The sequence below is a fragment of the Nycticebus coucang genome, chromosome 1 (genome assembly GCF_027406575.1).
Source record: "Nycticebus coucang isolate mNycCou1 chromosome 1, mNycCou1.pri, whole genome shotgun sequence".
Classification (NCBI taxonomy): domain Eukaryota; kingdom Metazoa; phylum Chordata; class Mammalia; order Primates; family Lorisidae; genus Nycticebus; species Nycticebus coucang.
The window spans coordinates 191,411,001-191,555,179 of record NC_069780.1 but is presented as its reverse complement, the minus strand read 5'-3'; the positions used below and the strand labels follow the sequence as shown (position 1 = coordinate 191,555,179).

Genomic DNA, 144,179 nt, shown 5'->3' with positions numbered 1-144,179 from the left:
GCAAGAACAGTTGTAACTCAGGTCTGGGTCTGGTCACATCTGCAAACGGGGTCTGATCTCAGAGAATGAGAGACCTGGACATTTCCAAAGTGCCAATGGTGTTTGCATCACACTGTCTCAGTGCTCTTGAGTGTCTGCAGACACTGTGGTAAGGACACCACCAAGAACCACCTGCCTAGGCCAACTGGGAGCCTCTCACGGCCTCCACACCCCCAGGCACCTCCCAGAGGTCCTCCCTGCAGGAATTGCAGGGAGTCATCTGTGGACCCCCGGCAGGAGTGGCATTGGTGTCCTCTTCGTAGAATTTGCCACCACCCTTTTTCTCGTTTTTTAAAATGGTTTTCTAGAAATTAGTTTAAGAACCCAAATTCTCACACTCCTCATATTTTAATCAAATTTTGTCTAACTCTGGACGTTTGGTGATAGGTGCAGATAGACACCAAACAGGCATCAGAATTTATTAGGAGAGGACAAAGCTGAGGTCAGAACAGATGCTTAAATCAGTGATTTTGGGGAACTGCACAGACAGGGAGGAGTTTGGGGGAGTCAGTGGCTGCAAGGGTCACTCTGCATCCCCCCACATACCCCAGACCTGTCTCTGCCCAGCTCTGTGCCCTGGGAAACGAATTCCTTAGACTGAATCATCCCAGCACCTTTCCTCTCTAGTTTGTGATTGGATTTAACCAGAAAAACATGACCATTTGGGGACTAGGAAGAGAGGAAGGTCAAGGCTTCTCTGCTCTCTCCTTGATCTGGCACCACTGTCATGCCAATGAACATGTGCCCCTGTGCCACTGTTCTCATCCCTCTGGTGGCCCCTGTGTTGGCTAAAACCAGCTCCAGTGGTCAATCTCTTTGGGGGATCAACAGCCTTGCAGGTTCCCTTAACCCTGGCTACACCTCTGGAACCTACTTACTAAGGGACCCTGCTGGGTATAGGTTCCCACCTCTCCCCTTACATCTAAGTAAATTCAAGCCTTAAATGTAACAATTTAGACCTCTAAGCACTAAGAGAAAGTAGACCTCAGGCACTGGGAAGGCTCTTGAGCCCTGCCCGGCACTAGAACTAGAAATGATAAAGGAAAATCAGAGAATTAAGTTTGAAAAGAATTAAGCATTAAAATTACTATAAAAATACCATATATAAAAGATATCACAAATAGCTTTAGGCAGACCTTTTGCTTTTTCATTTAATTTCCAGGTCCTTTCCCTTTCCCTTCTTGGTTCCTGATTTTGCTCAGGAATTCATTTGGCCGGGAGTTTCTGTAGCACTAACTCGCCCTCATTCCCCGGATGCAGGTGTCAATGGCCTTGGTAATCAGTCGCCACCTGTGACACAGTTGTGGGCCGGGCTGATGAGCACTGTAAGTCAGCCCTGTTCTCACCACAGTGCTGGGTCCCTTCCTAACCCTTGCTCAAACCGATAGCCACTCATTTATTGATTTATTGATTCAATTTATACATAGTTGAGTAATGTCAAGGAAGGTTTTAATTACTACATCCAAGACAATATTTATTCACAATTCTTTGAGAGACAGAGAAGTAGAAATAGAGATTTTTCTCCGTAAAAGAAGATTAATCTTTCAAAGAAAAGCATCTGAGATGAAGTGTCTGTGATAATGCAGCAAATTATTGAATACAATCAAAATATAAATAAAGTAGAGGATGAAAACAAAGGAAAGCCAGGATCCTGGATGCTCAGATGTCTGCATAATGTGGTAAGAAAAAACAAGAGGAAAAGAGACATTCTCTATCATTCATCAACATCCCTCAGGCAGCTGAATCAAAGCCTTGGCCGGGCTTCCTTTAACAAGAACAGCTGTGTTAGCAGCAAACTTTCTGACCCAGAAAAATGGATGTGGCCACCTGACTGTCCAACAAGCGCTTGCTGTGGTCAGCACAGGAGCTTTGGGAATACCAAGCTTTCCCCACCTGGGCAGAAGCACACAGTGCATTCTACCACAGAGTCCCTTGTTTCCAACCAACAGAAAACAAAACAGAGATCTCAGTGCCTTGTTGATGTCAAGAGAGGGCAGCTTCTGTTCAGTGTCTGGCCCACAGTGGGAGGGTGACAACTACTCACTGCCCGCTTGGGATAAACACAGGGCTACAGGATTCCTTTTCTTTACATGTGACCTGTCCAGCCCTTCTGCAGGTCTATCCTGAGGGTGAGAACTCTGTGCACCACCTCACTACAATCTCTCTTCCTTCCGGTCACCACCACCCCCAACGTACCCGAGAGGTTGTGTAAGTCCCCGAAGGTCATCTAGGTTTTTACTGTATTTGCAAGAAACTAACAGACCCTGCTGCTGCCAGGTTTCAACTGTTCGGGTCTGGTCAAGCTTCTCCTGCTTACTCAGAGAGAAAAAAATGCCTTATTTTTTTGGTAATGCTGAATTCGTTTCCTAGGACTGCCATAATAATTAGATTAATTATCACAAAACTAGTGACTTTAAACAACACAAATACATCCTCTCACTCTTCTAGATCTGGCAGCTAGAAGTTCAAAATCTCAGTGTCTTCAGGGCTTCTCCAGGGCTGCAGCCATCCTGGGCGTTCCTTGGCTTGCGGCTGCCTCACTCCATCCCATCTCTGCTGCTGTCATCACACAGCCGCTGCCCCTGCCTCCTTCTGTGTCCTCTCCTATTCTTACAGGGACACCAGTCATCAGATTCAGGACCTACCCTAAATCCAGGATGCTTTTATTTTGAGATTTCTAACTTACATCTGCAAAGACCCTGACTTCCAGTAAGGTCTATTCTGAGTCTCTGAGTGAACATGATTTTAGGGAGAGACTATTGAACCCACTATAAATGACCACAGCTGGGAGAGATTCACACACCCTTTATCTCCCCACAGCATCAGGTTCAGCTGCAGAGACAGCCACTTCCTGAGCGTGTGCCCACATGAGGGGAGAAAACGAAATGTCTGTCCCATGAAGGAAGGATTGAACGGCAGGAAGGCCAACGGGACAAAGGGAGGCAGCTGGTGGGAGGGGCAGGTTGGTGAGCTTAGTGGCGGAGCTAAGCTTTCTCTGGTCTGGTAGATCATGGTGATGAGTTTGGGTTTTATTCTGAAGGCGATGCAAAAATATTGGAGATTGTTAGCAGGGGAGTGACTAGTATAATCACAGTTTTTAAAAGGGCAACCTTAGCTTTTTTCACAGAGGAATTCTGATGGAAGTTGACAGACACAGATGCATGGGGAGGTCGTGAGAGAAGCTGGCGAGTCATTTCAGGGGAGAGGTGCTGGAAGCAGCAAGGCCGTCCCAGATTTGTACAGTTGTCCCTTGACATCCATGGGGGATTATTGCCAGCACCTCCATATCAAAATTGTGGCCATAAACTGTTATTGGATTTGCATTTAGCCTACGTACTTCCTTCCATGTACTTTGCATCATCTCCAGATCGCTTATATACCTAACACAACGTAAACACCATGTGAATAATAGTTGCACCATATTGTTTAGGGAATAATGACAAGGAGAAAGTCTGTACATGCTCAGTACAGAGACAGTGTTTCTATTAAATATTTTTGATCCATGGTTGATGGGGTCCATTAGAGGCAGAGCCAGTGGATACAGAGGGCCAAACCCATTTGTTTCAAAGCCATAGCTGCAGGGCCCTGCTGACAGATCAGAGGTGGGTGGGAGAGACGGAAAGCAAGGAACACCCCGGAGTTTTCAGCCAGACGGTTTACCCACAGGTAGAGGCGGCATCCGTGGAGCACAGGAGACAGAGGGAGGGGCAGGTTTGAAGTGGAAGGTAATGGGGGCCTTTCTGGACATGTCAGATTAAAACATCTCTCAGGCATGAAATGCACACAGTCACATGTGCACATAGGGGTTCAGGGAGCAGACAGGGTTGAGGGCGTAATTCAGGGACTCACCAGCATATAGTGGTATTAAAAACAAAAGGCACTGGATGAGAGCACCGGGGAATGAGGGAGGACAGAGAGAATGGTCTAAGGGGAGAGTGGGGTGCCCGGAGGAGGCCCAAGGTCTGGGCACGAGAGAAGGGCGGCTGCAGCAGGAGTCAGAGACGGGCGGATACGGGAGGGGCACACACAGAATCCAGGGGGTCCTCTGTTGTCTCCCGTTTTCTTTCTTTCAAGATGAGATATGCAGGTTTCGTCCAGTGGGACTAAGCCAGGACGAGGGGTGCTGATGCAGAAGAGGGGAGAGAAGAGGGCAGGAGCAGCCCTTGGCCGCTGGGGCCAAGAACAGGCAGGACCACAGGGGACGGGAACTCGGTGGAGAGGCCTCCTCAGAAGATTAACAGACGGAGAACACACCGGCAACAGAGAAGGGCAACGATCTACCACAACTATAAAACGCGCTGCCTGTAAGTAGTCACAATTTTTCACAGGAACAACGGAGCCTTTCTCCAGAAAGTATTTGTCCTACATAATTGTTTTTAAGGCAAAGTAAGCCTCCTGCTTCCCTGGATTCCCAGTTGGATCCTCCAACTCCCTGGGTAAGGAGTTGTTATCCACGGCTGTAACACCATGAACGTGCATCCGCTGGTTTCTAATGTGTGATCCACACAACATGAAGTGAGTGATTTCACGGCCGAGAAGCTCTGACTTCCCCTCCCTATCACAACGAGCAGGGAAGGTTCGGAGGTACAGAAGGTGGGTGCTTGGGAGCAGGATACTAGCACCCTTCGTATGAACTGCATTTTAATCATGTTTTTACCTTATTTTTGTTGTTTCAAGAAGATATTTCTCAATTGGAATCATAACACAATTATAGTCTGCCTTAAATGGGTTTACTTGAATTTTGATTTCTCCTGGAACAATCTTGTTTCTGGATGAAAAAGATACACCTTAGAAAATCTAGATTTCAAAATGGCTCAACCACTTACCAGCTCTGTGCGCCTGAGTTAGTCAGCTCACCTCTCTTAGCTCTGTTTTGACACCCTAAATGGTGCAATATTGCACCCACCTCTAAGGCCATCATTAAACGAGGTGAGATGAACACACAGAAACCCAGTGTAACGCAAGAAACACGGAGTTACCAAATAAGGAGAGTATTCTTCTCTTAACAGAGCCATCAAAGCTGAAGCAGGTGTACTGCTCTTACCAGGCATCCCGGAATTATTTCCAAAATCACCCGTGCGATAGTTATTTTGTTACTGCTGTCCCCTTCCTTGTGCGTGGATCACAGCCTCGGATGGATCACAGCACCGGGGCTCTGCTGAGGGTCTCCCTTTCATATCACGTATTTCACATCTAAACACTTGGTGTCTGAACAACACACTGGGTTTGTCAGGACGTTCCCCAGGGATTATCTGAAAAGGGGACTCTCTCTGCTTCAGGTTTTCACTGGACACCTTATTTGATTTCAGCTCTTATACTTTAAAGTCTTAATGAAAAATATGCCCGGGGGGCCCTATGAGTGGGGGCCAGTGGAGTTTGTTTTGTCTCAGTTACATTTGCCTCTCTACCAGGAGCAATGACTCGACGAGCAGGGAAAGCCCAGGATCTCGGAGCCTCGCAGTGACCGCCCAGAGTTGGAAGAAGCACAGGAGGGTCTTCTGCAGAGGCTCCTGCTGAGCTGCAGCCTGCCGGCGCCTCGACTTTAGACTTCTAGACTCCGGAACTGAGAGACAACCAGTTTCTGTTTTCTCAGCGACCAGGTTTGCTGTTCTTTGTTCTGATAACCACAGGAAACTAACTCCAGGGGCTAGAGTGGGACCCGTGTATGGAAGAAGACGGCCTCCAGGGCTGCTTTTCTGTCATGCTGGGCCGGCCCAGCATCCCGTCTGCTCTCCTTCCTCCCGGGCTCCACGCAAACTCACCTCCACATTCACCCATGCGCATGTGTGCAGTGCAGAGACATGTTCTGGGGTTCGAATGAGTGATGGGAGCAGACACAGCCCATCCCCGCAGAGGGCGATGGAAGCATCACTGGGGTGCCATGGAAACCACAAAGTCAAATTAAACACGAATCACAGGCTTTTCCTACACACACTAGTACACACACCATGTGCAAATGTGAAACTCGCCCCCCTCCATCACACTGAGTTCAACTGCACATTCTCACCAGCCCTAAGCCAGGTTCAGCAAGCGAGGTCATGGCCAGTGACCTGGCCTGAGGGCTACAGCCGGCATGGGTTGTCTGCATCTTGGCGAAGGCCTGAGTCCAGCCAATTGCTGTCCATTGCTTCACACAGATGCTTGGCTGCCCCAAACTGGTTTGAATTGATGCTTAGAGTAAAGGCTTTTATGACTGCAATCCATATTTCATTTCTTGCCGTAAAATAATAACTTGAGAAATGTAGAGAAGTGCACTGTTAACAATTTAACATTCACTTTCAATAAATAGGAAGCATTTTGCAGGGAACTGCAGCCCATTATGGAAATCATAATTCACGCTCCGTGCCAAGAAAATGTATTCTCAGTTTCACTGCACCCTGTGCCCAGCTAGAAAACCCAGACTTGCTTTGCCTTATAGATCCTCAGTATGATAAATTAATAAGTATAGTGTGAAAAAGTCCTGTTGAACACAGCATGCACCATTTTAAATGAAGATGCCAAAACATGTCAGCCTTTCTTGCAGGGATGGCAGAATTGAAATTGCCCCTCATTTATACGAGACAGTTATAAATGCAGAAACACAGTTCATCATGCATTCAAAATGATGCTGCCTGTGTGCGTCCCCTGCTAATTTATGCTTTCTGCAGGGACTAGGGCAGCAAACATCTTCTGGACATTTCAGAAAATACCAGTCTTTGAATCTTGAAATTAAATTGCATTTAAGCAACACCACAAATTCTGTACCTGTTAAGATCTTTCCAGCACCCTGTGACTTGCATTTATGATAATCTGCCCCAGTCAGCCACCTACCTTGGAATTCAGACCTAATAAGACACAGAAGTCAAGGGCACAAAGACAGCAGTTATCATTCATCTTTTAGCTGGAACAAAATAAAAAGATGTCAGGTAATTCAATGGATTGGAATTACAGGTGAGAAATGAGTCAGCTGTTTGCTTGTAAAGAAAGCTCTTTTCTCACTCTGTATGCTACTAAGGAGTGGTGTTCAGGTACCAGAGAGGCATCAGCAGAGATTCAATCGGTGAATTAAACATTTCAGCATGTTATGTGTGTGCAAAGAAATTCTCAGATCAAGTCACAAGCACGATCCCCCAGATGGCTCAGACCCAGATGGGATGTTCTCCCTGCCTTCCAGAGCATACTCCAAAGAATATTTTTAAAACCCAATATATAGAATACGGCGGCCAAGTAACAACTTCCTTGCATCTGGGCACTGAGTCTGGGGAGATAGGACTCCAGGCATCTCTGGCTGGTGGGATCTGCCTATCATCACCCCTGTGAGGATATAGGGAGTCAGCGAGAGACTTCTGGACCCCAAGAGAAGGACTAAAACAGTGGAAAAATGGCAAGTGGTCGCATGTGTTCAATCCGTCTAAACCCGCCCGCAACTGTAAGTTCAGTAGCAGTGAGACTGCAAACCAGAAAGGCCTTACCTGTGAACTGTTTTGGTGTCTTTGGACTTGGCACTCAGTTGAACTGCCTTGGGGAGAGCCTGAGTGGGAGTGCGGAGAACTTTGGCCATTGTCTAGGGCCCCAGTCTGAGTCGCTGAGCCAGACAGAGCTAAGAGTGTTTGGCTGTGGGTCACAGGGAGCCATTGTGAGTGATCTCCCCAGCAAGCTCCGCCCTCAGGGTCGCAGAGCTAGAATCAGGTGGGAGCTGGTAACCCAGTGACCAAGTAGCCTAAGGGTGGGGTCTGAGCCACCTTGCAGCCCTAACACTCAGGGGCAGAGGAGGACCGGTTTTGGCACACTGGGTAAGTGGATAGCCACTTCAGCAGTGATTCCAGTGACAAGCACTTTCCTGGGAAAGCTTCTGCTCAGCAAGTTTACAAGTTCAAAGTGCCTTTTAAGTGGGCTGAAGAGAGATTTAGGGTGTCTACCTGCTGGGGTTTGAGAAATCAGCAGCCTCCAGTCGTATCAGAACTGTGATTAACATCTCATACCCCAGAAGATCACGTGTTGCCCAGACAATATTCAATAACATATACATACTGCTTTGTTTTTAGTTGTGTTTTTTTTTTTTTTTGGTTTCGTTGCTTTTTTGGTTATTTTGATGTTGTTGATGTTGTTTTGTTTTTTAAGTTCAACCTTTTCCATACAGATCCTTTTTCTTTCTCAATTTTTCTAGTTTAATTATAATTTCCCATTGCTGCCTTTTTCAATAACTAGAACTTCATTTTAACTAGTGTTTCTATCGCTATTATTTGTTTTTTCACCCACTTTAATCCCAAAAAGTTTTCTGTTTGCTTGTTTTGGTTTGATTTATAGCATTTTTGTCTTTCCTCTCTACTTGGTGGACATGGGGTACTGTGTCTGATCAGATTAGCAAAGAGCTGCTGACCTCAAGGGAACCACCCAACTGGGCACCCCCAGAAGGTGGGGTTTTTTTAAGGTTGTGTCAAAGTACCCTACTGTACACCTACATTGCCCTGTCTCCATCTTTCTGTGCCTCTCTTCTTTTTGTCAATATTCCTTTTACCCACCCCCTCTCCTTTCTCTATTTTTCTTTTTTTTTTCTTATCACTCGGTCCTCCTTTCTTTCATCCCTTTTTTGCTCTTCAACATTCTCACCCTTCTGGTCCTATAACCCTTAGTCCACAGGCACGAGAACTTAAAGAGCAAGAGGAAGTGAAAGGAAAATTAGGGCAAGGAAACAGATAAAAGAAATCACTCATGAGGAAGAATCAGCAGAAAACTCCAGGCAACATGAAGAACCAGTCCAAAACAACCCCGCCAAGGGACCATGAGGTAGCTACTGCAGATGATTCCACCTATAAAGAAATGTTAGGAATGACAGAAAGGGAATTTAGAATACACATGTTGAAAACAATGAAAGAAATGATGGAAACAATGAAGGAAACTGCTAATAAAGTGGAAAATAACCAAAAGGAAATCCAAAAACAGAATCAAATCAGAGATGAACGATATGAAGAATATAAAAAGGATATAGCAGACCTGAAGGAACTGAAACAGTCAATTAGGGAACTTAAAGATGCAATGGAAAGTATCAGCAACAGGTTAGACCATGCAGAAGAAAGAATTTCAGAGGTAGAAGACAAAGTTCTTGAGATAACTCAGATAGTAAAAGAGGCAGAAAAGAAGAGAGAGAAAGCAGGACGTTCACTGTCAGAATTATGGGACTTTATGAAGCGTTCCAACATACGAGTTATAGGAATTCCAGAAGGGGAAGAAGAATGCCCCAGAGGAATGGAAGCCATACTAGAGAATATTATAAAAGAAAATTTCCCAAATATCACCAAAGATTCTGACCCACTGCTTTCAGAAGGATATCGGACCCCAGGTCGCCTCAACTCTAACCGAGCTTCTCCAAGACACATTGTGATGAACCTGTCCAAAGTCAAGACAAAAGAAAAGATTCTGCAAGCCGTCAGGAGTAAGCGCCAGTTGACCTACAGGGGCAAATCCATCAGAGTGACCGCAGACTTCTCTAATGAAACTTTCCAAGCAAGAAGACAATGGTCATCTACCTTTAATCTACTTAAACAGAACAATTTCCAGCCCAGAATTCTGTACCCTGCTAAGCTCAGCTTAAAAATTGACGGAGAAATCAAATCATTTACGGATATACAAACATTGAGGAAATTCGCCACAACAAGACCAGCTCTACAGGAAATACATCATCCTGTTCTGCACACTGACCACCACAATGGATCAGCAGCAAAGTAAGAACTCAGAAATTAAAGGACAGAACCTAACCTCCACACTGATGCAAAAGGTAAAACTAAGCAATAGACTCTCACCAAAGAAGACGAACAGAATACTACCACACTTATCAATTATCTCAATAAATGTTAATGGCTTGAATTCCCCACTGAAGAGACATAGATTGGCTGACTGGATTAAAAAATACAAGCCATCCATTTGCTGTCTGCAAGAAACACACCTGGTTTCAAAAGACAAATTAAAGCTCTGAGTCAAGGGTTGGAAGACAATTTTTAGGCAAATGGAATTCAGAAGAAAAGAGGAGTTGCAATCTTATTTTCAGATACATGTGGGTTTAAAGCAACTAAAGTCAAAAAAGACAAAGATGGTCACTTTATATTGGTCAAGGGAAAAATACAACAAGAAGACATTTCAATTCTAAATATTTATGCACCCAATTTAAATGCTCCCAGATTCTTGAAACAGACCTTACTCAGTCTGAGCAATATGATATCTGATAATACCATAATAACAGAGGAATTTAACACTCCTCTTACAGAGCTGGACAGATCCTCTAAACAGAAATTAAACAAAGATATAAGAGATTTAAATGAGACCCTAGAACAACTGTGCTTGATAGATGCATATAGAACACTCCACCCCAAAGATAAAGAATATACATTCTTCTCATCACCCCATGGAACATTCTCCAAAATGGATCATATCCTGGGACACAAAACAAATATCAACAGAATGAAAAGAATTGAAATTTTACCTTGTATCTTCTCAGACCATAAGGCACTAAAGGTGGAACTCAACTCTAACAAAAATTCTCGACCCCACCCAAAGGCATGGAAATTAAATAATCTTCTGTTGAATAACAGATGGGTGCAGGAAGAAATAAAATATGAAATCATTAACTTCCTTGAGCATAACAACAATGAAGACACAGCTTCCAAAACATGTGGGATACTGCAAAAGCAGTTTTGAGGGAAAAATCATCACTTTAGATGCCTACATTCGAAAAACAGAAAGAGAGCACATCAACAATCTCACAAGAGATCTTATGGAATTGGAAAAAGAAGAACAATCGAAGCCTAAACTCAGTAGAAGAAAAGAAATATCCAAAATCAAATCAGAGATCAATGAAATTGAAAACAAAAGAATCATTCAGAAAATTAATGAAACAAGGAGTTGGTTTTTTGAAAACATAAATAAAATAGATAAACCATTGGCCACACTAACGAGGAATAGAAAAGTAAAATCTCTAGTAACCTCAATCAGAAATGATAAAGGGGAAATAACAACTGATCCCACAGAGATACAAGAGATCATCTCTGAATACTACCAGAAACTCTATGCCCAGAAATTTGACAATGTGAAGGAAGTGGATCAATATTTGGAATCACACCCTCTCCCTAGACTCAGCCAGGAAGAAATAGAGCTCCTGAACAGACCAATTTCAAGCACTGAGATCAAAGAAACAATAAAAAAGCTTCCAACCAAAAATGTCCTGGTCCAGATGGCTTCACTCCAGAATTCTATCAAACCTTCAAGGAAGAGCTTATTCCTGTACTGCAGAAATTATTCCAAAAAATTGAGGAAGAAGGAATCTTCCCCAATACATTCTATGAAGCAAACATCACCCTGATACCAAAACCAGGAAAAGACCCAAACAAAAAGGAGAATTTCAGACCAATCTCACTCATGAATATAGATGGAAAAATTCTCAACAAAATCCTAGCCAATAGATTACAGCTTATCATCAAAAAAGTCATTCATCATGATCAAGTAGGCTTCATCCCAGGGATGCAAGGCTGGTTTAACATACGCAAGTCCATAAACGTTATCCACCATATTAACAGAGGCAAAAATAAAGATCACATGATCCTCTCAATAGATGCAAAAAAAGCATTTGGTAAAATCCAGCATCCTTTTCTAATTAGAACACTGAAGAGTATAGGCATAGGTGGCACATTTCTAAAACTGATTGAAGCTATCTATGACAAACCCACAGCCAATATTTTACTGAATGGAGTAAAACTGAAAGCTTTTCCTCTTAGAACTGGAACCAGACAAGGTTGTCCTCTGTCACCTTTACTATTCAACATACTGCTGGAAGTTCTAGCCAATACAATTAGGCAAGACAAGGAAATAAAGGGAATCCAAATGGGAGCAGAGGAGGTCAAACTCTCTCTCTTTGCTGACGACATGATCTTATACTTAGAGAACCCCAAAGACTCAACCACAAGACTCCTAGAAGTCATCAAAAAATACAGTAATGTTTCAGGATATAAAATCAATGTCCACAAGTCAGTAGCCTTTGTATACACCAATAACAGTCAAGATGAGAAGCTAATTAAGGACACAACTCCCTTCACCATAGTTTCAAAGAAAATGAAATACCAAGGAGTATACCTAACGAAGGAGGTGAAGGACCTCTATAAAGAAAACTATGAAATCCTCAGAAAGGAAATAGCAGAGGATATTAACAAATGGAAGAACATACCATGCTCATGGATGGAAAGAATCAACATTGTTAAAATGTCTATACTTCCCAAAGCAATCTACCTATTCATTGCCATTCCTATCAAAATACCAACATCGTACTTTCAAGATTTGGAAAAAATGATTCTGTGTTTTGTATGGAACCAGAAAAAACCCCGTATAGCTAAGGCAGTTCTTAGTAATAAAAATAAAGCTGGGGGCATCAGCATACCAGATTTTAGTCTGTACTACAAAGCCATAGTGCTCAAGACAGCATGGTACTGGCATAAAAACAGAGACATAGACACTTGGAATCGAATTGAAAACCAAGAAATGAAACTAACATCTTACAACCACCTAATCTTCGATAAACCAAACAAGAACATACCTTGGGGGAAAGACTCCCTATTCAGTAAATGGTGTTGGGAGAACTGGATGTCTACATGTAAAAGACTGAAACTGGACCCACACCTTTCCCCACTCACAAAAATTGATTCAAGATGGATAAATGACTTAAATTTAAGGCATGAAACAATAAAAATCCTCAAAGAAAGCATAGGAAAAACACTGGAAGATATTGGCCTGGGGAAAGACTTCATGAAGAAGACTGCCATGGCAATTGTAACAACAACAAAAATAAACAAATGGGACTTTATTAAACTGAAAAGCTTCTGTACAGCTAAGGAGACAACAACCAAAGCAAAGAGACAACCTACACAATGGGAAAGGATATTTGCATATTTTCAATCAGACAAAAGCTTGATAACTAGGATCTATAGAGAACTCAAATTAATCCACATGAAAAAAGCCAACAATCCCTTATATCAATGGGCAAGAGACATGAATAGAACTTTCTCTAAAGACGACAGACGAATGGCTAACAAACACATGAAAAAATGTTCATCATCTCTATATATTAGAGAAATGCAAATCAAAACAACTCTGAGATATCATCTAACCCCAGTGAGAATGGCCCACATCACAAACTCTCAAAACTGCAGATGCTGGCGTGGATGTGGAGAGAAGGGAACACTTTTACACTGCTGGTGGGACTGCAAACAAGTACAACCTTTCTGGAAGGAAGTATGGAGAAACCTCAAAGCACTCAAGCTAGACCTTCCATTTGATCCTGCAATCCCATTACCGGGCATCTACCCAGAAGGAAAGAAATCCTTTTATCATAAGGACACTTGTACTAGACTGTTTATTGCAGCTCAATTTACAATTGCCAAAATGTGGAAATAGCCTAAAAGCCCACCAACCCAGGAATGGATTAACAAGCTGTGGTATATGTACACCATGGAATACTATTCAGCCATTAAAAAAATGGAGACTTTACATCCTTCGTATTAACCTGGATGGAAGTGGAAGACATTATTCTTAGTAAAGCATCACAAGAGTGGAGAAGCATGAATCCTAGGTACTCAATTTTGATATGAGGACAATTAATGACAATTAAGGTTATGGGGGGGAGCAGAAAGAGGGATGGAGGGAGGGGGGTGGGGCCTTGGTGTGTGTCACACTTTATGGGGGCAAGACATGATTGCAAGAGGGACTTTGCCTAACAATCGCAATGAGTGTATCCTGGCTTATTGTACCCTCAATGAGTCCCCAACAATAAAAAAAAAAATAAATTAGGGTATATGTATGCCATGGAATACTATGCAGCATTACAAAAAAACGGAGACTTTACCTGGTCTATGTTTACATGGAAAGTACAATGTATTTTTTTTTTTTTTTTTTTTTTGGCCAGGGCTGGGTTTGAACCTGCCACCTCCATCATATGGGACCAGTGCCCTAATCTTTTGAGCCACAGGTGCTGCCCCAGTGCCTTGCATTTTTAATTAGAAACTGATTACAAGAACAAAAGGGCATGCAATCAGAAAACAAAAACAGGGAGGTAAACAAACAAATGGATAATTTTAAATAAAGCAATGTTATTATGGGACCTCCCAGCAGTAAAACAACATAGTATCATGGGCTTGTCTGATTTCCTAACTGTGAGGATGAGGGACAAGCAGTACAGACCTGCTTATCCTTCCTCAGGTTTACAGGGAGTAGAGACATTCGCATTTTCACTTTCTTTGTTTTTGTTTAAAGCAAATGAAATTGACTTTCCAAATGTTTGTCAGCTGGACTACAACCTTCTAACTTAAACACCTTTTGAAGAAACACCGTTTGCAAGAGAGTATCCCTAGGATTTTATGTCAATGCAAATTTGAATCTAGATGAGGAGAAAAACTTTGGATTTAAAGTTTAACATTCTATACTTCTTAAAAATGTTTTTCTAATAAATATAGGACCACGGGAAAAAAAAAACCAATATATACAAAAAAGAGAAAAGAGAGAATTCCCTTTAAAATAGTTATTTCATTTTTCTTCACCATTTTGAGCTAAAGGGGTTAAGTATAACAAAATGAGGAAGTTCAGCTTATTTGATTCCCAAACTAATATACACGTACCATTTCTATACCAAGTTTGATAATTGTAATGAAAATATCAGTTGATTTGTTTAATTCTCTTAAACAATGTGAAATTGAGCAGTAGGGCTTCTGTATATTTCTGTGCAGGTTCTCTGTGAACTAAGCAGTCTGCATACTCCTCTCAAGGCTGAGTGTGTGGACTACCCCCCAGTGTGGACGAAAAGCAAGAAGTGAGACTGGCTGGGTTCCAGGCTGTACAAGGAAACAGGCAGCTGGGAGGCCGGGACAAGACCTGCCCACTGTGGTTGACGCATGACCTCAAGTTTAGCTTTGCCAGAGGACGGCGCCCCCTCCCGTGGGCACACCCCCACCCCCCTCGTACATTCAGTAGGTCAAATCATAAGACTCCGAGCAAAGTTGCGCAAAGGGTGACTCATCCTGTCCACATTCACCAAAACTGAAATGCCAATTCAAGGCTGAGTTAGGGTGGCATTCTGCTCCCGCAGCCTGAAAAAAACATCTGGGAAGCCCAGTGAAGGGGAGGCACCCGGTCACTAGAACTCCAGCCGACCAGCACGTAGTGGACACAGCATGATTCCCCGTGACTGTGGGAACAGGACAGCCTTGAGAAGAGGACGCTGGAGGCGGGTGAGCTCCAGCCGACCAGAAAGGAAGAGCTCTGCACACTGGCCGTGGAGGGAGGGACTGTGTCTACCGGCTGCAGGGCAGGCAGCAGAGGCTGGCGGGAGGTCCGAGACCCCAACTTGCTGGGGAGGTCCGCCTGTCAACTGCATGTGGGATCCTCAGCAATCCTGAGCTACCCCGAACTGGACTTGGGTTATAAACTCAGATGCAGCGAGAACTGAAGCAGGAATGCCCATGGGGCAGGATGGGGTGTCTCTCAGGAAAGGAAGAGGAAAACTCAGCATGTGTCTCTGCTCTCACAGCACAGACTGTCAGCCAATGCAGGCCCTTCTGAAGGCGGTGCTGCCGTGAGATAAAGCAGACACCAGTCGTGAGAATCTCCTGGACAGACAGACCAGTTGGGCCATGCGAGTGAGACTTAGGTTGCTTCTTTTAAGTGCCTCTGGTAGTCAATAAAACTTAAGTCACCTTCCAAAAATAATAGGGGACAATCCCCTGTAATCAATCCCCTGCTGTCCAAAAACCCCATTGTAATCACCAGTCATTGAGCGACTGGCACGTTTTTGCTTCGCAGGCCAGCGTGCAACTCCAGGGCCACTCCCTGAGCGTCCTCTCACCACACTGGGCGTGAGCTCCTCTGGTTCTCAAACTTCCCTTCGTGTGCACAACAAACTCCCACATTTCTTGATCTGATTTTATCCTTGACAGTGGTTGGCACTTCAAAGGAATTCGTAGAGCTGAGTTGGAATCTCCCCGAGTTGAGTCACCACCAAAAACAATACAAGAAACACAGGGTGAGTGCCCGTGACCCCGGCTCTGGAGTCCTCCAGGAGTGGGTTGGGATCCCCACTTGATAAGTCCCTGACCTCTCTGAGCCTTCCCTCCTCATTTGTAGGAGAATGAGAACAAGGGTTTCTCACAAGGTTGTTACGAATGATAAGTATTCCTGGCACTTAGGAGGCACTCAATAAATTATAGTCATTATAATAAAGTCGATGGGAAATGCTGCAGACTGTGGAACAGGCCTCCTCTGCACTTTCACAGGAAAAGCCACCTGCTGCCCACAGGAAGAAGATTCCCCAGAGGACACAGGAAGGTGCGCACCTTCTCAGAGGGTGAGGTTTTCATAGTAATCTTTCTGCAAAGTCCTGCCGCCCACACGGACCCACGCACACCTGAAAAGCCTGTTGTGATCTGGCAGAGCCCTCCGCCAGCATTCTAATTTTTCCAGAAGCTTTGCAAAAAGGTGAAAAACGCTGCCCAATTCAGGCCTCACCTGCACGTACATCCATCTGACGCAATTAGTCAAGGCCACGGTCAGCTCTGTGCAAAAAATCACAATGCACGGCTGTGTGCTAATTTTAATCATGATTAAAAGTGCTGATTCTCCAGTAATCTTGAAATGTTTGTCATAATCCTGCTCAGAGTCCTATGTATTATTTTTTAAGTAATAAACTTTATATTTTAGAGTACTTTGGGGTTCCCAGCAAAACTGTGGGTACAGCACAGAGAGTTCCCACGTACCCCTGGACCCACACATAATCTCCCACCATCCACTTCCCACGCCACAGTGGTATGTGTGTTACAAGTGATAAGCCCACACTGACATGTCACTGTCACCCAGAGCCCATGGTTTATATTGGGGTCCCTCTTGGTGTTGCTTATTCCATGGGTTTGGACAAATGCACAGTGACATGTTCCACCACTGTTGTGCCACACAGGTAGTGTCACTGTCCTCAAAATCCTCTGTGCTCCAACTTGTCCCCCACTGCTGTTTTTCCGTCTCCACGGTTCTGCCCTTCCCAGGGTGTCGTGTAGCTGGAGTTAGGCACAGTGCCATTTCAGACCAGGGCCTTTCTCTCAGCAATATGTTCTTACATCCACACCTGTTAGGCTCGTCTCTCTCTCCTGCTGAATAGTATTCTGTTGTCTGCATGTAACACAGTGTGTTTATTCACACACCTGCTGAAAGACCCCTTCCTTGCTTCCACTTTTGATACATGAATAAACCTTCTATAAAAATCTACATGCAGTTTTTTTGCATGGACACAAGTTTTCACCTCCTTTGGGTAAATATTGAAGAGCACAATTGCTGGATCGTATGGTAAGAAGCTACTTAGTTTAGTAAGAAAGCACCAAACCATCTTCCAGCATGGCCATGCCTTTTGCATCCTCACCAGCAATGAACCCAAGTGCCTGTTGCTTCATGTCCTCACCAGCATCTGGTGGTGTCCATGGTCTGGACTTTGGCAGTTGTAGTAGAGATACAGTCAAACCTTACTGCTGCTCTAATTTACAACTCCCTAAAGACATAGGATGTTGAGCATCTTTTCAGATAATTCATTGTCCTCTATATTTTCTTGGTGAAATGTCTGTTGAAGTCCTTTGTCCATTTTTTAACTAGGTTATTCATTTTCTTATCATTGAGTTTTAAGAGTTCTTTGTATGTTTCAGGATGTCTGACAATTAGGTTCACAAACTAATCTGAGAAAAAGTGCCACATACCTCATTGGTGAACATCACTACGGTCACCTTTGAAGCACCCCTTGGGAAGCTGTGCACCAATTCCAGGGCCTAGCCCACCCTTCAAAGCAGTTTTGGAACTCTTTTTCTGGAACGGCCATCAGAGCTGTCACATATTACCCTTGATGGTCCTGAATGCCATCAAAATGTCTTCCATTCAATATTTCCTTTATCTTTGAGTAGAGAAAAAAGTTAAAGGAAATATTGGGTAGAGAAAAAGTCATTGGAGGCCAGATCAGGTGAATAGGGAGGGTGTTCACTACAGTTATTTGTTTGCTGGCTAAAAACTCCCTCACAGAGAGTGCAGTGTAAGCTGGTGCACGGTCATGATGCAAGAGCCATCAGCTGTTGGCCAAAATTTTCAGTTAAGACTTTCCTGTTTCTTTATTGGTGCTTACTTGGTCTGCTGAGCTTCTCACAGTCAGCCATCAGTTTTGACACACAATTGGATGAATTTTTGCAATGTTCTCATCAGTTCTGCTCATTATTGGCTCTCTGACCTTTCTTCATCAGTGATGCTTTCTCTCCCCTCAAACAAAATGTTTTATCTATTTGGACACTGCCGTATTCTTCAGAGTGTTATCCCCGTAAACTTGGACTAACATGTCCCTGATTTCACTTCCACTCTTGCCAAGTTTCATAAGAAACGTATGAATGCTTGTCTGTTGTAATTCAAGGTCTGACATTTTCATGAGGGCACACCACAACAATAGTGAGTGCCACTCAGCAAGACTCCGCCACACATTGACACAAACCCAACTGTGGGACAGTGACACACCAAGGCTGTGATACCCTTCTGAGCTGTTTGTACAGTGCTGCTAAGGTAAGTGCACAGTGGAAAGTTCTCCAGCTAAATTGTCAGACCCTCCAATATAATAGTCTCTTATCAGGGTTATCTTTTTTCAATTTTTTAAAATTTGGGGTTGACGTGAAGGCACATACAATTAGGCTGCAGTGTCTCCCTTTGTACAGTCCGAGCTGTGGCTGGGTCCTTCACCACATACCTGCACCTTTTGCAAATATTTTCTCCCAGTCTGCTTTATCGTCTCGTTCTCCTGTCAGTGTATTTTGCAAAGCACAAGTGCTTTAATTGTATCATCCCCTGCCCTCCAAGCCACCCTGGCCCACTGACACTTCAGAATATAACTTTGATTTCCCAACTCAGGCAGCCTCAACCCTGGGGGTTTGCCCTGCGGCATTCACTGTGAGAGATGCCCCCTCCCCATGTCCAGAGACACCACTGGTGATGGCACCGAGACTAGCAATACCCCTGGTGTCCCAGAGGCCATGCGAATGCCGTGCCAGCACCAGCCCTCACTTGTCTGGGTTTAGAGAATCCCAGGTCATAGGGAGAAGTTGGCCCCCAGCTGTTAGACCCACATCCAACTGGGAGAAAGAACAGTGTGTGTCATCACTGGCACGGAGCCTCTGTGTCTCTGCCTCTCCTCTAAACGGCAGTGCTGATTAAATAGTAATTAATTCCTCAACAAGCCAAATTAAATAATCAAGTAAGCTGCAGGTAATGTAATTACAATAGTTATTTAGCACTTAATGAAACACTCTCCTAAGTGCCAACGTGATGAGTCTTCCTTCTGTCTTGAAGTAGCCCCTTTACCATGGAAGAACGATCCTCAATGTCCCATGACGGTCTAAGAACTCAGTTGGAAATTCACAGCCCCCTCATGGGACCACATCATTAGGTAACAAAGAGCCCAGCTTCATTGTCCTTTGGGGTAGGGTGTACTGAGTCCCAGCACCACCCAGCACTGATGCAGCCACAGGGCCAACCCACAGGAATGCCAGACGCAGGAGACCACAACAGGAAGAGAAGGCAGTGGTATAGATGCAGACCTAGCAGGTGGACTCCTGGGACCCTGGTAAGCACGCACACCTCATGCTCAGTCCAACTGGTGAGAAAGAAAAGACATGAGGGCGAGAGCTAGAAGGAGGTGATATCCTTAGCCACCTTCGCACAGGCTCTAGAGCTACCTTCCCGGGTTCAGACCTCAGAGGCCGGACTCCTGGGACAAAGCACTGAGGCCACGTTCTGGGTTTGATTTTAATTTCCCTTGGCAGAACTCCATTTCTTCCCTTCCAGAACTGTCTGAAGGGAACATGGGGACATCAGCAGCACCGTCAAATGGTGCAGACCTTTGCAGAGACACAGCTGCTGCTCTGGGACCTGTTCACCCCGGCATGTCCTCACAGGATGGCAGAAATGTGTTTGTAAGACCAGAGACATTGACACTACTCAGAAGACCGTTAGCACTTATGACTGGATCCAGGATCTTTAATCACATTTCCTTGAGACCTGTGTCAATAAACAAATGGATTGGGCTGGGCATATATTACCTACTACTAAAGATTAGCCTGCACTCTTCCCATGTCTATGAGAATAGTTGATTTTATGGAAGTCAAAATGCCACAGCTGTGAAGGCTTCCTACTTTGCAGATATTGTTTTGAAGAGTTTGGTGCTTTTTTTTCTACGTTTTATCCTTAAGATAAGCAAGCTTCCCTGGCCTAGCTTATTTCCCTTAACATAACATCCGTGTTCCCAACAACGGTCCCATCCCTCCCCTCTTGAGGCCACCTGGTATTCCGCTGTGTGCACACACCATGCCACCTCCACCCATCTGCTGATGGGCACTTAGGTGGATTCCACCTCTCGGTGCCAGTGAATAGTACCCAGTGAGTGTGGGGGTGCAGGTATCTCTTTGACATACTGATTTCACCTGCTTGGGATAAATACCCAGTAAAAAGTCAAGCTCACAGATGTAGATAAATAATAGAGGCTGGAGCGGGTGGGGGAAGAGGAGCTTAGGAGGTGTTTATCAAAGAATGTAGATTTATAGTAAGATGGGAGGAATATGTTCGAGAGACTCATTGCACACCAGTGACTATAGTTAATGACAATATGTGGCATTCTCAAAAGATGCTAGAGAGTAAACAAGTGTTCTCGCCCCAAAAGAAGATAACTATAGGGGTAATGCATTTGTTAATTAGCTAGATCCAACCGTCCCACTAGGTCTATACTTCCAACTATCACATTGTACATGATAAATATGTACCTACAATTTTATGTGTCTGTTTAAAACATTATTTTCCTTTAAAAAGGTAAACATGCTTCCCTTTGCTGTCCCCTGCATGGTACGGTGCTGCCTATGAGTCACCAAACTCATGGACAGCACCAGTTTTAACCTCGTGTCCCCATCAGGAACATGGACTGCTGCAGAGCATTGTTAGGAGAGTGTTGCCATGGCAACGGAGGGCCACGGAAGGCAGAGAAACTGACAGTCACACACAACTCAGGCTGGATCTGTAGGCTAATTAGAAGGTTCCGTGCTCAGGGTCACCTTGTAAACGAGAAATGTCAGTCAGAAACCCTCGGGCACAGACCGCTCCGCCCAGGTGCCCCCAGAACACCCAGCCACACAGGCAGGTGCCAGCTGTCCCCAGCGTCATCAGCTCCGCCATCTCCTGGGTGGGGAACTCACAGGGCCAGCATGCCTGACAACGCTGAGCCCTCTTAATAAATGAACTGAATCTACCATTTGCCAGACGCGCCTGCAGTGGGGAAGCAGAGCGGTGGATTGGAATCAGGCCGCTTTCGTCAGACCCTGCTTTAAATCTGATGTCGTCTATAAGTGAAGTTCCTTTCAAAAACTTCTGTAGGCTCTTGGAGGCTGGCTCTGAGAGTCTCAAAATGTGACAGGATACCAGCCAGCCTCAGCAAGGATATGAGCTGGAAGCCTCAGTCAGTAGTTGTCACGCCTAACTGTGGGCTCTTGGGATAAGTTGACTTTACACATCTCCAATACCCCAAGCAGCTTTGAGAACGTGCAGTCAGGACCTTGCCTTACAAACCCTGCTGCCCATTGGCAGTTTGGCTCCAATCTACCTCTGCAGTCATATCCTGCACTGTCCTCAGTGGTGTAAACTTACCTCCAAATAAATAATACAGAATATATATGGGGGCTTGAGTTCCTATGCTAGAGCTGAACTCTGACCCTTTAGGAATCAGGGGAAATAATCAGAACAGAAAGAGAAGTTCCCAGAAAAACTAAGGCGGCCTCAAAAGGAAGCCAGAAGTATATATAGGATCCAGCACCTGCTGGAAAGGAAACTTGATAGCCCTGGGGAGGCAGCCAGATGCTGGAGACCAAACCTCCCTGAAACTCCTTGGGGGCTCCTGACTTGCTGAAGCCACGAGATCCAGCATCCCAGTGTTGGAATCTCTCTGCAGCCTCCCCAGACAAAGCAGCCCCACAAAGTCACCTGGGGAGTACTAGACAGGATTCAGGATCTTATTCCTCTTCCCACCGACCAGAGGTCCTCTCTGAAAGCTTCAGACTTTTTACTGCCATCGGTTCTAAAGTCAGAACCTTTACATCCTAGTCTCCCTGTGACCTTAGACAAGTCACCTAACCTTTCTTTACCTCCCATTTTATCATCTTAAAATGACAGTGTTGCTACTTCCTCCCTCTAAGTTATGGAGGGAATGAACTGCAATAATCCGTGTGATGCTCAGATGCCTGGAGTATGCCAAGTCCTTAGTAAACTAGGCATGCTCCCTAGTGTGCCTGCTAATATACTTTAACCTCAGAGACTTCAAAATGGAGTTGCTTTAAAAAGAAGTTCTCTCTCACTAACCAGCAGCATTGTGAAGGCTCTGGGCAGGCAGCACATTCAGAAGCCCAGGCCCTTTCCATGTTGTTGCCCCCTCACCTGCATTCCAAGTCCTGGGAAAGGACGGGGAGAACCTGAGACATATGATGTTGGGGATTCAGGGCTCAGGGGGCAAGAATCCCTCTCCCTATGTCCTGTCGGTCTGGGCAAAATCATGGCCACAGCTCACTCAAACAGACCCTGTCCAGATTGTTATTGTTACTATTTAGTGGACAAGAAACCTGTTACCACATCTGTTGAGAAAGCAGTGCAGATTAGTTCATGTCAAAACGCACTCTGAATAGTGAAGGATGACAGTTATGAATGCAGATAGACATAGAATTGTTCCTCATGGCCCCCAAATCCTCCAAGACCCACTACTCTGGAGGCCTCAGGGTCCAGCCCCACTTTGCTCCAAACTGTAGGCCCCTCGGCAGGGTCTGGAAGCCAAGGGGCATGTGGAGGGGACCCTGCCCCATCCCATGCTGATGGCCCTAAGCACAGTCCCTAGCTGTGCCCAGGAAGCTGTGAGCAGAGTGCATTCCAGGCCACTGTTCTCCATCCCTGCAGGACTCTATGAACTCAAGGAGGCCAGTGTGAGCGGGTGTGAGTGGGTGTGAGCCTCTGACCTCCGTGGTGGCCTGTCCTCAGGATCCCAGTGCTGAGCGCACTCACTCGCTTCCCTCACCTGCCACACCTACTACTCCCTGCTTTTGGCTCGGATCTCCCTGTGGCCAGGCTCTGTTTGGGGACCTCTTTAGGGCTCTGACCACGGCCTGGGGGTCCAGCATCACCGTTTCCCTGAAGCTCAGCACCTCCCACAGCCCTAAGCCCCATGTCACACCAGCCCCAGCTCTGCACACGCCTCCATTTCCTGCATCCTGAGCCTCTTCCCCTGGGATCCTCCAGCCGCCTTGCTGAGCAGCTGGGAAGCAGCCCTGTACAGGCCACATGGATTCCACATGCAGCGAGGGCTGGAGGGTGCCAGGCAGATTCCCCGCAAAGGAACAAGCAGGGGACACTCCCGGCCAAGCGCCACCACAGTGCTCTGGACTTCAGGGCTGTCTGTTAGAATCTGGCAGCCACCTCGCTGGCTCTGTTTAGCCTCTCGGGGCTGGGTTTTCATTTCTTTAGCTGCCACAAGGCTCAGCTCATCTGTGTGCCTTGCTGCTTTAATCCCACCTATTTTTACTCATAACTAAGAGATAAATAGACAAGGATTTCAAGATTGATGGGAACCTCTTTGTTAAAATTAGCCATTCTTTACTGCCTTAGAAATGAAAGCCAAACCATGCACTTTCTAGAATAATTTGAAGCATAAAGATGCAACTATTTATCAATTAATTTAAAGGTAAGTGAGTTCTTACATACATGGAACTTTAGGATTCTGATCTAATGGATTAAATTTAGACACTCCACAAATGAATTCCGAGATGCTGGTTATATATATTCCAAAGCTGTGACTTCCTGAAGTTTTCTTGGCAGAGTAAAAGAATATATTAAAATCTGGACTCCTTATGTGTTTCCCAGAAGAAATCAGCAGCCAGTTTCTTCTACAATAAAACTAATCCATAAAATAAATGAACAAAATATAAGAAATAATTCCATTGGGGCCCTTTAATGCCAACAACATCCAATACAGTTTTTGTCTCGTCTTTCTAAGACCCTTTGAAAAATATGTCAAATCTTATTGAATAAAATTTGAAACAGATCGTTAAAAATTTCTGGGAAACTCTTAGGATCAAAATGAAGATTTATAGCAATGGAAATAAATCTGATTTTGAAAACAACTTTTGATCACATTGCACTAATGACCTCTAGAAAACTTGTCCTCAGGAGAAGTGTGGGAACACAGGTACTCCTTCAGTGAAGCAACTTGCAAATTGGAGATAGCACCATTCGTCTTAAATCAATAAGCAGTGAGGTTACAGGAACCAAGATCCCAAAATATAAAACAGAAAATCAAGCCTGACTCGATTTGATTTATGTCACCTCGCCCTTGGAGACATAATACAGTACGAATTTACTCCAAAGACTTTATAGAAGAATTAGTGCTCAGAGAAAAGGAGCTGATGATTCTGCAGAAGAGGGAGACGGGGGAGGAGGAGAGGGAAGAGGAAGTGAAGAGAGAAAGGCAGGGAAGGAGAGGGAGGTTTTTACATGAAAACAGTGAGAAATGCCTGAATTTATATCCCCCACAAAAATAGTTTAAAAACAGCTCCAATAACATGGAAGTGGGACTGAGCTCAGGCCTAGAAAGCCCTGTATCCTGCTGATTTGTACATCACAAGCCTCAGCCGGGAAGATACACAGGTCCCTGGACACAGGGCCCAGGAGGTGAACTCAGAGCCACCCGATGCCCAGATAGCAGTCCCCCAGAGATAGGGAGAGGAGGATCCACAGCCAGGTGTTTGGAGACACCTCCCCAACTGGAGCCTCCCAGCTGCAGGCCCCCCTGGTCCTCCCTCCTGTCCCCCATGCCCCAGGCCCACCCAACAAGTCACTGCCCTGCTCACACTGAGCAGCAAAGCCTGCCCACCAGGGAAGACCTTGCATGCTGGAAGCTTCGATCTTGTGTCCCGTCCTTCCGTCTTTTTAAAGGGAGATGGGTGCATTGCCCTTGGCCAAGCTACTAGCTGGACACTGTGCTGATGCAGGCTGTGGGATGTGGACAGAGCCCAGCTTGGGCCCTGGGGAGGGGCCAGCGCTGCCCGCCCCCTGGGGAGGATGTATCAGGGCATCTGGAATCTGGACCAGTTGAAACTCAGCCATCTTTTGCGGGTGGGAGAGTCATGGGGGTCCCGTGCAGCATGGGCCCCCTGCCACGTCCGCATCACACCCGTGGTGAAAGCTAAGTGGCACTTCACCATAAGTGTGTTTTTCAAGCACATGCATTGCACACAGCATAGAAAAACCTCTGGATACAGTAAGAAGCAGCAGAACATGAGCATTAAGACGTGTAAACAGAAGAGAAGTAACTTAGGGAACAAACTCACTGCCTCTGGGAATTTCCCCTGGAGGCAGTAAAACCCAAGATCTCTGGGAGAATTGAACAGGTGACTGTGACAACAGCAGGGGCAAGCTGGCGGGCTATGGGAGGGTAGAGCACTTATTGTGATAATGCCAAGGGGTGTTCTGGAAAAGCAGGGGCTGAGTGTTAAAGGCATGAGAAGGGGATTTGGGCTGAGCCTTAACCATTCCAGACACTCCAAAGATTGAACAGGCCTGTTAGCAGTCAGACTGAGCCCTGGCTGGAGATCTGCTGGAAGTTCTCGCTCTCCCTCCGTGCTGGTGTTTGGCAAGGCCGTCCCTACCCCACCCGCTCCCAGGCACCTCGGCAGCCCCAGGAGGATGGAGGAACTCCTGGGTTAGTGGCCATGCTCCAGGCCCCTGCAGTGTTCCTTTTAGCCTAATCCAGCTGAATAGTCGTGAGCGCATGGCACCAGGAAGGGGGCAGAGAGGGTGCCCCTCCGAGACCAGCTCATTCTCCCCCGTCCCAAGGCAGATGAAGGTGGCTTCAGCAGCAGCGGGCCCACCTCGTGGCCCCCCGCCTTCCTTCACATGTCCTTCCACAGTCCTGGGCTGCTCTTCGCCCTCCACTATGGCCCCGTGTGGCCATCCTGCCAGCTCCACCTAGATGCCCAGTGGGCACCTCACACAGAACTCAGTCCCCCCCGCAGGCTGCTCCCCCAGGCTCCTGTCTCTGCTTGGGCACACTGCAGTCCTAGTGCTCAGACAAAACAAGGAAGAATCAGTCCTTGCTGCTCCGTGTCTCACACCCTACACGCAGCCCTTCCACGGATTCTGTTAATTCCATCCGCAGAACAGCAGGAAGCTAAGCTGGAGCCGACACCACCTCTGTCCTGGATGGTCACCGTGATGCCATGTGCAGTCTCCCTGCTCACGGCGACACTTCCCTGACCTGGGCACCTGCCACACCACAGAGGGCCCGGCCTCTCCCCTGCTCTGGCCCTGCACCCAGAAGTCCTGGGTTCAGTGGAGCCGGTAGCTGGGAGGGTTCATGGTGCTGTCACTACTGCAGCCTCTCTCTGGAGGAACCTGCCACCCATGTCCCCAAGGCTGCATTTGCAGGTGTGCTGTCAGTTGCAGATCTCCCGACACAGCTTGACCCTCGCTCCTGGGTGCGCTCAGGCATGTCTGAACACAGACTCCAGCTCTGCACGTCAGACGCTGACCTCTCCATGGCCGCGCCCCCAGCACCGTCCCCAGCTGAAGGTGATCTCTGCATCTCCCTCCCTCCCCCAGTGTCAACGCCCCTCCCAGGCTGGCCTGTCCTGCCTCCCAGATACCTACTGTGTGCCCCTCTCCTCATTCCTGCCACTCCACTGGCTGCTTCATGAGGCCACCGCCCCCACCTCAGTGGCTTCTGGAGTCCTCCCCAGCCTCCCACACCAATCTGTTTCCAAACTGCAGACCCTCCCCTCTTCCCGGGGAGCCCCAGGTGTATGCTCGGTGTGCAGTTTCCTGCGCCTTCAGAGAACATTCCTCATCTGACCAGTAACCACCCCTCAGCCAGGGTCTGAGCTCCAAGAGGGCCGAGGCTGCCTTGCCATACTTGGCACTGCACCCCAAGGACCCAGCGCAGTACCTGTTCCCATGTCCAATTTTTCAGTTAATGTCTCCTGGCTGATAACATATTTCCACGTGGAATCGGAAGTCTGAACCCAGGGACACTTGTGCAGCCTGGAGGCTGAAGCGTCCTATGGTCCGTGCAGGGGAGCCCCCGGTTCACAAGACCATTGGCTCTGACCCCTACAGCAGTGATTTTCAACCAGTGTGCCCCAGTACACTGCTGTGCCATGAGAGGATCTTAGGTGTGCCATGAAAACTTTTAAAGATCATTAATTAAATTATTTTCCAAAGGGGCAGCGCCTGTGGCTCAGTGAGCAGGGCGCCGGTCCCATATACCGAGGGTGGCGGGTTCAAACCCAGCCCCAGCCAAACTGCAACAAAAAAATAGCCGGGCGTTGTGGTGGGCGCCTGTAGTCCCAGCTAGTCGGGAGGCTGAGGCAAGAGAGTCGCCTAAGCCCAAGAGCTGGAGGTTGCTGTGAGCTGTGTGAGGCCACGGCACTCTACCAAGGGCCATCAAGTGAGACTTTGTCTCTACAAAAAAAAAAAAAAATTATTTTCCAAAGAAATTCAAAGCACAATAAGCATATTCTTTTTTCTTACTTTTTTTGATCAACATAATCTAAGTGTGCCCCAGAAGTTTAACTATAGGTTCAGGTGCGCCGTGAGGTAAAATGGGCTACGAAAACATTCCCCCACAGCCTCTGACGCAGCCGCTGGGCTGGTGAAGATGCCCACAACTGACTGAAATGACAGTCGCAGAACTGTGGTTAGCATTCGCACAGAGCCTTTGCCTTCCCAGGGTATTTTCCATTCAATGAACACTGCAGAGATGTCTGCAGGACTCACATCACCAGGCAGTGCTGGTGCGGCCCTGCCCCCTCCTCTACCTGCAGTGTGATTGGACAAGCAGGGGAAATGGCCCCAGCAGCACTGACCCCAGCTCCAGGCACAGCCTCTGAGCAGCGCAGAGTGTGAGAGGGAAGAGTGGCATGGTGCGGTGAGAGATGACACCGCCGTCACAAGATGGATTGAGCTGGCCCAGGGAATGGCAATGTCTTCTCCTTCACACCTCCGCCTGCCTTTTCAGGCTCTGGTGTCCTACATGGTCCCAGATGTCACTGTCAGGACCCTCCCTCTGTCATAGCTCATGCCTCCATCACCTCCCTTTATAAATGGCCACGGGAGAGAACACGCTTTGTAGATTGCATGGGCATCTTCATGCATGTAGACTGCATGGGTGTCTGCAGGTGCAGATTGTAGGTGCATTTGTACGGGTGTGTATAGTGCAGGCATCTTCACGTGTGTCGATTTCATCTGCATGCGTGTAGACTGCACGTACACCTCCAAGCGTCCCCCATGTGTGTAGACTGCACTTACACCTCCATGTGTGTAGACTGCACGTACACCCCCATGTGTGTAGACTGCATGTACACCTCCGTGCGTGTAGACTGCTCGTACACCTCCATGTGTGTAGACTGCTCGTACACCCCATGTGTGTAGACTGCAAATACACCCGATGTGTGTAGACTGCATGTACACCCCCATGTGTGTAAACTGCACGTACACCTCCATGTGTGTAGACTGCACGTACACCTCCATGTGTGTAGACTGCTCGTACACCCCATGTGTGTAGACTGCTCGTACACCCCATGTGTGTAGACTGCACGTACACCTCCATGTGTGTAGACTGCTCGTACACCTCCATGCGTGTAGACTGCTTGTACACCCCATGTGTGTAGACTGCACGTACACCTCCATGTGTGTAGACTGCTCGTACACCTCCATGCGTGTAGACTGCTCGTACACCTCCATGCGTGTAGACTGCTCGTACACCTCCATGTGTGTAGACTGCACGTACACCTCCATGTGTGTAGACTGCACGTACACCTCCATGCGTGTAGACTGCTCGTACACCTCCATGCGTGTAGACTGCACGTACACCTCCATGTGTGTAGACTGCACGTACACCTCCATGTGTGTAGACTGCTCGTACACCTCCATGCGTGTAGACTGCTCGTACACCCCATGCGTGTAGACTGCACGTACACCTCCATGTGTGTAGACTGCTCGTACACCTCCATGCGTGTAGACTGCTCGTACACCTCCATGCGTGTAGACTGCACGTACACCTCCATGTGTGTAGACTGCACGTACACCTCCATGCGTGTAGACTGCTCGTACACCTCCGTGCGTGTAGACTGCACGTACACCTCCATGTGTGTAGACTGCACGTACACCTCCATGTGTGTAGACTGCTCGTACACCCCATGTGTGTAGACTGCTCGTACACCCCATGTGTGTAGACTGCACGTACACCTCCATGCGTGTACACTGCTTGTACACCCCATGTGTGTAGACTGCACGTACACCTCCATGTGTGTAGACTGCACGTACACCTCCATGTGTGTAGACTGCTCGTACACCTCCATGTGTGTAGACTGCTCGTACACCTCCATGCGTGTAGACTGCTTGTACACCCCATGTGTGTAGACTGCTCGTACACCTCCATGTGTGTAGACTGCTCGTACACCTCCATGCGTGTAGACTGCTCGTACACCCCATGTGTGTAGACTGCACGTACACCTCCATGTGTGTAGACTGCACGTACACCTCCATGTGTGTAGACTGCTCGTACACCCCATGTGTGTAGACTGCTCGTACACCTCCATGTGTGTAGACTGCACGTACACCTCCATGTGTGTAGACTGCTCGTACACCCCATGTGTGTAGACTGCACGTACACCCGATGTGTGTAGACTGCATGTACACCCCCATGTGTGTAGACTGCTTGTACACCTCCATGCGTGTAGACTGCTCGTACACCTCCATGCGTGTAGACTGCTCGTACACCCCATGTGTGTAGACTGCACGTACACCTCCATGCGTGTAGACTGCTCGTACACCTCCATGTGTGTAGACTGCTCGTACACCTCCATGCGTGTAGACTGCACGTACACCTCCATGCGTGTAGACTGCTCGTACACCTCCATGTGTGTAGACTGCTCGTACACCCCATGTGTGTAGATTGCACGTACACCTCCATGCGTGTAGACTGCACGTACACCTCCATGCGTGTAGACTGCTCGTACACCTCCATGCGTGTAGACTGCACGTACACCTCCATGCGTGTAGACTGCTCGTACACCTCCATGCGTGTAGACTGCACGTACACCTCCATGCGTGTAGACTGCTTGTACACCCCATGTGTGTAGACTGCTCGTACACCTCCATGCGTGTAGACTGCTCGTACACCTCCATGCGTGTAGACTGCTTGTATACCCCATGTGTGTAGACTGCTCGTACACCTCCATGTGTGTAGACTGCACATACACCCGATGTGTGTAGACTGCATGTACACCCCCATGTGTGTAGACTGCACGTACACCTCCATGTGTGTAGACTGCTCGTACACCCCATGTGTGTAGACTGCACGTACACCTCCATGTGTGTAGACTGCACGTACACCTCCATGTGTGTAGACTGCTCGTACACCCCCATGTGTGTAGACTGCACGTACACCTCCATGTGTGTAGACTGCTCGTACACCTCCATGTGTGTAGACTGCACATACACCCGATGTGTGTAGACTGCATGTACACCCCCATGTGTGTAGACTGCACGTACACCTCCATGTGTGTAGACTGCTCGTACACCCCATGTGTGTAGACTGCTCGTACACCTCCATGTGTGTAGACTGCACGTACACCTCCATGTGTGTAGACTTCACATACACCTCCATGTGTGTAGACTGCTCGTACACCTCCATGTGTGTAGACTGCACATAGACCTCCATGTGTGTAGACTGCATGTACCCCTCCATGTGTGTAGACTGCACATACACCTCCGTGAGTGTAGACTGCACGTACACCTCCATGTGTGTAGACTGCACGTTCACCTCCATGACAGTAGACTGCACGTACACCTCCATGTGTGTAGACTGCACGTACACCTCCATGTGGGTAGACTGCACGTACACCTCCGTGAGTGTAGACTGCACGTACACCCTCATGTGTGTAGACTGCATGTACACCTCCATGAGTATAGACTGCACGTACACCTCCATGCGTGTAGACTGCACATACACCTCCATGTGTGTAGCCTGCACGTACACCCCCATTCGTGTAGAGTGCACGTACACCTCCTTGCGTGTAGACTGCACGTACACCCCATGCGTGTAGACTGCATGTACACCTCCATGCATGTAGACTGCACATACACCTCCATGCATGTCTTCACATGTTCAGACTTATTTATCTTCACATGTGTAGAATACATGCCCATCTGTACATTGTGGATCACATACCCGTCTTCACGTGTAGGTGGCTCGCACGTTTGCACATGTGTAGATGGCAGGCATCCCTGCACATGTGTCAATGGTGTGTGCATCTACCTGCTTGTGTGACTGAGCAGCACCACAGGGATTATTTACTGCCAAGAAATGTGTAACTACATCAGAAGTGACTCTCCAGATCCCAAACAGCCCTCACACGAACATCGTCACCTAAAAAAGAGGTGACAGAACTCAGGACATCCTCAGCAGAGTCAGACGGGGTGTTGTCATTCCACCTGACAGCGCCCACCCCCCAACAAGAGAGCGTCCTAGCTTGCTCTCTTATGAAAAATAGAAAATGGGCTCTGAAATGTATCTTTCATGCCTGATTTTAGCCGCAGGGTGCTACAACCAGCTTTGCAGAAAGTCCTGTTGCTCCCAACTGCTTCTGCTACTCCAACGTTTTATTTGAACTGTTCTCTTCTCTTTGATTTTGCTCCCCCAGTAAAGCAGCATAGATTTCAGGTAGCAGGTGAAATGGGTTTCACAGGAAATGGCCCTGAGTATGTGTAAACACACATACACGTACACACACAGGAAAACACACAGATGTGCACAGACAACACACAACACACATACATGCACACACACGCACAGACACACCTGCTATAGCTACTGGTCATGAAATATAATATGGAAGTATTGTTACTACTTACAAAAAGCTTAACAAAGAGCAGAGGCAAGTCCAGGCAAGGAAAGTCCCACAGATGCCAAATCTCCCACAAGCCTCTGAACACTTAGAGAGCTTGTTACAAATGTGTGCTCCTGGCTGCCAGCCAGAAAGTCTGAGTCAGTAGGTCTTGGGGCCGTATGTCAGTCTTTCTGTCCAGATCCCTACCTGGCTTGGAAGCCGCTGCCAAGGAATGTGCTGGGCCCTGACCTCCCCAGCACCCTCCAGGGCATGCTCTGAGGACCAGGAGAAAAATGCCAGGGCCAGGCGTGTGTGCTCTGGCCCTGCCCCAACATGGGCTTTATCCTTTTCAAGGCGCCCCGAGCCCACTGTGTTCCTTTAGCTCAGGGCTGGGATCTCCTCCCTCCAGGAAAGCAGCCCCACCTCGCAGCACCAGGTCCTCACTGCCCAGCAGCCCTCTGGCCCTGGAACCTCTCCTGGCCCCTCGAGTGCCTACCTGGGACAATCACATGGCACCCCAGCATGGCCTTTTTCATTACCCCCCCTGAACTAGCTCAAGCCCCACCCTGTGAATTGTGGAAGTTGGGCAGGGTAAAGGCCCCGGGCTTGCTCTTGCTCTTTCACCCCGTGAAAGACGTGAAGGGACAAAGGAGGTAGGTGGGCACACGCTCCCTCTGCGCACCTGCTCTTCTCCCAGGCAGTCAGCTCAGGCTGCCAAGCCAAAGCACTGAGGGGGCTGAAACAGCAGGAATCTATTCCCTCACAGCCCTGCGGCCGAAAGTCCATGACCAAGGTGTCCCCAGGGTTGGTTCCCTCTGCAGCCTCTCCTTGGGGCCCTCCCCGGTCTTCTCACCTTCTGAGTATGGCCGTGCCTTCTGGTAAGGAGACCAGCCAGCTTGGCTGTGGGCCCTCCCAGATAAGCTCATTTTATCATATAACCTCTTTAAAGATACTGTCTCCCAGTACAGTCACATCTGGGGTGCTGGGCTTTAGGACTTCAACTTATGAGTTTGTAGGGGAACACAGCCAACCCACAAAACACCCCAATATTGACATAAGAAATCTCTTGTCTTTAGGCCCCTCTGAGTGGGAAGACTACTGCCAACCACACCTGTACATGGGTAGATCACAGACACAACCTTTACATGTACATTGCATGCACGTTTGCACATGTGTAGATTGCAGGCACACCTGCACGTGGGTAGACGGTGCATGCATCTACCTGCTTGTGTGACAGAGCAGCACCACAGGGATCATTTACCACCAATAAATGTGTAACTACATCGTGAGTGACTCTCCAGATCCCAAACAGCCCTCACACGAACATAGTCACCTAAAGAGGAGGTAACAGAGCCCAAGACATGCTCAGCAGAGTCAGACGCGGTGTCATCATTCCACCTGACGGCGCTCGCCCCCCAACAAGAGAGCGTCCTAACTTGCTCTCTCATGAAAAATAGAAAAAGGCTCTCTACATTCCCCGGGCAATCACCTTGGGGCCTGCTGATTGGGTTTGCTTTGCCCCCACTAGATGGCTAGTGCCTTCAGGTCATAGACCACGGTGTCCCAGACGACTGTCCCCAGGGGCAGCACAGCACCAGCTCCCTTGCAGCCACATCTGTGTAATGCACACGTGGACCCCACGGCACAGGAAACCCAACTTGGGCAGCTCCTGACGAAGCCTGTGCTGAGATTTGCAAAGTGTCACTGTCTGCGCCTGGACCCGTTCCTGGTGCTCTCAACTAAACAGAAGTGCCATGAAGGATTACGGCTTGGAGTTAGGGAGTTTTTATTGGGGTTCTAGGAAGCCAAGAATTTCTGAGTAGTGCATGAATCACAGGAAAGAATCTGGCTTATTTTTCACCCAGAAACTGGCAGGATTTGCCCATGGACAGATACAGCAGCTCCTAAATGCAGCCTCCTGTGATGGTAGCTCTAAGTTCCCTGGGACCACCCTGGCCAAGACAGAGACGGGAAGGGGAAACACCCCTTCTCTCTCCTTCTGTCTGGCCTCGAGCTTGCTTGACTGTGTCCAGGAGCCCAGAGCCCCTGTCTTATAGAAGAGCCTGCTTCCCAGGTACACAGATACCTGTGAGTCATAAAGCGAAGGAAGGCCCATCTTCCCTCTCATCAGATCAATAAAATTACAGACTGACAGTGTCTGGCACTGATGAAGAGATAGAGCAGAAACCCTTGCACTTCTGAGAGAATCGTGAAGTAGATGCAGTTTGGAAAGCGAGTCAGTTGTGCCCAGCCAAGGGGGGGTGTGCATGCCACATGGTCCCGAGGGATTTGCACCATGTCCAAGAAGGGATCCAGAAGCATGTGCACGAAACACTAAAAAAATAGGAAACAGCTTAAGTGTTTATTAACAGAATATATAAAAAGAAAGAATCAAATCTAAAGGCATCAAATACATGAATCTTAAAATCGGAATGTTGAGTTAAGAAGGTAAGTTGCAATACGGATTCTGTGCAGAAAGAGTTAATGTTGCGGGCCTGACACCCTTGCAGACTGGGAGAAAATATTCATAGAACATGTATCTGAAAAGGACTGTTTTTTTTTATTTTTTTTATTTATTTTTTATTTTTATTAAACCATAGCTGTGTACATTAGTATGATCGTGGGGCACCATACACTTGGGTCATAGATCGTTTGACACATTTTTATCACATTAGTTAACATAGCTTTTAGCATTTTCTTAGTTATTTTATTAAGACCTTTACTTTCCACATTTACTAGGATTCACATATACCCCTGTAAGATGCACCGCAGGTGTAATCCCATTAATCCCCCTCCTTCCCCCTCCCTCCCCCCTCCCTCCCCTCCCTTTCCCCCTTCTCCCTATTCTTAGGTTGTAACTGGGTTATAGCTTTCATGTGAAGGTCCTACATTAGTTTCATAATAAGGGTGAGTACATTGGGTACTTTTTCTTCCATTCTTGAGACACTTTACTAAGAAGAATATGTTCCAGCTCCATCCATGTAAACATGAAAGAGGTAAAGTCTCCATCTTTCTTTAAGGCTGCTGGTATCCAAAACTGTACTATTCAATATGGTAGTATTAGACAATGTAGCCATTTTAATGAAAATCTATTAAAATTAAATACGATTAAAAAAAAAAAAAAAGAAAAAGAAAGGCCTGCCCGCAAGGAGTGCTCTCCATGGCATCTGGGAACTTGGATTTGGGCAGGTTCTAACCATCCGAGACTGGGAAGAGCAGCCGCTGCACCCAAACTGCTCAGACGGCGTGGCTCATGCTGAATACCTGCTCTCCTTCTGCACAGGTGAGACTTCCGTATGCGCCAGGCAGAGGGCACCTACAGGACCGGCGTCCAGTGATCCTGGGGCTCTGAGTCTCTAATGAGCATCCTCGGTCAACCAACGCCACTTCAGCCACTGTCCTACCTTGCTGCTGCCAGAGTCCAGCACATCCTGCCTGCTCCACTCCGACGGGCTCTTAGAAGCTCCCTCCTGGTTTCCGCAGACCTCTCGCCACATGCCTGTCCCTATCCCCTTGGCTGGCTTTGCTCGGGGTCTGCTCCCTGTAAAGGTCCTAGCAGGAGCAAGTGGCTATCTGCTGAGTCCTGGAAGTCCACTTAGTGGACCGCTGAATCTGAGGGTGTTATTGGGGACCCCACTCAGAAGTATAAACAAAATTTCATAGTTTAGTGTGAATTTGAGAACAAGCAAAACAAGACTACTCATTGTTTATGGAGACACATGTGTGGTGCAAAACTATAAAACATCCCCCAGAGTAATAAACAAGTGGACGGAGTTAGCAGGTACAATACTGAGGTCTGAGAAAGCTGAGTGGTACTCAGACATGGTCGCCTCCTGTCATTCTGTCTTACTCTGTTTCAAATACTTTCATAATGAAAAAATCACTGAAAAGGGACAAACTGCACATGTAAAAAAGCCATCTCTGAAGCGACTCAGGTGAGTACATCGCAATTGTAGCTCATCCTTTCCTGACATTGGTCCCAGAGTTTTTCTATGCAATACCCAGCAGCCTGAAAGAGGAATCCCAAGACCGGAATTGCAGGAGGCGGCACAAACCTGGCATTAAAGTTTTCCCTGAGCAGGGATTTGATGGCAGGAGTAAAGGGCAGGTGTCAGCACCCTTCACACCAGAAGATGATCAAGCCAGGGGGACAGAGCAAAGGAGAAGGCCCATGTCGGAGGCCTGGACTTCCAGGGAGGGAAGACGGGTGGGCTGTAATTTCATTACCCACTGCCCCGCTGTCATTTAAAAACTTAAATGGCCCTCACATGTGAGAGAGGGACTTATAAGAGAAGGATTCTCTTTTCCCTCAAAAGGACATGCAAGGAGAAATGGCACAGAATGAAGACTGGGTTTGGGATCAGCTGTCACAGCCATAACCATGAGGATACATTGTACTTTGTTCACATATACAGAGCAGCACAAATCTGCCAATAGCTGTTCAGTGCCTGCAAGGGAGAAACGCAGATAAACTAAGTCACCGTCTTTGTCCTCCAAGAGCTCAAGGCTCTTGTGCAGGAGCCACATGGGGTCAGACCATGTCAGACCATGGGGTCCTTGAGTTGTGTGTATGAGGGGCAGCAACAGCGACCCCTCATCTGGGTTGGTCACAACTCATTCCTTCACTGCCCTCCCTCAGGACCTGGATACCACGTGTCCTCGACAGGCACATGCTGAGTTGACTCTAACCAGTAGCTCTGGTGTGAGGACACATCATCAGCCTGGGCCAATCTTCCTCAGCCTGGCCCTGTGACATGGAATGTGTCTACTCAACCCCGTCCCTCAGCAGGTGCCAGACCCACCACACAGTCTGCAGCCCCCTTGCCCTTCTTGAGCATCTCCCTGAAAATCTCTGACATGTCTAACCCCACCTCGCTGTCTGCCTCCCAGAAGACCCAAGGATAGCGCCACTATATTCCTGCACTAGCAAAGCATAAAAATATCGTAGGAACTAAATAGTTATTTTTCAATAAATAAATGGCTTCTTCAGAAAAATAATAATAATAATTTTCAAAGAAAATTAAGCAGTTCTCTACAAGGAAAATATAAACTCTCCACCGACATCCGTAATTAAAGAACTTCTTTAGTCTACAGTATCTGTACAATCAAAACATGGTTTGCACCTTACTTTAATTTTCTTCTCGACATTTCTTTATTGGTGAATGATTAGCAATCACACTAGCTGGAACTGCCAAATTACAGAAGTAAATGGTAACTTCATTTCCATTCATTAGTCTAGTCACGCTACCCGTACAGGAGTTCTCGTGACAGCAGTGGCCGGAGGTGTCAGCACTGAGAGAGCTGAACCAAATCCGTGTCAATGTGTGCCCATAGTGGCATTATCAGGGATCTGAATTCTGTCATCTGTGCAATTGTCAGCATTTAGGGGTTCCGACTTTTAGTATTAATCCCAACAGTCCTGAGGGTCATCTAGTTGCTTGGGAGGCTGAGGCAGAAGGATCCTTGAGCAGAGGAGTTTGAGGTTGCTGTGAGCAAGGGTGATGCCATGGCATGCTAGCCTGGGCAACAGAGTCCAGCTTGGGTTTCTTCTTCAGAGAAGTTTCTCTTCAAGTCTCTTGCCCAGGCTGCGATGGGATCACTTGTTCTTTTCTTGCTTATACGTTTGAGTTCTCCCATTCTGTGTCATGATCACATTAATGTACACAGCTATGATTTAATAAAAATAAATAAATAAATAAAAGGAAAAAAAAAAAGAAATGTGAGAAAGAAAAAAAGAAAGTCACTTTCCCCGGCTATAAAATGGAACAATGGAATCCTGGGGGTTTCAAATAAAACAGAGTTTGGAAGTTCTTAATTTAACATGAAGCCTGGGAAAGAGGCTGTGTTAACTTTAAGCTAAAGTTAACTTAAAGCTTAATCTAAGAGCCAAGTCAAGAAGTTCATGGAGGATCTGAAAATCCAGCAGAGCTGTCAAGTGGGTGTAGTCTCTGGGCTAGTCCTCGCAGAGCTCCTCATGGTTTTTGACAGGCACCGTGCAACACACTGGTTAAGGAACATGCTCAGAATGCAATAGCTACCGTGGAGATGCTGAAGGGAATCACCAATTGTCTTCAAGTTATTACACAAATGTGTAAGCTGTAGGGCACTGACACGGTCAAATGATTCTCACTTACCAAAAAAAAATTGCATCTTACATCTCGACCAACTTTGTACCTATTTGCAAATATGTTGCTGTATTCCTGATGATCCTTCCACTGCATTGTTATAATTTTCCTGTGAACCAGCTATAACATCATACTCATTAATTAAAGAGTTATATAAAACGACTGATGAGTGTTCGTTGTGTATTGCTGTGACAGTCATTATTTTACTATATCATAAAAGTATCACTCAGTGGCATATACAAAAGACAATGGCAGATATTCATACAAAAAGCTGGAATCCAAGCATTATCTCTACTGAATAAATGAAACACACCACTGCCCATAGCCTCTTATGCTTAAAAGCTATTTCAGGTATAGGTGTGCTCACTATTCAACAAACAACCACAAAACAGGGCAGGGAGCTACTGACAAGGGGGCATTTCTACAAAGCAGGGGAAAGTTAGTACCAGTGTTCAACATCCTGACTCTGGAATTGAAATATACCACAGTACAAAAACATCAAAATCCTGGGCAGAATGAAGGAGCACTGTCTGTTCTTAGGCCACATTGGCTGATGACAGAGAAGTCCAGTCCCCTAAACTGGCTCACTGCCTAATTTTTCCCCATTATTTCTGTACATAACCCAACGTGTCATATGCCTAGGAAGGAATCTGTCACATGTGAAACGTTTTATGAAATTGATAAAATACAGTTGTAAAGTTGTAGGCAACGCGTCTAACCATCCAAGTTCTTCTTTCTTGTATTTATTGAATAATCTCAAATAAAACAATCTAAAAAGTGTCTTACAAGCCTAATCACAATTAATGCTATGGTTATATGTAAATGGCCATGGTCATGCATGTTTTATTTTATTGTTTAAATCTGTCAAAATTAAAACCCACAAGTATTCGTTGGCTTTGAACAGGATTAAACCAATTTAACTGCAACACGTGGGGGCGTTCTTTCTAATAAGTAGTTTAAAATGTCACCTCGGCGTGGAAGCTACATGAAAGGATGGAGCTGAAGTTAATTTTACAGAATAGTACTTAATGGAAATGGAAGGTTAAGTCAGAAAATTCAGCAGATGGGAGTGACAGTGCCTCTGATTGGCATGCCGGTGGTGCCTGGCATCACCCCGGAGGCAGCACAGCTCCTTCTTCAGCGCTTCACTTACAGGCAGTGTCACTCATTCAGACAAAAGCAACAGGAGCTTGACAGCTCACCCTCCTCAGGAGCTGGAAAAGATAATGATTGTCTTGAGCTGTGTTTATATATAGTGTCTTGTCTGTGTTTCAACAATTTGGGAGTCATTTGACCTCCCGTGGAATCTTACTTACCAGTTTTATTTGGAATACAAAAAGACTTTCTCATTTTACTTTAGTCTCTTTGAGTGTGACTTGATGAGCTAAGCGGAAGGAATAACGTCTGATAGTAAATTGCCTATTTGAATCTAAAGGAGGTTGGAGGTTTGGCTCTCGGAGAAGCATCTCAAGGGCAGAGCTTCCAAGACAGCTCCTTTTAGGTTTCTGACTTGGGATGTTTCAAATTATTGAAAAGACTACAATACCACCCTAACCCTAAATATCTCTAACCCCCTTACAAGAGCCTGAAACTCAGAGTCACCCGTAGGGACTGACTTTCTAAAGTCATTCTTCTTAAGCAAATGGGAGTTAAAATCCTGCAGGACATCTAAGCATTGCCCAGAAGAGCTTCTTCTGCCCAAAGGAGCCTCTTCCATTAACTCAGCCATAGAGGATATAAAGCCCTGCTGACATTGAACTGGTGGCATGCCATTCCTTAAGTTTTTGGTCCTTTTTAAATAGATAATAACTTATAAGAGTGGTAACAAAACATTGATATAAGAAATTTTCACTTTGATGAAATTGTTTTTATATTTCCAATTGCGATCTTCTCCTGAGTTGAACTGTGTCCTCCATATGTGCACCTCCAGAATCTATGAATATGACTTTATTTGGATAGAGTATCACTGAATAGGTAGTCAAGATGAGGTTATTAGGGTGACCATCCTGCAAATGACTGGTGTTTTTATTAGGGGAGAAGAGACACAGGGAGAATGCTACATGTCAGCTGAAGAATGACAAGATCCATTAATTTGGAAAGGAGGGCTTCATTTCTATTAAAGGGTTGCAGTTGCAAGGTGGCCCTTCTGAGAGGCTTGGAAGCAACAGCCTTGAGCAGAAGCTGAGAACATGTCCTTAGAGGGAGAGACGCTAGAAATAGAAATTTGTGCTGAGTAGGGTGGCCGAACATAAATATAAATGAAATGAGAAATATGCCCATGCACAGTTGAACTTCAAGCCCCTTCATAGGTTGTATGTGCAAAAAAAAGAATAAAAAAAGGCAGCAGCATGATCTGAGGGTGGAATTTTTGACCTTCTGTGTCCAAAGGTGAAGCAGAGGACATGAAATCCTTCACTGTGCATCCTCCACAGACCAGAACCACTCCATGGTTAGTGGCCACTTATCAAGAAGGAGCCCTGGACAGTTGTGCCAAAACTGAAAAAAGGGAGGAACAGCATTAGGAGAATGATTGAAATCAGCCGTAGAGTGAGAAGTCTTTCCAGAGGGTTGGTTCATTTTCCTCATAGGGAAAAATGGCTGATGGTGGCTAACAAGGAGGGGTATAATGAAGTGTGTCTTACCTCCCACCTGTAGTGGTGAGAAACACTGTTTTAAAGTTCTTCCTTGCTTCCTTTGGCCAAAGGTTGGGAAACTTAGGATTTTATTTTTATTTCCCACATGTGATAATGGAGACAAAAATTGGAGTGATGCATTTGTAAGCTAAGGATTACCAGCTACTAGAGAAAAAACTCTCCCCAGGGCCTTCAAAGACAGCATGACCCTGAAGACACCTTAGTTTCAGACTTAATCTCCACAGGCTTATATTTTTTTAAGCTACCCAATTTGTGTGAAGTTTTTTTCACCGTGACCAAGTAGGACTTATTCCTGGAATGCAAAGGTGATTCAACATACAAAAATCAATTAAAGTAATACATTGCATTAACAGAATTAAGGGGGAGGGGAACACACATTATTACTTCAATTAAGCAGAGAAAGCATTTGTCAAAATTCCACACCCTTTCATTATAAAATACTCAACAAACTAGAAATAGAAGGTACTATATCAATATAATAAAATCCATATATGAAAATCCATAGCAAATTCTACAAAATTTTACAAACCTATAGGAAGTTTTTGAAATCAATTCATGGGTGGCAACTGGCAACTTTTCGTGGGGTAAGGTAGGAATAAAAGATGTTAGAATGCACCTGTCAGAAAAGCAAGTGCTCTCATGTAAAAGTAGGTTTCAATTCCATGTGTACCAGGTTATAATAGAAACAGTATTTCTTACTAGAGGTCATGGTCAAAAAAATCCATCATCTTGGGCAGCGCCTGTGGCTCAAAGGAGTGGGGCACCAGCCCCATATACTGGAGGTGGCGGGTTCAAACTCGGCCCCAGCCAAAATCTGCAAAAAAAAAAAAAAAAAATCCATCATCTCTTGAGTACTTTTTTCTGGAAGTAGTTTTGTGAGAGGAGGAAAATCAGTGATAAAAGAAAGTATTAAGGAGTCACTGTGAGGGCAACTTTCCCTTCTTAGTCTCTGCTCTGCTTGCCAAACAACCCACCCAATGGCTGGAAGAAGTGTGATTAGCCCTCCACATTCAGAAGAAAAAAATATAATTTAAATCAAAAATTATCCTGGAACTATCACAAATGTTTATATCTCCTTTGAGGGCCATCTCCTCTCTGTGAAGTTCTGGTTCAGTGACAAGTGTCCACCCCCTATATTCTATTCACACCCCCTAATAACGCTATACGGAACTCCCATCCACACCTCTGGCTTCCTCATGTGCTTGTCCTATAGAATATATTAGCGTCAAGATAGTCACTAGCCCCCTTCCTGTACCAGCCTGTGAGGGAACTATATTTCTTGCCCCATTGAGGGCAAGTGATCATTGGCTTACTTTGGCCAATGAAACATGGGAGGAAGATCATTCACCATTCTTAATTGAGGCCCTCAAAGCCATCACTTGGTCATATGGGCTATTGCTCTGCCTGGAGCTCACTAATGTGCACGGTGAGGGGCTTATGTCAGCTGGGCTTCAGTGAACAGAGGCAGCAAACCAGAGGCACAGTGACATGCACTGGATAATTGACATGAGCAAGAAATAAAACTTATAATAGGCCACCAGTGACAGGGAACCCTGTCACTGTAGCAAGGTGGTCTTGACAAAGCATTCCTCAAGGCAATTGACTGCTAGAATTATTATTGTTATTATTATTATTACTTGGCTTCTCAAATATCTAAGTCTGAATCCCAGCACAACACAACCTGCCCAATATGTCACCTGAGGAAGGGTGGTGTTTACAGAGGTGTGAGCAGGGTTGAAAGAACCCACCTGGGAGAGACGCAGCACTGGGGGGTGGGGTGGGGACCTGGCAACCTCAGACCTGAAGAGAGGGGGGAGGCATCTTCGTGGGACCCAGAAGAGATGCTGGATGGAAAGGACCTGGGGACTTTGGTGCCGAAGCTCACCCAGACACCAGGACCTCATCAGTGGAACAGATGGACCATCTTCCACTACCAAGCCCAGCAGAAAGGCAGAGGCCAAGAGGAACCAAGGAGAACTGGTCCCCCCAGACCAGTCCCGGGCAACATGGCAGGTGGGGCAGGGTGCAGGGGGAGACAGAGAAGCAAATAGGAACCTTCAGCAGAGGTGTTCAGACCAACAAGTGCCCCGAGTTTGAGCAGGCAGAGCTTGTGAGACTTCAGGCCCCTAGAGAAAGATTCCCCACCATAAATTAAGAAACTGACCATTCTGGTCATACTTTTAACACATTCTGGACTGTGACATCACAAGTTGGCAGAGACAGTGCAACACGTGACTCTGGATGGGATCCCAGCACAGAAACAGCCTGCGTGGAGAAGCTGATGGACTCTTCATAAAGTCTAGGGTTCATTTAGTAGCAGTATTAATTCCCTAGTTTTGACAACACACCATGGTAATACAAGATGTTGATATTATAGGAAGTTGAGTGAAGGGTATATAGGAACTCTGCATGGTCTTTGCAACTCTCATGTTAAGTGCAAATTACTTCAAAATAAAAAGTTAAAAACAAAAAGAAAGAAAGAAAGGAAAATCAAAAGCTGTTAGCCAGCTTCCCAGGGTCACTGGATAAAATGGAAGGGTATGCGGGTGCCAGGTGCACTATCCATGACTTTACCCCTGCTGCTATCTGCCGGGTTCTATCTGCCATGGTCCCCATGAAATGTAGTCCCCACTCCGGAGCCCCAAAACTCCACTCCAGAGTGGGCACTATTCAGCTACACTGTTCACCCCAAGGGGCTAGTCCAGGCCCCCAAAGCAGGACGCTGCTTCACACCAATGGCCTGGCCCTTCACTGCTCCTGTGTTTTAAATTCCATTTCTCTTCCTTAAAAATTCAAACCAAAGTCACTTCCACATAACTTTTCTGAGCCCCACCACCACCACGGGTAAGATTAACTGTCCCCCATGCCCTTCCACCTCTGTAAACCCTGTGCTTGTTTCATTCAGGTCGATAACACTTGCAGAAGCAGTCCCTATCCCAACTAGATGCTAAGTGCCTTAGGGCAGGAGTGGTGTGTGCATTCATCTTTCTGGTCCTCAATCAATGCTAACTATGCAGGGATTAATTGGGAAGGAGGGTCCTCCTGGAGCTGGATAACCCGGTCTGGTTAATCAGCATCTGCAGACAGAGCCTTGGGGGAGGCAGGCAGCGTGCAGTCTGGGAAACAGGGCTCATTCATCACTGTCCTCACAGCCACCAGGACCCCGTGACCTGCCAGCAGCCATCTGCAAAGTCTCTTTCCTGAGAGCTGAGAAAAACCAGCATCTAAGCTAAAATACACAATTATAAAGAGAAGTTTACCACTCAAGCAATTAAACTGTTTTTAAATATATTTGAAATAAACAGTAATGTAAACAGGATTATCAAAACATGAGCAGGAGCTAGAATAATTCCTCATTGGGGCAAGTCCAGAAATAGGTACCACCTTCCATAGCCAGTTTGACTAGTGCCAGAATTTAAAAGTAATAAACCTGTATCCTTTTATAAATGTCTACACTTCATATTTGTCACATTCCTGCTTGACCTGTCCTCTCCTGCCCGCATGAACCCAAAGGAAGGCAGGTGCTGAGCCCCTCGCCCACCTGGTGCCTTGCAGGGTCAGGGAGAGGGCACCGTTTCTCCTGTGACTTCACGGAGTGCGTCCTCATTCTGTTTGACACGAGCAGTTCTCCCAAACCGCTAGCCTCCAGGTCCGTGAGCACCTCTTTCCACCTCACCCTGGTACAGGCTTTTTCATGTTGATTTCTCGCAATGCTAACACAGAGTCCAGATAAGAGTGCGGTTGCAGGTCCAGGGTTTCCAAACCTGCCCCAGACATCCGACTCCTAACATTTAACTCTGCACCTCACCTGGGTATTGATTTCCCCACATTCACTATCAGTATTGGGTCACAAAGATGAGAATGACTGAAAAATATAACTGCAGCTTTTGGAGTGAGACTACAATGTAATTTTTTTATGTTAATGGAAAAAAAAAAAAAGGAGAAGCAGAGAAAGGAACAGGGTCATTCTCAGAAGAGCAGCCCACTGTGTTTGGAAAACAGTGAGTTCCTTGGCAGAACAAAGCCCTGACGGTGAGCTGGGGCAAGCTTTCCAGGGTTCTCCGGCATCTCCTGCTGGGGCTCCGGGATGGGGCAGAGGGCTCGACAACCTCGGGTTCTCTAGGAAGTGGAGTGGGAAGAGAAAAGTCTGACATTTTCCTGCCCCCAGAACACCTGCAATGACCTGCCAGCGCTGTCCCTCCTGCCCTCCTGAGCCCCTCACTGCAGAGGCACAGAGGTGACCACACCATTTCTAGTTTAGCTCCTGCCTCCTCTTGACCTTCCCGTCCTCAGGGAAGTTCCTGTTCATTGTCTGAGATATGCCCACGGCATATACAACCAATGGTTAAGCTACACAGTCATCTAAACTAAAGGAGCGAATTCCTTCCTCCTGCCTAGACACAAGCCTCGCGTCCTCATCCCGCCTCATCAGGCCCCACGCCCCATGCCTCCCCCATGGAGAGACTCCCGGAATGAAGCCCTGATTTTCATCTTCAATATGCTAGTGAAGGTTAGCTTTGATTTTTCTACTTGGAATTACAGTTGAGAATGGCTTTTATGCCCCTTTCCAGGTGAAAATAGAAGGAAAAAGCAGCAGATGGGCCCCAGCCCGGAGGTAACAACAGTGAGTGGAGAAGTCGCACAGAGGAGCAGAGAGGAGCAGCTGTCTTCCTGTCCATCCATCCTGAGGTCCAGAGTGGAGCACTCCCAGGACTGGGTGTAAATGCACAGCTTTCTCATTGTTGGCTGGCAAGAGATCCCTTCTGTGTCTTTGAACTGACAAGTGATTGGTCCTGGGACCATCACACAAGGTCACACCCTGGGGCACCATGTCAGAGCAGGCCAGGGAGGGAAGGGGAGACAGGCAGGGGTGTCAGGAAGGAAACTTTGCAACCTTCTGTTTTTCCATACTGGACCAAGCAGTAGGAAAACCTACAAACGGGAAGTGGCCCCACAAGGAAAAAGGAAGAGAAGGAAGGAGCATCTTGTAGGCTCTGGCCTCGGCCAACACAGTTGTCACATACTGTCACTGCTATAGCATTTCTCATGTCCCTGCTACTTCTCGCCCAGGCAGGTACTGAGGTCCCCAGAGGGAGACAGACCCGCTTTGAGGAGGTATCAGATGTGACTGACATCAACGCCTCCTCCCTGTGCCTCCCAAATCCTACCCAGACGAGTCAAAGACATGACTGAGCACCTTCCTGCTCCGGCAACCTTGACAGAGAAACAACTGCCCGGAATCTCTGAGAACTCAGTTCTCTGCTGACAACTGTGAACTGACTTTGCTTAGCATCATGACTTAACATCCATCATCAATTTCAGCTCCGTTGTTTCATTTGGTAGTTTGAGGAGTTTTTGTAAGTGTTATTTAACTCCGCTTGGCATAGAGGTATAAAAAAAATACAGCTCACAACTTAAAACACACAGCAGAAACAGTCCCATCTGCATGGTCTAAGGCTCTATGGAGTAGATGGTTTACACAAGCCAATGAACATATACCTACTTTAAATTAAGGCACTTTCATGGACTCAGTGTTAATATAATGGTGGTACAATAGTACATGAAAATGTACAAAGATATTCATAAAACTAAACGTAACATATTTATCTTGTTGCTTTTATATAATTATAAAATTAAAATTAGTTGACAAATTAATTTAGTCATATTAGTTTATTAGTCATATGTTTTTGTTGAATTTTATACTATGAATTGTGTTATTTTATTACATTGTTGTTTACAGCGGGAGTGTGGTGTAGATGGCCACTGTGCGGGTTCTGCAAGGCTTGGCACGTCCCCTAGTGTAATTCACACATGCCCTATGATGACCCTGGTGTCCTGCTGTTACCCTGGATCCCAATGGCTGTGGAGCCCTGGTTCAACTGGCACTTTGTTTCACCATTCACCTTTCAATGGCCTTAGGCATATCATTTACAAATTAAGTCGATGGACTTGAGCTAATTTGAATACTTCCTCCACTACAAAGACAAACAGGAGTTAAATTAGATACAACACAATGAACAATTAATAACCGAGGTAGTGAAACTCACAAAGAAAGTAAGTCCTTGGGTGCTAGACACGCAGCAAGAACTCAAAGTCAGTCAGCACACTGTGGGTGCTGCCATGCCCAGACAGCAACAGATACAGGAGCTGGACCTGAGCCCACCTGGCTAGCAGTCGGATGACAGGTAAGAGATGTGGCCATGTCCTCCTAATCATGAAAGCTGAAATCTCAAATCCTGCAAAAATCCTGCACCGGGAAACAGTTCTCTCTCAGTAGCCAGTCTAGAAAAACAAGACCCACAAGTCTATGAAAGCAATGAGGAAGTTTGCATGTCACCAGAACCATACGATGGAAACGATATCCACAGTGAGAAATTAAACACCGTTTGAGTGTCAGGGCACTGGGAAGGAGCTCAAGCTCAACTTTGTCACACAGCGAGGGAATGCTAATTCAATATAGTAACTTTCAAACACTCCCACATTGGTAAAACTTCTACACTTTCAAGCAAAGTAAAGGCAAACAGTGCCACAGTATCATTTTCAGAATTTGGAAGCACTGACTTCCACAAGGAAGACTGGGACAAAGGAGGAGAAAAGGCGCTTACAAGCCAACATTACGGCACACACAGGGGAAATACCTCGGGGTTGAGTTAGTAGGACACACATGGAGCAGGGTCAGTCATTTAGGTTGCAAAGCAAGTCATCAAAGACTACAGAAGGCTGCTTAAAAATTATTAGTGATGAAAGAAGTACTAAGACGACATTATACTTAAGAAAAAGAGCAGCACATTGTTGCCTCCAATAATAGTGGGCCAAATAATCAAGAGCCACTCTAGCTGAAAAGCTGCGCAGAAAGCAAAGACAGAGAAAAGCCTATGAAATGGAAGAGCACTGCTGGCTCGGATGTGGGCGACATAGTAAATAAACCTGACATTTAGAGCTGCTGTCTTCCTTCGGGAGTATACCAAATGCAATATATGCCTACAAGCTCTGCTAACACCACCGAAAGCCAGCCCTCGACAAGACCAGGACACTCAGCCGGTTGACTGTTCTGGAACTACACTGCCTTCCAGAGCAATGACATCCTGGAGAGAAAGGTACCACAATCCAGAGTCTCTACAAAGTGACCTTCCCAAGAGTCAGTATAAAGTCAAAAAGGACCAGAAACAGAAAAACTGAGAGCCACATCCAAAAGGAAACAAAGTAGTTACACAGACGCCCAGACTTGGGAAGAAGCAGCAAAGAATTCATAGGCTAAACCAATGAAGTCCCTGACAAAATAAATTTAATAAGCCTTGCAAGGGCCACTGTGCAGCGAAAAATATACAACCACAGTCTTTTCCCAGGTGGATCAAGGATATTAACAGCACTCCAGCCCTTGTTCACCTAAGAGGAAAAATAGCCAACCGGGACCAGGCTTCAGGGAAATAAATTAGCACCGCTGCAGCTGGGGAGGCAGAGAGAGCAGGGGACAGCCCTGCCCCACTGAGAAGGCAGGGAAGGTCACAGCACGCTGAACCACGGAGCTGCAGTGGCCCCAGAAGAGAGCACCCCTCCCCACCCCCACCACAGCAGCCCGCAGAACCCCAGTACCACTGTGGACTGCAGCTGAAATCGCTGCAAGGCACAGGCTATCTGAGAGAGTAAAACAAGCTCAAAGGCAATAGGGAAGAGAAAAACAAGGCGAAGCCTCCAGCGCCTCGAGCTACATGAAACATTCAAACACAGCCTGACTCCCAGACAGACTAACTTACGTCCTACATAGCCCTGTTCTTATTTATTATCCAGACTTAAAAAAAATTACAAGGCATGCAAAGAGGCAAGAAAAAATAGTCTGGAGAGGCAAAGTAAGCATCAAAACCAGACTCAGAGATGTCACAGATGTTGGAATCAGTAGATATTGAATTTAAAATAACCATGATTAGTACGTTCAGGGCTCTCGTGGGAAAAGCAGACAACACGCGTGAGCAGATGGATAATGTGAGCAGAGGGATGAAAGTGTAAGAAAGAACGAAAGGACGAGGTGGGCGTCGAAAGCACTGTGGGCAGAAAGGAAGGGTGCTCGTGATGGGCTCGAGAGCAGGCCGCACACAGACAGGGAGAGCCCGGGCCAGCCTGTGGGTGAGTCCGCAGACGCGTCCCAGACAGACGGAGGAGCCGACTACAGAAATCGGCCACACAGAAACACAAAGCAGAGCAACCAGGTTTGTGGGATGATTTCAAAAGTTGTAACATATGTGTAATTGGAATATCAAAATAAGAAGGGGAGATTGATCAGAGGAAATATTTACAGCAATAATGGTCTAGACATTTCCAAAATTAATGACAATAACTGGATAGCCAGACATCTGGGAAGCTCAGAGAACACCAAGCAGGATTAGTGCCAACACACTCACAAATACACACATACACAAACATACACACATAAACACATACCCACACACACACACGCACATACACACACACCCCCCCATCAAACTGCAGAAAATCAAAGAGAATTTTTTTTTAATTAGGGGGAAATTTTTATCTATAGAAAATCAAGGACAATAATTACACTGTTTCTCATCATAAATCAGGGAAACAAGAAGAGGGAGGAGTGAAATAGCTCAAGAGCTGAAAGGAAATAAAACCAACAGCCTGGAATTTCGTATCCAGTGAAATTATCCCAGAAAATGAAGGACAAATAAGGACTTTTCCCAGACAAAAAGTAAAGAAATGCATCGTCTGCAGATCAGCTCTGCAAGAATGTTCAAAGAAGTTTTCTTTCCAGGAAGGAGAGAAATGATATAGGTCCGAAACGTGGATCTACGTTTTAAGAGAAGAAAAAGCATCAGAGAATGAATAAATAAAAGTAAAATATTTATAATGGTCTTTTTTTTTAATTTACCTAAAAGATAACTTGTTTAAAGAAATAATAGTAACAGGGCGGTGCCTGTGGCTCAAGGAGTAGGGCGCCGGTCCCATATGCCGGAGGTGGCGGGTTCAAACCCAGCTCTGGCCAAAAACCACAAAAAAAAAAAAAAAAAAAAAAAGAAATAATAGTAACAATGCATTGGGCGGACAGAGCACGTGGTTAAGTAAAGAGATGACGGCAAAGTCACAGGGTGGAGGGGCGCCCGGGAGTGCGCTGGGAGACACACCTTCCTGATACTACAGAGACACTGTGGTGCTGGACAGCTGCTTTAGAGTGCTTAAAAATGAATATGGTAGGGCGGCGCCTGTGGCTCAGTGAGTGGGGTGCCGGCCCCATATACCGAGGGTGGCGGGTTCAAACCCAGCCTCTGCCAAACTGCAACAACAACAACAACAATAAAAAATAGCCGGGCGTTGTGGCGGGCGCCTGTAGTCCCAGCTGTTCAGGAGGCTGAGGCAGGAGAATCACGTAAGCCCAAGAGCTGGAGGTTGCTGTGAGCCGTGTGACGCCACGGCACTCTACCCGAGGGCGGTACAGTGAGACTCTGTCTCTACAAAAAAAAAAAAAAAAATGAATAAGGTAAACTCTAGGATAACCCCTAAGAATGTTTCAAAACAAGTAAAACTACTCAGGGAGGAGGTAATACGAAACTATATAAACTGCTTGATTAAAATCAGAGATAGCAGATAAAGAAGGACATAAAAGAAATAAAAATAAATGGAATTAATAGAGAACTATCAAAAACATAGAAAATGTTTCTCCAACTCTATCAGAAATCACTTTAAAGTGTATGGCCTAAGAAATTATAAAAAAAAAGCAGAGATCATCAGATGAGATTTTTTTTAACAATACTCGCTATATTTTGTTTACAAAAACAAAAGCAAAAAAAAAAAAAAACCCTGAATAGAAAGATTCAGAAAAGCTGAAGTGGAAAGGATGGAGAAGTTTACAACACATCAACACTGATGTGAAACGGCTGGAGTCCCTGTGATTTCAAACAGCAGATGTTAGAACAAGCAAGATCAGTGTAAAGAGGGATGTTAAAATAATGATGTCAAAATACATGAGAAAAAAATTGAGAGAACTGAAAGAAGAGAGATTCCCTATTATAATTAGAGAGTTCAACACCCTGCCAGTCATCCATAGATGGGGCAGAAAGTAAAGATATAGACAACCCCAAGAGCCGTATCCATCATCTTGCTCTAACTGACATTTTAGAATACTTCAGCCACTGACCACAGAACACACATTCTTCTCCATCTCTCATAGAACCCACTCACCAAGACAGGCCGCACTGCAGACCCTGAAAATCACCATAACCGGTTTGAAAGAATAGAAACCATGCAAAGGATGTGCTCAGACCACAGTGGGATTACATTAGAAATCAACAGCAGAAATACAGCTGGAGAATCCCCCAGAATCTGTAAATTAAACAACACCCACCCAAACAACTCATAGGTCTAAAAGAAGTCTCAGAGAAATGTTAAAAATACTCTGAAGTAAATTAAAATTAAATATGTTAGCCAAATTTGTAGAATTCAGCAAAAACATCAAAAAAAACAAAATCAAGGAATCATAAAGCTAGTTATTTTTAAAGACCAATAAAATTGATAAATTTATAGACAGGATAACGGAGAGAGAGAGAAAGAGAGAGAGAATATTAATCACCAGTATAAGAAATGGAAGAATGCTCATAAGTACGATCACTTTGGCATAAACAAGGTAATAAAGGAATACTATGAACCATTTATATCCCCAAATTTGTCAACTTAGATGTAATAAATCAATTGATTTGATAGACACAAACTACCAAAACCAACACAAGGAAAAAAGATAACCTGAATAGCTCTGTATCTATGAAAGAAATCAAATCAATAATTAATAACTTTTCAAAAAGGAAAACCTCTGTACCAGACGGTTTCACTGATAAATTCAAACAAATATTTAAGGAAGAAATTATACTAATCCTCCATAATATCTTCCAAACATAAAAACAGAGGGAATATTTTCTAACTCATATGAGGCCAGATTATCTTAATACCTGAACCAGATAAAGACACGAAAAGAAGGAGAAACTATACACCAATATCCTTCATTAATATAGATGAAAAAACTTCAGCAAGTTTTGTACATGGACCAATCTGTCCATGTACAAAAGTAATTATCTGCCACAACCCAGTGGCATTTATTCCAGGCATGCAAGGTTTGTTCAACATTTAAAAATAAAACAAGAAATTAATCAAATCCTTCATAACAGCAGACTGAAGACTCATTTAATCATATCAACTAACAAATACATTTGACAAAATCCAACACCCATTCATGATAAAACTCTCAGTAGACTCTGGACAGAGAGAACGTTCTCAACTTGGTAAAGAACATTTAGTAAAAAGCTAAAGTTAACATCATACTTCAAGATAAACTGGATTCTTTTCCCCAAAATCAGGAACAAAACAGCAATGTTCCCACTCACCGTTCTTATTCGGCATTGTACTGAAAGTTTTAGTGGGTACAATCGAGAAAGAAAAGGAAAGAAATGCACGTGGTTTGGAAAGAAATAAGTTAAACTGTCTTTATTCACAGATATAACTGTCTAAGTAGAAAAGCCCAATAAAAACACTCCCAGAGCTTAAAAGAATGTAGAACAAAGTCTTAGAATACAGGCACGGGACACAAAAATACATTTCTTTCCTATATACCAGAAATAAGTAACTGGTATTTGTAATAAAAATAAAATACTGTCATGGTTACTTTTGTGTCAGCTTGTCTAAGCTACAGTGCCCAGATACTTGGTTAAACATTATAGATGTTTCCATGAAACTTTTCTCTTTTTTTTGCAGTTTTTGGCCAGGGCAGGGTTTGAACCCGCCACTCCAGCATATGGGGCCAGCTCCCTACTCCTTTGAGACACAGGCACCGCCCTCCATGAAACTATTTTTTTGGATTAACATTTAAATTGGTAGAATGTGAGTAAAGGTAATTACTTTCCATAATGTGAGTGACCTTCATCCAATGACTTGAAGGCTTTCACAGATCAAAGACTGACCTTCCCAAAGCAAGAAAGAGTCTGCCCCGCACATCTGTGGGCTGCACCTGCAGGCCGTCCCGAGTTCTCCCACCTGCTGCCCACCAGCATGTTTTGTACCTACCAAGCCTCTGCAATTATGTGACCCAATTCCTTTACATCTCTCTGTCTCTCTCTCTTGAGCAATAAATTGAATTGGATTATAACCCAAATTGTAAAAAAGAAAAAAAAATCCAAGAGTTCAAATTCATATAACCATTGATAAAATTAATGGGGAAGAATAAACAAGTCCCTCAAACAGAAGAGTGCAAATAATCTACAGACACGCTGCCTTGACAGAGGAGAAGCGAAGGTGCTGTCCTCCCCTCCCAAGTGTGGGCTGCACACAGTAACCCCTGCCCAAGAGCACAGCAGGGGAGGTAGGATTACTTCACAGTAAAGAGAGATGGTAAATATGACCACGGACAGATGTTCAAGGTTAACATCAACAGCAGTTAAGTCATGGCGATAGTATAGACCCTTGAAATAATGTGCTCAGAATGGATCTTTACATCTGTAAACTTTCTACCCCAAAATCTATAATCCCAGTCTAATCATGAGAAACATCGACTAAAGGACTTCTGCAAAATACCTGACCAGCAGACCTCAAACTGTGGAGGTCACATCAAAACCAAAACAGCCTGCACAGACAGCACCACCCAGAGGGGCCTTGGGGACAGGAGTGTTACATGGAGTGCAGGATTGTGGTAGCTGCGAATAGAAAAAGAACATCAGGCACGAATTATGAAATTCTGACACAGTAAGGGTTTTAGTGAATAATAATATATGATTATTGGTTTGTCAATTACGGCACACACAACATACTGATGTAAATGTTAATAAAAAGGGAAACTGTCTATACTATATTCACAACTTTTCTGGAAGTCTAAAACAATTTTACAACTGAAAGTTTATTTCTTAAATAAAATAAGCCACAAAATGATACAGAATAAATGTCTTAATCTTCATTTACTTAAGTTATTAATTCTTAACTTTATTTCTTTGATGCTTCTTTTAAATTGCTGAATTCTAGAACATCAAAGGTGATTGGTGGGATTACACCTGCGGTGCATCTTACAAGGGTACATGTGAACCTTAGTAAATGTAGAATATAAATGTCTTAACACAATAACTAAGAAAATGCCAGGAAGGCTATGTCAACCAGTGTGATGAAAATGTGTTAAACGGTCTATAAAACCAGTGTATGGTGCCCCATGATCGCATTAATGTACACAGCTATGATTTAATAATAAAAAAGAAAGAAAACCGAATTTAGAAGAATGCTGCCGAGCGTAGGGAAACCTCTCCCCAGCTGCAGTCTTGTGACTCCTCGCGCACAGTTAGTCTCAGGATCTCGGTACACCACCTTCCTCGCAGTCACGCCAACGTTTTCACTGCCTGCTTCTCATTTTCCACATTGCATTGGAATGTCTCCTTCATAACATGTTTCATGTGTGCAAAGTCTGCTTTTCTCTAAAAAGAAAAAAAAAAAAATTCTAAACCCACTTCTTTTAAGCCAAATATCTCAATTGCTCCAAAACTTTTACTATAGGTATGAATTGTGACTTCGGGTAATAAATACATTTTCAACTGGGATTCTTTTCTCCTTACTAACATTATTAATGTCTTCACCCCAGATGTTCCCTGAACTACATTATTTTCTTGGACTTGACAAATTAAAATTATATATATGGGAAAAGAATTTGTCATAAGCCTGACAGGAGTCCAGCCCTTTTAGAAAATCAGGGCAGAAACCTGCAATCCCCTCCCCGGATTCCTGGAGTGCCTCGAGGCCAGAGGGTTTCCTGGAAACACCTGCCCGTAATCCTGACTCTGAGGATGTGCCCATGTCTTGACCTGCCCGACTCGCTGTCCCCATTCAGCTACCCTGCTGAGGCTAAGAAAAGCCTTCTGCTAGTGCGTGGGAGCTAGCTGACATCTGCTCAGTGTCCATTCTGCTTTTCCCTCTATTAAAGTCTCTGCTTGTCCCTGGACCGGCCCCGTCTCCTTTCTTGCCGACCCTCACCCGGTTCTACGCCAGAACTTCTCAATATATATTTCAATGTATATTTACAGCATCATTAATGTGAAGATTTGACATATGTATACTTTGTGAAATGGTTACCACAATCAGACTAATTAACATATCCATCACCTAATAGAGTGACCATTTTCTATTTTTTCTTTCCTTTTTTTTCTTTTTTTGTGGTGAGAACACTCAAGATCAATGCCTAAAGCTGAAAGTTGTTCAATACATCTTTTACTGAAGTCCAAACGTATGCATAAGTTTATACGATAGACATAAAATCAATGACACAGCTACTAATTTTGAGACCCCGGTCTTCTTTCTCTCTCCGTCCATCAGCAATATGTTCAACATAACCTGTCCGTAGTGCACACTAGTTGAAATGAGTCATATTTACCTTTTAAACATTTGGTATGATTTATTTTCTTTATCATTTGTTAAAAACTGGATCTTATTTGAATTTCCCCTCCCTGATGATGTTCATAACTCTTCCTTTTTGTCTATATTTCAGATTAATCCATTCTGTCACCTGATTTTGAAATAATTTCTACTAAACTAGAAAATTTCCATTGTTTTCTATAAATACTGTACTGGTGGTACCACAAACACACAGCATCATCTTCATAATCATGATGCTGGCTCAGTATTGGGCACATAAAACATTATTCTTTAAGAGCATCACATTAATGTAATTCTGTATTCAGATGTCTTTCTTGAATACTGTTGATTGTTTGCGATTTATGTAGACTGTTTTCCAGGGTAGTAATTATTCACAGTATTTTTTTATGTCCAGCTGACATGTTATGTTTTTATAATTAAGAATGTGGGTGTTTATGGGTGGTTCCTGTGGCTCAGTGAGTAGGGTGCCAGCCCCATATACCAAGGGTGGCAGGTTCGAACCCAGCCCCAGCCAAACTGCAACAAAAAAATAGCTGGGCATTGTGGCGGGCGCATGTAGTCCCAGCTACTACTTGGGAGACTGAGGCAAGAGAATCACCTAAGCTCAAGAGCTGGAAGTTGCCGTGAGCTGTGATGCCACAGCACTCTATGGAGGGCAACAAAGTGAAAACTCTGTCTCTAAAAATAAAATAAAAAAGAATGTGGGTGTTTCTAGCCATCAATACCATCTTAGCCAAAGTAAAGTTATAAAATATGAAAAAAGTTACAAAATACTTTGTTTCTGAACTTAGCATACATACTTTCTTTCTCTGTGTGAAAGAATTTTGATGCAAAATACTAAATTTTCTGTAAAGCGTATCCAAAAGAAAATCAGAATCATCAATTTAGATCAGACTGTGTTAGCTAGAAGCATTCGCGCTCCATCAGAACGACGTGATGAGGCTTCAACTTCTTGCTCAATTTACCCATTTCATGAATATCATTTCCCTCAAATTCTAACAGCAGCTGAAGCTGCGTCTTTGGCTTCTAGTTATGGATTTGATAAGAATTAGTCTCGTCCATTTTCATAGTTTGATCAAAACCTCAATCTTCCTTTAATAGCAAATATGAAGAGATTTTATCTAACCTATTCAAGTATTATATCTGGTAAGAATAATTTTTCAGTAATCAAATATGAATAATGAAAAAATACAATACGCTGTTTGCAAATTTCATGTGACTAGTATTCAGCTAAAGTCTGGTCAGTATCTCAGTTTCTAGATTTTTTTTTTTTTAACTTAAGCAGTTCTCACCCACCAGGTACAATGCACGGCACATCGCACATTTCCTGGGTAAAGGACATAACTTCAGCTCAGACTTTACCTTACAACTGCAAACAGTGTAACTAATCATATTAATCTGAAATTTACAAAAGGGAATTCCTCTTTAAAGTTTTCATATTTCCTTTTCAGATATTCATTCTGAGTTCTGCTTCTGTATTTTGTATTTCTACTAAAAAAAGACCTACATTTATTCTTTATGACTAAAGTTATTCTTTAGTTTGTTATATATAATACTTCAAATTAAAATATAAGATGCTATTTGCAATGCATACAATTTGAACATAAAATAATATTAATAATTGGTATCTTTCTCCAAAAAATTATTTTTCTTCTAAGACATTTAAACTACTTATTAAAAATTACAGGTAAGGGCTGGGCACGGTGGCTCACACCTGAAATCTTAGCAGTCTGGGAAGCTGAGGCAGGTGGATTTCCTGAGCTCAGAGGTTCAAGACCAGCCTGAGCAAGAGCAAGACTCTGTCTCTAAAAGTAGCTGGGCATTGTGGCAGTTACCTGTATTCTTAGCTACTTGGGAGGCTGAAACAAGAGGATCACTTTGAGTCCGAAAGTTTGAGGTTGCTGTGATCTATGATGCCATAGCACTCTATACGAGGCAACAAAGTGAGACTCTGTCTCAAAAAAAAAAACCTTACAGTTTAAATATTAATTGAAATTAATAAACGAAAAATTTCAAATCAAAATTATGTAAATAAAGTTGCAATTATGTAAATTTTAAAAACTATAATTCAATCTTGTTAAACATTTTTATACAAATAAAGCTGTTCACAATTCTCTTATCCTTCTAGCTGCCAACATCAAGAATGGTCATCATGCTTCAGACCATGGCCTGGCTTCTGCAGACCCACCAAGCATCTCTGCCACTGTCAGCTCCCCATGTGACAAAGTCCTGTTTGTCTCTGACAGCAGCAAGAATGAGCTCACAACCTTTCCTGGTTTTTGGAGCGAGAGATATGAGGCATGGATGGTGTCAGCTATGAGGCAGGAGAGTTTGGGGAAGGGCCACACCTGCTGGTGTCCATGCAAGGGACTGGGCCGGCGCTGAAGGAGTGCCCATGTGTCTAGACAAGTGTGTTTGTCATGCCCAGCACTCTCAGAGCAGGGACATCACAGGGCCCTCAGACTTGGTCCAGGGGCAGCCCTGCCCAGGTATGTCCCAAATAGAAGCACCTGGGATTACAGGTGTGAGCCACCACATCCAAATAATTTTCAAATTCTGCTTTTTGGAGGAGCAGAAGGAGCTGAGACTGCTCAATAGCCCTCTAGAACTGACCTTGGTGCTGAACTATGCAGAGGAAGAAACAGCGGATTCAGAATTTCTGGATCTTTCCAATCTCCCTTTTCCTTAGAAATCTATCCACCTTGGGTGGCTTTTCCACCTTCTAGATTTGGATTTTATTATTTTAGCAGGTGATGATAATGAAGAAATGCAGAACACAGATATAAGAAATGCCTTCTTGTATTCCAGTTGGACAAAACATCACATGAAATAAAATTATTCTTCTAAATCAAACTATGATGGACAGTTTATTTTCTAATGGACCAGACCTCTTGATAACTCCATGGGTCTACAAGGTTCAGAAGAATGTTCAGCTCATAATCCCCACAATCCCTTTACATTCAGAGAATATGGAAAGACTATTTGGTACCTAACTCCATATATGGGTGTGGCTGAGATTTGTGATCCAGGATCCCAACAGAGGTGCCCAGTTGGGCATCTGTCACAGAAGCAGATGAGGGAAATTCAAATCATCAAGAAGGCTGCAGGCTGGCTGGCCCCACACATTCCTACTAAGGGAACTGGACAGTGAGCAACTACCTTCTATTCCAGCAACGCAACATCATGTCAGCGCTCCAGCTCAGGAAGTTCCGAATAAGTAGGAAATTTAATATAAACAAACTGCCCTTGAATCTTAAGTAGACTTTGTGGTATTATTTTTTCTTGTAATTTTCAATATCTTACTTGATTTCTCAATCTCTTCTTACTGCACCTGAAGAACACTTTAAAAGTCCCCTTGTAGCTGCTTTAATATCTCTGAATTCCCTCATGGATATTACAGGAAGATTGTGCAGTTTAGGAGATTAAGTACTTTACATTTTATTATTGCAAGGGTACAGTCTCAAACTATAGAAAGGCCTTATTATCTGAAGAAAACTTTTCCTGTTCAAAACTCAGAACCTACAATGGGTTATATTAGAAGAGAAAATTATTATGTTACAGCATGTCACCACCAATAAAATAATACATTTAAAGGCAATCCGAAGATTAAAAAGTCAAGAAAATTAAAAGAAAGTTCTAATTTCAGTACAATACCACGCTGTATTTATAGAAAACCCCTTGTAAGTGAATGATTATTCACATAATCTTGGATCTCCTTCAACACCACTCACTAGTATTATTCCAATTAGAAGTACCGTTCTTACTCTTTTGCATTAGTTAAAACCACTTCTCAGAGGAATTCCAAGTAAATAAGTTTAATTAAAAGTAATCGTCACAATCCCCACTGAGGCAAAAAGGAAGTAGGCATGATGCTTCCTTGACACATAGGAATGTGATTCCACAGGAGGAACCCCAGGGTGAAGACTGATGTGAGCAAGGTGTTGGCTGGTGCCACGTGAAAGTGTGAAGTATCTGTGGTCCGTGTGCTGCAGGTGCTCCCGAGTTCTATGTTAGTGCTCCTTGGCTACGTGTTTGCACTTCATTGTTGCCTAAGCTCTAGCCCTGTGGTGATATTCAGAAGGACAGACAGGTGAGGGGACACCCTCTCATGGGGACGTCTCAGAAGCTTTTCACCCAAGCCAAAGTGAATGGCCCTGCTCTCTGGGATCCCAGGTAAGGGGCAGGGGAGGGGATGCCTTAGCCCACTCGGGCTGCTGTAACAAAGTATTGTGGGACTTATGCAGGACTTACAAGCTCCTGAACTGTATTGCTCATAGTTCTAGGAACTGGACATTCAAGATCAAGGTGCTGGCAGATTCTATGTCTGGGCAGGGCCCATTTCCTCATGGACAGCCTTCTTCCCACTATAGCCTACATGGTGGAAGGGATGAGGGAGCTCCTACTACAAGGGACCAACCCCATTCATGAGAGCGCCACCCTCATGACCTAATCACCGCCAAAGCCCCACCTCTGATTGCCATCATGTTGGGGGTTAGAATTTTAATATATGCATTGGGGGCAAGTGGGGGGAGGACGTAAACATTCAGACCCTGGCAGAGGGAGAGATGGAGGAGGAGGAAGAGGGGGAGTTTAAAATGGAGATGAAAAGAAGAGAAGGGAATCGAGAGGTGGGAGGAGGCAGGGAGAAGCCTTCGTCCATTGTTCTGGTTTCCAGCACAGCAGCTCCAGCAGCCCAGTCCTCAGGGTGTCACAGTGTGCGGACTGGACCACGTGCCTTGTCTCAGAAGATATGGGGAGTTGCCCATATCGGTGCTGTTTGTCTCTTGAAGTTATCGTTTGCTTACATGACAAAAAAATCCCCAGCAATGCTTAGGGATTTTAAAGAGAAATATGGCCATTCTTAGAACCTTACATCCGCTCTTTTAAAAATCCTTTTGGGACCTGGCACAGTGACTCACGCCTCCTAGCACTCTGCGAGGCTGAGGAGGGTGGATAGCTTGAGCTCACGAGTTTGAGACCAGCCTGAGCAAAAGCAAGACTAAAAATAAATAAGTAAAATAGAAAAACTGAGGCAAGAGGATTGCTTCAGCCCAAGTTGGAGGTTGCTGTGAGCTATCACGCTACAGCACTCTACAGAGGGTGACAAAGTGAGACTCTGTCTCAATAAAAATAAACAAATAAATAAATAAATCCTTTTTGTCATACCGCACCTGAACAATGCGCAAAACAAAACACACAGTTTAGTAAAATACCACATGTTAAACACTAATGTAACCATCATCTGGATCCAGAAATTGCCAGCACCTCAGAGCCTACATAAAGTTGGATATGCAAAAGGAAAACTGTTCATGTTGTCTTTCCACATAAAATTTAGAACTGGCTTGGCGAGTTACACACACACACATTCTCTTGGATTTCACTGGGACTGCATGACATCTATGGACCAATTCTCAAGAGTTGACATCCTCACAATATTGACTCTTTGCATCCATAAATCCTTCTATTTATTGAGGTTTTAAAATTCTTCTCACTAATAGTTTTTTATGAGGCATTTTGAACATACATTTTGTGTTATTCATCTCTAAAATTTTGATATTTTTCATGTTGTTTTCTCAAATTTTATTTTCAAACGGTATGCTGCTTCCGTATGGAATGTGTATTTTAATTTTATACATTAATTCTGTAACCTGGCTATACTCATTATTAATTCCAACAATTTATTTCTGTGGTCAATCGTATTGTCTGTGAATAGTGTTGTTTTCCTATTTTCCAATCTTTATCCTTATAGCATTGTGATTATTATTTATTATCATTGTTACTGAAATTGAATGCCATGGTGTGTACAGAGCCACAGATGCAGCGCCTTGGGTGAGATGCATTCGGTCATATATCCATGGATAATCTCCTGACTCTCGGCAGGCAGCAGGTCTCTCTAGCCAGTCCCCTTCTCAGGAGGCCCCATGAGTTCCATGGTGTCCCATAGGCATCTCCTGTTCTACCAACCCCAGGAAGTTACAAAGCAAAAGTTGATCCCAAGAGGACTAGGTGATAAAGAACGTCTTGATAACAGGAATTTGCACCCAGCACCATCTGCCTACCCAGTACGTTATCATCTATGAAGGCTCCTGAAGTTGCCACCCAACGTCAAAGGACCGTCTCACACCACTGGCAGTACTTGGTGCCATGGAAAATAGGGTTTACGGGAAAACCTAAAGCCAGGGACAGGCAGAGTGTGTGTGATCCTCCAAGCTTTCATTACCTGCACTTACTTTCCAGTAGACAGAGGCCTGACCCCTATAAGACTCTATATATTTGCAGAATGGATCCATAAATAGTTCCTGAGGCGAGGGAGAAGTGTGTGTGTTCTCCCTTCCGTTCTGGTAGCTGGCCATGAGCTGGTGCAAAAATGGGGGGATGGAAAAACAGAGCAAGGCCAGGGAGAGTGCACCAGGAGTCTGGGTACTTCCTACAGCCTCGCACGGCCCCCCCCTGCAGCCCCTCCAGCACAGGCCACAGGACCTCCGAATACAATACACACCTGCTCGGGTGGGCCACCAGCCTCCTTAGAAGCCCCCACCCTCATCAAGGTCCACCTTACTCTCAAAGGTACAGACGTCTCAAAGACACAACTCACCCCCACCCTGCCAGCTGGAAAGATACTCTGAAGTAGGAACAAGGACATCCCCTCCTCTGCTCTGTATGTCTGCATTGACCTCCCAATGACCTGCCCTTGACTTCCCAGGCTGGGAGGTGCCCTCACATCATCCAGCCTTTACCCCCCACCCTGCTCCAATACAGCCAGTGGATGCTCTTCCCTCAGCTCCATCCCTCTTCTCCTGGGCTCACTGGCTCCAGACCTTCTACCCACCCCTCTCCCTCTTTGCCCAGGTGTTAGGAGCCTCTCTTGCACTCTCCTCCCCTGGAGGCCCTTTCAGGCCTAGACTGTCCTCAGACCACAGGAACTGGGACTGAGAGGGGACAAGCTGAAGCCAGCGTGTGAGGGAAGGAGCTCAGAGAGAAGGAATACAGGCTCTGTGCACAGACCAGTTCCTTTGGGTCCCCACTCTGCTCTTCTGGAACAAGCCAGCCTTGAGCTGATGCCTCCTGAATCTTCAAGCTGCATTTACTGAATGTGCACAGTCCCGGTGGTTTTCACACGGCATGAAATTTCACTGTAACTCTATCTATAGTGTTACAGAATTGGGAATTTCCCAGCCTCCCTAATTAAAAAAAAATTTACTATCAAGCACTTATTAATGATTTTTGTGGAGTCCTTTGGCCTTAACCCAGAAGACAATATTAGAATCCAATTTATCAATGTCAAAATATTAGAGTTATAATGAGGTTTGGAAACCTCTATTGACCCCAAAGTGTATTTTTTTCATAGTCCTAGGCATAATTATTTTTCTTGGATGCACTCCTACCAGTGGAGGTGGGGTGAGACAGCTCCAATGTGTTAAAATGAAGTGATTTCATTTTAGGGCTTGAGTGCCAAGCACATCTCTTGGCACATAGAGTTTGTGCTTGGGAGAGTTGACATCATCCAAACACATCAGTGGGGCTCCCTGCCAGCCTTCTGAATCCTCACCACTCCCTCAGAAGCAAACCCCATCTCTAGCAATGGTGCTGATGTGACCCTTGGGGGTACATCACAGGATAGCTCCCGGGCAGCCTTGCCAGCTGTGCTTCTATGCAGGGAAGTCCGTCCTCCCGGGCTGACTTCACTGTGGTTTCACAGCAAGCACACCCTGAAATCTTTTGATTTTCCTAGTGGTATCTTGAGAAAGATTTTTTTTTTAATGGGATTCTTTCGTGCTGTTGCTTTTTATGCATTAAGTGCAAGTAAAAATGTATGACAAAAAATTAGAATTTAGTGATGATGTAGTATTGATAATTGAATAAAACTTTTAAGGGACTGATCCTTCCAGAGTTATCGCAGAGTCTGCCACCTGCGTGAGATGAAAGAGGTTTGATGCAGCATATTGAAAACAAAAGTTGAATAGAATTACTTCAGGCTAATGGGGAAAATGTACTTTAAAAGAAGACAGCTGAGGCTCTTCACTGTGGCTTGCAAACCAATTGTAGTTGAGTGAAACTTTTATCTTTTGAGTAGCTTGCCCCAGACTGTTTTAGAAAGGAAACTGTGTTCAGGAAAATACTTTGATAAGCTGCTTGAGGAAAAGTTAGACTTTGAAGATGTAAACTGTCAGTGGATACAGCAGACATGGGCAAAAACTTGGGATTGGAGGTGAGAGCATGAGAGTGAGAAAAGAGATGACATGGCGGAACTATGGGGAATGGGTGGAAGACGGCGAGGGGCCATTGTGAGTAGAACTACCTACAATGAAGTTCGCACCGCTGCAGCATTAACCCCAGCATGTTGATGACAGTTCCACAAAGTCGACATATTTCATATGTAGGTAAGTGATGAATTTCACATTAGAACCAAAGCCACACAGATCGAGCCACTCATGCTCACTGGTAAGGGAATTGCTGTAATCTAGTAAACCCACAGAAGCAGAATCCTGCTGTCCCAAAGGCAGCCCTAGAAATGTGAGTTACTAGAGAATTTATTAAAATTTTGGTGAAAGCACTGTAATAAGGATTTAGGATTTAAGTTCCATCCAGGTTTTAAGGGGGCAAAGTCATCCTAGTAGATACATGGGCATCTGCATTTAGCAGTTAAATGATGATAATTGTAATGATAATGCTCATGATTTCAACAATGGGGATGATAATGATAGTGATAATGGCAAAGATCATGGTGATAATGAAGATGATGGTGATGACAGTAGTGATGGTGATGATGATAGTGGTGGTGGTGGTGATGATAGTGGTGGTGGTGGTGGTGATGGCAACGATGATGGTGATGATGGCGGTGGTGGTAATAGTGATGGTAATGATGGTAGTGATGGTGATGATAATGGTGGTGGTGGTGATGATAGTGGTGGTAATGATGATGGTAGTGATGGTGATGATAATGGTGGTGGTGGTAGTGATGATGGTGATGATAATGGTGTTTACTGAGCTAGAAACATAGTATGTAGTTTCACTTTTTTAAATGCAACAGCTATGCTGAAATTTTTTTATCATTAACACTTGAAGTAATAAAATAGGCTTCATTTATTAAAAATAAAAAAAAAATTACCGTGGTGATGGTAATGATGGTGATGATAGTGGTGGTGGTGGTGATGGTAATGATGATGGTGGTAGTGGTAGTGATGATGATAATAGTGTTGGTAATGATGATGGTGGTGGTGATAGTGATGGTGGTGGTGATGATAGTGGTGGTGGTGGTGATGGTGATGGTGGTGGTGACGATAGTGGTGGTGGTGGTGATGGTGATGGTGGTGGTGATGATAGTGGTGATGGTGGTGGTGATGGTGAAGATGATGATAATGAGATGATGGTGGGGGACAACATAATGGTTATTATAGTTAACATTTTTGAGTGCTTACTACATGCTATATCCATGATGCTGTCATTGAAATATTGAATTTAATCCTCACAATGTCTCAGATTGGCCTAATATTATCATCATTTGCAGATGAGAATAACAGAATAACAATAGGCCTACTGACCTTACCAGAAAGAGACAGAAAGGAAATGCAAGCCCACATTGGCCCTGGGCCTGGAGAATGTGCAGTCATCCGCAATAAGAAGTCCATTCACAGTGGGAACACAGTCTTGGAAGTGAAAGGGTCAATCAGGTACCTAAAGAGAGAGATCGGAGCAGAAAACACTACCACCACTGTTAAGTCAGCAGTTATGTTTGAGAACAGGTAGGTATATTTACTCTGTAAGGCAGACAATGGCTCCAGAGGATGCAAAGAAGAGGCAGAAGCAGAGAAGTGGTATAGAAAGAGACAGAAGTAGTGATGGAGTGCAATCTGGAGCTCTCTGTACCTGAATAGAAGCAGCAGAATAAAAGACCAGAAGTAGCCACAGCACAGCCACCTGTCTCTCTGCCCTCCCCAACTTTCCTCCCACAGAGTCCCTGCCCTCCTGCCTCCCACCTTCAATCAATCTCTAGATGAATCTACTTGCAACTCTCAACAATTCAGTCCACTAATTCAGCTCGGTGCCAGCCACCGCAGCACTGCCAGACAAAACACAGGAGGCCCAGTTATGTCTGAATTTCATATGAACAAGGAACATCGTTTAGTGTAATTGTACCTCATGCAATGTTTTGTGACATTTAAATGTAACTGAGCAGCCTGTATTTTTATTTGCTAAGTCTTTACCACAACCGTACTGTTTCTGTTGTTCCAGTTCTTTCTACCGTTCATTAATCTGAGGAAGAGAAGAGAAAATTCATTGTTTCTACAAACTGAGATTCCCATTCAACTGGAAAAGAAGTGGACAGATTGGATGTTCTGCCTCATTCTTGTGTACGGAGGCTTCCTCCAGCTTCCTGGGTGCAACTTTGTAGTAAAGGTTACCACACGTGCATGGGGCTGGGAGAGAAGGATGAACCAATCTCAGATAACCCCCGTTCATTCACTCATCCATTCAACAGATTGCTATTAAGCACAGTTGACGCCTGAACAACAAGGGTTTGAACTATGCAGGGCCATTTACATGTGGGTTTTATTCCACCTGGGCCACTCTAGAGACAAGAGAAAGCCCTCCCTTTCTTCCTCCTCCTCAGCCTACTCAATGTGAAACCCACGAGGATAAAGTACGTTATGATGACCACTTCCACTTAACAAATAGTAAATCTATGTCCCACGTAATTTTTTAATAATATTTTCTTTCTCTAGGTTACTTTATTGTAAGACTACAGTGTATAACACATAAAACACAAACTATGGGCTCATTGACTATATTATTTGTGTGGCTTCTGATCAACAGTAGCTATTGGTGGTAAAGTTTTAGGAGTGTCAAAAGTTATATCTGAATGTTCCACTGCAATTGGGGGGTGGCGGGCTTCCACGCCCCTAATCTCTGTGCTGTTCACAAGTCAACTGACTCCCATTGTTCCAGAAAGCATGCAGATATCCTGAAAGTAACAATAAGCTCAAAACCCTCCTTCAGATCGTGAACTGTTTGGAGTCCTAATCCCCCCGTCCCTTGGAATGTGACCTTATCTGGAAGTAGAATATAACAAAGGCAACTGAGTTCAAAAAAGACTTGATGGCCTTAGGGTTTGGCCCTAATCCCACACTACTGGTGTCTTTAAAAAACAGGGGAAATGTGGGCACCGACACACACACACAGGAGGACAATGTGAAGATGGAGGATTTGAGCGATGACTCTACAAACCAAGGGACACAGCAACTAGGACAGAAGCAGGTGGATTCTGCCCCAGAGACTTCGGGTCAGCACAGCTCAGCAGACACCATCTCAGAGCTGCGGCCTCCAGAACTCTAGGACAATACATTTCTGTTGTTATAAGATACTAAAGGTATCATATTTTGGTATGGAAGTAGAAAACTAATATATTACTTTAATAAAAAGTGAGTAAAATGATGGCTTCTGAGAATTAGGGAGGGAGGATTGCAGTGCTCCGGGGGTCACTCTCAGAGAGTCCTTCTGGCCACAGGACCTGGAAACCAGCCCTGGGGGAGCCACACTTTCCTGTGGAGTGGAGAGAGGCCTGTGGCCGGCAAGTGGCTGGGCTAAAGGAGCAGCCCTGGGAGCCCCGCCCAAGCTGCAGACTCTCAATCAGACATCTAGGACTTGACTTTGGGGCTCAGAATTGCTCATCAGCAGAAACCTTCCCAGAGGCAATCCATGTGAGGATACAATCTGTAAATACATCTCTGATGAGATTAAGGCACCTCCTCAAAATCTCATCAGGAAGCAAGTAATGCAAATGGAACTAATAAAAGATTAAATGCAGTCTGGAAACCTGTAATGCATAATGCCATAATTACGGAGGCCTTTGCAGAATGACAGGAATATTTTACAAGGAGGAAAGAGAGGGAGATGTGCATTCATGCTCCTCCAGCCCTGTCTGGGAGGATGGATGCCCCAATTTTAGAGGGCCCTTCCCAGGTCTTTTTCTGGAAATAGCCCCAGAGTTGAAAAGAACAATGCCTCTCACTACCACTGCACATTGGAAGCGTCCCTTAAGAATACCCGGCTCTCTCTGCTCCAATTTTATGCTCACTAAGCAACCTCCTGTATTGTGATTCGGTGTTCTGACTGGGTGATTTTTTTTCCAGGCCCTGAGCCAGGACTATTCTTGGGACCAGTGTTCAGGCTGCAAAGGGACAGGGTGGTGGGTGCGGGACAGGGGAGACGACCGGGCTCTGACACCAGACAGGACCATGTGAGCCAGGAAAAAAGGGGACGGAACAGCCGGGCCAGACTGGGCTGGCTGTGAAAAGTGAAGGAGTCCAGTATGACCCCCAAAAGCAGGCAGCCACCACGTACCCTGACCGCCCATGTCTCTGCATCCAGGACAGGGGGAAGAAGGAAGGACGTGGCCATTTTAGATTCCTCGTCGAGTGAGGCCTGCAGGGTGTATCTTTCTGTGTCTCGTACCCCACCAAGCACAGTGTCCCCCTGGTTCATCCTCATTCTTGCAAATGGCAGGAGTTCCCTCTCTCTCAAGGCAGAGAGGTGGACATGAAAATAAAGGTGACTGTGAGCTGGTGGGGTTGTTCATTAGCCTGACTGAGGGGATCATTTCACAACACACACCAAGCCGTGCACCTTAAAGACGTGTAATTCCTGTTTGTCAATTATGTCTCAATAAAGATGGAAAAGAGAAGGACGTGGCGTCTGGGCAGCTGGGCCAGGAGGCACCACTGCCTCTGCCCAGCCCGCCCTGCCACCTTCAGGCCGAGTCCCCGACACCCCGCCCCACCCTCTGCCACCAGGACATCTGGCCCCAGCACCCTGAACGCAACATTTCCTAAAGTTCAGTCAGGGTTGTACAAACATTGGAAATTGCATGAAAAAATGTAAAACTGGTCTCTGATTGTTTCCAGCGTGTGTTTTCTTGTCTTTTGAGTCAAGTTTTCAGTGTCTGTTTTCTGTTCTGTTGAGTCAAGGCTCAATGCGTTCACATTAACTCCACTTGATACAAAATACATCAGAAAGCAAACCCCCTGAGACCTGTCTTAACAGGCTGAAGCTAGACTTTCTAATTTATTGAAGCTCTTGTCCAACATCAGATAAGATAGCTGGGTCAGGTAGTAATGCGGTGAGTTTAAAGTCTGCAATCACAAACTCGAAAAACCCAAAATGGATGATTCTAGCACTACAACAGAACTCACCTGGACTTGCGCACTGTCCATTCACCTGGACTTGCACGCTGTCCACAGACCCTCATTTGGCCCTGTCAATGCGCCCCCCCCTTCTTCCTTCACACTGAGCCTCCTGGGCTCAGGGGACTTACGGAGGAGCCTCTGGTGTCAGGGGAAGAGGCGGCTTTGGCTGGGTATTTTGAGTTCTTGCCAGTGTACGTGGAGGAGAAACTGGCACAACCGTGCCCTGTACACTAATGGCTGAAGCACATACCGGCGCACCCAACACCTACCCGCACCCCCACACCCCCCGTCTCCCTCATGGCTGCCCCATACCCCCTGGTTTCCCTGGGGCTCTCCCACGGCCTCTGCTCCTTCGTGGGGACTTCACTGGCCATTCTCCATCAGCACCTGCCTCCCTCCTGGGCTGGGGGATGTTTTGGTGACCCTCCATACACTCCTCGGTGCTCAAATCTGAGTCACAAGAATCGGAGTTGCGGGGGGGGGGCAGTGCTGCCCTCCGTGGTCACATTTGCCTGTTCACTGTGGCTGCCCCTCTTCACTGTGGACCGGGCAGTCACATCCCCTGCTCTCCGAGAGCTCTCTGTGCTCATGCCCAGGGTCCTCCTCCAGCAGGTGCAGGGATGATCCACAAGCCCCGGGCACTGAGGTTTCCGGTGACCACCAGACGCTGCAAGAAACAACAAGCATTCTCCCTGTGGCCTTCAGAGGGGCACAGCCCTGCTGACCTCTGGATTTCAGACTTTCGGCCTCCAGAATTGTGAGGGAATAAATTTCTGATGTTTCAGTCACCTGGTCTGTACCTATCTGCTGACACTGACCCTGCGAACTTACGTAATTAAGAGGTGGCCGTCCTCGCCCGCCTCGTCAGCCCTCCTCTTCCCTCTGAAGGAAGCAGAGATGGAAGAAGGGGAGTAGACGGGGCCCTGGAAGAGGCATCCCTCACAGTACCTACGGACAAGGGCGCCCGGGCGGACCAAACCGGCTGGGTGGGGGGGCGCTGGCCTCTTGTGGGCCTCTGGTATGGCCAGCAAAGCCACGGATGGCAGGCAGGATGACTCCTGGATAGAAAGATGACCAGTACCATGGACATCGGCACCTCAGAGCCTGCAGGTCCCGTGTGCCAGCCTCAAGGCAGGGAGTCAGCTGAACCAGGAGACGTGCAAGGACAGCCCCTCACTCCAGCTTTCCTCCCTCTACTTCATTCTTGCAGAGATCATTTCTCACTTACATCCGGATCAGCAGAGCCTAGAACACAGCCTGCCACAGGGCAGGTGCTCAATAAATACAGCACTGCGACGGCAAGGATGTCCCACAGGCCAGCAAGGGGCTTCATGAAAATATCCCCCATGAAGCACATACTCAAAGTGACAGTGAAATACGTGTTCAAGATAAACAGTCTAGGGCGGGCAGAGGTGGGCAACACCAGGAGGAAGAGCTTAGCGCGGCGGAGAAATCAAACACACCTGTCCTGGAACAGGAGGGCCCCACCCAGAGACAAGTAGACACTGCCAAAAACACACCCCATCTGAAGTACACCCACCTCCTGGCCTCTCCTCCCCATTTCCTCCTGCTCTTTTCTGACCTTGAACTTGGCACCTCCCACAGTCAACTCCCTTTCTGTCCTTGGCCAGTGCTGGCCTGCTTTGGGGCCATTTTCGTTTCCCATAAGTGTCCTGTCCCTAAAGTGGCTGTAGTTTGTGCCATGATACAAGGCAGGGAGCAGAGACCAAGGCTTGGGATGGGGGGAGAGGTGCCTAAGGATGGAAACTGGTGGGGGCAGGGCCTTGTTCACGGCCAGGATACCTCCCAGTCAATGAATGCAGTGAGTTAGGGGCCAGCAGCAAGGCAACGTGCCCCCTTATCTATCCCACAAACGGGATAGATCAGCCTCGGAGCTGGGTGTGCCCGAGCCTGTGGGTCAGGGTTAATGGGGTCCTTGTCAATGTGACCTTTGACACTCTGGCTTGCAACTCAGTCCTCATGAACAGGAAAAGTGTAAACAAAACAAGCTTGACCTGGGTGATGAGCTAGAAAAAGGACAGGGTGAGAGGGGGACTTTATGGGATGGGAGCACTCTTCTGCTGTGCACTGGGGACAGGCACCACCTTTCTGATGGGAGGGCAGTCCTGTCCCCAAGGGCACATAGGCCAAAGGTCCAGTACCCTGGCCTGGGACCTCCAGAGAAATAAAGGCCGCATGGAAGCCTCACCTTTCCTTCCATCCCTGGAGGCTTCAGAGGCCCCTGCAGGCCTTGGGCCTAGTTTTACTAACTCCAAAAAGGGCTCCAGGGTCACCCGCTGATGCCTTCTGTGTGTGTAACCCTGATTCCAAGTATAATGTCTCCTTAAATAAAGGTTGATGAACCTTAAAAGAGAGCCCATTTGAATCACAACAACCAGGCTGTGCAAACCTTAGAATAGAGGTATCTCCTCTCCTCTGCCCACCTCTTTGAAGAGACCTTTTGGCTCTGGAAATATTTGCACTGAGGTCTGAGGCTGCAGTGAGGTGCACACCACTGGGAAAAGCCCACTCCTCCTGCAGCTCAGAATAGTCACATAGGGCTCCATCACTTAGAAAGATCTGCTACTGCCACCTCCTTCAACTCGGAAGGGGACCACGACCCCAATGGACACCACCCCTTAGCCTGCACGTCCCTCTGACAACCAGACACTGGCATCCTGTGTGTTAAGCTGGTCCCAGCGAGGGGGCCCTCCAACAGACAGCTGGTCCCCAGGGAGGGGACCCTCTGACAGCCCACCAGCCTCCACTCCCCGCCCTCTGCCCAACCCTGTGCATATGCTGTTTCTAAAGAACTGACCTGCTGTGTAGTTAAAAGAAGGGAAGAACAGAGAGGTGGGTGGACAGTTCAAATTAAACCAATGAAACCTCCTGGAGCCCTTTGGTTACCACAGGAAGGGATTCTGCTTGGCACCAACTGCATGCAGGGTCGTCAGCATTCATTGTTACGGACTCACCCACCCTCTGCTGACCTGGGCGACCACCCTCCACTCTTGAAGATTAAGCATGCAGAGCAGCTGGGCAAGCGGTGACAGCCAAGCCCAGCTCCTTTGAATTCTCTGTCCTTCTCCTGCTGATTGTGACTCATGGAAACGTGTGGTGGGACTTTGAGGAAATGCAAGACTAGCACTTTCACATTTATATATAGGTTTGTCACTGAGCCTGGAGGATCTGTCCCAGGACGTGAACCACGGAGGTGGGAAGCCTGGGAAAGGCTGCTGAGCAGTGCAGTTTCGGGTGAGGGAGGTTCCCCCAGGGTCCTGGCTGCCTGTGCACCTCTGTGAGCCCAACCCCAAACGGCACTTGCAGGGGCAAGGTCATCGTCACTTGTGACTGTCCTAAACCTTCGAGCTCTCCTATCCCTCCAGCATTCATAGAAAGAATTGGCCAATTGTAATATTGCTATAAATTCTTCCGCTGTCACAGAAGAGTTGAATCACATCACTCCATCTGCTCTTTCTCCCAAGATGGTAACAAAATCTTTTTTTTCTTTTTTGCCTAAAAGAAATAACTTTGGAGGAAAGTCCTATACATATATAAAACCTATTTTAATTCTTGTGTATTTTACCAGAAAGTTCTCAAATCTGTATTTAGTTGGTGTCAGAGCCTGCAAGCAGTTCTGAGCCCTGAGTGCCAGGGCAGGAGATGCTCCCTGAGAGCCCGGGGACTCACCCACCTTCTCCATACCCCAGCACAGCCTTTGGGGCCAGATTTGCTGTCACCTCCTGGGAGAGGACCCTGCCTGGGAAGAACTTTAGAGGGCTCTAGAGGAAAACTGATTCGAAGACCATGATGCATGGGAAAATGTCCTCTCCTAGAACCCTCCACCCACAGGCCAAGGAGACGCTCTGCGCAAAGGGCTTGCCAGGGAGTGGGGCTTGCATCCCCAATATACCTGGACACCCACCCTCAATACCCCAGCACAGGCGCCCATTCTCAGCAGCTCCACCATGGGAGCAGAGAGGCAGTTTGGTAAATGCTTCTGTGGAAACTGCACATCTATGTAGGTTCCATGCGTCCCTATGTATGTGTGCAGCAAAGCTGGGCCTATTTCCTGTTTTCCTCCAAGACACCTGAATCTATCTGCTCAGCAAACGACCTGCATTCTTTTTAGTTGAAGAATATTTTGGCTCCACTTCATCCCTTGTTTGGGTCTGAGTGTTTGTGTCTGTGGGAATTCTAACTCTCATGGTATTAGGAGGTGAGGACTTTGGGAGGGGATTAGGTCATGAGGGTGGGACCTGTGTAAATGGGATCTGTGCCCTTGTAAAAGAGCCCCAAGGGAAATTCCTCACCCCTTCTGCCACAGGAGCTTAGAGTGAGCAGCCATTCAGGAGGAAGCCTGTCCTCACCAGATATTGAATCTACCAGCAAGTTAATCTCAGAATTCCGGCCTCCAAACCTATGAAAAATAAATTTCTGTTGTTTACATGTCATCCAGTCCACATATTTTGTTGTATTTTGTTATATAGCCAAAGAGGCTAAGATGCTTCTAAATGTTGTTTCTTACCAAAACAATGATATTGTTCTATCCAGATGTGGTGGCTAATGCCTATAATCCCAGCACTCTGGGAGGATCACCTGTGCTCAGGGGTTTAAGACCAGCCTGAGCAAGAGCAAAACTCCACCTTTACTAAAAATAGAAAAACTAGCTGGGCGTTGTACTGGGCACCTGTTGTCCCAGCTACTTGGGAGGCTGAGGCAGGAGGATCACTTGACAGTGCTGTTTTATTAACTGGTACATTCTCAAAAAAGATTCCAACTGGGAGAAAAAGAGCTGGGCACCCTATTGAAATAAATTCTCAGCAGGAGAAAATTTCACATTAACGGGCTGAAAACCCAGTTTTCAGTGATGTTTCTTCAGTATTTGGAAGTCCCCGATTACTTTTTTTTTTTGCTCTCTTCTCTTTGTTTCTGCGCGTGTGCATGTGTGTGGCATGTGCGTGTGTGTGTGCGCGCGTGTGTGCGTGTGTGTGTGTGTGCACGTGTGCATTTTAGCAAAACAGCGTTTTACAGGTTCTCCACTGCTGACGGGGAAGGAACATGGCCCATTTAACAAGCTGATTTCTTCCAGGGCTGTGCAATTTCTTTGTAGTTTATGAATAATTTTTGTCCACAGGGATTGCAGCAAATATTGGTTACAATGTAATAAGATGGATAGAGTCTGGGTTAGAAAAACAAATTCTTTGAATTATTTTTACAGCTTCATCACAGACCTTGTGATTTTGAGCAATCTGTGAGCCCATGTGGCTAAAGGTCAAACTAATCTGTAGCAAAGAAGAAGAAATTGGAATCTCAGAAACTGTATTCTGCATTATTATTGCTTCCCAAATCTAATTGTGGAAATCAATGACTTCTTCCCGACCACACACAGTCCTTACCTGTGGAATGGACATCTGATACTTGCACTGTTTGTGGTAGACAGTCAGCTCCAGCCACCATAACTAATGCCATAGACGGTGGCTTAAACAAGGGAAATTCATTTTCTCACAGTGCCGGAGCTGGAAGTCTGAGGTCACGATGCCAGTATACCTCAGGTTCTGGTGAGGGCTCCTCCTGGCCTGCAGACAGCGTCTTCTCACAAATCCTCATGTGCCCGTCCCTACATGTGTGGGCGGGGGGAGAGAGAAAGATCGCTCTCTCCTTCTGTTCTTATAAAGGGCACTAATCCTAGTGGATTAGAACCCCTCCCTTATGGCCTCACTTAACCCTAGCTACCCTAAACCCTATCTCTGAATGTAGTCACATTGCAGTCAGGCTTTCAAAATACGAATTTAGAGGGACAGCAGCTCAGTCCATAGTGTAGGGTCACTCCACATAGCGTCCAGTACTTGGAGCCGCATGATGTAAAGCACTGACCATTGCATTACATGTACGCATATGTACGTCTGTATCAGGAAGGGGAGCGCAGGTAACAGAATACAGAGTAGTCATTAGACAGGGCTTCCCTGGAGAGTGTACTGGTATCCATGTGGCATTGTGGAGGTGGATGGAAGAAGGTTTGGGGCAGACTCTCAGGAAACAGTGGGATGTCACCAGGCTCAGGGGCTAGACAGACACAGTGTCTGAGGAAGAGCAGGGGGACAGTGAGTTGGAGAAGCTCGGAAGGAGCAGGAGAGCCCTGGGTGCTAAGGACTCTGGAAAGAGCCCCTGTGAGCCGTGGAAGCCCTGGACACAGGGCTCCCTGTAGCTAGAGAGAACTTCAAGCCCAGCGATACTCCAGCAGCTTGGAAAATGGCTGGAACGAAGCCTGTCTGGACCACGCCAACAGCCCAGGTGAGAAGGTAGAAGGCGGAAAAGGTACGGTGAACATTTTACTTCTTACATTTTTACATTTGAGTTCATAACTTTTACATTTTCATCTAGGCCATATGTACGTCTGTATCAGGAAGGGGAGCGAAGGTAACAGAATACAGAATAGTCATCAGACAGGGCTTCCCTGGAGAGTGTACTGGTATCCATGTGGCTGCCACCTGATTCAGAAGGGAAAAAAAAGAAAAAAACATGTTTTCCATGCACTACCACTGCTGATCCACTTCAAAATCCTTCTGGAAACATCAGCGTGAGGATGGAATAGCAAACAGAGCATAACTGAGGTTATCTGAAGTTTTCCCTTGCAGTAAACCTCGAAGGTAATTAAATATTTAGGTATGGCCAATCCATGCTGTGAATTCTAGGGCTAAATAAGTTAGTTGCTACGATTCTTCACAAACTAAACATCATTTGCTGTATGTGCTAACAAAAATGCTTGGGTACACTGGTAGCTTTAAAGACTATGTGTAGCTACTATGGTAGGCCAATGTTTTCACAGCAAAAGTAAAAGAATAAAAAGAGTTTTTATTCTTGTGATCACAATATTCAAGAAAAGATAACTTAGAAAGCTTCTTAAATATTTTATGATTTACCACCACAGAAAATAAAATTGGGTGAGTCTTCTCAATTTGGGGTATAATCAAAAGATGTTATTATTAAGATATGATTTCTACTGAAATTTCAGAAGCAGAAAGGGTGGTTAAGAACTAGCGCCCCTCCAAGCCTGGCAGCTGCAACAGTCTCCCTGCTAAACCCAGGGCAGATGAAGCCGGTCCTTTCATGAAGGCTGGGGAGGGGGATGGGCATAGAGGGTGGGCATTTTTGCTAAGTTGAAAAAAGAAACCAATTTTATAAGAAAAAGCATGCCCTCATTAAAGCATTCACAGGGCTCCTGCAAACGATTTAAAGAGAGAAGCACTGAACTCTGTGCTAAGTAGGTAACAAAGCTCCAAGATGCCTGGTCATGTTCACACGTTGTCTGGGGAGGTGAAATGTGACTTCATTTCTGTTATGAATGGCTGATGCCAGGGAGGTGAGATCACCTGTCAGATGTCCGTAAGTGGCCACAATGAGGAGCTGTGATATCAGTTGAGGCCACAGTCTAGACTGATCCCGGGTGATTTTGAATAGAGGCACCTACCCCACAGCACAGATAATCCAGAAAAAGAAGAAGGGGGGAAAGATATGCACGGACCACTTCCTTTTATTAATTGAAAATGAAAATAGCTTTATGGAGGCTTCCAATGGGGAGAGAAATGTATCCCCTTAAAATCAGGTTATCTAATCAGTTGAAGGGCATAATATCATGGAGAAAATTAAAATGGGTTTTTAATCATGGAAAGTAAACATCTGAGCATATTTGACAAGTCTCAACATAAAGTCCACTTTCTCCAAGCTAATCCTGTCCGAAAATCCGGGTATATCTTCCCAGATCCCTCGCCCTGCCTGCCCCAACCCAACCGAGACTGGCCAGAGCCTCTGGAGCCAGCCCTCCCTGCAGGCCCCTTCACATTAAAGTGCCTCCTTCTCCAGCAGGGTGACGCCTGGGCTCGCCAGCCCTCCGACACACGCAGAGAGTGGATGGATGTGTCGTCAACACTCACAATGACCTTCAAGCAGCCCTACAGGGAGGACTTTAAATTATGGGCAGTGTCATGGGCAAAGAAATTTGTCTGAATAACCAACACAGGCACAATGACCTTTCCATGGCGGGGGGGGGGGAACATGCTGTTTAGTTTATTCACACTGTTTAATTGCTCTGAACCCCCCCCCAATGGCTGATATTCACTGAGATTTTCATTTTAATATGAAGAATCCCTCAATAACTTAGAAATAGAAACACCCTTCAGGGCAACACCGTGAGATCTATGACATCTGCGATGGGCAGGACAGATAGACTAGGATAACCTTGAAGCACAGAAGCTCCCAGCCCAGGGCCCAGCTGGAACCTGACACAGCAGGTGTTACTGTAGCTAATGGAGCAGGGCCTGCCAGTGAGAAGGGAGGAGGCCAGGAAGGCAAGCGGAGAGACAGGTCCACGTAGGAGCTGCCCTCCTCAGGAAACGGCCCTAACTGGTTGTTTGGCCTTTCCACCAGCAAGAGGATCCCTGTTGTAAAATAAACACTAAGCTTGGCTAACCTTGAACCATCCTGCTCAACCAGATTTAGATTTCAGGCTCTCCAAGTGAACTTCAAATGTGCCCCTTCCCATGCAGGGCTGCCTGTGGACAAAGCCGTGCTAATGACACCAACTCCAAACCACAGGCTCCACGCCAGCTGCACCAGACTTTTCACTGTAAATTAAATGAATCAGCTTGCTGGTTTACACATCAGTCTTGATAGCTTGGCTAATCTGAGTCTACCTTTAAAATATGGAGCCATGCTCAGGGTGCTAACCAAGCCAGCTGTGTGATCCTGGCAGCCTGCACACTAGGCCAAGAGGAAGGCCGGACATCACTGTCCCTCTCCGCCCAGGCCTGCAGAGACAAGAACAGGGGAGTTGCTCCCTGAGCTGCCTATCGTAATTCTGGTCTTGTGCTTTAGAAAAGAGAATGATATATAACGAGTGGGTTCTCCAGCCTCTGGATGGTAAACGGGCCAAGTTCCTTCCCACCTACTGAAATGCTCCCAACAAAAACTGCACCAGAGAGCCCAGGATCCTGGTGACGCCATTCTGGAGATGGTGCTCAAAGAAATAGGAGACTTCTCAAAGGTTAAACAAAACCCTCCAGCTAGAATGGGATTTATGAAATGGCCAAACCCATAACCTTGCAGGCTCTCAGTGAGACACAGGCCTTCTGCAACAATCACATGCAGGGATCTTTACATTTTTCAGAAGTTAGAGGACCAAGATGTGCCTTCATCTTGGTGATTTAGACACTTTAGTATTTGATATTGGTGTAGAAACCAGAAATCACAAAACAAATAAATAAATATGACATTGTCATTGAATAAAACACACCACGTGGCACCCAGAGCATGGAGAAAGAGGCAAACAAGTATCAGTATTTGAAAGCTATCTGGGGGATGAGTCAGCAACATCCACTAACCACGAGAACGTTGGCCTTTGGACCTAGTCATTCTGCCTTGAGAAATTTTAGGAGACATATTCAAAGTTAGCAAAGAAATCATTTTTCAGGTGGCACCCGTGGCTCAGTGAGTAGGGCGCTGGCCCTATATACCGAGGGTGGCGGGTTCGAACCCAGCCCCAGCCAAACTACAACAACAACAAAAAATAGCCGGGTGTTGTGGTAAGCACCTGTAGTCCCAGCTTCTCGGGAGGCTGAGGCAAGAGAATCAGCTAAGCCCAAGAACTGGAGGTTGCTGTGAGCTGTGACACCACAGCGCTCTACTGGTGACAAAGTGAGACTCTGTCTCTAGAAAAAAAAAATCATTTTTCATATTAATGAAAAACACAAACTGGAAACAATCAAAGTGAACAGCTATGGAGTAAGTGTAACACGTCCCCCCAGGGGAATGAAAGGGAACGAATGTCGTGAGGGCTGGCATGAAACGCTATCTCAGGAGCACTGTTAAGTGAACAGATACCAATTGCATGAGCTCAGGGTATCATTCCTGTTTGTGTGTGCATGTAATGTTTGGGTTTGAGTCACATCACAGAGACTGTTTCTGAGTTCTGCCCCTGGAGGGAAGGTGTCCCTCCTGGAAGTGGTGCGCATGGAGATGGAAGGGCAGATCTGGCCCTGTAACATCACCTCGTGGCCTTGGGCAGCCCCAGCTGCTGTTTCTGCCTGAGCACAGCCCAGCTTCACACTTATGTGAGCCAACATCCAGGAAGCATGTAAAACAATACCCGGCATGCCATGGGCATTGCATGAGTGCTTGCTGTTTTCAGTTATTACTAGCAGAAAATATATGGCCATAAGTTTGAATGACTTTTGTAATAGGAAACAAATTAATATAAGAATCGCCACATTTGATCACTGCTGAAATTCACACAAGTTGATGGTCACTAGGACCTGTGAGGCGGCCGTCCCTGCCCAGTGCACCCCTGTGGGAGAGACAGCGCTATCTTTAACACAAGACGTGCCCCAGCTAAAAACCGCAGCTACTCCACCACCGGAGCAAAAGGCAGCACACACCCCCTCAGGCCGGGGCAGCTCCCTCTGCCCCACCTGCTCTGCACACCTCTTCCCCTCCTCACAAGCCAGGTCCCTGGCGGTCACAGCGGCCATCGTGTTCCAGGTCACTCCTGGCCTGAGGGGAGGGGCTGAGGCGAGCTCAGGGCTCTCTGTCAGTGTCCCTCTGTGCTATGCCCCACAGGAGGTTTTAGCCACCGTGATCACTATAGTCCCTATGTTATTGAAAAAAATAAGACTTCAGTAAGGAATAGTTTTTTTTTTTTTTCTAATCAGTAGAATGATGGTATAATATTGGATGTTTAAATCAAATTTCCAAATACTAGAACTATGTTGTCAGAACTACATTGTCATCCCTGAAGAAGACAAGAGATTTGAGGGCTCCAAAAGCATGTGCCCCTTTATTTGCTGGGGAATCACCTTCAGCCCATCTCAACCCTTGTGGTGCACATAGCTGAAAACTCCCAGCCAAGAATTAATGACTCTGTCAACAGAGAAGGCTATGAGCAACTTTGCTCTCTTTCAAGATGACATCCAAGCATGTGAGCAAAAAAAAATCCATTTTGTTTTTGTCTAAATCATACCACTCAGCTGGCTAGACTCTTTCTCTGACCTCAGGAAATGGACAGCCGGTAGGCCCCGGCACGTGCCTTTGCACACTTAAACTCTTCAGTCATCCACAGCAAGCGTGTGAGACGCGACAGCCTGTGTGCCGTGACTCACTTTCCCACTGACCTTATTTACAGGGTCTGGTTTGCCTGGTGGCTGGCTATTCTGTATTTTTCTTCCTCTTTTACAGTTTTGAATTGTCTGTACTTTCTACAAACTGTCCCATCATGCATTTCTTCTTGCTCCCTAAAGTTCACCTTCCTTCCCTTCTCAGGTCTTCATGGGTCTGTCCCCCCTTTCCAACCTGTACAGGTACCTCAGCAGGCTGCAGCCGATGTCACCAACTCTTGGGGCTTCTAAATCCAGGGCTGCAGAATCCAGAGCAGGAGCTCCTGTCAGTGTCGGGAGAACAGCTCCAGACATGCGGCAGGCGCTGTGGGAGGACAAGGGAGAAAGGCACAGGCGCCCTGAGAATGAAGGTCGCCAACCTGCCGTGGTGTGAACGCTGCCTCCCTCCACACACATACCTCATGCCCAGATTGCCTTCTCCCCCCCAGAGGAAGGCTGTGCTTTCTAGCATTCTGGGGCTTCACCAAGGACAGCTGTATCCCTGTAAATCAAGAAGGGAACTCTGCCACGGAAAATGCCTCCATCGACCAGCCGCCCCTCTGTGGTCTGCCTGTCGAGCAGACAAGTCATGTGGAAAAGTGGGTGCCATCTAAAACTTCCCAGTAGCAGCGGCAGTGATCATAGTAATGATGGAGATAGAAATAGTACTAACAGCAATAACAGGCACTCCAAGTTCAAGTAGCACCTCATGCTCTCAAAGTACTTTCAAACACATTTGCTGTTTCCTTCCACACCTCCAATGGCCATTAACTACCTAGATAATAACCATTGTGGCCACATCTTATAGTTCCTGAGGTCTTAAATTAAAATTTAGTGTGCAGCGCAAGGAAACTATTTTATCAGTGCATGGAATGAGTTTTATAAAATTCACTTTCTGGACCATTCCAGGAAGGGTAGGCACCTGTCCTCCCAGCGAGGGACCCTGAGAACCCAGTTGGTGAGCAGGCCACCCACTCCCCATTGTCACCCGCAGGGAGCTTCTTAGTCAGTATCCTGATAACGATCAACACTGGAGCTTCACGGACTCAGGACTGCCAGGGCACGAGTGACCTTCTATGGCTGTCATAATCTCATTTCTTTTCCTCCTCACTAGAATTTTAATCAGTGTGAGCATCGGTTGATGACTCTTTCTTATCCGTTTGATTAAAGCACCAAGTCACTGAGGCAGTAGCAAATTGGATTTTTTTTCCTTGGCCTTTAATGCATTGCAGTAATGAAACCCGTGACTTCCTCCCTCTGCTTGTGAAGAGCCCACATGTAACAGTGTAAAAGCCAGGAAAGCTCATCTGTTTCCTGGCTGATCTCCCTTTCTGAGGAAGACCCTCTAGGAGCTGCGCCTCCCTGGAGTGGAGTGCCTGCTGGCAGAACTGAAGAGTGAACCTCTAACTAACATTATTCTTGCAGGTGACAGAGTGTTTACGATACAACTTCATTTCTTTAAAAGCAGCTGCAGCTTTTATTACTTGGATTAAATCATATCCCACATACTAATTTAATAAAATTATCTGAGCTTTAGAGAGTCTCTTCTTGGAAAAGGATAAGTTTATTTGCCACTGGCCAGTACCCTGAATGGTTTCCATGCACTACCCAAGGGAGACGGAATAGAGAAGATTAAAAACAAGGCAAAGGCGCTCTAGTTCCTATTCTGATTAAACTTTACAGATGCTGTTTATCACAAAACCCAATGATAAAATTTAAATGGCAAAGTATGCATCCAAACCCTTGTCATTCAAATGAGCAAAGAAAGTGGTTCCCCACTGCCTCAATTTGGGCCTCTCCAGTGGAACACTCTGTCCTGAATCTCATCACCACAGGTGCCAAGACTGCCAGCCCAGGGCAAAGTCTTCTCAGGGTTCAGCACTAGTCCTGCTCATGGGGGTGACTTATAGCTGCTGCTCTCGGGGGAGCAGAAGCTTCTATGGCCCACATGGCTCATATTTTCTCTTTTTTAAGAAGAAAAGCAGTCAAGTGACAAAGTATTGGGAAGGAACAAGCTGTTGTGATAGACTTCTTGTTAGAAACATATTTTTAAAATTCTTACTTTTTTCTTTATAAAACTGTGAGCTCACACACCTGATTTTATATTTACTCATTCAACAAAAGTTGCTTTCTACTAGGCTTCAGGAGCTAGAGACACATCTATAAACAAAATGGCAAAAACCTATATTCTCACAAGGCTTTGTACTGCATTACGAAGCTATGCCCTGCGATCTTAAAAATAGCCCCCATCCACATCCTCCCTGCTGACCCAACTTCAGCACTACAGTGGTGGACAGCTCCATGCACACAGATACAGCTTGGAATGGGGAAATCAAAGCTCCCCACCCCACCCCTAGTCCAGCAACTCTCCGCCCTGGGGAGGCAGGAAGTAGCCCAGAGCCCCTGTCTGTTGGTAAAACAATTCTCAGGTCCCCAGAGAGTTGGCACCCAACATTTCTCGGTGGTAGCCCACACAGTGAGGGAATCTTTCTTGATGTTTCTTCTCTTTCCCCTGAATCACATGCCCACTCTCCTGCTGTTTTCCTGGGGTCACATCCCATGTACTGCTTATACCTGGATCCAGAGTCTACTTTGGGTAGATCAGACCCCCTGAAAACAATCTAAGACAATTTATAAAAGCAAAAGGACACAGTAAGTATGACACAGATGAATGGTCACTGTGAGAGTTATTTGGGGAGGTGGAACCATAGGCAAATGACCTTTAATAGTGCACTTACGTAGTACGGGTGTGGGTGAATCACAGTTAAGCCATAATGCATGTGTCCTTAGGTTTAGATATTGAATTTTAAGAAAAAAGTAATTGATGCGAATAGCAACACTATCCATTGAAGGATTAAATAACAAAAAAATTATGGAAAAAACTGTATTGGTAGGAATGAAGCTGAATTCATAGTAGTTTATCATTAATGTCAAGAAGATCAACCCATGAAAACATTGAGTAACTCCAGAAACATGAAAGGATGCAGCATCATCGGGCATTTCACCTACAATGGAAGCCGGGCTGTGAGGCCCAGCTTGGGGGAGTCAGACTTCTCAGGGGAACTTTAATTCATCATCAAGAAACTAAGTAGCAGTCTCAGCATTTGGCCAAAATCTGTTTTTTGACTCATGATTGGCTTTAGAAGGAAATGAGCCAAGTGCCTCCATTGGCGCCGTGGCAGTTTCACTAACTTTTAAAGGCTCGACAGTCACGGATTCATGACTGCGTCACATCCAATCAGCATAGAACATTCCAAGAATATGGACAAAGCACATCACTTGGATTTACTGTCTGAATAGCAACTTCCAAAATCAAAATCGTGTAGGGATTATGGGTATGGCTTGGAGTGAAAATCATTTAATGTGTTTTATATGTTAAAATTCTTTCAGCCAATTGAAGCATAAACGTACATTTATTGTCACAAAAAGTAACACTGGCAGCAAGACTTTTGGTGGTAAGGCCACCAAACCCTCTTCAGCACAGCAGTCACCATCAGCAGCTCTTGCTGGCCACACTCAGACCTGACCACTCTCCAGGGAAAGGGAACAACCATTTGCACACCGCAGGATGGCCACAGAAGCAAGCCATTAACACCAAACTTAAAATCTACCACCAAAAGCATGATAATGACTGCATTTTCCACAAAATTTAGATTCATTCTTTTATCCTAGAAATTTGCTATGTGTTTGGTAATGCTCAGCTCACAGCATTTGGCATGTTGTCATTGAATGCGTCTCTGATCTAAATCCCAAATTTTATCGGCCCCTAATAACAGGGTCATAATAAGCAAGCCTTAATCACATGAAAAAATAAGTCTCCCAAATAATTTCCCCATCCTTGATAGTGGCAAAGAAAAGCCTCACGTTTGGGGATCCATGTTTGGCTCATGAGGGGGTCTACAGTGCACCCCTGGGCCGTAAACCAGAGGCTCAGTGTTGATACACCCAGTCCTCCAGGGAACAGGACACTCGCCTACCCTGTGTTCTAAGGAGGCCCTTTCTTCTCAAGACCATTTAAATAGTGGATACGCTCTTGAACATAGGGCAGAGCAGAAGTTTATATTTGGGTGCAAACAGTGTCGAGTGAGTTAGAGGCTTAGGAATGCCACCGACTTCCTACGAAGCACAGGACAGCCCCATTATCTGACCCAAAACATCATGATACCTGGATGCAGAAACCCTCACACTGAGCTGGGATCTCCCTCCAGGGAAAACGGAGGTGTGTGTGCTGCCCATTTTAAAGGATTCAGGTTCTCTGAGCTCAGATTTCCTCAGCTGCCACTAGAACACACTTACTGTGCAAGCTGGCATCCAACTGAGGCTGTCTGCTTCGTGCCTGTGGGACTGAGGTGCAAGGGAAACTGCTGTGCAGCATTTAATAAACATCTTTGTCTCTGAGCCATGAGTTTCCTGTCCTTTACCAGCATCCAGGAAACCAAGGCAGGCTCTCATGTGAGCTTGCGAATAGGGTAAAATCTCAGACCTGCATAGTTCTTGACCCCCTTCAGAGATAGCACTGCCTTTTGGAGCTGATGGTGTATGTCCACGAGCTGGGATGCTCGGATGTGCCGAGAGAGCAGCTGCAGTGACAGGGTACTGGCTGGGTCAGCAGGAGAGGAGCAAAGCATAGTGGACACCCAGCTGCTCACATAACACCTGCTGGGGACCTGGCTGGTGGCAGGGCTCTCGGGGCCAGGACCAATCCCTGGTGCGGGAAGGAATTCTATTGTAACTCAGTCCACAGCTCGTAAACATCCAGACAAAACTGAAGCAGTGGCTGCCCTGTGTGACTACATCAGACAATTGGAAACCACCAAAACTATTCAGCAGCCCAATGTCATAGTCGCAGTTTCAATTCATTTTTCCAACAGGCATCAGTTCTTATTTGAACCGGGCAGAGGGAATTAGATGAGGCAAGCCAGCACCGGGCCCTGCAAGCTGCAACATCCATGCGCCCCCCAGCAGCAGCAGCCAGGTGGAGATGGAGCAGTGCGGGGGGCAGGGAGGGCTTAGGAGCAGCAAGCCTGGCTCTGAATCTGAATCAGAAGGAGCTTGAGGACCAGACACTGAACTTCCCTCAAAGCACCTGAAAGCCTGTCTGCAATTCTCAGAGCAAAGTTACCTGAAGCTCTGAGAATTGTTATACTCACTCATATTCAAGCTCCCAAATAGGCCACCCCACTGTCAGACAGCTCTAAATGTTAGAGTGCCAGAATCTGCTCCCTGTCCATTTCTGCTCACTGCCCTGCACGGCCAGCTGGAAGTAAAGCCCTATGTGCGAGGTCCAGGCTCATGGGCAGTTCCACTCCAAGCTCTGTAGACAGACCCTGCTCAGGGGTAGGGTGCAGACAGTGACTCAGTCAGTGGCAAGAGCTCAAGGGGACACACAATACATTCAGGCTGTACTGGGGTACAAACCATGAACCAGGGGCTAAAAGTGGCCACACCCACCTACCTACCCACTGTGCACCTGGCCCACACGGTGCAGCAGTGAGGCTGGGTAGTGCCACAGACTACATGGCTGCAGAGCTGGAAATATTTTCTCTCTGCCCCCTTCCAGAAAACATTTGCTGACCCCTCTTCTAGAGGCCAGACTTACGAATTCCTGAGCCCTCAGGTTCACAGATGATCTCTGGGCTGCAGGCTACACATGGGTGGGCTTGGAAAGGCAGGAGCAGGTTCAGGGGTAGGGAAGCCCCTCTTCATGATGCTGGTGGACATAGCTGTAGTCTTAGGGGGTCACTGCTTGGCAGAACCAGGCTCTAAGGCAAACTTGATAACAAGGCAGATGGAGGGCAGTTACTCAGGGAGGGGCTTCCCAGTGGAGAAGTCCTGAACAGTGGCAGAGCAGTGCCGGTGTGGGAAGGAGGGCGTGGGAGTCCCAATAGCTGCTGGGAGAACCACAGAGAAGCCAAAAATAAATTTGACCTTCTCTGGAATTTCTGTAACATCTGAGACCCTAGAGATCAGGGCTTCCCAACTGATAGTCTATGAGACCCCAACTTCCAAGTTACTCCCAGAAGTCGGTCATGGAAGTTTGGAACCATGCAAATGTGGCGGGTCTTCTGGAGACCCATAATGGATTTTAAAGGCTCTGACAAGTCTTGCTGCAAAGAACTCATTAAGCCCAGGGCTCCCAGAGGAGTTGGTCCATGGGGCCTTTGCACTAGTAGCTGCCATTTGCAACCCAGTCCTGGTATTCCCGAGGTGACCCTTCTAGGGATGCTGTGTTTCAGGCCAACCCACACCTAAAGATTGGACTCACCCCATCACACCTTGCACCTCAGTGTCCACGTCATGCAGCAATTCATGGAGGAGGGCCCACAGCTGGGGGGAGGAGGAATTCAATGGTGCTGTGTGCCACATGCCCTGTCTTTAGGCAGATGGTGAACAGAACGATTCGTAAACATTGAAGTATCTGAGCTGTGATAGCTCATGGCAGGAAGCCATGCCTGCCTCCCAGGACCTGACTCTGCCGTAATGTGCTGACCCAGAACCGCTATTGATTGCCTTGTTGCTGGCTGAGGAGGACAAAGACAGGGAGCTGAGCATAGCAGACAACAGGCTGGTCCTTACCTCCTTCCTGAAGGCCACCGAGACGGGCCTGGGATCTGTCACACTATCAGATGTTTGGTTCCCAGCCCTGTCAGCTCCACCTGCCAGGCTACAGACACAGCGTGGCTGTCACTCACTGGGCGGGGTCTGTGCTACGGCCTGAGCAGGCCGTGTGAGCTCAGGGTTCAGACCTCTCAAGCCCAGCAGGCATAAAGCCTATAGGCAGCCAGCCAGGGAGGCCCACTACTCACTTCCCATCATCTCTGGGGCAGGGGACAGTGTTTGTTTTTATAGGGCCCCCTTTAAACAACCAGTGTTGGAAAACAAGTGACTTAAAGCCTATGTTTTTCTTCTTTCGTTTTCTTTTTCTTTTTTTTTTTTTTTTTTTGAGACAGAATCTCACTATGGCACCCTCAGTAGAGTGCCGTGGCATCACATCACACAGCAACCTCATACTCTTGGGCTTAAGCGATTCTCTTGCCTCAGCCTCCCAAATAGCTGGGACTACAGGTGCCCACCACAACGCCCGGCTATTTTTTTGTTGCAGTTGTCATTACTGTCTAGCTGGCTGAGGCAGGGTTTGAACCCACCAGGCTGGGTGTATGTGGCCGCCTTTTTCTCTCACATGACACGTGGCCCTCCTTCCCTCTCTTCCACCTCAGTCCTCCTCAGACACGAGGAGAGTTTCCTTCCCTCCTGGTCTCCAAGCTCTCCCTTATCTCTGTGATATTTTATTAACACCATTCTTTGTTTTATGCTTTTATGTTTTTACACTTTTATGTTTTTAACATGTTTTATGTTTTATACTTTTATGCTTTTACACATAGCCTTTTATCAATTTTTACGTTGTTTTTTTGTTTTTTTTTTTCTTAAATATTGTATCTTCCTATGTTGCTCAGGCTAGTCTCAAAATCCTGGGCTCAAAAGATCCTCCCACCACAATCTCCTGAGTAGCTGAAACTGCAGGCACACACCACTGCACACAGCTTTTTATCACTTTTTAAAACCACCTGTATTTAGGTAAACCATGGCAGCCTTCAGACACCCTGCATGGAGCTGATCCCACAGAGGGGGGGCGACAGCCCTTGGATTGTATAAACATTGCGTGACCTTTGTCAGAATCACAGGCATTTTTATCTACCTGCCACATTGCAATGTCAACATTTGCAAGCAAATATGATTATCACAGGACCACAGAATAATTATGTCCATCCTGGGTAAAGAGAACTTGTGGAAACTTAACCGGATGAACCTTGGAGATACACACAGGCATTTTATACAGAGCTTCTCCTGGGGAGTGAGCTATTCTCTTTCTAGTAAGAACCTCCCAACCATTTTATTCAATCACTCAATCAAAAATATTCACGTGCTTCTGAAGCAGAGATACATCTATGTCCATGCACATGTGTGTACATGTGACGTGCATGTGAACCGGTGCTCAACGTAAGCCTTCGGAAGTAACTCCTATAGGAAGCTGTGCTCTTGCTTCTCTAGGTCAGGAGTTTGGGAGCTGCAGCATCCAGGAGGGATATGGGACAACCTGGTGGAATGGAGCTAGGAAAATAAGGGAGTATCTGGAAGCCGCCTCCTGACCCCAGGCTTTCCGTTCGCCAGCACCTGGCACAGCCAAGTGCAAGATTTAGAGCTGCCCTTGCACGCAGGTGCTCAGGTGCACCTGAGAGATGTTACAATGTACACTGTGACAGTCTGGGTACCACAGAGGGGACCGAGAGGCTCTGCACCTCTGACACCCAGCTCACTGCAGGGCAAAGTAGGAAACTCAGCTAATGCTGGTTGGCCACTACTTGACTTCCAGAAGAGGGGCCGTGGTTGTGTGTCAGCCCTTATTGTAGGGCTCACAATGTCCCACCTGAAATGTTAGCTCAACTCTAACTCAGTCATTCTGTTCTCTATCAACATTATTCACACCTTGAGCCACCACTCCACACCAAGCCTCTACCGGCCCCACCAGCAGCAGCCCCCAGCCAGGCTCACCACCCACTCCAGCTCCCCCACCTGCCTTTTGCTTTTATTTCACAAATAGGACATACACACAGGCACACATATGTGCACACATACAGACACACATGCACGCACACCAAGAGGTGCACACACACTTCCACATACAAACACGCATAGACTCCCAGCTCCATGTTCTGAACCTGTTTCCCCGTACATGAAATATAAACATCCCTCCATCATAGCCGGATGTAGGCCAAGCCCTCCAGACAGACAGACTGGCCCCCACAATGGTATCTCCTCAGCTGGGATTGAACCGGCCCCTACACTCCTGAGACAGCCCTAACACACCTCCATCATGATGTCATTGCTGTCCCCTCCTCAGTCAGCAGCCTTCCCTGTCATGAGTTCCTGGAGAGCCTGGTGCTCCCTGGCCTTGGCAGGAGCAAGGCGGTGCTTTTCCAGCTTCCTTTTCCAGCTTCCTGGTGGTCCCTGGCCTCGGCAGGGGCAAGGCAGTGCTTTTCAAGCTTCTCAGTGCTCCCAGGCCCAGGGTGCTGCTCAGGGCTTCCCCATGAGAAAGGAGAGCCTGTGCTTGGAGCACAAAGGACAAGGGTGAGGACTGGCTGAAGTCCCAGGACAGGATAGGAGTCTCCTAATTCTTCTCCCTCCCTGTGCTGTCCCCACCACCTGTCCCCAATCCCCTTTTTCCCAGCAGAGCTTTTTCCAGCAGGCTGGGGAAGTTTCTAATCCTTGTGTGGAATATTGTTTTAAAATGTATAAAGTAATTTTTACCCATGACCTGGGTAATGCTGAAATCCAGACTTCTGGGGGGACTTACAGGGGGGTCATCCTATCCAGCTCCCAGCAAATGCTGCTCACTCTCCTCTGGAGACACCCTCAATGTCATCACCAGCCCCCTCCAGGTTGCTCCCCCCTTTGCTGGGAAGGAGCCCTGAGGGGGGATCTCAGGGGGTGGCTGGGGGTACAGAAGAGAGGAGGTGCTGTAGGACAAGGGAGCCGGAGGCCAGAGCCAGGGTCCTGGGGACCTGGAGGCTGTGGCTGCTGATCCATACGGGAGATCTGAGTCATGTTCACAACTGCAGAACCTGGGTGGATGTGTGGGGGTAGAGGGAGAGAGACAGACAGACAGAGACTGAGAGACAGAGACTGAGAGAACTGTCGCAGACAAAGCCTAAGAAATAGCCACCCTGAATTAAGGCAGGTAAAGAATTGTTCCCACTTCAGGGCTGTTTTCCAACTGGGGTCTGGACTGAGAGCCACTTTCTTTGTGTCTGTTGCTGACGCCCGTAAGTAGAAAGTGAGTCACTGTCTGTATTAAGCAGTAAGACCAGTGGGGACACAAGGCCTATGACCTCAATGGCCAGGCCAGCTTCAAACAAGAAAGGGGTTCACTGGGTTTCCTTGGTTTTGGTATATACATATATATATACACATATATTTACTAAACCAGTGGCAAAGCATAGGAAATAAAGTAATTTTTTGATTAGGAGATTTTAGTTTTTTCATTCTGTGTCCATTTCCTTTCAATGACAGTTATTAAAGGTCACTTTTAAGAAAGGGATTTGAAATTGAATAGAAAATAACTCACACATTTACTTTTCCTGTTTTTCTGAAACTCTAACAAGATGTGAGTGACGGGTGCTGGGCAAGTGCGCATGTTCTTCAAACCTGCGTCTTCACCAGCACCAGAGGGCCCAGAGGCCATGCGGAGCCCAGCTGGGGGCCAGATCAGCAAGGCAAGGGCAGGTTGACATTGCAGTGCCTGTGTCTGGGGCTTTCTGCATTTTAACCCTCTGACACTCTAAGTGTCACTCTCTCCACTTGCCTCTCAGAATGAGTCAAGCGGACTCAGTAAGGACAAGAGTCTAGGACCACGTGACCAGAAGGAGGAGGCCAGCCAGGCATATTTGGCAACTTCCATAATGACCCTGCCAGGCCCTCGGGAGACCAGGGAAGCCTCACGAAGTTACGCCATGTATGAGTTTATAAGATCTGACCATTAAGTTCGTGTAGTCATCCTAGAAAAAGTGCTACCTACTTCATTGCTGAATATCACTACAATCACCTTCAAAGTGCTCTCCCTGGGAAGCTGTGCACTGCTGCCAGCACCTAGTCCATGCTCCAAAGCAGTTTGGGAACTTATTTTCTGCAATGACCATCAGAGCTGTCATTATATAACACACAAAAACATGCAACAATAATGAATGCCCTCAGCAGGACACTGCCACACGGCCACACAAACACGGCTGTGAGACGCTGGCACGCACGCCCATGGGACCTCGCCGAGCCCTTGGCACGGTGCTGCCAGTGCACAGGCATAGCGGTGAGTTCTTGAACTTAATTGGCAAATCTTGTACAAGGACAGCTCTGATGGCTATTCCAGAATTAGTTCCAGAATTGCCTTGACGGGTGGAGTAGGCACTGGCATAGGAGCACAGCTTCCCCGGGGAGCACTTTGAAGGTGACCCTAGTGATATTCAGCAATGAGGTACACATCATTTTTTTCTAGGATGAGTTCTCAAACATAATTGTCAGAGCTTCATACATAGAAACCCTCACTCGCACCGTCCACCTGCCGGGCCCTGGCTTCCCTCCGTGGGCCCCACACAGCATGCTGTGCCCACTTCACAGGTGAGGGAAGGGAGTCCCTGAGGGGTCAGAGCTCATGAGAGGCAGAGCCAGGGTATGAGTCTGACCGGCTATGCCCAGAGCTAGTGCCCAAGCCCAGCAGGTGCCCCTTCTCCTTCCTACAGGGTCCCGTTGCCTAATTACATCAGAAACTCAGCCTAACCTTACAGCATGGGTGCTGGGGGAGCATGTTGTCTTACCTCTGACTCAGTATCCACCAGAAATGCCATAGACTCTGTGGTAGGCAGAACATGCCCCCTGAAGCCTCCCCATACATTCAGGTCCTAAGCTCTGGAACCTGTGGACATGCTGGGTCACGCCACAAAGTGGAATTAAGGACGCAGATGGAATCAGCTAGCCTTGAAATGAGGAGTTTACCCTGGACTATCTGGGTGGCCTCTGTGTAACTACAAGAGTTCTTGAAAGTACAGAAGAGAGGCAGAAAAGGACAAAAAAGGTCAAGAAGATATGACTCTGGGAAAAGACACAGAGGAACCTAACACCACTGGCTTCGCAGAGGAGGGAAGAGGAGTGGGCCAGTAGCCGAGGAATGCGGGGCCACCAGGACCTGGAAAAGGCCAGGACACGGGCTCTGCCCAGAAGCCATCGGCAGGACCAGCCTGGCAACCCCGGACTGCAGCCCAGAAGAGCAGCACAGGACTTCTGGCCTCTGGGACTCGGGACTGAAAGGCATCAAAATTGAGTCATTGAGTGGCTGAAACTGAAGTAATGTGTCCCAGTGACCCCGGGAGCTGACACGGAGCAGTGAGGCTTCAGAGCTACCTGAAGCACTTGGTGCTTAATTAACTGTGAACACCAAGAAAGGTGTGGGGTGTTTATTGCTTTGCCAGGGACCTAACAGGAATAATTACGATTTTTTTTAACCTGAGACAGAGATCACTAATTGTTGTCAACTGATTTTCTTAGCAAAATAAACATAGTATTGATAACCATAAAAATTTACTTTTATTTTCAAGAAATGTCTATGTGGCTTTAAATCACTTTAAGGAGACCCCTGGGGAAGGGTACCAGAAATGAATGTAGTTCTCTCCTGGGAGAACCATGTGTCCTGGACGCACCTGCCCAGATCAAATCCTCAGTCTCTGGGAGCTGCAGGTTCAGGGAGCAGAAATTGGGACAGGAGCCTCCCTGGACTCCTCAGCCCAGACATGGGAACAGCAGCCTAAGAAATAAGACGTGACATTCCCTGACACAAATTCCTCAATAAAGAGTCATTTTTGTAACTGAAGGAATTACCTCATTTTTATTTCCAGTCGTAAGTTTTAGAATTTTAACACATCTCATGCTTATGAGCACACAGAGGAGCTTGGAGCTGCTTTGTGGAAGGCCAGCGTTCATCGAGCATTTCTGCTCTCACAGGCCTTCCTCCATGAAATATCTATGCGACCACTTCATCGGGCTTCCAGGAACCGAGGTAAATGAAATGAAATAACGCAGCCAGGGAGGCACAGGCGGGAGGAAACGGAGCTGCTCGTCCGCAGGATGCACTTTGCTGACTCCCCAGGTTCACTGCCCTTCCTTCCGGAAGGTGGTGGAGCTTCCTTCGCTCCGACTTTATTTCTCGTTCCGTCCCTTGACCTGCTTTAAATTCCATAACGCATCAGCTGCTAAGCCAATACACTCTGCTTGCACATTCGCCATTTTAAAAAGTGCATTAACAGAAAGACAGATCCCGCAACTCCTCACTCATATGTAGAAGCTAAAGTAAATAAATAAATACAAAACTGGGCTCTTGGAAGCAGAGAGTGGAATTGTGATCCCTGGTGGCTGAGAAGGGGAGAGGAGGGGTGGGGAGGGGAAAGGGAGGGGAGGGAGGGAGGACGGTTATGGATGGCTTCAGAGTCCTACAGCATTGTCTGGTTAACAATAATTTAGGGTGCTTTTTCAAAAAGCTAGAGGAGAGGATTTTGAGTGTCCACAACCCAAAGAAATAATAAATGTTCCAGGGATGGATATTTTAATTACCCTAATTTGACCATTACATATTGTATAAATGTATCAAAATATCTCAAAATACCACACTGAAGCCCATAAATATGTACAACTCTTCTGTGCCAACTAAAAGTAACATCTTAGACAAGTGCATATTGATGTCCTGAAGAAAAGAACATTTTATGCTGAAACACTAACATTAACTCAGAAATGTTCCCTTAGGCCAAAAAGCAACTTAACGTAATTGGAAGCCAGAGGGTGACTGGGGAGTAGACAGCATCAGCCACGTGGAGCCCAAACCCTTGGAATAGCGTCCACCTGAGCCCTTATGGTGCAATTCCCTACCTGAGTCAACTCATCTGATCCTCATACCCATGGCGTAAAATGAGTACTATTTTTATATCGTTTCATGGATGAGAAAACTGAGGCACAGAGATTAATTTGCTTGCTCAGGGTCACACAGCTAGTAAGTGGATCAGTTGGTATTCAGCACGTGGTATTAAGCACCATGTCCCTAGGATGTGTTGTTATCTAAACCACTGGTGAGAGTTGTAAATGTTAAGTATGACTTGGATTCACCGTATGACGCTGATAAAACCTGTAGTTACCATAACTCACTAGGCAAAAATATGCTAACGTTGGGTGAAGAAGCTTTACCTCCACCACCTGGGTCCAATTGGGGGGCTGCAAATTAGCTGCAAATCGACAAACTGACAGAAGGTAAGGCAAGGTTTATTTACACGCACGTGGGGGAGTCACTCAGCCTTGAGTAACTTGCAGAATAGTTTGAAGTGAAGCTTTATATATATCTACTTAATGAAAGTATAGTTTTTCACAAGTATATTCTAGCAAGGGGGAGAGGTGAGGAGGGAGTGAGGAGGAAGAGGCTATTGGCGGGATCTCACTTAACATGCACAATGTGAGGGTGCTCAGCACGCCCCCTAGGGGAAGGGCTCAATTATAATTTGAACTTTACCTTAGAATTGAAAATAACGTAACCTAAACACGTGTGCCCTCAAATTCATCTGAAATTTTAAAAAGCACAGTTCTTTAGGGCTTCCTTCGGTGGGTATGAAGATTTATTGCACTTTTTGATGTTGTTGGGAATGAGCGGCCGCAGGAGAGGGACTCTTGGAGAGGGGCTAACGGCAGCTGTGTTTGGGGAGGCTCTGCTTAGTGACATGAGGGAAGGTTAGATATGCTGCATCTCAGCCATATTCACTTCAAAAAAACCTTTTTACAAACTGTGAGGGTCTGAGTGGACCCCACACCAGGAGGATGGCACAGACAGACTGTGCTCAAACGCCATCCAGATGAGCTTTTAAATAGTCTGCACCAGAAATTACTTCCTAGATACTATATTTAAGGTCATTTTTAGATCAAAAATATCTACAAGCAATATCTTTAGTTATGTCGTATTCATTACTGGTGGTGTGTGGCCCGTAGGAGGGAACAAACAAATATCGGTTGAAGAAAACACACTGCATTGACATTAGGGAAAATACCGTGCCACAACACCACTAGGAAACACGGAAAGTGGCTCAGCGGTTTCCAGCAAGCCTCTGTACACGGGGGCAATGCCAGGAACCTGGGGTGCCAGGCCCAGCACTGTCCTGCTGACATTATGGGAGAAAAGAGGAAATAGATAAAGAGAGTTGTCAAACCGTACTCAGCGCCAGGCAATCTACAGACTTGTGTCCAGTGAAAGGGGGAAAATGATGTCAGCGACAAGCAAGGGGCTCTCCAAATACGCCCCCAGAAGACTGGCAGAAAGCAGATGCCATCAGGCTTTACAGCCAAGGGCAGGGGACCGGATTCTGTCCTAAGAGAAATGAGGGTCCAGTGGGTACCATTAGGCAAAGGAGTGACATGGCCTGTTATACACATGGTTGTGCCTTTGTGGGTCATTCTGGTGGCTGGATGCAGAAGGGGCAGTCAGAAAGGGGGGGTCAGGTGAAGAGTGGAAATAAAATAGTTTCTCCCAGAGAGAGAAGCTGATGGCTTGTCCCAAGAGGGCAGTTCAGAGAGACAGGTAGCAGGACCTGCTGAAGTGGGCCGGGGCTGGGGGGCGTAGTCCTTTATTCCCCGTTACGCCCCCACCCCGCCCCAGAGCACGGCTGCCCTGAGGTGATGCTGTCCTCAGGCCACTCACTTTGGACCTGCCTGCACAACTTATTGCCTGCACATACACAGAGTGAAGATGTGTCAGATACAAGCAGAGGCTTTCAAAGCCACCACTTTTTCCTCCCCGAGTTTTACCCGCCACTGTGAGTAAACCAAGTTCTCTGCCAGCCTGCATCCTGGGCAAAAAGACTGGGGACCCGAGTGAGTGTGGCCGAGAAAAGCAGAGTCCAGAGAGCTGCGGCCAACCCAGGAGTGAGAAAGGAAATGTTTGAGTTACAACCTACAGAGATTTGGGGATCACTTATCACTGCAGCAGAGGCTAACGAAAAATGTCTTCTGGGTTTGGAGCTTAAGCAACTATGCAGATGGTGTTCTGAGTCACCGACCTGAGGTGTAGCCAGTGAGGGTGGCAAGGTGGGAATCAAGACTTCATTTTAGGGGGCATTTAACAAACAGGAATGCCAGCTGGTTTGTGGGAAATAAGGTACACCTTTTATACTCCTTATATTTGGAGAAGAATCGTGTTATTTGCATTTGGAATTTAATAATATCCCAAATAAATTTTAAATCCTTTTCACTCAATCTGTTCATTGTTAAACATCTTATTCTCTGAAATCATTTAATTTGCATTTATTCAAAAGGAAAGTGTATTTGTAGTTAAAACTAGTTTCCCCAAGAGGTTCTAAATATTCTTGAAATAGAAATGGGATTATGGAAGGATTAAACGTATTAGCTGTGATCATTTCGTCCTGGCTGTTCAGCTGAGAGACACTAGTTGGGGGACAAACCTATGGAGCTGAAGGTAGGGAAAAGAGATCTGACCCCAGAACCATCGGAAGAAATAAATCCCCAGCAAGAAGATGGCCAAGGGAATGTTTTCCTGATGGCAGAACGTTTTATCTTTTTCTTTTAAGGTAGAGTCACCTTAACCAAGAAGAGGAACATGTTTTATTTGAAAACTCTAACTTGATATTTGGTTATGAATAATTTTATATCATATATCATTCAACAACTATCATATTTTCCATGTAATTATATACTCTTCATAATTAAGATCTTAACAGCTGCTCAGTGAATAGCTATACCACAATGATTTTAATGTGTCTTTTTAATAATTTTTCTCTACCAAAAAATATACACTCAGGAAAGTTGTTAAATATACATTAAATGAAAAAAAAGCAAGAGCTAGACAGTAACGTCCTCTGTATCGTATCATTAAAGATAACAACAAATACTTGGGTATGAACATAGGTGTTTATCGTCATTCTGGGTAGAAGGATGTTAAGCTGTAAATGGGTGACCTACAGAAGTTAATAATTGTTGTCATTCATTTCTCTGTCATTGAAACTTTTATGATAAGCGTCTAGCTTTTCTGTAATTAAAAACCAATAGCAAAGATATTGCCCAATAAGAACTAGGAGAAATTATTAATTCCAGAAAAGTTTGAGGAAAACATCTTGACACTAAAACTTGGCAGCCAAAACATCTTGAAATTTGGGTGGGAAAGAAAGACATGACCGGCCAGGCAGATGGTCAGCAAGCCTGTGGAGAATCCAGTCCCAACTTAGTTCTGCGAGCAGCCCCACTCCCAAGGTTTAGCCATACGTCCTGACGCTTATTGTAGCTTCATCTGGATGCCCTATCAATGTTTTATGTGCTTCTATTGGTCCTCTCTGCTCATCAGGACGGCCTTATTAAACAGTCACAGACTCCAGACATAAAAGCACACAGCTAAATTCACGTTTTCCCTTAAGGTCAGAAACCACAGACGCGCTAAAAAGGGTCGTTGGGGATAGAGGTGGACTCTGACATGTTGATCTAGCTGATTTTCACATTCCAAGGATGCATTAGGATAATTCAGAAATACATAATTGTGCAGAGAGCAGAAAGCACTAGTGTCAACTGAACTCTCACTTAGAGCTCAATTGGAAATGTCAGGGACACGCTGACCTGGGCCCCTCTGTGCCCTGCAGAACGCTGGCCTGGGGAAGGCTGCTGGAACAGGTTTTGGTAAGATCTGCACAGGCCTCCAATGCTCTGGCCACACGTGATGAGGGGTCACTCTCCCCTGCCCCTTCCTTTTGCTCACTTCCACCTTCACCCCACCCCACCCCCACTCCATTCTTCCTTCCTGGGAAAGGAAAAGCTGGAGGCAGAGATTCTTGCACTTTTATGGTGGATGAGGGATCTCAGAATCCCGATGATGGTATAATCTTCACTCCCGACTTCGCAATTCCAGCCACTTTCACTTCACCTTTGGCATTTGAGCTTAGATGAAATGGAAAAGTCGCCAAAAGCTTCAGGAGGAACTGCTGAGTTTCACTGACGCTCTGACTCAAAATTTCCAAATTTAGCCCTGCTAACTCCTTCTGCAGACACCGATTCCCCCAGTCCCTAGGCTGCCTGGCAGGGGATGTTGGAACAGAATCTCCAATCTTGCAGTTTGGCCTCATTTCAACGCTGGGAGTACCCACGGCTTCTGCTTAATAATGAAATGGAAGTGCTGGTATTGGGATGGTCCAAGTGTGTTTTGACAGCATCTGCAAGGCTGTGTCACACCCACAATACTGCACCGTCAGAGTATCCAGCCGGGGGGCTGGGCCTGACCTACTGTGCTTCTCTTTCAACTTTTCATTTTCACAGACTGTGGTCATCTTGCAAATTGCTACTTAGAAAAGCAGTCTCTTTCAATGCGGATTTGAAAAGAGTTAATGTCCTATTTGGGGCCTTAACACTTAAAGTAAATGCAGATTGACCATGACTAGTCTGGAAATTCAAAATCCTCACTGAAACTCTTTGAATGCCAACAAGATGCCACAAGTAGAAAATTCCCAAGCCTCACTCTCAGCGCCTGTGGCTCAAGCGGCTAAGGCACCAACCACATACACCTGAGCTGGCAGGTTCGAATCCAGCCCGGGCCCGCCAAACAACAATGATGGCTGCAACCAAAAAATAGCTGGGCGTTGTGTTGGGTGCCTGTGGTCCCAGCTACTTGGGAGGCAGAGGCAGGAGACTCATTTGAGCCCAGGAGTTGGAGGTTGCTGTGAGCTGTAATGCCACAGCACTCTAACCTAGGGGACCAGCTAGAGGCTCTGACTCAAAAAAAAAAAAAAAAGAAGAAGAAGAAGAAGAAAATTCCCAAGCCTGACCTCTTGTGACAGGTCACAGTCAAAATGCAGTCAGATTTTGTTTCATGTACAAAATTATTAAAAATGTAGTTTAAAACTGCCATCAGGCTACGTGTATAAGGTGTAAAAAAATGAAAATAAGTGAATTTCACATGTAGACTTGGGTTTCATCCCCAAGACAGCTCATCTCACGCCTGCCAACGCTGCAGGATTATTAGTTTCCTCTGCCACACTTCTGACCCCAAGCACTTCAGCGAGGGAGGCTCAACCTGCACGTGCTGGGTTTCCCCTCTCTCCTCTATAACAGGGAGCAGCCCAAAGAGGGGTGTGATTGAAAGTGGCCGAAGCCGCCTGTCCCCTGCCCCCTGCCCTGCAGCAGGGCAGACCCCAGTCTGTGAGGAGGGCATCTCAGGAGGTTCTGTCAGCTTCCTCATAAGGGAAGGCGACCTGCTCACGTCAGGACGAGATGCAGGAGCCAGGTGCACAGCACTCAGATCAGAGGCGTCTTTGAGGCCAGTGTAGCCACTCTCGGCACCCTCCGGAGTCATCGGAGGCTCTTTTAGTGAAATGCTGATGCTGAGGTCAAGCCCTGGTCTGCTATATTAGAAGATCTTCAGTGGACAGTAACTAGTGGCCAGATGAGAGCCACTGCTTTGGAACCCTAGGTATGTATGGCTTCACAGCTCTCATCCCTCAATTCTATATTTGTTCGGCCCTATCGGGTCCACTGCTGAGTTCTGAGGCAGTAGCTGAAGGTGGGAGATGGCTCTTGGCATCACAGAACCTACACCTTACTGGAGAGACAGAGGTCCGTGTACAAGGAATGCCGCAATGTGAGAAGAGATAATTTGAGAATAAAAGAAGACAAACAACAGGAGGTTAATGACCCAGCAAGAACCACCTCTGCTAAGAAAGCCAGCTCCGGTGCAGAGAGAACAGCTGGGGCTTGGGAAGCCACTTGGTTTTCCCAGAATCCAGCAATGACTCAGACTCCCAGCCGAGACGGGAACACAAGCTCCTGACTCAGGCTATCTCTAACCCACTCACAGTGAAACGCACACTGGGGCCATTGTCTAGCTAATTCCTTTTTTTTTAACTGCCATGGAATAAATCCACATAATTAAGCCCTCACAACGTGTTATTTTCTTTTGCATTATCTATATAATCACCTTCATTTTCCACTTCATTTTGCACGTGTAACTCTAATCTCACTTCCTCCTTTTGCCTGGTCAGCATGAAGTGAATTTTTCCCTACTAATCCACATATACTGAGCCACTATTATGTGTACGAGGCTGTGCGATCAGCATGACGGGAAGCTGGGAACAAAAATCATAAATAAGCAGAGACTCGTGCCCTCCTTGGTAAGTGTGCAGCCTGTTCCAGCGTGTTCCGGGGAATTGGGCCACCCGTGAAGCTTAGGTGAGGGGCGGTGGGGGCGGGACAGAGGAAGGCAGAGGGGGACCGTGGGCCTAGCCTGCCACATTGGGAGGGCCCCGTGAGGGCTCAATGCAGGGAGGGGAGGGCGGTGGCAGATAGGCAGTTGTGCAAGGGCATGAAACTGCCCAAGTTCAAATCTGGGCTCCCCGTCTTGTGAGCTGGGTGATTTCAGCAATTCATTTAGCCTCTCTGGGCCTCAGTTTCCTACCTGTAAAATGCAGATAATAATAATCTTCCTTATTAGGCTATTTGGAAGATTCAAATCCTCAAATCATTTCACAGATGGTGGGAGTGAAAGAACCAGACAACAGGAGCACGGTAAGCACCGTGCAAGTGTGAGCTACAGTCTCGAGTGCGGAGCAGAGGTGTGGTGTGACCACGGGCCATCTCCCCCACCCCCTGCCACTGCTCCAGAGGGTAGACTGAAGCCAGGCAGGAGGAGCTGCCCCCATCCCCAGTGTGGAGTCCGGAGCCCTGCCTGGCACTGGAGCCTGGGAATGTCACAGAGACGCAAACAAGAAAGGTGTGGCAAGGAGTAAGCCAACAGGATGCCATGACCCCCGGAGCGAGGCAGGAGGCCCAGGAAGGCAGGAGCAGCAGAGGGCGGGGAGGAGTTCCCCCTGGGGCCGACCAGAAGAATCCAGCAGCTGCTGGAGAGGGAGCAGCAGACTCGGTTCTGGAGGTGGGAAGACAGGCAGCTCTGCAGAAGGTGGATGCTCCCAGTAGACTTTAGGGAGGAGAACGGGAGAGAAAGGTATGGGGACCAGGCAGGTGGTTGCCATGGTGATGGCCTGGAGGGTGGGACTAGAATCACCAAAAGTCCCCAGAACCAGACGCTGAAGGATGTAGTGTCTCTCTCCAGAGCTGCCAAGACAAAGTGCTGTGAGCTGGGTGACATAAAACAACAGAAATTTACTGTCTTGCAGTTCCAAGGGTGCTGGCTAGGACATGCCATGTTAGAGGCTCTGAGGGGAGTCTGCCCCAGGCCTCTCTTCCAGCTCCCTCCCCGTGCTGCTGACCAATCACTCCAGATGCTGCCTCTGCACTCACACGGCATCCCTGTCCATCTCAGGGGCTCATCCCTCTTCTTACATGGGCCCACGCTAAACCAGCCTAACCTCATCTTAACTTGGTTACATCTGCAAAGATCCTACTTCCAATAAGAATGCATTTACAGGTGCCAAGGGTTAGGCCTTCAATATATCTTTGCGGGGTTCACGATTCATATCAGCTGGAGGTCTGCGGGGGCGAAGGCAGGGGAGAGCTCTAACCAGTGGCTGGGCTGGTGGGGACCTGGATTATATTTCCTGACAGGGCCCCGGAGAAGGAGACACATTTCATGTAGCTTTGGGGTGTCCAGCTGCAGTGGAGCTCCAAGGGCAGAGCAGCCTGAGAGATGACCACTGCTGTTCAGTGGCTGCTACTGCTTGTGTTCACTGAACCCCCACTGCCCCATGTGAACCTCAGAAGCCAGAGCACAGGGTGGCGGTGGGGTGGGAGTAGGGTAGGGTGGGGTGAGGTAGCAGTGAGTGGGGTTGGGTGGGGCAGAAAGCAGGGTGAGGTCGGAGTGGGCTGGGGTTGGGTGGGACAGAAGTGTGATGAGATAAGAGTGGGGTGGGGAGGGGCGGAAGTGGGGTGAGATGGGAGAGGGTGGGGTAGGATGGGGTGGAAGTTGGGTAGGGTTGGGTTGGGCAGAAGTGGGGTGAGGTAGGAGTGGGGTGGGGTTGGGTGGGGTGGAAGTGGGGTGAGATACGAGTGGGGTAGATTTGGGTGGAGTGGACGTGGGGTGAGGTAGTGGGTTGGGGTGGGGAATGGGAGGTGGGTGTTGGGTAGAGTCGCAGGGTGTAGGTCGGGTGGGCCGTCTCCTGAGTGTGAGGCTGAGCCCAGGTCCTGACTAAAGTCTGCCAGAGTGAAGATTCACCAGGAGCTCACGGAATGTGGGTTGGAGAAAGATTTTTCATACCAGTAAATAGTAAAAAGTTTATTTTACCTTTTGCAAGAAAAAAAAAGAGGGTGAGAAAGAAAGAGCAAGAAAAAGAGGAGTGTCTTAACACAACAACTAAGAAAATGCCAGGGAGGCTATGTCAACCAGTGTGATGAAAATGTGTCAAACTGTTTATAAAACCAGTGTATGGTGCCCCATGATCGCATTAATGTTCACAGCTATGATTTAGTATTAATAAAAAAAAAAAAAAGAAAAAGAGGAGCGCCTAAGGTAGGGGAGATAGAGACAGGAAGAGCCCCTGGGGAGAAGCGCTCAGCCAGTTAAAGGGTAAAGTGGCTTCTCGACAGAAATGGCTGCTGGTTTAAAGCCTATTGTGTCTGCAAACAAAATTGCAACTCCTGCTTTTTTCTGGCAGGCGCATGGCCTTCAGACATATGAAAAAATGCTCATCATCTTTAATCATCAGAGAAATGCAAATCAAAACTACTTTGAGATATCATCTAACTCCAGTGAGACTAGCCTATATCACAAAATCCCAAGACCAGAGATGTTGGCGTGGATGTGGAGAAAAGGGAACACTTTTGCACTGCTGGTGGGAATGCAAATTAATACATTCCTTTTGGAAAGAGATATGGAGAACATTTAGAGATCTAAAAATAGATCTGCCATTCAATCCTGTAATCCCCCTACTGGGCATATACCCAGAAGACCAAAAATCACACCATAACAAAGATATTTGTATCAGAATATTTATTGCAGCCCTATTCATAATTGCTAAGTCATGGAAAAAGCCCAAGTGCCCATTGATCCACAAAAGAATCAATAAATTGTGGTATATGTACACCATGGAATATTATGCAGCCTTAAAGAAAGATGGAGACTTTACCTCTTTCATGTTTACATGGATGGAGCTGGAACATATTCTTCTTAGTAAAGTGTCTCAAGAATGGAAGAAAAAGTACCCAATGTACTCACCCTTATTATAAAACTAATGTAGGACCTTCACATGAAAGCTATATCCCAGTTATAACCTAAGAATAGGGAGAAAGGGGAAAGGGAGGGGAGGGAGGGGGGAGGGAGGGGGAAGGAGGGGGATTAATGGGATTACACCTGCGGTGCATCTTATAGGGGTATATGTGAATCCTAGTGAATGTGGAGTGTAAAGGTCTTAGCAAAATGACTAGGAAAATGCTACGGAAGCTGTGTTGACTAGTGTGATGAAGATGTGTCCAGCGATCTATGAACCAAGTGTATGGTGCCCCACGATCATACTAATGTACACAGATATGGTTTAATAAAAATAAAAAATAAAGAAAAAAAAAAGAAATGGCTGCTGCGGGCTCTTTATTTCTTCTCCTTTCTGGGTGAGGCTGACTTTGTCAGAGCCCTGAGAGTCTGTCCAGCCAGAGCTGAGCGGGGACCCCCATCCTCTCAGGGCTCTTCAAGGCTGAGAAAATGAATTCTTGGAGTCACAAGTCAGGCCACATGCATTTAATTAAACGGCAAAGGAGGTGGTTGTGCTGTGAGTTTCTCTTCAAAGGGGCAGTCTTGTTTTATGAGTTGATTCCCTCACTTTCTGTTAGGGGGTTTACTTTGCCTCTTTTAGCCCCATTAGTAGTAAAGCCACCTTTCACTTTCCCAGAAGACATGTTTCCAAAAGGTGTACCCAAAATGGAAATTTGAAAATCTAACCAGTCTTTATCTCTTCTGGAAAAGAGATGTAGGCTGATACGGTGGGAGGACCTGAGGCCAGGACCCTGGACCCAGCCCTGCCCTCCTTCAATCTCTCTGGGCTCCAGTCTTTTCTACAAAGTGAGGGCCGTTGGTGCAGAACCTCCAAGGTGCTCTTCAGCTTTAACCCATCCTGAATCCCATCTCCCACTGACTGACATGATTTCATGGAGGCCTCATCTTCCCTTCAGAGGGTCTTTAGTGGCGCCGAGCCTTCCAGTGTAGCTCAAGCCACTCTGATCTTGTCAAGCAGTCTACAAACATCCTCAGGGTAAAGCAGCAGTCCTCGCTGGTGGCCCTTGGAGGAAGCCCTCCAGGGGGTCTGGAACCTCCTTACATGTTAGTGCCAACAGCACGGAATTCCCTTAGGTGTCCAGTGTGTCCCGATGCAGCAGGGCCCTGCTCACGGCTGCACGACTCCAGGAAAGGTGGGTGGATCAGCAGACCCCAGGAGGAGCCAGCAAAGGAGACCCTAACCAGGAGTGGTGGCGAAGTCCACATTTCCTGCCTCCCTTCATCTTCAGAAGAGTCTGTCCTTGCGAAAAATTGTGCAGTGGTGAACGTGACCCCACGGCCCTACATCAGAGAGAGGGTGCCTCACCTCAGTAGCCACATGGGCCTGCGGGAGTTCTCTGACCCCAGCGCCTGCGCTTCCCACCCCAGCTGAGAGGTGGCTGGCCGGAGACGTGCCACGCAACTTGAAGACCAGGGTGCTGCCAGTGTCAGACAGTAGGGCACAGTCAGATTTCCCCAAATGGCACACAGGCAGCAAAACGACACTTGTATATTTATCTGTCTTGCATCTGTATTGTGGGGAACCATATTATTGATTGGCCATTAGTACATAAAGGGCAGTGAGAGATGGGAAGTATAAAATATACATGTTAAAATTTTAGGGAAAAAAATGTTAGTAATCTGGTACTACACATGCTTATAGTATAAATGCTAGGGAACGAACTGTCTTCGTCCTTACACATTTTGCACGGCACACAGGATATGCCTGTGTCTCTGTAGCTTGCGAACACTGCCTTTGCCACCTGCTCCTCTAACAAGGGCACGGCCACATCACTGCTGGAAAAGACACATGTGAACTACTTAGTAAGTTTCATTTAACTGACTTGTTTTGGGTCTCAAAATAATTCTAAACATGTTACTCACTGCTCCAAAAAGGAGCCCTCACGCTATAAAAGCCATTCTTCAGGACTGGAACATGGTTTTTTACAAAGTACTTTCCTTTTATGGCTGAAACCCAAAAATAACATCAGCAACTCATGCAGAGGAGGGGAAGGGGGACAAACAGGCAAGGGACAGAAGGAGCTTCCCGTTGTCACTGATGTGGTTTTGCTGTTCTGTCTCGGCTTTGTTTTTCAAGATCGATGTCAGAGTGTCACTTGGCAAACATGAGGGATGTCCCTCAGCAGGGCCTCCCAGACTCAGCAAACACTCCAGGCACAGATGTCCCTGCACGAGCCGCCAATCACGTCAGGTCCTCTTGGGGGAGACTTTCTTGCCTATGTCATCCCGTCCTGGGAGGTCTAAATGCAAAGGGTGTCACGGAGTGTCTCTCTCAGCACAGCAGAGCCATAGCTCTTCATATTCATCCCAGAGAGAAGTGGGGCAGGCCCACCAACAGGGCCTAGTACCCAGCAGTGACACCTGCTGGAGGGCACAGCGGGCACTGGCACCCAGCAGGACAGGGGCAGGTGGTGTCCAGACCTACTGCCCTGTGCAGACCCACTGCCCAGCACCTTCCCTGGCCTAGGAGTCAGCTGTGGGCCCCAAACCATGGAAATGGCACTGTGGGTGGTGGTCTCTCTGGCACATGAACACCTGGCTCATCTCCTCACCTTGCCGTGCAGTTTCCCAGGGGGTTGGGAGAGCCTTGTACTCACAGGGGGAATAACACTTCTGGGGTGTCAGGTTGGAGGACACTGCAGGGATTCAGAGTTCCTTTCAGAATGGCATGGGACATGGTGTGTGTGCTTATGACACATGCTGGAGCAAAGATCACTGGAAACAACAGACATAGTCGCTTCTAACCACATTTTCAAAGAGTGTCCCTTACATTCACAGATCTAGTCTGAATGTCAGGTCTGTTTCTCTACGAATAAGTAATCAAGTTTCACACAATTCAATGGAAACAGTGGGCCAGGAGAGAACTGGCACAGCCCCTGCCCTAGAAAGGCCGGCAGACCTCTGTGGAAACAAAGTCCTGTGATGTGCTGCACGCTATGTCTCCTTCATGGAGAAACACGGGCATCCCGGCCATCGGCTGGACAGGCAGGGCCAGCACCCGAGATACCGGTATGAAGGGGAGCTCAGCAGGCACAGGAGGCGGGGACAGGAGGGGAGAACTGAGGAGGAGATGCCCGCCAGGCTGAGGGCGCTGGGAATGCAGAAGGCTGGCAGGGGTGGAGGCACGGCTGGAATTAAACAGGGGGGGCAGGAGGGGGCTCCTGGAGAAAGAAAAAGGGGAGGGTGAGAGCCTCGAGCTCTGCCCACCACCAGGGCTCAGATGGGCTGGAGGGAGCTGAAGGTAGGGCAGTGAGGGTGGGAGAGAGGGGCCACAGGAGCCATCTCCTGTCCTTGGTCCTTCCACCCTGTCCCTGCCACCCACACAAAACCCACCCCAGGAAACAGGAAAAGGAGAGTCCCTGAAGTAAAAAAGACAAGGAGGCAGAGTAAAGGAAGGAGAAAATCCCGAGCGGTGGATTCAAAAACCAAGGGGCAGTCCACACATGCGCTATCCTTACCTCACACCATATACAAATTTAATTCCAGAAGGCTTGTAAATGTAACCGGGAAAGGTGAAGCAATAAGGCTTTAAGAAGAAACTATGAGAGAAGAACAAAAACACACTAAAATCATGAAGGGAAAAAAAATTGGGCCACGTTAAAATGAAGAAATGTTGTTCACCAAAAGACACCACTGAGGGAGGGAAAAGTCTACCCACAAAGGAGAATGATATGCACAAGACATACATGTGATAAAAGACTTATATCCAGAGTGAAAAAATGATAATCCCTATAGCCAGGAGCCGTGGCTCACTCCCGTAAGCCCAGCACTCTGGGAGGCTGCAGCGGGTGGATCACCTGAGCTCACTGGTTTGAGACCAGCCTGAGGCAGAGCAAGACCCACTCTGTAAAAATAGCCAGACTTTGTAGCAGGCACATGTAGTCCCAGCTGCTCAGGAGGCCAAGGCAAGAGAATCTCTTGCGCCTAAGAGTTTGAGGTTGCTATGAGCTAAGACGCCATGGCACTCTACCAGAGGCAATAAAATAAGACTCTGTCTCAAAAAAATAAAACAATAATAATCCCTACAAACCAACAAGAAAATCCCAATACGTCCAAATCACCCAATTTAAAGAAATAATCAAGTGACTCAGGCAGGTACTACACAAGGGAGGATGACCACGTGGCCAATAGACAGACAAAGTTGGTCAATGTTCCCTCTGTCACAATGCACCCCACACATGCACCAGGACCTCAGAAGTGGCAAAGGCGGCACCACCTGTGGATAGGGGTGTGTGACCCAAGTTTTGACATTCCATGGAGAACGAGTTTACTGATCCCTCTGAAGCTGAGTTTGGCAGGATCTGTTGACCCTAAAAATGTGTCTCTCTACGGCCCAGCAACCCACTTCTAAGTGTTCACCCAGTGACAATGAGTACATGTGTGTACACAAAGTGTGAGCCCATAAGTCACCACAATAGCAAAATGCATAGTTGTGGAATACCAGCAATGACCATAAGCCCACTGTAGTAAACGGGTTAATAGTTGTGGTGTGTTCATACCAAGCAGAGCTACATGGAAGGAATTAACAAGCTTCAGTTGTACACACAGAAAGGGATAAATTGCACAAATAATGGTGTGCAAAAGATGCAGACAAAAAAGTGCACACGCAAGGTGGCTCCGTGGACGTGTGGCTGAAAGCCAGGCTGCCCAGCAGAGGGACTGTGCTCCCCTGGGAGGGGAGAGATGCCTGGGAGGAGGCAAGAGGGTCTGCAGGGTGTGGCTTTCCCATCTGGACCCTGTTTACGTCAGTGTGTTCAGTTGGTGACAATTTCATGAACTATGTAACTTAGGATTTGTCCTTTTTCCTTATGTCTATTTGTGGTAGGCAGAATAACAGTCCCCCCCAAAGATACATCCACATCCTAGTTCCTGGAATCCTTTATGACCAAAGAGTGAATATTACTATTTTATGGCAAAGATGTGATGATGCTGAGGATCTTGGAAGGAAAAGCTCATCCTGAATTATCCGCCTGGGCTGGAAATCTAAAATGAGAGAAACAGACACACAGTGACAGAGGCAGCCATGTGAAGATGGAGGCAGCCGTTGGAGTGATGCTGCCACGACCCAGGGAGCATCCAGAGCCACCAAAGCTGGAAGTGGCAAGGAAGGACCTTCCCCAGAGCACAGAGTAAGCACTGCCCGCTGATGCCTTAATTTCAGGCGTCTGGTCTCCTATCAGAGACTAAACTCCTGCTTTTTAAGATACCATATTTGTGGTTATTTGTTGTAGCAGCTGCGGGAACCTAATACACACCTAAACTTCAACAAAACGGAGAAAATGTAATAGAATCTAATTATGCCTAAGCCCCAAATAAGTCAATATAATCGGGAGGTAGCCTGAGCACGGCAGTTAGTTAGCATCCCGGGGTCTTCCAGAGCTTCACCAGGTCTAAGGAACGCTACCGAGTAGGGGAACTCCTGGCTGCCTTGTTTCCCAGCAAAGGCCTCAGAGAGGGGCCAGTGAGGACGCCAGGACAACTAGCTGGACTTCAGGCTCCTGGGGACCCTTCTGAGATCAGCAGGCAGGAGTCTAAAGTGAGCCTCGGCCCAGCTGTGTAATTTTCTCCTTCAATATTCAGATACTTAAGGTAGATGGATGAGTTTAATCAGAGCTGGGATGTTTCCAAGTGAATTATTAGAGAGGAAAGAGGGCAAGGGAATCGCGGGTGCTTAAAAAAAGAAAAGAAGGGATTACGTGATGAACCAGGGAATCTTAGCGAGGTAAGAAGGGACAGAAGGGTGGAGCCGAAGCTGGGTGGCAAAAGTGGGGAAAAAAAATGATGAATCAGAAGCTGTGATGAAGGTCAGAAAGCACAGTGCAGGGGTCATCAGGGGACTGGGCCGGTGGTGATAGTAGGTAGAAAGGGAAAATGGGCTTGGGGATGCCAGGAGAAGGCGGGCAGGGTGTGGGTGCGGGAGAAGGCGGGCGGGGCGAGGGTGCGGGAGGAGGCGGGCGGGGCGCGGGTGCGGGAGAAGGCGGGCGGGGCGCGGGTGCGGGAGGAGGCGGGCGGGGCGCGGGTGCTGGAGGAGGCGGGCGGGGCGCGGGTGCGGGAGGAGGCGGGCGGGGCGCGGGTGCGGGAGGAGGCGGGCGGGGCGCGGGTGCTGGAGGAGGCGGGCGGGGCGCGGGTGCGGGAGGAGGCGGGCGGGGCGCGGGTGCGGGAGAAGGCGGGCGGGGCGCGGGTGCGGGAGGAGGCGGGCGGGGCGCGGGTGCGGGAGAAGGCGGGCGGGGCGCGGGTGCGGGAGGAGGCCGGCGGGGCGCGGGTGCTGGAGGAGGCGGGCGGGGCGCGGGTGCGGGAGAAGGCGGGCGGGGCGCGGGTGCGGGAGAAGGCGGGCGGGGCGCGGGTGCGGGAGAAGGCGGGCGGGGCGCGGGTGCGGGAGAAGGCGGGCGGGGCGCGGGTGCGGGAGAAGGCGGGCGGGGCGCGGGTGCGGGAGAAGGCGGGCGGGGTGTGGGTGCGGGAGAAGGCGGGCGGGGCGCGGGTGCTGGAGGAGGCGGGCGGGGCGCGGGTGCGGGAGAAGACGGGCGGGGCGCGGGTGCGGGAGGACGCGGGCGGGGCGCGGGTGCTGGAGGAGGCGGGCGGGGCGCGGGTGCGGGAGAAGGCGGGCAGGGCGTGGGTGCGGGAGAAGGCGGGCGGGGCGCGGGTGCGGGAGGAGGCGGGCGGGGCGCGGGTGCGGGAGAAGACGGGCGGGGCGCGGGTGCGGGAGGAGGCGGGCGGGGCGCGGGTGCTGGAGGAGGCGGGCGGGGCGCGGGTGCGGGAGAAGACGGGCGGGGCGCGGGTGCGGGAGGAGGCGGGCGGGGCGCGGGTGCGGGAGGAGGCGGGCGGGGCGCGGGTGCGGGAGGAGGCGGGCGGGGCGCGGGTGCTGGAGGAGGCGGGCGGGGCGCGGGTGCGGGAGGAGGCGGGCGGGGCGCGGGTGCGGGAGGAGGCGGGCGGGGCGCGGGTGCGGGAGGAGGCGGGCGGGGCGCGGGTGCGGGAGGAGGCGGGCGGGGCGCGGGTGCTGGAGGAGGCGGGCGGGGCGCGGGTGCGGGAGGAGGCGGGCGGGGCGCGGGTGCTGGAGGAGGCGGGCGGGGCGCGGGTGCGGGAGGAGGCGGGCGGGGCGCGGGTGCGGGAGGAGGCGGGCGGGGCGCGGGTGCTGGAGGAGGCGGGCGGGGCGCGGGTGCTGGCGAAGGCCGGCGGGGCGCGGGTGCGGGAGAAGGCGGGCGGGGCGTGGGTGCGGGAGAAGGCGGGCAGGGCGTGGGTGGGGGAGAAACAGCTCTTGCTTTGAGGAGGTCACAGGACAGAGACCAGGCATTTGATGGCTTTTCCCCAGGGGGGCTAGCAATGGTGACAGGAAGGAAAATGAAACCTGAGCACCAAAGTCTCAGGGACTAAGCGGGTGGGCTTGTGGGTCAGTACAGCAGCAACAGGACATACCCTGGGGAGGATTGTGGCTTTGGAGGAGAGAGGTGAAGATGCCCACGCAGGAGGCGGCAGGGCTGGGGGTTACTCCACTGGGGGCCCCAGGGGTGGGAGAGGGAACAGCCCCCTCTAGTGGACCTTAGAGGACAGCAGCTTCTGAGGAGGGGACTCTCACAGAAGAGGCTACAGGCCTGAGGATTTGCCACGTGATTTACACGTGTCTGTGTGTGCCTGTGCATGTATGTGGATGCATGTGTCTCTGTGTCTGTGTGCATGTGTGTGCGTGTCTGTGTGCATGCATGTGTGTGCAAGGATGTCTACATGAGCCTGCATGTGTCTCTGTGTCTATGCATGTGTGTGCATGTCTGTGTATGTGTGTGTGTCTTTGAGCACTTGTGCGTGTCTGTGTGCCTGTGTGTGCCTGTGAGTGCGTGCATGTGTCTGTGTGTGCCTGCGGGTGTCTGTGTGTGCACGCATGTGTCTCTGTGTGCCTGCGGGTGTCCTTGTGTGCACGCATGTGTCTGTGTGTGCCTGCGGGTGTCTGTGTGTGCACGCATGTGTCTCTGTGTGTCTGCGGGTGTCTGTGTGTGCACACGTGTCTGTGTGTGCATGCGTCTCTGTGTGCATGCATGTGCACGCATGTGTCTGTGCAAGGGAGAGAACAGGGACTGTGGCAACCACGTGTCAGGCTGAAGAATAATCAGGCCCTGAATAATGACATTTTGGCCAATGGTTGGCACATTTCCTACTGCGGATTCCCATTACTAAGTGACACAAGACTGTATTTGTAAGTCTGGTTTTATTAATTGGAGAGTCAGTTCATCTCTTTTATTCCCCCATCTAACACCCAAACACACCTACATTGTGTGTTCTGCTCCTTTGCTAATAGCTGCTGGTCTTTTCCATTTTTTTTACTTCTCATATCTGATGGTACTGCATGGCCAGCCAGGACAGCAGAGGTCAGCCCAGGCAGTTCAGCCAGGGTGCGTCCCTGATTCCCCTGGTTCACCTGCAGCCCCTGGACTGAGCTCCACAGCTCACAGCCACTTTCTCTGTTCTTAACACAGTATGGGAACATTGTCAGGACCATTTTGGACAATGGGTAAGCGTGAACATGTGTGTTGTACACATAACAGCTTCTGAAAGGACAGCTGAGAAAATTAGCTCTAACACTGACCTCTGCAGAGGGCCAGAGAGCCAGGGGCTCAGCAACATGAATCAAAGAAGGGACTTCCGTGGGCTGTTTTGGGCACGGGAGGGGGACCAGTTGGTGATATCTGTTTGGCAATATTTATCAAAATGAAAATATAAATAACTGTATTTTCAAGAAATTATCATCAGGGAATGACCAGATGTTAGCTGACAATATTGAGTAAAGATATTGGTGACATTACTTGCAACAGTCAAAAGGGAAAGACCTAGAGGCCACCCCAGGGAGCCGAGTGCGTGTGCCTCAGCCTCGCCATGGGGCTCTGCCACTGAGCTTGAGTCCATCCTATACAAGCTGATAAGGAAAGGTCTGCAAAGATGTTCTAGGTGGGAAAAAATGAAACACCAAATGGTGTATAATAATACGATCCTGTTTATGTCTTCATGAACATGAACCTGGATGTATGCTTAGAGCAGGGTTTTCAACCTTTATTATCTCACAGCACACTTGAACCTGTGCTTAAACTTTCACGGCACACTTAAATTATGTTGATCAAAAATAAAAGTAAAAAAAGAATATACTTACTGTTCTTTGAACTTCTTTCGAAAATAATTTAATTAACGGTCTTTAAAATTTTTCACAGCACAACTAAGATCCTCTTATGGCACATGGCTTAGAGGAGTTCTGGCTCTCTGGAAGGATGTACGTAGTTTATGAAAATGAAGTGTGTGATCAGGCGCTATGCCACAGAAAACAAGCTTGGGAAACAACGGCGCTGAGCCTACTATCTTTTTTCTTGCTGTATAAAATAACATTTGTACAAACAAGAAGCTATTTACGTTTTACAGGAGCAGCGAAGAGGAACAGGCCAAGTCGATACCGCAGAGGCCCGGCTTCGGGGGCAGTGGAAGGTGGGGCGGCAGCACTCTGTGTTGAGTAAGTCCTCTGGATGCACACCACGGACAGCTAATAAATGGTTATCAATAATAGTAATGACAGTGGCCTCCACGTGCTTCTGCAACACAGTTAGCTTCACAGTGGGGCACATCACACATCTGAGGACTCATTCAATTTTCACTCTCGTCCTGAACTTAAGTGGTCAGTCAGAACAATAGTTTACATAAAAGGCCCACCCTGTGCTTTGCTTTGTGGCTTAATTTCATAACTCAGCTGCACCCGGGCCCCAGCTGCTTGCTTTGATTGAATCAGTGGATGACTGTGTGAGTGTCCCTTTGGGGACGCTCCAGGCTGCACACGTCTGCAGATTCATAAAGGCCAGGGCGGAAACTGGCTGTGCAGAGGACACCTTAAAATACGTGCCACTCCTGCTCATGTACCTGGGAAAAATGAGTGTCGCAGGAGGGGGGTGGGACGAGCGCACTGTGCATCACTGAGGCAGGTGTGGCAGGACAGACCCTTCCTCATCCTCAGCCCCACTGTTGGTGGAGACTGAGAAAGCCACTCAGGGCATTTTCAAGAAGGGAAGGGGAGGCTGCAGACCCAGGGGTGGCTTGGCACCCACCCTCCTCCCCCACCTGAGAACAGGCGAGTGACGTGGGGATGGGAAGGTAAGACAAAGGGTAGCAATACAAGAGAGGTCGTTGGCAACACAGGTACGGAAGGCCCCACCCCCCATTCATCCCCCACACAGCCACGGGGGACCTGGGAGCAACTGTGCTTCCAAGCACCTTCGGGCTTGAGATGGGGGAATCCTCCTACTGCAGGACCAGGACGACACTCTTCTTGACTTGTGAGTGCGGTTGTGTATCTTGGTCTCTCCAGCATCTCTGCTCCTAACTTGATTTAGGGCTTACTACGATAAGGGGCTTACACTGGATTTAGGGCTTACTAAGACCACCAGATGCAGGGGCCATGGGGAGGCCAGCCAGGGAAGCCATGACCGGGAGCCTGGGGCAGTCCAGGCACAGAGCGCTGCTCTGCAGCTCCAGGCCCCGAGCAGAAACGGGCCTCAGACTCGGTGCCTGATCTGACATCACCATTGGCGGTGTCATCACTCGGCTTGAGGACGGCCTGCATCAGTCTCTGGTTTTCTTCTCATTCCCGAACTTTACCTGGACAGTGGGATGTGACGTGTTCCTGCACCCAGCACCTTGAGCTCCTGATGTAAAAGACCCCATCAATTAACTGAACTTGAAAACTCACAGTGCTGCATCTGGCTGTAACTTTGCATACATTAAATTCAAACCTTAGCCTCAAGTTACTTCCACAAAGTAACTTTCCTCAGGACCAGTATCAGCACCCAGAGACTGGAAACCCGGGTCACCTTCACTCTGGATGTGCCTGAGCAGGCCCGGCAGGCTGCCTGACGACACCCCATTGCAGTCGCCTCTGCTCTTGACTGCGACCATCCTAAAGACTCTGAGAGTTAAGCTTAACCTCGCTGGACGCCCTTGTAATTAGCTGGCCATGAGGCAATGTCTGGCCGGTAAGATTCAGACAGAAGTCCCTGAGGGAGAAACCCCTTTCTAGAAGGAAACGGCAAAGGTCCACACGAGAACTCCTTTTGCCCATCACACTTTGCCCTTCCTCTTGTATGTCCTTCCTGACTGGAATGTAGACGGGATGTCTGGCCAGGCAGCAGCCACTGTGTGATGTGAAGACAAAACCCTCTTCTGAGAAGGGTGAGCAGAGAGCTTGGGTCCTGGCCAATGCCTGTCAGAGCCATAGCCATGGAGGTAGACAGCTCGAAACTGCTGTCATAGGAGAAAAATCGGTTTCTATCTTTCAACTCACTGTTGGCCGAAGCTTCCCTAACTTGTAGCCACCCTGCATAAAATGGTAAAGGGCAATAATTGTGATAAAAATCATATATACAACATACACACATATGTGGAGAATTATTTTCAATGTATATTTATATCATCAACTGAGATCAGTTATGTAAAATTACTTCTAAATTATGAAGGACTATACTGATATTTTATACTATGTAAGTATTTTTTTTTACTCACCAAAAAAAATCCTTCAAAACCTTAACAATAATGGGATAATATCAATGCTACTGAATCCACTGTGAACAATCCTCGCACAAGCCCAGTTGGGAACACTATTCCCCAACAAAAATGAGAGGTATAAAAGCCCGTCTGGGAGGGTGCCGGCTGCCTGCGCGTCTCACTTGCTTTTTCCTCTGCTGAAAGGCTTTGCAGCATCAGCTGTGGTCACAGAACCCCACGGAGCCAACTCCAGGAGCAGGCAGTGAACGGACCTGGGCAGGCAGAGCAGGGCGAGGAGCAGTAGCATGAAGGGAGCAAAGGGGCACGCGACCACCTGAGCCCTGGACAAGGCCCAGCCATGACAGGACACAAGGGACGCCCCAGCTCTCTGCCACTTAGCCGATTACTGATTCTGAATTGGCGATGCTATCAATAAAGCCAGAAATAACTGTCCCATCAGTGCAGCCCTCGTTTGAACAGGCCCTGCTGGGCATTTCCTCTGCATGTTCAGTTGCCGCGTGAGGCCGCCTCCCTCCCTGCCCTCAGGATCTCACGGCTCTGCCCTGGACTAGCCTCTACCCCCGTCACAGAGATGGCCAGTCTGTCTCCTTTCTGTCTTGGTTTTGGCTGGAGCAATTGAGAAAGAAATAAAAAAAGGGCCGACCCTGAGCTCAGCTAAGCATGTTGCTTTGTGCTGTGTTTCAGCACCGCTGTCCTTACCGCACCTGCACAAATCCAGCACTGTCACCTGGGACATGTCAGGAGGTGGGATGTACAAAAAATACCAGACAGCTGCTCTGGGAACCAAACTACCAATCAGACTCAGGAAAATGAAGAGAGAAATAACTATAGCAACCCTTTATTGACCAATTGCAATCAACTGACTGATTACCTCCAGTCCCAAGCACCACAGGGAGTAAACATGATCAGCTTCTCCATCCCCTGGTAAACTCTCTGAGGTTGTTCTCTGCCCTTCAGAAGCGCCACATGGGGCCCTTCAGTGGACAGTGAGTAGCAGGCCCCGGGCCTCTACACTGAAGCCTGCCGTGTCTCTCCGGTATCCCACTCAGCAGGCGGCACTCTGAGCTGCAGCTTGGTCGGGCCTCAGCAACGCAGCTCCCAAACCAGGAGGGGCCGTGAGAGGGAGAAGTGGAGACTCACCAGGGCGCCCAGGGAGTTGCTGGGAGACCCCCACCTGCAGTGAGCAGAGCTTGCAGGGTGTCCCCGCACACTCACCAGGTCCCCAGGTCCACGTGGCAGCTGAGCACCTCGGACAGCCCCTGCTGACAAGGACGCAGCGCTTCCTGGAAGCTCATTCATCCTGTGCCTCCTCCTGCCTCAGTCATCAGCCAGCTCGCACATTACTTTCTTTTTTTTTTTTTTTTGAGACAAAGCCTCAAGCTATCGCCTTGGGTAGAGTGCCGCGGCATCACAGCTCACACCAACCTCCAACTCCTGGGCTCAAGCGATTCTCCTGCCTCCACCTCCCAAGTAGCTGGGACTACAGGCGCCCACCACAACACCCGACTATTTTTTGGTTGCAGCTGTCATTGTTGTTTGGCGAGCCCAGGCTGGATTCAAACCCGCCAAATCAGGTGTATGTGGCTGGCGCCTTAGCCGCTTGAGCCACAGGTGCTGAGCCATCGCACATCACTTTCCTCAGGCTGCAGTGACAAATTATCACAAGCTGAGTGGCTTAACACCACAGAAGTCTCGACCCTCATGGTTCTGAGGGTGTCGGCAGGGCTGTGCTGGCTCTGAAGGCTCTAGGGCAGGACCCCCCCTTGATTCTCCTAGCTTCTGGAGGGCCTCAGAGCTTCACGGGCCTCCTCGTCTTGCAGAGCATCCCTCCATTTCTCCCATCCCCTTTGAGTGGCAGCCTCTCCTGTGTACCGTCTCCTGTGTACCGTCTCAATTTTTTCTCCCTATTAGGACACGGGTCACTGGATTTAGGGTTTACTAAGTCCACTACAGTTCACTGGTTCACTGGTTATTTCTGCAAAATTATTTCCAAGTAACATCCCACTCTGGGGTTTCAGGTGGACATGGATGTTGGGGGGACACTATTCACCTCAGCACAGGCTCCAATCCACAGCTCTGCCTCATCCCTGTCTCTCCGAAAGACTGAGTAGTTATGTACGAGCGTGCATACACCCCATCACACAGCTCAAAAATACACAATTATTGTGGGGAAATGAAGCCTATTAATATTACTTCACTTAGCTTGTTAATTATGTAGAAACCACCTTCCAATCAGAGCTGGGAATCAGAGACCTGAGGCCTGTTCCTTGAAGTGCCTGCTACTCTGTTGTAGGCAGGGTGAACTCCATCTTCCATGCAAGATGGCACCTGCTCACCTGTTCACGCTCTGCCTGAACAACCATCCTAATACTGTCCCCTCTCCCTTTAGGGTCCCCCCAAACCAGCAGTTAAGCCCAGCCCCTGCCAACCCAGGTGACTTCCCATGTGAAAGGGCTGCCCACCTGGCGTCCCTCAGCACGAGGCAGGCCACCTTCCCAGCCTCCCTCACATGCCTCCCCACCCTCCCCGACACCCACCACACCTTCCATGTCTGATGGGGAGGCCAGGTCCCCTCACCTAAGTCTGTCTGAGCAGCGGATGCTCTGAGCAAAATCCAGCCTGTGGTTTGCCTCCCGCATGTGTGACTCTGGAAACACTCCTCCTTGCTGTGAGCGTTGGTGCCCCTGTGAGTTGAATGAGGCCGCAGTCATCACACCTGTCACCTGGTCACAATGCCTGACATGAAGCCCATGACCCATGCCCACTGGCTATTAGTGCCATCATGAAGAAGTGTTTGTGAGACAGTGTCAAGGTCTCCCCATAAAGCTGGTGACACTGCAGGTTCTTGAGAATGGCAGCTGGGACCACTTGCAGTAGTGACACTTTCAAGGCTGATGTGTCTGCCTCAAAGGCCAAGTACTGTGATGAGCCAAACCTCAGATGGCAGAGTCCTCGGGGCAACTGCAGGGACGCAGGCCCAGCAGACCTGGGCTCTCCAGGACTCCCATGTGGGCTGGGGGAGCTCGGTCCCAAGCTGCACCCACCAGGATCACAGAACACCCCCAAATGGGTCAGCCGGAGAACCACCAACCAAGCAGACTTCATGACTGTTCTGGAAGAATCTTTTTTGTTTAAGTGTCAGTTTCAGTTCTTGGGTACACATGGTGTGAACAAAACTTCCAGGTAGCGAAGTAGACAGAGCACAGGGCTGTGAGTCACAGGCCCATCTGTGACAAGCCACACCACCAATGGCCAATCGGCCAACCCAGAAAGGCTGGTTTCTGCCCTGTCAATGGTGAAAAGTTGCTATCCTGTTCATTCGACACAATAATGTGCCTACAAAACATCTGGACTGCAAATCAGCTTTGTGATGGAATCTAATCTGGTCTCTGGTCTGCTTGTGACTAGAGCGTCCATTCTTCACAGGGCCACCCCCACCACAACCTGTGAGAAACAACGCACTCCGCGTCCAATGGATACAGCCACGTGGAGACCTTGGGTCTGGGTGGAATGAACACTTAAGCCAGAAACGGCCCTCTTCCCCTATGGTCTCGTGCACCTCGTCTCTTTGTGTCTGCCACGCACTTACCAAGCAGCATAGCCACTGAGTGAGTGGTGAACGGAGCTGGTGTCTCAGGCCTTGCTCAGGGAACCTGACCTACCAGTGGGAGAAAGACCACCCTCCGCATGGGCACCAAGGAAGTTCAGGCCTTCTCGGAGCACTATGTGCAGGGAGCAGCAGCAGCACTCCAGGGAGACTGACCGCCCCAGCTGCCCACACACGCACCCAGCTCATCCCACACAGCCTGCACCAGACACAGCAGATGTGCAGCTCCAAGGTCTCTACCCAGCAGGGCCACCTGCCAGCACTGCCGCTCTCCCGGCTGTGCGACCCCTCTGCCGCCCATGCTGTTTCCTGCCACCACCGGCTCTTTCTTTCTTTCTCTGTTTTGTTTTTTTTGGTTCTTTCTTTCCTCCTTTCCTCTTTCCTTCCTTCCTCTCTCCTTCCTTGCTTCCTTTTTTCCTCCTTCCTTTCCCTTCCTTTCTTTTTATGAGTCGTTTGACTTTTTTCTTTCAAAAAGCAGAAAAAGGTCCTTTGGGACAAGAACACAAACACTGCCTGTCTCCACGTGGGTACCCCGGCCTTCAGGGTGCCGGCCAGCCCTCACTCCTACACACTCCATGCAGGTGCAAGTGGGCTGAGCCCTGGGGGTCTAGAGGGACTGACGTGAATGTCACTTTCCTTTCCCCACTGAGGCTGGCCCTGAGCCCAGCAAGGCCAGGGAGTGGAGGCCTGACCTGCCTGAGAGGGCAGTGGGGCTTAAATGAGGGCCACCAAAAAGAGATGTCCACTAGCAGCTGGGAACGTGGCCATAGCTGGAAAAGGGTCTTTGCAGATGTAACAAATTGAAATCTCAAGACAAGATCACCCTGGTTTATCCAGGAGTCCAATGACAAGTGACCCTGTAACAGACTGAGCAGAGAAGGCCCAGAAGACGAGGCGGAGATCAGTGAGGCAGCCACCGGCCCAGGAGCACCAGGCCACTGGAGCTGAAAGAAACAACAGCAGCTCCTGCCCTGGTGCCTCAAAAGGAGGGAGCCTACCCTGCCGACACTTTCCTGTCAGGCTTCTGGTCTCCAGAACTGGGACAGATGTCTGTTGTTTGTGGTCATTTGCCCAGCAGCCCCAGGACACTCACATGGACAGGGCAGGACTCTGGGGCTCTCAGCTGCCCCTTTCTGTTCAAAAGGCCCCTGTGGTCGAGCTGTCGCCCTGAGTCAGAAGCCCTGGCTGTTCTTTGACCCCTGGTGAGGGAGGCATGAACAGCCTCACATTAGTCAGAACAGAACGGAACTTCGATACTTGGCCATGTCTTCTGGAAATACTTTAGAAAGTTCTTAGATCAACAAGCTTTTAAATTTCTACAAAGAAAAATACATACCATCTTTCACATCTCAGGACCTAGAAGAGGGGAATTAGGGACAACTGTGGACCCGCCAGGCACTAACACAGGGGAAATGAAAACTCCAGCTCTGCTACCAATTAGCTGTGTGACCTGAGCGAGTCATTTAACTGCTTTGCAGCCACATCTCTGACCCATGTTATACAGAAAACATCCCTGCAGTTCACAGGGCTGCAGAAGGTCCACCGAGCAGGTCCACATGGACAGTGTGGGGTGAGTTTGCTGAGCCCTGTGTCCCCAGGACCCCTGTGTAGCAAAGGACAGTCAGCTTTGATGTAGGAAAAGCAACTAGGAGCAGGGCCTGCTGTAGCCGGGACTGACTGCACAGGGCACCTCTAACCTTGCAGAAAACCGTGCCTGGGACGGAGTCCTCTCTGCCACAGAACTGCTAATTGTGAGGCACCAACTTCCTAAAGGGCCTGACCCCTGCTTCTGGTAAATAAGATGCTCTTTGGAGGTGTTTTGAATCGTACCCCCGCCTCACATTCCTGTATCAAACACCCAAACCCAAGACCTCAGAACGTGACTGTATTTGGAGATTTAAAGAGGTGATTAAATTAATATAAGGACCTTGGTGTGGGTCCTAATACCATCTAACTAGTATCCTTTATGTTATTAGGAAGATTAAGACACAGAAGAGACACCAGGGATGTTCACACACAAAGACCATGTGAAGACAGCGAAGAGGTGGCCATCCGTGAGCCAAGGAGTGAAGCCCAGGAGACCCCACTCCGCTGGCACTGTGACCTTGCACTTCCAGCCTAGAAAACTGTGGGAAAATCAATTTTTGTATAAACTACCCAGCCTTCTGTGCTTCATCACAGCCTCCTCTGCTCAGATCTAGGCAGGCTCAGGATCACTCAGGGGAGGCAGGTTAACGCAGGTTCCCAGTTCCCATCCTGACGCGTGTGACTCAACAAGCCTAAATTGGGACCCACCCTTCTAACCAGCCAGCTTAGGGGCCCTACAGGTCAACCCTGACCCACACCACAAAAGGACAACTCCAGGTGTGGCCAATAGCACTAGCGTCCCCCAGAGTGCAAGAGAAATGCAGCCAGCTCTCAGCACCCACCTGGAACCCCTGAGTTGGAGCCTGCAGTTTAACACAATCCCACAGGACCTGTGAGCACAGCGAAAGCTGGGACGGCTGCCTACAGGGCGTCGCTGAAAGCACCAGTAAACCCCGTGCTGTTTAGTACCATTATGGCCTCCACCAAAGAGGGTGTAGGGAAAACCGGAACTGTTTTAGTTTTTCCTGCCTCAAAGCCTGGAGAACAAATTTGCTTCTGAATATTATTAACACTTGGGGAAGTAATAACTGTTTACAAGATGTATGGTACTACATTATAAAAATGTTACAAAATAATTACATGAATAAGCCACAGGAATACATAGGGTTTATTGTATGTCCATGAAAGCTTAGTTACATTTCACGCATTCTTTACCCACTGTATTTGCAAATGCAGGATACAAAACCAACTTAAGTACTTCCCACATTAAACCAATTTTTCTTTTCCTTTTTAATTTTTCCTACCTTTTTAGCTTTCTCACACCATAATAAAATGGAACAGAAAAAGTACATAAAAAGAAAAATATTAGGTAGACTTTTTTAAAACTTTTAATTTACCAATCAATTTAGTTATTTTTAAGACTATTCCCTGTGGCCAGCCTGCCCACGGAGAGCAGAAGGGGTCATCCAGTGAACGGAACCACCAGTCTGAGGGCCGGATGACGACATACTCACTGCTGGGTCAGTGGGACACGGCCCTGCTCCACCTCCAGCCCCACCATCCCCTGAGGTCAAATGACAGGTCAGAGGGACTGGGGGACAGGCCCAGGGCCCAGTCCTGCCTCAGCAAGAAGGTGGCTTCGGCACTCAAAGTCACAGCGATGCACAAAGGACTCAAGGAGGGATCGTCACACAGGGCTGAGCGGTTAGGCAGGTGGGTGGTCCTCCCCCCGGATGCTTCGATACTTAGCCATGTCTTCTGGAAATACTTTAGAAAGTTCTTGAATCAACAAGCTTTTAAATTTCTACAAAGAAAAATATACACCATCAAGATACCTTTGTATGCGACCCATCAGTCCAAGTTAAGACTATGCACTGTCCCCTGCATAGAGCCCTCAAACTCCTCCTAAAGATCAAAGCCAGGCCCCCCCTCCACGGAGCTGCCTGGTCCTCTACTGCCTGCCTGATACACACAGCACACCAGTTCCAGACAAACATCTGCAACCCTGTTCAAGGTACACTGGCACCTGCCTGAAAGGGAACTGTGTTTAAAGAATACCTCTTTCCTCTTGCTCAAATTAAAAGAAAGAGAACCTATTTGAGGAAGCCAGCCACACAGGTGGAAATGATTTTTGCAGACAGAATACGTAAAAGTAATCTTCAAATAATATTTAATTAAGCAATTATTAACTTAAACCACATCAACTCACTGTGTGCAAACAACTCAATGAAAAGCTTCCCACACACCTGGAACTACATTATCTATTCCAAATGCTGTGGCTTCTTGATCCTGCTCACCAGCGTAACACTATGATCACAGAAGCAGGAAATATCTGTCTGCATCTCTTATAAGCTATACTAACAAGCAGCACTACCGGCACAAAAATAAAATCACACATCATTTAGAAATAAATTTTCAAACGTGCTGTTTGTTCCAGCACTGTAATTGCTATTTAAAATAGAACTTTCAGAAGTTTAAATACAAGGCCCACTGAGCAGACGAAGGCCACAGAACTGACTTGGGACTTTCACTATCTCAGAGGAGAGGAAATGATACCGCAGAGGAGCAGCAGCAGTGGCAAAGGGAGGAGAAGCTGTCACCAGGGTGTGTCTGCACTGCCCAAAGGCACCCGCCTGGCCACGGCCTGCTGGGACCAGCACCTGCATGCAGACATGGTCATGTCTGCTGCACAACTCTCATATGGTGAAATGGGGTTGGGAGGTCAGGAGCTGGACAAAGAGAAGAAAACCAATATTCGAGAATCCTCCAAATCAAAGAACTCTGACTACCAGGGAAAGCCTGCGACAGCAGGAATCCACACAGCAGTGACCAGAAGGCAGCAATACAAAGTGCAGACTTAACAAGGAAAACCGTCAGTTAGCCAGTGACGACCAGTCACACAAACTAACCTAAAAAGGAAAACCATCAGTTAGCCAGTGACGACCAGTCACACAAACTAACCTGAAAAGGAAAACCATCAGTTAGCCAGTGACGACCAGTCACACAAACTAACCTGAAAAGGAAAACCATCAGTTAGCCAGTGACGACCAGTCACACAAACTAACCTGAAAAGGAAAACCATCAGTTAGCCAGTGACGACCAGTCACACAAACTAACCTGAAAAGGAAAACCATCAGTTAGCCAGTGATGACTGCCAGGCACAAAATTAACCTCAATTTTCTTAGAAGATGATCAATCTGTCTTTTATGCTACCACATGGCTCAGTGATATCTAACTTTACCCACTGCCTATGACAATTCAAAAATCTCAGTTGGTATGTTATGAAACAGCCAGTGTTCTACCAAACACGAGAAAGAGTGACAAGTGTCAAGGAAGCCCCACTGGGCAGCCTCTCTCCCAGGCTCCCGACACCACTCGTGTTCAAGGGGCTCACCTTCATCGTGTCAATCTTGCCTTTAACTTGCTCGTTCTTAGCCAGGGCCCTCTCCAGGCACTCTTTGGTGTAGAGTTGGGGGTTTCGACCTTGATCTATATATCTGGAAACATGAAATATCTCAATTAGCATTCTCACAAGTGATGCCTATTTTTAGTTTTCTGAAAATTATGGCAAAAAAAAAGTCTTTCTGGAAAAAAACTTATAAAAAAATAGCTAGATATATCTACACATGTCCTTGTTTAGACAAAACTAAGTTCAGGAACCAGACGAATTCAGATTCTCTCATTTAAACAAGTACAGATAATCTGACTTGACATAAACTCTAATATAAAAACTCATGAAATCAAGTAATGACCCCTTATAAACTCTAGCAAGCTTCATGAGCCATATCATTTCATACTTATTCAACATCTGCATTTTTCAAAATGCTGTCATACTATTACCTTTTTGATCATTACAACAACCTGTAAGGTAAGGCAGTGTTTGACAAAAAAGAAAAACAAACTGGGTCCAGGGCTTCAGGCCTGGGATGCCATAGGACAGTTGGCTAAGACACAGTCTCTACTCAGGATCCAGGCCCACTACGGGGGCCTCTGGTGTGGGGACGGACAGCTATAAGCAAGAGAGCCCTCCACCCCCAGACTGCTCCAAGACTCTTTTATAAATTGTTCCACTGCTTAAAGAGAAAAAAGTGAGGCAGGGAGGGGACCTTGACATACCACTTTACTAAATACAACTAAGTAACTTAAATACAACAGAGAAATTCTGTCTTAGTACTTGTAAACAGTATATACCTGTTTCTTGAAATTTTCAACACTTTCCCCCAAAATATCTTTGCTATCCCTAAAGATTGAATTAAACTACCTAAATCAATATCACCAAATTTTCACCAACTGTAGACCATCTGCCTATTTCTGTACCCTGAAGAAATTCATATCATTCAACTAAACTGAATTATTCATTATAAAAAATTTTACAACCACCACCAACTAAATCCAATTTAGTTTTCCTTAAGCAAAACAATACATCATCACTTCAGATCAAAGATACAATTAAGTTACTTTTCTTTTTTTCTGAGACAGAGTCTCACTTTGTCCCCCTTAGTAGAGTGCCATGGCATCACAGCTCACCACAACCTCAAACTCTTGGGCTCAAACGATCAATCCTCTTGCCTCAACCTCCCTAGCAGCTGGGACTATAGGCACCTGCCACAATGCCTGGCTATTTTTAGAGATGAGGTTTCACTCTGACTTAGGCTGGTCCTGAACTCGTAAGCTCAGGCAATCCACCCGCCTCGTCTCCCAGAGTGCTGGGATTACAGGCGTGAGCCACTGTGTCCTTATTAAGTTACTTTTAACAGTATAAAATCTGGCCTTGACTAAACAGTAAAAGACAAATACAATATCACAAGTTTCAGAAATTCTATTCTGATATTTGTGAAATAATACAATAAAGAAACAAAATTATAGTCAACTCAAAACAAAATTCATCTATTTCTCAAAAAAAAAAAAAAAGAAAAGAAAAACCCTGACAGGCTCACAGAACGGGTTGATCATCTGATGATTTGATGTGTCCTCAATAACCCAACTGTTTTGAGCAAGAACATTTTAGAGTGGGCTATTCTACAACCCAAGGGTGGAGCCCACTCTTGCCAACACTAAAATCCAAAGTCTTAGAGCAGCAGTTCTCAACGTCTGGGTTGCAACCCCTTTCTAACAATGAAAATACATCCTGCATATCAGATATTTACATTACGATTCATAACGGTAGCAAAATTACAGTTATGAAGTAGCAATGAAAATAATTTTATGGTTGGGGTCACCACCACATGAGGAACTGTATTAAAGGGTCGTGGCATTAGGAGGTGTTAGGAAGGTTGAAAACCACTGTCTTAGATGAAAAGACCGAGGGTTATGCTGGTATCTTTACCAGTCAGTCCATGTGTATGAACAAGTGAGCTAAAACGGACACTGTGCACACATCACAGGTTGCAAGGAAACTTCCAGCCTCTGTTCCTTACTAGAACTCACAGGCCACCCTCTTGCTGAGACCCCACCAGAATTTCACCTGTTCCCTCTGCCCACCCACCATAACCACGATGCACCATGCCCAGCATGAAGTACTTATTAATATCACAAATTTCTAAGACTTATACCTGAGATTAATATCAAGAGTGATACTCACTCAAAAACTTCTAAAGGTACAGTAATATCATGAAGTTGCTGTCTGCACTTATCAATATCTTGTAAGCCAGAAACAATAAAATTCCTGGGGGAAAGGCAAAAACAGAGGAATGCAGTTAATTCACAGGACAGCACAAGCACCACCCACAGAATCACCCAGCCAACTAGGGATAACACACTTGAACAGGTTACACATGGCTCACACCTCTTTAGTTAGCTACAAATTCCTAGGACATATTTAGAGTCCTAGGAATTGGAAGACCCTTATATATTTGTTATTTTCCTTCTAAATTAGAAACTGCTGGTAAGGGGGGTGTAGGAAGGAAAAAATATAAACCTTCTCTCACCAACAATAACCCAGTTGTGTGGTTTCAGTAAACACGTGGGGCAGCGAATTATACTCAAAGTCTGACAAAAAGGAAGCTTTTTGCCTGGTTTAATCTCAGCTCCCCTCTGCAGCCTTCCTACATCCCCGGGCTGACCAGGGTCCTGGCTACTCCCATAACCCCGGGTACGACCCAAGGCTGTAATTAAGTGGATATCTGTGCCCAGTATAAACCGGTGAGTCCTTCTCTAGGGCACATTATTTTGTGTGTTTGCCTTTTCTTCATTCCAGGGCTTAGCACCATGACCAAGGCTGTTTGTTGCCCCAAAACACTAAGTGTTCTGCGGCCTTTCTAACCACCACCTCATCCCTAATTCTTCCTCCGTCAGGTCTATACAGCAGGTAACTTCCAAGCCTCACTCTCCCGCGGCCTTTTTAGTGCGCTCGCTGTGGGGCCGCCTCCCCACTGGGGACAGGGACAGAACCCCCCGGAGGGGCTCCACGATGAACTGTTGGGAGGGCTACAACAGAAAGCATTATTTCCGTGATGGAGCCCAAGAGATGGAAACTATCGCCTGGTCTTGATTGGGTTTCAAAGTGGACTCTCAAGAAAAAGGTCCCAGCAAAGCAAAACGAGGCGGCAGGGCGGCGACAGGCCGCGGCGAGGGCCCCACCCCCACTCACAGCCAGGGAAGAGGGCCCCGGGGCCCGAGCACAGGCGGGCGGGGAGGCCGGCGGCTCGGGCCCGGCCCAGGCTCCCTGATCCCAAGCCCCAGAACACGCTGCCTCCCCAGCCCGGAGAAGGTGGCCGGTGGCCTCTGGCCAATACTCACAGCTTCTGATTAAGCCCGGCCTGGCTGCTGGGCTGGAAGTCGCTGACGATGATGCCGAGCTGCCGAATGTTCTCCACAAACTTCTCCAAGTGTTCCTCCAGGTGGTCAAACTTCTCCGCCATCACTCAGGCGCCTCCTCAGCTTGCACAGCAAAGCCAGCACCGCCAGCACCGCCACAGGCGTCACCACGCCCTCTCTCTTCCTGCTTCCGTCTGTGTGAATACCACTTCCGTTTCCTCAGGGTGGGCGGGGCTATCTCGGGCGGCGTCTAACTGCCGAGGCGGACGCCTGACTCAGGGGCGGGGCTTCTTCTCATGGGGCGGGGCCTAGTGCTGGGGCGGTACTGACGGTGGAAATGGGCGGGGATTCTTGTGGGGCGGGGCCTCGTGCTGGGCTAGTGTGTGTCAATGGATTCGGCTGTGAATCGGCTGCTGTCAGTCCCACAGGTGGCGTCTCTTTGTCTTGGGGCAAGTTGAAGACTCCACCTAGAGTCTTCAAACACCCACTTAGCTAAAAATCCTGAAGTTTGCGTGAAAGACCAGGACAGGTAGTCTCCCTGCCCTCCAGCTGGAATCTTTGGGGTCAGCGCTGGGATCCTTGCTTCCCGCTTTTATGTGATTAGCCGCCACCTGCTACGTAGGAGCTGCAGATTCATTCCATAAGAGTACCAAAAAAATTGCTTTGAGCCATCTTCCCTCATCCCTTTCTAAGCCAGCTCCTCACCCCCTCAGGCCAACTGTGGCAAAACAACACCTTAGGGAGTTTCCCTGTCTCAGAAAAATAACCTCCCCTACTTCATAAAGCTTTCAGCTGATCATTTAGCTTACCGAAATTCAATTTGAACATATCACTCTGGTGCTTCAGAGATTGCCCTTCCATGCCCAGCTTACTTCTCCAGCCTGTCTGGATTCCCCAAGCCACAGTGAGTTCTTCTTTTACTATCATAATGATGTTGGTCTGTACTTTTTGAATCCTAGAGTCTTGGGGGAGGCTAGACAAAATGGGGGAGTTCCTTTGTTAGATCATCTACAAAGCCCATCCCAGCTGAGACCAGAAATGGACACCTAGAGGAAGTGATTTGCCCAACAGATTGAATCAGAGGACTCCAGTTGACGTGGTAAACAGTACTGGTCTAGGGAACCAATCTTTCCACTCTGAATGCAACATGTTGGATAAAATATCCTCCTCTGGTCTCAACAACCGTTAACTTCAGAGGAATTTTAGAACCAGGTGTAAATACAATACTTGACCAAAAAAAAAAAAGACAATTGGAAGAGGTAACAGTCCTCAATTTTCTAAGAAAAAAAAAAAGATATTATTTAAAGCTTATTAAACCTAAGCTTTGAGAAGTATTTACTTTTAAAATGTAAGGACATATCATTACTGTAATATATGATTCCCAAACTAGTAGAGAGGGAATAAATAAAACACAATCGATTCAACAGACATCAAGAAAAGGAGGAAATAAAAGAAGCAAAACACAAGCATGGAAAATAAAAAGCACAAAAGAGCCAGAAAACAACCCAATTTTTAAATAGGCAAAGGATCTATATACAGACATTTCTCAAAAAAAGACATAAAAATGGATAATAGATATATGGAAAATGTTCAACATCATTAATAATCAAGGAAATGCAAATTAAAACATGAAATATCACCTCTTAGCTGTTATTATGGCTCTCATCAAAAGACCAAAGATCAGTGCTGGTGAAGATGAGGACAGAAAGACACTCTTGTAGACTGTTGGTAGAAATGTAAACTAGTACAGCCATTATGAAAAACAGTATGAAGTTTTCACAAAATTCTAAAAATAGAATTACCATATAATCCAGCACTTCTACTCCTGGGTATAATCAAAGGATTTCAAATCAGTATGTCAAAGAGATATCTGCACTTTCATGTTTGTTGCGGCATTATTCACAATAGGCGAGTTATGGAAGTAACCTAATTATCCACTGATGGATGAATGAGTGAAGAGAATGTGCTACCTACACAGAATAGAATACTATTCAGCCATAAAGAAGAGCAAAATGCTGCCATTTGCAGTAACATGGATGGAACTGAAGGACATTCTGCTCAGTGAAATGGGCTAGGCACATACAGACAAATACTACATGATGTCACTTACATGTGGAATCTAAAAATGTTGAACACATATAGAGTAGAATGGTGGCCACCAAAGGTTTGGGATTGAGGGCAAGTGGAAGAGAAAGGAGGAGATATTGGTCAAGGGTGCAAAGTTTGGGTTAGACAGGAGGGATAAGTTTTAGTGATCTGTTACACAGCAACGGTGACAACAGTTAAAAGTAATGCATTATATATTTCAAAATGGCTAAAACAATAGATTTTTATTTTACTTTTTTCTTTTTAAAAAAACAATAGATTTTATATGTTTCCACCAAAAAGAAACTATAGGAATTTGAGATCATGGATCCATAACTAGCTTGCTTTAATCATTCCACAATGAATCCAAGAAACATCACATTGTACTCCAGAAACAGACACATTATTTTTCAATTAAGACTAAAATAAAGATGTATCACGAGCCGTACTTCCTGTTATTAAATATTTTTTATCTTAAAACACAATTACAGAAACCAAAAGCTGCCTGTCTTTCTCCTGTAGCTGAGATTCTCGTGGCGTCGTCCTTCCCTGAGGGCTGGAGCCTGGAGGTTTATCCCTCCTGTTTCTTCCCAGCACTGGGGTTGTTCCTGCAGCATCCCGGGCAGGGACATGGCCTGTGACAGGCTGGTCTCTAAGGAAAGCAAGGCCCATGGCGAAGAGCCCTCACACACCCCCGGCCTGCGATCTCATGTTGGTTGCCTGGAGCTGCTGTAACAAAATACCACAGGCAGCAGACATGGGTCAGTCTGAGATCAAGGTGTGGGCAGGGTTGGCCTCCTCTGAGGCCTGACCAAGCATCAGAAACAGAGAGGCTCGTCTGTTTCTGGGGGTTGATGACCATGCTTGGCCTCATGGCTGGTAGACAAAATCATTCCATCTCTGCCCCATCTTCACACAACGATCTCTGTCCAAATTTCCTTTTTCTAGAATATAACTACAGTAGACCCTTCTATAATTTACAGCAGAGATAAACTTTGACAAAGCATGTAATACAGCAGAACCTCTGTGAGTTGACCACCCAAGGGACTGTCACAAACTGGTCAACATACAGAGGTGGTCAACAAAAGGGACTAGGCCAACTGTACTGATACGTACATGAGGTGCATGTCCAGTCGATGAAATTAGGTCAACTTAAGGAGGTGCTCAACTGTGGAGGTTCTGCTGTAATTCAAAATTTCACTGAGGCCCAAATTTGAATTCTATTTCCTGTAAGGCTGGTATGCAAGACTGAGTCAGACAGTGAAAAGCAGCAGAAAGGAAGTTAGGTGTGGTGTGTGGGTGTTGGAGCCAGAGAAGCTTAAGGTTTGAGTCCTTGGCCTGCCACATGCCAGCTATGTGACACTGGGCATGTTAGGTTAACCTCTCTGAACCTCTGTGTCTCCACTGTAACAGAAAGATAGTAATAACAGTGCTTACCTCAGTGTATTGACATGAAGGTGGGATGGAGCAATGCCTATAAAGAGCCGAGGCCTACTAGAGTATTATCTATCATTATTAATAACTATTATATTATAACTATGGTATTTACAGTAGTGAAGAAGTCTAGCTGGCAGCTTCACACTAGTCTTCAACGGGCTTTGCTATTCTTTTCTTTTCTTTCCTCCTGTACTATTAGGGAAATTATATGTTATTGTCTTTTCCTAAATATGGAGTTGACAAAGTTCTGGGACACTCTTTTCTTGGATATCAGGACCTACGGTATAGATCATAACTCCTGAGTAGCATGAAGTATAATAAAATCTGTGGATGTATTGGTATTGAATTATGTTTCCCACAATCTTGGATATGTTAGATTGCTTCTGACTTTGGAAATGTCTTCTGTTAAAAAAGAAGGATACCTATCCATTTGCCTTTGTGCATTTTAAGAGGATAAAATTAATAATATGTGAACGCCACATAAAAGTAAAGGTATTGTTTTCTATTGTTGCTCTGTGTTGCTATGGCAACCACTGAGGGTTGCCTGCCCAGGTTTTTTTCATCGTGATGATGTCCTTAACCTCTTTTGCAGATGGGTAGCCATGTAACACAATAACAGCCAATGAGGTGCAAGCAGAAATTCCTGGATGAGGCATCCCAGAAAGCTCTTTAAGGAGGGAGTCTCAGTTGACACACCATATTTTTTTCCTTCCTGCCTGGTTATTTCCACCTGGAACTTGGACGTGATGCTGGAGTGAGCAGCCATCTTGAGGTCATGAGGGGACAAACTTGAAGATGAAAGCTAAACAGAAAAGCAGAAGGAGGCTTAATTCCTGATGGCATCCTGGTGACATCATGGTCTGGGCTTCCTACCCGCAGACTTTGTGTTACATGAACAAAATAAAACTTCTACCTGGCTAAACCCATACAATTTGAATTTTCCATTATCTATCATTGGATGGCATTACCTGCCTAATTATATAATACAATCCCTTGGGGATAAAATCCCACCCTCAAATGGACATGGACTACTCCTTAGCCTCCTTACCAGTAAACAACGCTAGCCCTAATCCTCACCCTGTGCTTTTCTTGGCTGTCTCATTTATTCCTAAATGTCATCTAAGACATGTCCTATCACCTCCTGTTTTCTTATTTCTTTTTGCTTCACCATACAGGTTAGATAGGGGCCAGGGAAATGCTGAGTTCAAGGTTAGAAAGTCACAGTAAAGACATCTGTCAAAGTACAATTATTGTGGACATGTTAAGCCAGGCTGAAATGACCACATAAGTAACACACCTTTTTGTGAGTAATACTCCCCTATAATTTTTCACCCCGCAAGAAAGTCTCCCCTGCAACATAGACACCTGGCTGAGTCTGTGTTGTCCTGAACATACTACAGAAAAGGGCCCCCAATACAAGGGAAGGTCAACAGAGGTTCCAGTGTAGGTCATTGGAGGAAAAACTGCCAGGACCTAAGGTACCAAGTTAATCAGGAAAATATCCCCAGACAGCCTTTGGCCTGGTGTATCTTGGGTCAATTATATTACATTTTCACTCGGGGCTCTTTTCAAAGCATTGAACAGTGATCTCTTTATTCGTGCTGATAAATGCTTAAGGAGGGTCAGCTTTATTGTCTCCCGTTTTTATAAGAGAGAATAAGAGAGAAACTGAAGGACAAAGTGAGTTGTCCTGTGACACGATTCAACATGTGTGTGTTTTCAACTTCTCTCCTTTACTTTTACAGGGTCATTTCCTCAGAGGCAGAAATCTTGCTTTGTACAGAATTGTCTTTCATTCAAGGCCTGCTCTATTACAGATATGTGATGAATATTATAGATGCAGATTATGATATTACAAAACGAAGATGTGCCTAAAATGCGTCTCACTGAGGATCAAGGAGGTAAAAGCTCTGCTTGCCTACACCCTGCTGTTGACAGTCTCTGCCAAGAGAGATGACCGGATGGGCCTTCTGCGGTGGCCCCATGACATATGGGCAGTGTCCTTTGGTTTGGAAGGCTGTCCTTCAATTCAACAACCCCATAACTCTCCTGGGAATTCTTTGCAGAAGACCCATGTGTTGGGGTCTGCAAGCATCTAAGAGGGCAGAAGTCAACAGAGTAACAGAGTTAGCCAAAAGATTCCAAACACGAGCACAAGCTCTCCAGGACAAAATCAGAAAAAGTTGTCCAAGTAATCAATGATGCTGCAGCCTTAGGAACACCTGTGGCCTTCTGGATCTTTGAGCACAGCCTTTTGACTGAATTCAAATTTTGCAGAATATATCTTTTTATTAAAAGGAAGTTTGGATTTGGTAGAGGGGCTGCCCTTAGGGATCTGAAGAGTCATCTGTGGCCATGAGGCCACAGGTTCCCAATCCCTGAAAATATTTCACTCAAGAATTTGTATCCAACTTAGCTTGAAGTAATTAATAACATTGTTTATTAACATTAGATAATAATAACATTGAGCCTAACATTAGAGAGAGCAGAAACTTCAGTTAGACGGGAGGAGTGAGTTCAGGAGATCCCTGTATAACCTGGCGACACAGTCAGTCATGATGACGGACTGAATATTTGAAAGTCAAGAGAGTGGATTTTAAGTGTTTTTATCATCAAAAAATGCACTTTTTGACTAGTTTGATTTAGTCATTTCACAATGAACACATATTTCAAAACATCACATGTACATCATAAATGCATACAATTGTTATTTGTCAGTTAAAAAATGAAAACTTTAAAAGCAAAAACAAACCTAAATTTCCCTTTCTTTAGGACACTAGTCACGTTGGATGAGGGCCCTCCCTGATGGCCTCGGTTTAACTGAATTTCCTCTGTGAAGGCGCTGCCTGTCTCCAAAACGCTGCATGCTGAGTTCTGGGGGCAGCGCTCTGACATGTCTTTGTTGGCCGGGGAAAGAGGTACAGTCCGCGACAGGCTTCCTCTTCTGCTCAGGCTCACTAGCACCTTCTCTCTGTCTATACTGAGACTATAGGATGGCTAATTCAGGATCAGGCCATGAGGACTAAAATTACGATGTTAGTCCTACGTTTTGGGGATTGATGATTATTTATCATCAGTTCTGACTTTCACTTCCATGAGCTTTTTTTCTCCCATCTTCTTCTATTGATAGTGGCTACAGTGAGGACAGAGATTTAAGGTTTATAACATCTACCTTTCAAAACTGTCCCAAATGGAGCCACTGAGGTCCCAAAGCAATGCTAAAGCACGTATCTCCCTGTTGGCCCAAATTGTTGGCCCAGTGAGCTTTGTTCTCTGCTGAAACCAAAGGCTTTTAAACCCACTTATACCTACAATGAAATTCTGCTTTTTACTCCTTAAACAGCTAAGTAATAGCTGCTTTCCTTTATTTCACAACCTAAATACTGTTGGTTTGTTTACAAGGAACATTTTAGGATTTTGACACTCTAGCCTCCAAATGTAAATGAAATTAGGTGGGAAAACACCTCTAAGTCAGAAGTTCTGCCTGTTAGGAGGCTGCATGTGGAAAACCTGCAGAGCCTTGCAGAGTTGGTCCCTTGCTTAACCCAAAAGTCAACCAGAGCTGCCCCTGAGACATTTCCTCACTTCTAATACCTCGTGACCTTGAAATCTGAAGGTCTCTTTTCTTTTTCTTTTCTTTCTTTCTTTTTTTTTTTTCATTCACAGAGTTATTGCTCCATCAGCACTTAAACCCTTAGCAATACCACATTGGAACATTTTCTGCTAGTCATTCTAATTTATTCTAAGAACCAGATTCGGCTTAACTTTTAAAAAGTGCAGCCATCTCCTAAGAGGGTGGAACAGCTGGCTTCTGCTTTACAGTTTGAGGGCTTTCGGCACATTAGTGGTTATAGCATAAGGGAAGGTTTGCAATTCTGTGGCTTTGATGGTGATGATGATGATGATGATGGTCATGATCATACTGATAACAATATTTGACATTTGTCGAGCATATTATATAGATTACCCCATTTATTTGTTGCAACCCTAAGAGGAAGCTACTATAATTTGAACCATATATGGTCAAATGTAAGCCAAATGTTTCCCTACATATAGAATTGGGATGTAGAAAAACTCCAGCAGGCAGAGGATGCTGATACACTTTAAAGTGTCACATTAACATGTGAATGTGCAAATAAACTAGGTTTCCCCTCATTCCATTAGGTTCACATATCAATGAGAGTGCCTGACTTATATATTGAAAAGTAGAAATTATTTCATGCTTTTACACTAACAAGCATTGAGAAACAGCAAGATTTCTTTTCTAGCTTCTTTTATATGCAACATTTGTATCTCTTCCTATAATTCTGTAATATACATAACTGAGATTTACAAAGCAAAAAGATGGGATTACACTAGTCTACAGATTGGCATGTGATCTAATCTGTAAATGTAAGGATGCAGTTGATTTTCGTTACCTGGTTTTTATTAAAAAATTTTCACAGATTCAGAGGGGAGGACAGGATAGCATTACAGAAATGGTGATAGGGTGAAGCATCTAACTCTTCAGCACATCACACACAGAAACAGAAACACAAACCCTTTCCGACTTCAGTGCAATTGGCATTCCTCGGTCTTCAAGCACATTGCATAGGTCTGGAGATCACTGCCTTTTCTCAAAATTAATGATCTTCAGCTGAAGTCTCAATTTGTCTTAGACTTTTTCCCAAGAGAAATGGATTGTGTTCACATATGATCTCCTAATTGTGATGATCCAGGAAACGAAGTCTTACCTTGCAGAAAATCATGGTGCACGTGGACTTGGACACCTGCTCTGGTTCTGATCAGGAAAGGCAGATAATCAGGAGGCTGTCAGGCAAAGAGCATTTGAAATAGGCAAATTTAAAGCAGCTTTTGTCAGAAAACTCAACACTAATATTGTTAAATTCTTCAGTGTGGAAGAGAGAGGCTCAGAGGGACGTGGCCAAGGTCTACACAACTTGGAACAAAGACATGGCTATCAACCAGGACACAAAACCACAGCCCCATCCTTAACCTTCCAATTGTGCTGGCCTCCAAGATAGAATTAAACATGCAAAAAGTCTACATAGGAGAGAGATGTACGAGAGAAAGGCAACGAGAGAGGCCAGAAGAACCAACAGAACAAGATGCAGGTCTGGAGGGTGGAAGGGAGACAGGCAGGCTAGAAGCATCTCAGACTGCAGCATGGTATGAGGAGAGTTTGGTAAGACCACGGGAAACCCTCCAAACAAAACCCCTGCCAGCAGAGTCCCAGGTGTCCCAGGAATGAACATGCCCTGGTACCTCTGCATCCCGAAGTCATTGGTGGAAGCAGCTCATGGGAGCAAAAAGTACAAAAGATTTCTAAGTAGATCCTGAGGGCCCAGGGTCAATTCCATCCCTCCCACCGGAGGTCTGAGAGACACACTCCCTTGGGTCCCACACTAGGACAGATAATATAACAGCAAGAGTAATGGTCATTTATTGACAACCTATTCGGAGCCGAGCATTGTATTAGATAACTTATATCTATTAAATGCAGTTATGAAACAGTCCTCCATGCTACGTAAGATTGCTCCCCATTTTTTCTGTGAGGAAATAGGAGTTTAGAAGGTATCTTACCACCACCACTCAACCGGTTGTTGTAGAGGTGACATCTGACCCTAGGTCCTTGGAGCTTCAAAGACCATGTTCTTACCACAACAAACAATTGAGAGAATTTTTGCTTCGACAATAAGAAATAATGAATTTACTGAACTTACTAAGCAAAGAAGTTGAGTGTTTCTAAAGTGTAAGTAAATGTTGCATGCATTCTGCTTGATTCGTAAGTGACCAGCTTTGAAACTAGCTTCATCATACTTTCCCCTCAGGGAACTTGTGACTGCGCTGGGTCCTCCACTGCCCGAATGCTCTTCCTCACGTCCTCCTGGCCGTCAGCCAGTGGAGCTCAGGCAGGGCCAGGAGAGGACACAGCCCCATACGTCTCCACTCTATGACTTTGGGTCATTTGTAGAGTTGCCTTGTTCCTTTGTTTTCTCCTCCTGGAAATAGAGGAAGCATGCCTACACATGTGTAAAATATCCAGCGTTTGATAAATGTCATTCCCATCTATCAGCCATACCCAGCAAGCACAAAGCCAAGCTCTGCTGTTTGCAAAGAAACAGGCTCCTTTTTCAAAAAATGTATTTGATTGTACATTCCTCAATCTGCAGTCTTCCGCCATCTTCCACTATCTGCAGCAGGAATTTTAAATCCTGCTGTCTGCACAGCCCCGTTTCTAGCACCAGTACTTGCTCTGGTCTCTTGTGCGGGGTGGGAGGAGGGAAGGCCCCTTGAAGAGGGAGGGAGACTCACAGAAGGCTGGGATGCACAGTACAAAAGTACTCATCCTCCAGGGAAGTTGGGCCACAGCCCTCAATTCTCCTTTGAGAATTGCCAGTTCTCAGAATGAACTCTGAGTCCTCACCACCTGGCCGGAAGTCACCTTCCCACTGACCAGTGCCCTGGAGCCTTGCTGGCCCCTCCCACTGCTGCCTCTCGTCTTCGCTGCTTTCTTCCTTTGCTGGGAAGGCCTTTCCACACCTCTCATATAAATGTCAGCATTTGGGTGAAGCTCTGGCTTAATGCCTCGGGTAGAATTAATAACTTCCTGGTTAGTGCTGGTACCTCTGGGTCCTGTTCCCTGATGACAGGTCAACTGAAAAGTGGCCTCCATCTAGACAGATGCCTGAGGGGAGGCTGTTCCATCCCACAAAAGCCCACTCTTCCCTCCTCCCATAGAAATTGAAGCCAGGCTCATGACTGCCATCTGCCTGAAGTTAGCTGTGGCCTTGGGGGTAGAATTTGAGCAGGTCTGGGACTAGGACGTAAGTTTTCAAGTGCATCTTCAACATGGCAATGACTGTGTTCCCACCAGGCAGGTGACAAAACCTCAGAGCAGCCCTGGCCAGTAGAACCTCTGAGGTGATGGGAATGTCCTAAGATCTGTGCTGCCCAGTGTGATGGCCACTGGACACGTGGATAGTGGCTAGTGCAACTAGAAACTGGATTTTTAATTGTCTTTAAATTTATTTAAATTAATTAAAATTAAAATCACCAGCAGCTACTGTATCAGACAATGGTGCCCCTAAGGATGGAGAAGCAATGGGGTAGAAGGAACCTGTGTCTTGGAATGCCCAGTGGAGCAGAGCACCCACCTCAATGGACTGCTCATCTCGGAACAACTGAGTGGGAGAGAAAGGTGAGTCCCTATACTTAGGGCAGTTGGGGGAGACCATGGCATATAGGGATAGCAAGAGTAGCAGGGGGTCGGAAGCTCAGTATCTGAGTTCAAATCCTGCCTCTGCCACTTACCAGCTGCATGAGCTTGGGCCAGTTATTTCCTCTCCTAGGGCTTCAGATTTCTCCTCACCACCCTGGGGATACTGAGAGCCCCCATCATCTCGGTTGCCGTGAGATTTAAATGAAGTAACAAATGTAAAATCCATAGAATATGGTCTCCACATTTGCTAGCTATTATATGAAATTTGGGATCTGTTTGTTACAGCATCTTAGCTTTGCACGAACTGGTACATGTGGGTTCCCATCACCATTCACCACTGGGCAGGTCACTGGGCTTTTCTGCACCTCTGTTTTCTCGTCTCTAAAATGAGGGAAGTAGTGGGCTCTTTCTTGTAGAGTTCTTAGGAGTGATAAATGAGATGATGCCAGTAAAAGGCTGAGCTAAGTGCCTGGCCCACAGTCAGGCTCACTATCTGTAAGGGCTGTTCTTTGATGTGTCACGCTGTCACATCAGTAGCTGTGCAGGCACCTCAGGGGTAGAGACTGTCATTTCTCTTTCTGTTCTCCAATGATCAGTGCAGTGAAGATGCTCAACAAATGTTTATGAAATGGACAGATGTTGGACAAGTCACTCCTCTAGCATTATACAGTTTACCTGAAAACCTAATACTATGGGGCTCTGTCTCTTCATCTCAGACCCTCCTGAGGGCTGACAGTTCTTGCCATACTAATGAAGAGTCACTATACAGCCTCAGCCCAGCCCGAGGTCTAGTCAGGATGACTTGCGTGGGCAGGCCCTTGGCAGGGGTCACCTCCAGGATCGCTCTCACCAATTGCTATTTAGTAAGTGCCTGCCCTGAGGGACACCAGGCTAAGTGATGACATGTGGCTGGAGCGTCAAGGCCTTGGCACACCCTGACTTTCCCTGACTCCCACAAATGACTGGCCTCTAAGCAGGAGCCTGGTAGGAAACCCTCATTCAAGGCCTTGCTGGAAGAGAGGAGGTCCTGGAATTTCACCCACAGTCAGGGCTGGAGGACAGGGAGCCAGGTGATCCAGACAGAGGCCCAAAATGGCAGAGCATGAGCTAGAGACGCACACATGCCCAGTGAGGAGTCCGAGGTAAGGTTCCGGCACAGGTATGGGATTTTATATTTATTTTTACCATATCTCATTTTTCAACCTAGGGCAAGTAAGACAACTTGGGGTGGAGGGGGTTTCTAGAAGTTTCCATCTCTGGCATCCTGCATTGCAGGGGGGAATACGGGTGGTGCCGCCCGCAGAGCAGACGGGGCCAGCAGAAGCCATGAAGGGTGAGTTGTCCACTGGAGAATCCCTGAGTATCCCAGAAAAGTGCTGGAGCCAAGGAAGAGCTTGGAGAGGAGGGCCTGGGGTCAGGCACAGTGCAGGTCTGAGCCAGCAGCCAGTGACGTGGGACATGGACCACACATCACTGCACTGACCTCTCCAGGTAAGGCCTGGGGACAGGTTTGCTGCGACGTTCCCAAGCCCAGCAAACAGCTGGCACACAGTGAGGACTTGTGGACTGTGTGCTGCTGGTCGTGTCTCTCGAGTCTGGGACAGACGTGTCTGGAGAGTAGAAAGGAGCAGCCCAGCTCTTGCCCTCATGGGCTTCCCAGGCTCCTCATGTTGGTTATTCCCACCTCTTCAAAGGAATGTCATCAGGTCACAGATATTAGAGAGGGGCAGAGGCATGGGCCATCCTCATTCCTGTCCATGCCCAGGTCTTGGGGAGAAAAACCTCCCAGCAAAAGGAGAAAAGGAAAGAGAGAGAAAGGAAAAGAAGGCTGGGGTAGGGGAGCCTCCTTCAAGGCAGTCTGGAGCTGCTGGGGGGGAACAAGACCAACAACCAGACCGAGTCCCACCTTCCCTGGCTTCGCTTCCTTCTCAGCGAAGAATCGGCGACTCTTCACAAGGCCTGCTGTTTGTCTTGACACTGTTCAGAAGTGTGAAGGGGGTTTCCAGTTGTCACAGCACCTGGGAACTGTGCGAGCCTCCAGTCACTGCTGCCACTGCAAGTGACAGCAAACACAGCACTTGAACTTCATCTCTCAGGTTCTGAAGTCTGAAGCGCGTCTCCAGGGGCTGAAGTCCAGGTGTGCTTGGAGCTGAGTTCCATCTGGGGCTTTGTGGGAGGCAGAGGGATTGGTGGGGGGCGGGGGGGTGTTGTCTCTTCTAGCATCTAGAGGCTGCCGCATTCCTTGGCCCCTTCACAGAGCTCTGGCCTCCCTCTGTCCTCCCATCTCCTGACTCTCGGCTCCCTCTTTCACTTGTAAGAATCCTTGGACAAGAATCCTTGTCCACCTGGATAATCCAAAGTAATCTCCCTAAGTAAGGTCAACGGATTAGCACCCTTAATCACACTTACTACTGTAACTCCTCTTCCATGAAACATGACATCTTCACAGGGCCCCAAGAAATTGGCTCACGTGGTTGTGGGGGCCTGGAAAGTACAAAATCTGCAAGGCATGCTGGGCCAGAGAGCCAGGGAGAGGTGGCGCAGCGGCTCAGGTCTGAATGCAGAATTCCCTCATCCTTCCTTTTGTTCTCCAGTCCTTCCACTGGACGATGTGTCCTACCCACACATCGGAGGGTCATGCACTTGACTCCATTTCATCAGGAAAATCTCTCAGAGAAACACATCTGGAATAGAGTTTGACCAGATATCTGGATCTATGGTCACGCCAAGTTGACAAAAATTAACCATCACAAATAAATGACTCTATAGAACTAGGAACACTGAATGCTGAGATGGGTCTGGGGCCGCTCCAGGATTGGGGGCAGAGATGTGGGTCCTGTTCAGCTGGAGCACAGGTCTCAGGGGTGAGTCCTTTGAAGGTAGAGCCACAGACCTTTGCCTCCCCAGCAAGGAGGCTCTGGCCTCTGAAGTGTGACCAGGGAGAGTGTGGCCTCATCCACGGCACAGAGCGCTCCCTGGCTACTGCACAAGTCCACGTTAGAAATGAGAGGGGCCAGGCCAGGAGGGTAGGAGAGGCAATGCCCGGGGTCAGCAGAGGACACACACATGGGCAATGTGAGAGTGAAACATGATGGAAGATTCCAGAAGAAGAAGTCAAAGGTGCAAGTGTGATGGTTTTTGGCCTGCTGAGGTTGAGGTATTTATGGGCTGTCTCCTGGAAATGGCCACAGGCAGCTGCGTGCATGGCCTGGTGTCTGGGCGGGCTGTGACAGATCTGGAGAGAGTGGTACAGGAGATCTCAGATCATTAGTCACAGGCCGTTGGTGCCAGTACTGGGACTGAGTGGGGTGGCCAGTCGAGAGAGGTCACAGAGACACAAAGGGCTGGGTGGGAGCCCAGAAGTCTGCTGTGTTCCAAAGCAGGGGAGGAAGGACCTCAGAAGGGGAGAGGGGCAGGGTGGCTCCGAGGCACCAGGAGAGCCCCAAGAGGGAGAGTTCGAACCCTCCAGCCCCCAAGTATGTGGCTGGCATCCTAACCACTGAGCTACAGGCACCGAGCCTCAAGTGCAACATTTTCGATTTCATTGTGTATTGGATGACTTCTGCTCCTATCATGCAGTCTCATCCTTATCACCAGAAATCGTTCTTTGTCACACAGTGGAAGTGACCAGAAGCACCTAGATCTTCAAGCAGAGGGTTCATCCAAGCCCTCCTGCTGCCATCTGCTGTCCGACCCCATGGAAGGGACTCAAAAGGTGCCCAAAGTCCCTAAGTGGCTCCCCGACAGCACCCTTCCCCCACCTGCAATATTGCAGCTTCCCTTGGGCGGTTTAAACGTGTGCATCAGTGAACTCCAGGCCTCACAGGAGCTGGATGACAAGACACTTTGATACTATGCTTTTTCCAAATCTTAGATCGAGATTTGTTAGCCACGTAAAATTGTTAAAAACCTATTATGAAAGTAGGGTTCTGGGTGTATCCTTGGTATCGCTATGCTGAATCACTTGGTCACAACCAGAACATCATGGGCATCCCAGGAGCTGTGCTCTCAGCTTGACTGTACATGCTGATCCAGGGCCCACTGACCTGGGGGGGACATGTGTGTATTCCACAGGCATGGCCAGCACAGAGGGTACCCAGCTGTGGTTCTGATTAAAGGTGCAAGTAATACTGTGGTGACTAATCATGACAGGATATTGAACTGGGAAAGGCCCAACCACTGACAAAGGGTTCTTGCACTTAACTCAGAATCCACTCTGATCAGTTGTCTGTTCTAAGGTGAACATTTTATTCTTGCTTCTGTAATAATTTCCGGCTTTTAGAATTCCACATTTTCCCAACAGCATATGAATCCTCATTATTCAGAGTACAAATTAACACTTCTCAAAACTTAACACTGTTTCTAGGCACTGACGTGGGGACAGAGATCTTTTTCTTTTAGACATCGAATGTTGAAGAACCCCTCTCTGGCAGGTATTTGCACACACACTGCTGTGGTCAACTTTAGACTCTGTCTTTGCTCTTGTCTCTCCTTGGTGTAGCTCCTTGGCCTCATTCTCACGTTCTCTTTGCTCTATCACAGGCTCTTCTCTGTGGGACCGTATCTGGGTGGATTCAGCAGATGATGGTCAGAGGTGTCCCTGCACACAGACTTGCCAGAACCTCTCCTGAAGTGCTGAGGTCAGGAGACTCAGAGCTGATTAATTATCACAGTGCACGGCTAGCTCAGATGGGTGAGTCACTCGGGCCTGGGAGAGGTCCCCTCAGGTCATGTCCTTGGAGGCCTTGGGGATGCCTTACATGCCTTTTCCCCAGTGTGTATGTGTGTGTGTGTGTGTGTGTGTGAGTGTGCATGTGTTTATATGTGAGTGTATGTGTGATAGTGTGTACATGTGTGGGAAAGTGCCTGTGTGTGCTGTGTGTGTGTGTGTGCGCATGTGAGTGTGCATGTATGAATTGTACATGTGTGGAAAAGTGCCTGTGTGTGTGCACATGAGTGTATGCATGTGAGTGTGCATGCGTGAATGTGTGCACGTGTGCATCCACGTGACTATGCATGTGCGGTGTGCATGTGTGTGAATGCACATGTCTGTACCTGTGTCCATGTGACTGTGTGAGTGGCAGAGTGGAGAGAGCCACAAAATCCTTGCATGAGGAGCCACGTCGGACTTTCTCACTAACAAAGCAGGGCAGAGAACCTACTTTAAAGTCCCCTTGAGCATCTCTGTAAGGAATCAAAGTGAGACCAGGGCTGTGTGTCCCCAAGAGAAACCTCGATGGGACAGACTCTGATGCCCGGGACTTGAAGGCAGCCTGCATCCTTGGGGTGGGCTCGCTTGGAATTCAGGGCCCAGCCAGTGCTCAGCACCAAATCCCTGGCCCAGGCTGCCCCCGTGTCTGCCCCTGCCCAGCCAGGGAGCCCGGCAAAGTGCTTTCATTGTTTTGATAATTTGTTGTGCACAGTTTTGTGATCTCTGCAACAACAAGGACAGGAATAAAAATCTCCAGCAGTGCAGGAGGATGCTGAGAGCAAAAGCCCCCACCCCAAGCTTCCTGGGCCCTTCCCCATCATCACTGCTTCTGGTGGTTTCTACGTCTCTCAAAGGCACGGGCACACATGTGGTGACATAGCTCTGGCAGCTCTGTGGTGCTGAGAATCCAGCCTAATTACACCCCACCCTGAACCCAGTCAAATGAACCACTATTTTAGTTTTTCTGTTGGCCCGTTTGTAACACTGAGTATTGCGCATGAATTTCTTCCCACATCCGTCTACACCATGGGCCCTGACCCTCCAGCCCTGCCCGGAGCTCTTCTGTGCTTTATCCGTGGGGCTGCCCTGGATGCTACGAGAGTCAGCCAACAGCGGTTCTCTGACCAAGTGGATGAAAACGCCCCCACACGAAGCCAAGTAGTGCACGCCAATCTCATTTCTTTTATCACACAGCTTATTGTGCTTCCAGAAGTTTCTCACTTCTGCTTTTTAAGGATTTGCCGTCTTCACATCCTTTTATTATTTTCTTCAACCAAATTCTCCAGGATCTACTCTGTTTAGCCACAACCAGCTTTTCCCCCAAACACCCCCAGGCTGGTGGGATCTGCCACGCCTGGAACCTTCTCTGCATCCCTCTTGATGTTTCCCGTGAACTTAAGTCACGGCCTGTGAAAGACACTGTGGGATTTGTGACTCCATCCACATCTGCAGCATCTTTAATCCTGCCTCCACCCTCTGCCCGTAATTGAGTAGAGTCTTGGTTCAAAGTCATTTTCCTACCGAAGTTGGAAAACACCATGCACAGGAGAGTTTATTTTGGAATGCTTCTTATTCCCAGAAAAAGCCTTCCTGCATACTTGCTGTCCTGAGATTCCTCCGGAACGTGTGCGGGACACATTCATGGCCCTGGGAACACAGTGGGATTTTTTTTCACTCTGGACACTTTTGTCCTCTAATTCTGCAAAATTCACGACCTCTTTTCCGTGACTCCTTCCCCTCGGCTTTCTTCCCTGGCTGGGCAGCCGGGTGGGGTCAGCTGCACTGTGTCCCCAAGCCCTTCTTTCTCCTCTCTGCCTCATGTAACAGTCTCTTCTGTTAGTACTTCCTCCTCTGGGGAATTTTTTCTATCTTCCCACTCTTCACTAATTTTTTTATTTTTAATTTTGGAAATTCCGCAGTAACCCTTTATTTCAACAGTTACTTCTGATTCTGTAGTTGTCCCCCACCCCTATTTTTTTTTTGCTTGTCAGCAGTAATACAGAGTAATATAGCTTTATTCTCTGAAAATACAAAATAGTGAGGTTTATTTCTTTTTTATTAAAAGTATTCTTTTGTTCCAGATGGAGTCCTATTTTCTTTGGTGTTATTTCTTTTCCTGTGTCTGGCTTGCTCCTTCTGGTCATGCGGGTGTTCCCCACCCATTGACTCTCGCCCGTTCTCAGTTAGGTGGAAAGCACAGGGAAGCTGCCTGTGGGCCCCGCGGGTGTGGGAGGCCTCACTAACTGGCCAGCTCTCTTCCCTCGGCTGGGGACGGGGGGAGGCAACCGTTGTGTACAGGGTCTCTAAAGGCAGGAAGGCGGGGTGTGTTGCTTGGGAAACCAGTTTATGCAACAAGATAACCAAGTTCTCTCCATTCATTTTACTGAATTTCTTTTTAATTTTTTTTTTTTTTTTTTTTTTTTTTTGTAGAGACAGAGTCTCACTGTACCGCCCTCGGGTAGAGTGCCGTGGCGTCACACGGCTCACAGCAACCTCTAACTCCTGGGCTTACGCGATTCTCTTGCCTCAGCCTCCCGAGCAGCTGGGCATTTTACTGAATTTCTTAAGAAAATAATACTACTTCAGGGAAAGGGCAGAGATGAGGTACGGGGATTATTTGCCTTTGTTGTTGTTTATATTAGAAATAAAGTCCTAGGAATTGTATATATTTCCCAAGAGTTGGAAGAATGTTTGATCCTTAAAAAACACAGACTGTCCTACAACTATGTCGAAATTCCTCACAATGAAGAGAAAGAGAATTGAAGCAGACATTTCTGTGAAGCCAATGAAAGCAGTAGAACTCAAATCCAGACTGAAAACTGGCCTGACCTTTCAGGTCATGATGAAGCTTAAATTTCTACCACATCCCTGATGAGTACAAAAACCCCAGTGCCTTGGACATGTAAAGATTTGAATGCTAACTAAACAGAGCTCTTTAATTACTAT

The 144,179-nt window shown here is 47.0% G+C and overlaps 1 protein-coding gene across 3 annotated transcripts; it reads right to left on the bottom strand.

Moving 5' to 3' along the window:
- Window positions 1-53,569: 53,569 nt before the first annotated feature.
- MED10 (mediator complex subunit 10) lies at window positions 53,570-125,999 on the bottom strand. 3 transcript variants are annotated; one of them, XM_053593227.1, is made up of 5 exons: window positions 125,761-125,964; window positions 124,604-124,687; window positions 122,417-122,519; window positions 79,740-79,856; window positions 53,570-54,248 (listed from the first exon to the last, which is right to left on the bottom strand). In XM_053593227.1, exons 1-4 carry the CDS (start codon window positions 125,880-125,882, stop codon window positions 79,761-79,763), a joined length of 405 nt encoding a protein of 134 aa, XP_053449202.1. In that variant the 5' UTR covers window positions 125,883-125,964; the 3' UTR covers window positions 53,570-54,248; window positions 79,740-79,760. The 3 variants fall into 3 exon arrangements, 2 of the variants coding, with proteins under 2 accessions (XP_053449202.1, XP_053449194.1); XR_008380560.1 differs by lacking the exons at window positions 53,570-54,248; window positions 79,740-79,856 and adding exons at window positions 120,701-120,826; window positions 121,579-121,751; XM_053593219.1 differs by lacking the exons at window positions 53,570-54,248; window positions 79,740-79,856 and adding an exon at window positions 120,173-120,826 and having other exon boundaries at window positions 125,761-125,999.
- Window positions 126,000-144,179: the final 18,180 nt, after the last annotated feature.

Excerpts from the sequence above, each read along its gene's own strand:
- MED10 (XM_053593219.1), bottom strand. The coding sequence starts at position 125,882 with ATGGCGGAGAAGTTTGACCACCTGGAGGAACACTTGGAGAAGTTTGTG. Across the intron at positions 122,520-124,603 it reads GTACCTTTAGAAGTTTTTGA|ATATATAGATCAAGGTCGAA; the intron begins GTGAGTATCACT and ends TCATGTTTCCAG. Across the intron at positions 120,827-122,416 it reads GCAAGATTGACACGATGAAG|AAATTTAAAAGCTTGTTGAT; the intron begins GTGAGCCCCTTG and ends TTTTCTTTGTAG.